This window comes from Patagioenas fasciata, chromosome 2 (assembly GCF_037038585.1).
Source record: "Patagioenas fasciata isolate bPatFas1 chromosome 2, bPatFas1.hap1, whole genome shotgun sequence".
NCBI classification, from domain to species: Eukaryota; Metazoa; Chordata; class Aves; order Columbiformes; family Columbidae; genus Patagioenas; species Patagioenas fasciata.
In genome coordinates, this window is record NC_092521.1 from 169,874,029 (window position 1) to 170,010,449 (window position 136,421).

Sequence of the window (136,421 nt, forward strand, 5' to 3'; positions counted from 1 at the left end):
TACCAAGGTACGTCAATTGCCATTCTGTCCGCCAATCAGATTGCCGGAGGGGCGGGTGTCGGAGGCTCCGTACTGCGCATGCGCAAACTGCGAGTACTGATGGGCCAAGAGAATGATGATTGACTTGTCTTCGGCAGCCAATCGTGTTGCGGAAAGGGGCGGGTGCTGCTCTCTCCCTACTGCGCCTGCCCTCACTGCGAGCTCTGATAGGTGGAGAAAATGGTGATTGACGTGCCTAGGCAGGCTATCATTTTGCCGGAGGGGCGGGCGTTGCGGGCCTCTGGGCGCCGGACGGAGCATCCAATAGGAGGACAGCGTGGTGGGGTGGAAAGCAGCCAATCAGCGCGGGTCCTGGCGAGCGGGTCCGTGGTGTCTCGGGGTGGGTACCGGGAATTAACGGGAACGGGGGTCGGGGCGGCTGCGGAGCGGTTGCTGCAACTGGTACCCGGGGACCTGGAGGCAGTCGGCTCAGGGCAGCCCTTCATGAGGTCCCCGGAGGCGGCAGAAAGGAAGGAGACGACAGAAAGGCAGAGGGGGCCTCCGGCCGCGGAGGTCTCCGGGGCGCGGCAGGTGTCGGTGCCCGCGGAGCCCGGCGGGACGGTGGGAGAGTGCGAGGGGAACGGAGCGGCGAAAGAGGCGGCAGGTGAGTGCGGCCGCGGCGAGGGTGACCGTGCCGTTGGAACGGGGGGAGTGGGATGGGCCGGCGCGGTGAGGAGGCGTTCGGTTCAGTTTCCCCCCTGCCCTTACGGCCGAGTTGGCGAAGCCGGTGGGAGGTGTGTGACCCCGAGGGCAGGTGCGCCGAAGGCTTACGGTCTGGAGCCGTGTGTCCCTCCGGGACCTCCGGGAGCGGCGCAGCCCCCGTTAGTCGGGGGGAGACGTTTCAAACCAGAGCTAAGGCGCGGTGGCAGGCTCGGTGGCGTGGCGGGTCGGGCGCCGCTTCGGCGGGAGCTCGGGGCGAGGCCCGGCGGGTTCTGTGTCCTGTACGCGCGGCTTTCGTTCCGCGGCTCTCTGTGTGCGTTTTTGTTTCGTTGCGTTTGTTTTCTGGGGTTTATTTTGCGGGGTTCCCGCGAAACGCGGCACGACCGCTCGCCCGGGGCTGCCGCGGCGGTCTCAGTGCTGCCGCCCTGTGGCGAAACTCGGGTACTGCAGCGCACGGCCGGGGGAAGAGGCGCCGTTTGACCCGAAGCGGTCAGAAGTGCCAGAAACCAACGCCAGAACCGGCAGGAGCTGCGGCTTCGCAGTTCTGTCAGCATTGATCTTAGGACTCTGATTTTGATGCTAGTCGTTTTTACTTACATTACACTACAGTGTTCTGTTTGGTACTGCTAGTGGGTAACAAATAATTGTGCTGTACCACAACGCGAGATGATAATATTTCATAGATTTATACTGCCAAAGAGTTTGCAAGTATATTGAAAAGGGGGGAATTCAAGAGAAGCTACCAAGTTAATGTATACTGTGATGAAGTTATAGAAGATGTACCCTTCATTAACCGGTTCACGTGGGGTAAATGCTTTCTGACCGCCTGCACGATGAGGGGATATTTTTCACCTTTTAGATCCTTCTGCATGACAAGAGGGAGACAGAAGATTTAATAACACATTGTTTAGAAGCTGAGAGCTTAGTTTATATTTAACTAATAGATGTGTTGTCAGTGAGAAACTAAACATTTATAACTAACTTCATCAATTATTTCTTAGGCTAGATATATTGTATGTTCAAAATTTAAAACAATTGTAATTAATATGTAGCAACTGTGTGATTATAAGCAATGCAAGAGCATCCAGTCGTGGGAGCACTTACAGAGGACGACCCCCAGAGCTCCCCCGTGCAGATGAAAGAGACATTGCCTGCTTAACGGTGTAATTGACTCTGCTGTCAAGCTTATTTCTCCGTTTCAGTACGAGCCCATCCCGTGGCCTCACAGGGCTGTGTCCTGTGGCGGTGCTGTGGGGAAGGGGCGAGATGCTTTCCTGCACCGGTGGATGTGTTTGCTTTTATGCTGAGCGTGTCCTAAACGGTGTCAGTTTGTCTTAATGCTGTCTGGCGTTGCTGCAGTTGCTCTGGTTTTTTGAGGATGCCTTGTGTTTTGGGGTGGCCCGTTTCCCTCGAATCCTCCGTTAGCTCAGCTGCTCTCCTGTCCCTTCTTCTGACTAATTCCTCTGCTTTCTCCTGCTCTATTTTTTTCAGAGGCTGAACTCTAATTTGGAATTTCTGTGTTTCTGAGGGGGAGCTGTGAACGCCCGATGCTCAGCAGACCCCCCAGCCCAGGCGGGGAATGGAACCTGGGGAGCAGCGCCCGGGTGGGAGACGCGGCGCCGTCCTCCGTCCCCAGCGTGCGGCAGAGGAGCAGGAGGCGACAGCCGGCCGGGGGCAGATGCCGGGTGCGTCCCCAGCTCGCCAGAGCTCTCCCCGAGCCTCCTCCCGCGGCCCCGCTCGCCCCGTGCAGCCGCTCCCAGCTCCGGCAGCTCCTGCGAGCCCGTCCCGTGTTCCTGGGCCGCTCCCAAGCCCCGTCGTGAAGGCGGCAAGCCGGCCCTCGGCACCTCTCCGGTGGCCCCTGCGGAAGGAGCAGGCTGGGGCAGGGGTGAGCTACGGTGCTAACGGCCGCTGCTTCTTCTCTCCCTCTCCCAGAGGCCGCGCTGAGGATGTGGCCGTTCGCTCCCAGCCCGGGGGATGCCGTTGGCTGCGCCCGCCTCGGGCTGGCGAGGCTCGTCTGGCAGCGTGGCGGGAGAAGGGACGGGGGAGCACGTCCCGTGCGTGGACGGGGGCTGCTGCTGCTGGAGCCAGAGAGGTTGGGGAGAGGTAAAGAGGAAGCAATGCGGGGACGTCGGCCCAACGTCCGCTTCCTGCGGCGGGCGAGAGAGCGAGCCCCTCTCTCCGGGTGGCGAAGGCTCCCTCTGCGCGGCGTGCGGCGGGCCGGGGGCCAACGTGCGCGGCAGGGTCCGTGCGCGTATCCTGGAGCGGGACGGCTGCCTGGCGAGCGAGCCAGCGAGGCTCCGTGTCCCCGAAGCCTCGTCTCGTAGGAGCCCTGACACCCCACCGTGTTCTCCTAGGCTGAGGACGGCCGAGCGCCCCGAGTTACCGGAGAGGAAGGGAGGAGAGAAGGAGACGGGAGCGTCTGAGCTGTTAGAAGCCTCCTGGCAGCCACCGAAAGCGAGAGCCGCTGTGAGTCCCTGGCCCTCGGGGCCTCGTCCCCGGCTTGTGTGTCCTGGTGCCTCCCTGCCCCTCCGTCTCCTTTTTCCCCACGCTTTCTCTGGCCCGTTCTTTTCCCTGCCATTAGTTTCCTCTCTGTGTCTGTATGTGCTGCTCTGTCTCTTTCCTTCCTCCCTCCCTTCGCCGTCTCTCTCTCTCTGTGCCTTTGTCGTGCTCGGCGTTGCCGGCTTTCTTCATTCCGTACGGCGCTGTTCCCGTCCTCGTTCACGTTCTGAGCCTTTGTGCTGCCCCCCGCCCCGTTTTTTTTCTCTCTTTTTATTTTCTTTTTTCCTGTCCTCCGTCTCTCCGCGGGGCTCCTCATTCCTCTCTTTCTTCCTCCAAGCCCCTGTGTTCCCCGCGGTCTCTCGCTCTGCCATCGTTTTTGCCTGTTGCCCTCTCTCTTGCTTCCCGTTGATAGGAGGAACAAAAATCTTGTAGAAAGCCCTTGGCATAAGGCAGCAAGACCAGGCCTAACGGAACAGAAACCTAACAGAGAAACACTAGCTCTGTAGGGACTGGAGGTGGGGCAAAGCGGGATGTCCTTGGCTCGCAGGCTGGGAAAATGGGACGTTCCACTAAATGGAGAAGGAGCTACTTGAGTAGCAGCACAAAATGACAGCGGGCGTGCTCAAGACATGAGGTCGAGGAGCCGACACCGGGGCAGGGGGCACCGGGCTGCAGGGGCACCGGGGACCGCTGGAGACCCTTGATGGACACTGGCATACCAGAGATGGACTGCCAGCGAAGGGTGGGGTTATGGAAAGAACTTCTGTTTAATGCACTAACTAAGCGGTAGAAGCAAATGAATATGCAATAGGTGTATGTAAAGAATACCAAGAAGCGTGAATCACACGTACGCTCAAATACAGGGGCCATCCTCTGAGCGTGCGGTGCGCTGTATTGAAATTGCCCGCCGTTCAACACTTTCAGAACAGCGTTAGAGAGTCTTTTTTGCCGACTTTTTGGTATCTCTCCGCGTCCCGTGGTTCCTCGCCGTGTCCCCGTGTCCCGCTCCCTGCCCGTGGTCGCGTTCCTCTCTGTCCCGTTGACCGTGCCGGGTTTTTTTCCTCCGTCTCCGCGCCGCTGCCGCCGCGCCGATTTGTTTCTTTCTGTGCCCTGTTCCTGGTGCTCTTCCGGCCTCTTTTCCTCTGTCCCCCCCGCTGCTTTGATCTCTGCCTTGTTTTTTCAGAGCCCTGTCCCTTTTTTCTCTTCTCGCTTTTGAAGAGAAGCTGCCAAGTTAACGTATACTGCGATGAAGTTATAGAAGGTGTACCCGTCATTAACCAGTTGACATGAGGTAAATGCTTTCTGACCGCCTGCACGATGAGGGGATATTTTTCACCTTTTAGATCCTTCTGCACGACAAGAGGGAGATGGAAGGTTAAGTAACACGTTGTTTAGAAGCTGAGAGCTTAGTTTATATTTGACTAATAATTAACAGATGTATTGTCAGCGAGAAACTAAACGATTATAACTAACATCGTCAAATGAAATAAAGAACGTGGCTTAGCAGTGCTGCTGACTCTGCCATCCCGTTTCTTTCCCCGTTTCAGGCGGTGAGCCAGCCGGAGGACCCGCTCTGTCCGGCCGCAGGGCCCGTGGAGCCGAGGACTCTCTTGGCGCACCCCGGGGATGTCTCTGGAGAGACTCCTCGTCTCGGTCGGATCGCCGCGGGGACGGACGAGGACCTCTGGTGAGAAGTCTTTCTTCTCTGAAATTCGGGACCGGTCACGTGCTCGCGAACTGTCCGTAAGTCGTGGTACGGAATTTCGGCAGGATAGCGTGGACGGGGTTGCGAGCACCTTAGAGGTATACAGTAGTTGCTGTGGAGTTGTTTGTGCGGCCAGCTTTTGGTGTTGGTTGTTCCCGTGCTCCGTTGTGGTGCAAAGCTGGCTCTGTATGTAGCCGTGAAGTGTACCGTAGTTCGGTTTAATTCTTGGATGTGCCTTGGTTCTGACTATGCACTTGAACACCGAAAACTACAGCAGGAGCTGCTGTGGCTTTAACTTGCAAGGAGTGTGAGCGTTGTGGAGCCATCTGTGTTGCGGAGTGTCCTAATTGCGGTGCTGAGTGTTAGAGAGATTTGAGCTGGGTACCGGAATTGTTTTGTTTTGGAGACGGTGGGATAAACTTGGAGTACAACTTGTGAGGGCGGTGTGTCGTGGGTAGGTTTGAGTATTATCTGTGGAGTACTGCTGTAGGTGTTGATAGTTATTTGCTCGTATTTGTTACAAGATGAGCCGTGTCGTTCCGTGTGACGCATAATGGGAGGACGGCGTAGTAGCGGTATTCTGAAAAAGAGCCCGTTAGGGTGTATTTTAGCTCACAGGAAAGAGATTGAGGAACCACCTGGTGATAATGTGAATAGAGCAACCTTGATGAAATCTTGTGAGCAGAGGCCATTGTATAAATTGGACAAGGAAGGAAAGCCTGTGCGCAAAGCGCGGTGCTGCACCCGGGCGCCCCAATGCCGTGCCGCAGCGCGCCTCAGTGCTGCCGCCTTGTGGCGAAACTCGGGTACTGCAGCGCACGGCCGGGGGCAGAGGCGCTGTTCGCCCCGCAGGGCTCGCGGCCAGGTATCTGTGTGTCAGTGTCCGTCCCCATTTGTGTAAAAACGACATCCCTCCCTCGGTGGCTCCTTAGAACGTTTAAAGATGTAAATATTGCTACCACTAACATTGTCGATCCGGCTTCTTTCCTCAGTGTAAAGCAAAGGAGCGCGGTTTGTTGTTTCCTTTTAAAGGCGGCTGTTGGAAGCCGCGCGGGCAAAGGGCGTGGGGGTCCCGGCAGGGTGGCGAGAAGGCGAGTGAGGATGCAGAGCGGGCCAATCAGATCGCTCGGGAGGGCTGGAGGGGCGGAGCGCTGATAGGCGGGGAGAATGGCAATTGATGTGCGCAGGCAGCCAATCAGATTGCCAGAGGGGCGGGCGTTGAGGCCTCAGTACTGCGCATGCCCAAATTGCGCAGTCCTCAGTCAGGTCTGACCCTGTGGCGGGCACCTGGGCGCGGAGCGCGGGAAGGAGCATCCAATAGGAGGACGGCGCGCTGGGGTGAAAAGCAGCCAATCAGAGCGCACCGACTCAATCCTGTTTGAACAGCTGCCTCCCTGGGAAGCGCGTCCGTGGTGTCTCGGGGCGGGCACCGGGAGTTAACGGGGAAACGGGGGTCGAGGCGAGGGAGGGGAGGCTGCGGAGCGCTCATTTTGGCCTCTCCTTCCCCTTGCCCTGCCTCTCCGTCCCTTCTGCCTCTCTCTCCCTCTCTCTGTGTCACCTTGTCTTGCTCCCTGTCCCTATCTTTCTCTGACAAGCTGACCTGCTCCTTGCCCTCCTTTTGTATGGAATCACAGGCTCATTCTGCTTGGAGAAGACATGTGCAATTTTCTAATGACTTGACGGTTTAGAGAAACGGCCTGGAAGAGATCATTCCTTTGTCTTTTTTTGGTGTGTGTTTTTTGTGGGTTTTTTTTTTTTTTTTTCCCACGTGGGGGGAAAAAAAAAAAAAAAAAAAGAAGAGGCAAATTCAGTGCCTCTGCGGAGAAGCTGGCGACCAGTTTTAGTTAAGAACGCACACCCCGTTGGCGAACGGGTCCCGCGGCAGTTCCACGTGTTGCAGGTAAAAGAAGGAAGTTTGATCTGCCATAGAGGAACAGCCGCCTCTTTCCCTCCTTAGGGTCGAGCGTTGCCCTTGTCTTTGTTCACATGAATTTATGGGCACGCTGGAAATAGCCTTTAAGATTTATATGTAGAGTTTAATCTAAGTGGTAAGTGGCATGGGCATAGTTAATTTTTGAACACCTTGCTGCCAGTTGAAATGTAAGGGATGAAATGTGATGGGAAGTAATAAGTAAATTTGGGTTTGACTTCTAGGGTGTTTTTTTCCCCATTAGTGTAAATCAATGGCACCGTTGTCCTGTGGCTCAATCTCCGTTCTGTTCCGTGGAGTCTTCAATTTAGGATGTTCAGGTAAGAAAGTTTGTCCTTCCAAAGAATGACCAGCCATTGGTAGGACAGAGAGAGGCTTTTAAGTGCATGATCAGAATTTAAGCCAAATTCCACTTGACGTTGCTGCTGTTGGTTTTGGCTTTCACTGGTTTCCCCACAGCTCCCTAGTGTTTGGGAGCTCGGAGTGGGCATTTTTTTCCCCCAGGGAGAGGCTATGCTTAAGAATGAATTTGTTTCCTTAGAGGAGTGAGAGTCCGTTTGTGTAACACAAAGAGAAACCCCAGCCTAGTCGAGTTCTGAGTGTGTGTCTGTGAGATGGCTGCTTTACTTTGATGAGTTCACACCTGTGCAGTTGTAATGCCAAAGAGCAGTGCAAGATAGGAGGGTTTTTTCCGCTGTGGGGGGGGATGCAGAAAACCAGAGCTAAGGTGCGGTTGCAGGCTTGGTGGTGTGGCGAGTGGGGCGCCGCTTCGGTGGGAGCTCGGGGTGAGGCCCAGCGGGTTCTGTGTCCTGTACGCGTGGCTTTCGTGCCGCGGCTCTCTGTGTGCGTTTTTGTTTTGTTGTGTTTGTTTTTTGTTTATTTTTCTGCGGGATTCCCGCGAAACGCGGCACAACCGCTCGGCCCGGGCTGCCGCGGCGGTCTCAGTGCTGCCGTCCTGTGCGCAAAGCGCGGTGCTGCACCCGGCCGCCCCAATGCCGTGCCGCAGCGCGCCTCAGTGCTGCCGCCCTGTGGCGAAACTCGGGTACTGCAGCGCACGGCCGGGGGCAGAGGCGCTGTTCGCCCCGCAGGGCTCGCGGCCAGGTATCTGTGTGTCAGTGTCCGTCCCCATTTGTGTAAAAACGACATCCCTGCCTCGATGGCTCCTTAGAACGTTTAAAGATGTAAATATTTCTACCACTAACATTGTCGATCCGGCTTCTTTCCTCAGTGGATCCGTTTTGCAGTCGGTGGCCCACGATTGCTTGGAAACAGCAGAAGCTGTTCGCTCCGGCGGAGCGGGTTGAAAGGACCAGCCGCTGGAGGATGCTGAAGACTCCTGGGTCGCTGATGGAAGCAGCTTTGCATAAAGCAAGGGGTACGTGAACCTGGGCATGCATTGACGACTGCCCAGCAGGTAATGGAAGCTAAACCTTTACCTCCAACGCCCGACAAAAATAACGCCAAGAAATGCCACTGAAAAAAACACAGTCAGGGAGGGTTTTTTTTAAATTTCCTTTAGTTCCCCCCCCCCCCCTCCCCCGCCCTGCTGCGTTTAGTGCAGTGAATGACCCATTGGGAGATGACTGTGGATCTGGCTGTTGAAGGGTGTCTGAAGGAGAAGGAGATGTGTGTAGAGCAGGATTGGTTGTGGGGGTGAGTGTAACTGGTTTGGCTGTGGGGTTGTAAATTCTTTTTGGAGGCTTCCTAGTTTCTGGTGTCATCTGTGGGGTGAAGCGTCTTTCTGTGTGCAGGTTTGAAAGGTGCGACGTACGGAGCTCCATCATTTGCCACCAGAACTCCAAATCACAGAGACAACGTTGCTGTGCAGCTGCTAAGGACAGTGTGTGTCTCAGGTAGAGTAACGTCCTTTGTGCTCTGTGTGTGTGTTCCTCCCTTGAAACGAAGGTGCGCTGCCCGGAGTTTCACGTTCCGTGTGGTACCTGCTGGGCTGAGTCTCCTCCCTACGCTCGCCCGTCTTAGCCACGTCTCTGCTCCAGCCCAGTTCGGGAGCAGAGTGGGTCATCACTGACTGCAGGGCGGTTGCACCTTCTTCAAGCTGCTAACACAGGAGGATGAATTTGGCTTTGTGCTCACATCACACATTCAGATACTGGGCAAGTTGTGTATCTCCTTCGAAAAAGAAACACTGTCAAGGGGCTGACAGAGCGTGAGTTTCACAACACAACAAACCAACTCTGCTAGGCTTACATCGTTTTGGTAGTGCATAGCATGTTTCACTTAATCCCGTCATTGCAGGTCTCTTCTAGAGCCTCCATTGTCAAATCTTGCTGGTTATTCACCCAATTTCCTTTCCTAACTGTCTTCCCTTTTCCCTTAGCGTTTTGAGAAGCTTGATCCTGGGGTGTCTGGGGGTTGCCAGCTGACAAAATGACCTTGCTGTGGCCTTGCTGAGAACAGGTGTCCCTGTGAGCCACCTCCCGGGAGCAGAGCTGAAGTTGAAAGGCGGCCTGAAAGCCCCGGTGAGAGTTTTCGTTAAAGAAACCGGAGATGATGGGGTTGACGCTGCTATTGAAAAAGGCCAGCCGGTGAGCAAAGGGATAGATATAAATGTGAAAGAAGTGCAACTGGACATCTGAAAGGTTGACATAGTCAGAAAGCATCATCAGAGTCCACAAGGGAAGCCAGGAGAGGGTGAAAAGCAAAACCACAATAATGAGCATTTTGATTACTCTTTGTTTCTTCTTTGACGTGCTGTGCCATCGCTCCTGGCTGTGCTTTCCCACCGTGGGCATCGCAGTGTTGAAGAGAGCAATGCTTATCCTGGCGTACATGATAACAGTGAGCGACAGGGGAGCCAGATAGATGTTCGCAAAGAGAACTGTTGTGTAGATCTTTCTCATTCCTGGGTCAGGCCAGTCCTCTCGGCACCAGTATACGGGGCGGGTTTCGTTGCCGTAGCCGAGGATCACCCTGAAATGTTTCTCTTCTTGTACGTGCAGCATGACGGCAGAAGGACACGTGATTGCGATGGCCAGAATCCAAGTGACGGCTATGATGATGACTGCAGTTGAAACGGTCAGCTTCTGCTCGAACGGATGAACGATGCAGCGAAACCTGCAGCAAAGATATCCGGCGACGTACGTAGAGAAGCTGTTTAAGGAACGCTCACTCAAACAGGCAAGCATACGTTCACTTCTTCAATTGCATGCTTTTTAAACAGATTAAACATGATACTCCAGTTGTTGGAAGCTGTGCTGTTGCTGGAAAAGTTACCATCGTGCGTTGCAAAGGGCCTCAGAAGGGAAACACTGATCAGGAAACTGGAAATAAGTTAGCAGATGCCAGTGTGAAACCAGCCAGCGAAAGGACAGAGACCGATACAAAAGCCGCATCTCTGATCCCAGGTGGCTGTCTCCTCCAGCCAACATCAGGAAACCGCAACAAAGAGGATAAGAAATTAATAGGAGATTTATAGCCGAATTAGAATTAGGGTCCAAAGAAGCTGTCACTGGTGACGGGAGAGCAGTGGTACCTCGCAGCGCAAGGAGCTGATGCGCTCTGTTACGATTAGGTGAAAAGGTAAGAGTGAATTTATAAACTGTTTGCGAAGGAGTGACCCAGCAATGTGAAATGTGTCTAGAAAACCATCATCTTAATACTGTATACAGGGTATAAATAAGAACAATTGGACGAGGGAAATGTCCCAGGACAACACTGGCAAATAGGGTTCTCCAAGCTGCCTAGAAAAGAGGGGTATGGCTATTGGGTGGCACTCACAGCAGCTCCCTTCTCAGGTTGGCCAGGAGCATTCCCGTGCCGGGGGGCGGCTGCCGGCCTGTGGGCCGGGGGCTGCGGCTGTTTGGGGCGCTGCCCCCGCTTTGTTTTCCTAGGGGAGCCCCCCCCTGCTTTTTGGGGGCTGTGGTACGTGCACGTGTAAATGACACAATGAGAGTAAATGACACAATGAGCTGCCTGTCGGGGCCGTTTCCCTCGTGTCGCGTGACGGTGTCACTTGTGGCGCCCCAGCGTGAGCAGGGGCCGGCGATGCGGGTGGGGGATGCGGGGGTCAAAAGGGAGTCCCCCTGAAAAGAGGGGGTCACAGTCCAAACGTGCCTGAAAATTCCCGGGGGAGGAGAACACGTGTTCGACCTGTAAACACGAGTGTGGGAATTGCAAACAGAGAAATCTGTCCTTTTATTTGTATATTGCAGGATGGCATTCACGTGTATATCAAATGCTTTTATATCAACGCCCTTTTCTACTCTATTATATAAAGGATTTTTAGAATGTAAAAAATTCCTGTTGATGGTTTTAAAAATACCAATATCTTGTCTATATGTAAATTAAAAAATGAAGGACTCGAAAATGAGAAAAAATTATATAGAAAGCAATTTAAAATAGAGAAAAGTGTGAGTAGGTAGAGCTACCTGTAATGACTGTGCGTTACATAATCTAAACGGATATTAAATATCATCTCTATGTATTCACTCATACCCGTGTACGTATTTTTTTAATAAGTGCAAATAGATAGCTCCGTCTAAACCTATGTAATTGTAAATATGTCAAAATCTGTAGATCTGGAAAGATCCTGAAGCAATGCGGGGCTGTGGGCCCGACGTCCGCTTCCTGCGGCAGGCGAGAGAGCGAGCCCCTCTCTCCGGGTGGCGAAGGCTCCCTCTGCGCGGCGTGCGGCGGGCCGGGGGCCAACGTGCGCGGCAGGGTCCGTGCGCGTATCCTGGAGCGGGACGGCTGCCTGGCGAGCGAGCCAGCGAGGCTCCATGTCCCCGAAGCCTCGTCTCGTAGGAGCCCTGACACCCCACCGTGTTCTCCTAGGCTGAGGACGGCCGAGCGCCCCGAGTTACCGGAGAGGAAGGGAGGAGAGAAGGAGACGGGAGCGTCTGAGCTGTTAGAAGCCTCCTGGCAGCCACCGAAAGCGAGAGCCGCTGTGAGTCCCTGGCCCTCGGGGCCTCGTCCCCGGCTTGTGTGTCCTGGTGCCTCCCTGCCCCTCCGTCTCCTTTTTCCCCACGCTTTCTCTGGCCCGTTCTTTTCCCTGCCATTAGTTTCCTCTCTGTGTCTGTATGTGCTGCTCTGTCTCTTTCCTTCCTCCCTCCCCTCCCTTCGCCGTCTCTCTCTCTCTGTGCCTTTGTCGTGCTCGGCGTTGCCGGCTTTCTTCATTCCGTACGGCACTGTTCCCGTCCTCGTTCGCGTTCTGAGCCTTTGTGCTGCCCCCCGCCCCGTTTTTTTTCTCTCTTTTTATTTTCTTTTTTCCTGTCCTCCGTCTCTCCGCGGGGCTCCTCATTCCTCTCTTTCTTCCTCCAAGCCCCTGTGTTCCCCGCGGTCTCTCGCTCTGCCATCGTTTTTGCCTGTTGCCCTCTCTCTTGCTTCCCGTTGATAGGAGGAACAAAAATCTTGTAGAAAGCCCTTGGCATAAGGCAGCAAGACCAGGCCTAACGGAACAGAAACCTAACAGAGAAACACTAGCTCTGTAGGGACTGGAGGTGGGGCAAAGCGGGATGTCCTTGGCTCGCAGGCTGGGAAAATGGGACGTTCCACTAAATGGAGAAGGAGCTACTTGAGTAGCAGCACAAAATGACAGCGGGCGTGCTCAAGACATGAGGTCGAGGAGCCGACACCGGGGCAGGGGGCACCGGGCTCCAGGGGCACCGGGGACCGCTGGAGACCCTTGATGGACACTGGCATACCAGAGATGGACTGCCAGCGAAGGGTGGGGTTATGGAAAGAACTTCTGTTTAATGCACTAACTAAGCGGTAGAAGCAAATGAATATGCAATAGGTGTATGTAAAGAATACCAAGAAGCGTGAATCACACGTACGCTCAAATACAGGGGCCATCCTCTGAGCGTGCGGTGCGCTGTATTGAAATTGCCCGCCGTTCAACACTTTCAGAACAGCGTTAGAGAGTCTTTTTTGCCGACTTTTTGGTATCTCTCCGCGTCCCGTGGTTCCTCGCCGTGTCCCCGTGTCCCGCTCCCTGCCCGTGGTCGCGTTCCTCTCTGTCCCGTTGACCGTGCCGGGTTTTTTTCCTCCGTCTCCGCGCCGCTGCCGCCGCGCCGATTTGTTTCTTTCTGTGCCCTGTTCCTGGTGCTCTTCCGGCCTCTTTTCCTCTGTCCCCCCCGCTGCTTTGATCTCTGCCTTGTTTTTTCAGAGCCCTGTCCCTTTTTTCTCTTCTCGCTTTTGAAGAGAAGCTGCCAAGTTAACGTATACTGCGATGAAGTTATAGAAGGTGTACCCGTCATTAACCAGTTGACATGAGGTAAATGCTTTCTGACCGCCTGCACGATGAGGGGATATTTTTCACCTTTTAGATCCTTCTGCACGACAAGAGGGAGATGGAAGGTTAAGTAACACGTTGTTTAGAAGCTGAGAGCTTAGTTTATATTTGACTAATAATTAACAGATGTATTGTCAGCGAGAAACTAAACGATTATAACTAACATCGTCAAATGAAATAAAGAACGTGGCTTAGCAGTGCTGCTGACTCTGCCGTCCCGTTTCTTTCCCCGTTTCAGGCGGTGAGCCAGCCGGAGGACCCGCTCTGTCCGGCCGCAGGGCCCGTGGAGCCGAGGACTCTCTTGGCGCACCCCGGGGATGTCTCTGGAGAGACTCCTCGTCTCGGTCGGATCGCCGCGGGGACGGACGAGGACCTCTGGTGAGAAGTCTTTCTTCTCTGAAATTTGGGACCGGTCACGTGCTCGCGAACTGTCCGTAAGTCGTGGTACGGAATTTCGGCAGGATAGCGTGGACGGGGTTGCGAGCACCTTAGAGGTATACAGTAGTTGCTGTGGAGTTGTTTGTGCGGCCAGCTTTTGGTGTTGGTTGTTCCCGTGCTCCGTTGTGGTGCAAAGCTGGCTCTGTATGTAGCCGTGAAGTGTACCGTAGTTCGGTTTAATTCTTGGATGTGCCTTGGTTCTGACTATGCACTTGAACACCGAAAACTACAGCAGGAGCTGCTGTGGCTTTAACTTGCAAGGAGTGTGAGCGTTGTGGAGCCATCTGTGTTGCGGAGTGTCCTAATTGCGGTGCTGAGTGTTAGAGAGATTTGAGCTGGGTACCGGAATTGTTTTGTTTTGGAGACGGTGGGATAAACTTGGAGTACAACTTGTGAGGGCGGTGTGTCGTGGGTAGGTTTGAGTATTATCTGTGGAGTACTGCTGTAGGTGTTGATAGTTATTTGCTCGTATTTGTTACAAGATGAGCCGTGTCGTTCCGTGTGACGCATAATGGGAGGACGGCGTAGTAGCGGTATTCTGAAAAAGAGCCCGTTAGGGTGTATTTTAGCTCACAGGAAAGAGATTGAGGAACCACCTGGTGATAATGTGAATAGAGCAACCTTGATGAAATCTTGTGAGCAGAGGCCATTGTATAAATTGGACAAGGAAGGAAAGCCTGTGCGCAAAGCGCGGTGCTGCACCCGGGCGCCCCAATGCCGTGCCGCAGCGCGCCTCAGTGCTGCCGCCTTGTGGCGAAACTCGGGTACTGCAGCGCACGGCCGGGGGCAGAGGCGCTGTTCGCCCCGCAGGGCTCGCGGCCAGGTATCTGTGTGTCAGTGTCCGTCCCCATTTGTGTAAAAACGACATCCCTCCCTCGGTGGCTCCTTAGAACGTTTAAAGATGTAAATATTGCTACCACTAACATTGTCGATCCGGCTTCTTTCCTCAGTGTAAAGCAAAGGAGCGCGGTTTGTTGTTTCCTTTTAAAGGCGGCTGTTGGAAGCCGCGCGGGCAAAGGGCGTGGGGGTCCCGGCAGGGTGGCGAGAAGGCGAGTGAGGATGCAGAGCGGGCCAATCAGATCGCTCGGGAGGGCTGGAGGGGCGGAGCGCTGATAGGCGGGGAGAATGGCAATTGATGTGCGCAGGCAGCCAATCAGATTGCCAGAGGGGCGGGCGTTGAGGCCTCAGTACTGCGCATGCCCAAATTGCGCAGTCCTCAGTCAGGTCTGACCCTGTGGCGGGCACCTGGGCGCGGAGCGCGGGAAGGAGCATCCAATAGGAGGACGGCGCGCTGGGGTGAAAAGCAGCCAATCAGAGCGCACCGACTCAATCCTGTTTGAACAGCTGCCTCCCTGGCAAGCGCGTCCGTGGTGTCTCGGGGCGGGCACCGGGAGTTAACGGGGAAACGGGGGTCGAGGCGAGGGAGGGGAGGCTGCGGAGCGCTCATTTTGGCCTCTCCTTCCCCTTGCCCTGCCTCTCCGTCCCTTCTGCCTCTCTCTCCCTCTCTCTGTGTCACCTTGTCTTGCTCCCTGTCCCTATCTTTCTCTGACAAGCTGACCTGCTCCTTGCCCTCCTTTTGTATGGAATCACAGGCTCATTCTGCTTGGAGAAGACATGTGCAATTTTCTAATGACTTGACGGTTTAGAGAAACGGCCTGGAAGAGATCATTCCTTTGTCTTTTTTTGGTGTGTGTTTTTTGTGGGTTTTTTTTTTTTTTTCCCACGTGGGGGGAAAAAAAAAAAAAAAAAAAAGAAGAGGCAAATTCAGTGCCTCTGCGGAGAAGCTGGCGACCAGTTTTAGTTAAGAACGCACACCCCGTTGGCGAACGGGTCCCGCGGCAGTTCCACGTGTTGCAGGTAAAAGAAGGAAGTTTGATCTGCCATAGAGGAACAGCCGCCTCTTTCCCTCCTTAGGGTCGAGCGTTGCCCTTGTCTTTGTTCACATGAATTTATGGGCACGCTGGAAATAGCCTTTAAGATTTATATGTAGAGTTTAATCTAAGTGGTAAGTGGCATGGGCATAGTTAATTTTTGAACACCTTGCTGCCAGCTGAAATGTAAGGGATGAAATGTGATGGGAAGTAATAAGTAAATTTGGGTTTGACTTCTAGGGTGTTTTTTTCCCCATTAGTGTAAATCAATGGCACCGTTGTCCTGTGGCTCAATCTCCGTTCTGTTCCGTGGAGTCTTCAATTTAGGATGTTCAGGTAAGAAAGTTTGTCCTTCCAAAGAATGACCAGCCATTGGTAGGACAGAGAGAGGCTTTTAAGTGCATGATCAGAATTTAAGCCAAATTCCACTTGACGTTGCTGCTGTTGGTTTTGGCTTTCACTGGTTTCCCCACAGCTCCCTAGTGTTTGGGAGCTCGGAGTGGGCATTTTTTTCCCCCAGGGAGAGGCTATGCTTAAGAATGAATTTGTTTCCTTAGAGGAGTGAGAGTCCGTTTGTGTAACACAAAGAGAAACCCCAGCCTAGTCGAGTTCTGAGTGTGTGTCTGTGAGATGGCTGCTTTACTTTGATGAGTTCACACCTGTGCAGTTGTAATGCCAAAGAGCAGTGCAAGATAGGAGGGTTTTTTCCGCTGTGGGGGGGGATGCAGAAAACCAGAGCTAAGGTGCGGTTGCAGGCTTGGTGGTGTGGCGAGTGGGGCGCCGCTTCGGTGGGAGCTCGGGGTGAGGCCCAGCGGGTTCTGTGTCCTGTACGCGTGGCTTTCGTGCCGCGGCTCTCTGTGTGCGTTTTTGTTTTGTTGTGTTTGTTTTTTGTTTATTTTTCTGCGGGATTCCCGCGAAACGCGGCACAACCGCTCGGCCCGGGCTGCCGCGGCGGTCTCAGTGCTGCCGTCCTGTGCGCAAAGCGCGGTGCTGCACCCGGCCGCCCCAATGCCGTGCCGCAGCGCGCCTCAGTGCTGCCGCCCTGTGGCGAAACTCGGGTACTGCAGCGCACGGCCGGGGGCAGAGGCGCTGTTCGCCCCGCAGGGCTCGCGGCCAGGTATCTGTGTGTCAGTGTCCGTCCCCATTTGTGTAAAAACGACATCCCTGCCTCGATGGCTCCTTAGAACGTTTAAAGATGTAAATATTTCTACCACTAACATTGTCGATCCGGCTTCTTTCCTCAGTGGATCCGTTTTGCAGTCGGTGGCCCACGATTGCTTGGAAACAGCAGAAGCTGTTCGCTCCGGCGGAGCGGGTTGAAAGGACCAGCCGCTGGAGGATGCTGAAGACTCCTGGGTCGCTGATGGAAGCAGCTTTGCATAAAGCAAGGGGTACGTGAACCTGGGCATGCATTGACGACTGCCCAGCAGGTAATGGAAGCTAAACCTTTACCTCCAACGCCCGACAAAAATAACGCCAAGAAATGCCACTGAAAAAAACACAGTCAGGGAGGGTTTTTTTTAAATTTCCTTTAGTTCCCCCCCCCCCCTCCCCCGCCCTGCTGCGTTTAGTGCAGTGAATGACCCATTGGGAGATGACTGTGGATCTGGCTGTTGAAGGGTGTCTGAAGGAGAAGGAGATGTGTGTAGAGCAGGATTGGTTGTGGGGGTGAGTGTAACTGGTTTGGCTGTGGGGTTGTAAATTCTTTTTGGAGGCTTCCTAGTTTCTGGTGTCATCTGTGGGGTGAAGCGTCTTTCTGTGTGCAGGTTTGAAAGGTGCGACGTACGGAGCTCCATCATTTGCCACCAGAACTCCAAATCACAGAGACAACGTTGCTGTGCAGCTGCTAAGGACAGTGTGTGTCTCAGGTAGAGTAACGTCCTTTGTGCTCTGTGTGTGTGTTCCTCCCTTGAAACGAAGGTGCGCTGCCCGGAGTTTCACGTTCCGTGTGGTACCTGCTGGGCTGAGTCTCCTCCCTACGCTCGCCCGTCTTAGCCACGTCTCTGCTCCAGCCCAGTTCGGGAGCAGAGTGGGTCATCACTGACTGCAGGGCGGTTGCACCTTCTTCAAGCTGCTAACACAGGAGGATGAATTTGGCTTTGTGCTCACATCACACATTCAGATACTGGGCAAGTTGTGTATCTCCTTCGAAAAAGAAACACTGTCAAGGGGCTGACAGAGCGTGAGTTTCACAACACAACAAACCAACTCTGCTAGGCTTACATCGTTTTGGTAGTGCATAGCATGTTTCACTTAATCCCGTCATTGCAGGTCTCTTCTAGAGCCTCCATTGTCAAATCTTGCTGGTTATTCACCCAATTTCCTTTCCTAACTGTCTTCCCTTTTCCCTTAGCGTTTTGAGAAGCTTGATCCTGGGGTGTCTGGGGGTTGCCAGCTGACAAAATGACATTGCTGTGGCCTTGCTGAGAACAGGTGTCCCTGTGAGCCACCTCCCGGGAGCAGAGCTGAAGTTGAAAGGCGGCCTGAAAGCCCCGGTGAGAGTTTTCGTTAAAGAAACCGGAGATGATGGGGTTGACGCTGCTATTGAAAAAGGCCAGCCGGTGAGCAAAGGGATAGATATAAATGTGAAAGAAGTGCAACTGGACATCTGAAAGGTTGACATAGTCAGAAAGCATCATCAGAGTCCACAAGGGAAGCCAGGAGAGGGTGAAAAGCAAAACCACAATAATGAGCATTTTGATTACTCTTTGTTTCTTCTTTGACGTGCTGTGCCATCGCTCCTGGCTGTGCTTTCCCACCGTGGGCATCGCAGTGTTGAAGAGAGCAATGCTTATCCTGGCGTACATGATAACAGTGAGCGACAGGGGAGCCAGATAGATGTTCGCAAAGAGAACTGTTGTGTAGATCTTCCTCATTCCTGGGTCAGGCCAGTCCTCTCGGCACCAGTATACGGGGCGGGTTTCGTTGCCGTAGCCGAGGATCACCTTGAAATGTTTCTCTTCTTGTACGTGCAGCATGACGGCAGAAGGACACGTGATTGCGATGGCCAGAATCCAAGTGACGGCTATGATGATGACTGCAGTTGAAACGGTCAGCTTCTGCTCGAACGGATGAACGATGCAGCGAAACCTGCAGCAAAGATATCCGGCGACGTACGTAGAGAAGCTGTTTAAGGAACGCTCACTCAAACAGGCAAGCATACGTTCGCTTCTTCAATTGCATGCTTTTTAAACAGATTAAACATGATACTCCAGTTGTTGGAAGCTGTGCTGTTGCTGGAAAAGTTACCATCGTGCGTTGCAAAGGGCCTCAGAAGGGAAACACTGATCAGGAAACTGGAAATAAGTTAGCAGATGCCAGTGTGAAACCAGCCAGCGAAAGGACAGAGACCGATACAAAAGCCGCATCTCTGATCCCAGGTGGCTGTCTCCTCCAGCCAACATCAGGAAACCGCAACAAAGAGGATAAGAAATTAATAGGAGATTTATAGCCGAATTAGAATTAGGGTCCAAAGAAGCTGTCACTGGTGACGGGAGAGCAGTGGTACCTCGCAGCGCAAGGAGCTGATGCGCTCTGTTACGATTAGGTGAAAAGGTAAGAGTGAATTTATAAACTGTTTGCGAAGGAGTGACCCAGCAATGTGAAATGTGTCTAGAAAACCATCATCTTAATACTGTATACAGGGTATAAATAAGAACAATTGGACGAGGGAAATGTCCCAGGACAACACTGGCAAATAGGGTTCTCCAAGCTGCCTAGAAAAGAGGGGTATGGCTATTGGGTGGCACTCACAGCAGCTCCCTTCTCAGGTTGGCCAGGAGCATTCCCGTGCCGGGGGGCGGCTGCCGGCCTGTGGGCCGGGGGCTGCGGCTGTTTGGGGCGCTGCCCCCGCTTTGTTTTCCTAGGGGAGCCCCCCCCTGCTTTTTGGGGGCTGTGGTACGTGCACGTGTAAATGACACAATGAGAGTAAATGACACAATGAGCTGCCTGTCGGGGCCGTTTCCCTCGTGTCGCGTGACGGTGTCACTTGTGGCGCCCCAGCGTGAGCAGGGGCCGGCGATGCGGGTGGGGGATGCGGGGGTCAAAAGGGAGTCCCCCTGAAAAGAGGGGGTCACAGTCCAAACGTGCCTGAAAATTCCCGGGGGAGGAGAACACGTGTTCGACCTGTAAACACGAGTGTGGGAATTGCAAACAGAGAAATCTGTCCTTTTATTTGTATATTGCAGGATGGCATTCACGTGTATATCAAATGCTTTTATATCAACACCCTTTTCTACTCTATTATATAAAGGATTTTTAGAATGTAAAAAATTCCTGTTGATGGTTTTAAAAATACCAATATCTTGTCTATATGTAAATTAAAAAATGAAGGACTCGAAAATGAGAAAAAATTATATAGAAAGCAATTTAAAATAGAGAAAAGTGTGAGTAGGTAGAGCTACCTGTAATGACTGTGCGTTACATAATCTAAACGGATATTAAATATCATCTCTATGTATTCACTCATACCCGTGTACGTATTTTTTTAATAAGTGCAAATAGATAGCTCCGTCTAAACCTATGTAATTGTAAATATGTCAAAATCTGTAGATCTGGAAAGATCCTGAAGCAATGCGGGGCTGTGGGCCCGACGTCCGCTTCCTGCGGCAGGCGAGAGAGCGAGCCCCTCTCTCCGGGTGGCGAAGGCTCCCTCTGCGCGGCGTGCGGCGGGCCGGGGGCCAACGTGCGCGGCAGGGTCCGTGCGCGTATCCTGGAGCGGGACGGCTGCCTGGCGAGCGAGCCAGCGAGGCTCCATGTCCCCGAAGCCTCGTCTCGTAGGAGCCCTGACACCCCACCGTGTTCTCCTAGGCTGAGGACGGCCGAGCGCCCCGAGTTACCGGAGAGGAAGGGAGGAGAGAAGGAGACGGGAGCGTCTGAGCTGTTAGAAGCCTCCTGGCAGCCACCGAAAGCGAGAGCCGCTGTGAGTCCCTGGCCCTCGGGGCCTCGTCCCCGGCTTGTGTGTCCTGGTGCCTCCCTGCCCCTCCGTCTCCTTTTTCCCCACGCTTTCTCTGGCCCGTTCTTTTCCCTGCCATTAGTTTCCTCTCTGTGTCTGTATGTGCTGCTCTGTCTCTTTCCTTCCTCCCTCCCCTCCCTTCGCCGTCTCTCTCTCTCTGTGCCTTTGTCGTGCTCGGCGTTGCCGGCTTTCTTCATTCCGTACGGCACTGTTCCCGTCCTCGTTCGCGTTCTGAGCCTTTGTGCTGCCCCCCGCCCCGTTTTTTTTCTCTCTTTTTATTTTCTTTTTTCCTGTCCTCCGTCTCTCCGCGGGGCTCCTCATTCCTCTCTTTCTTCCTCCAAGCCCCTGTGTTCCCCGCGGTCTCTCGCTCTGCCATCGTTTTTGCCTGTTGCCCTCTCTCTTGCTTCCCGTTGATAGGAGGAACAAAAATCTTGTAGAAAGCCCTTGGCATAAGGCAGCAAGACCAGGCCTAACGGAACAGAAACCTAACAGAGAAACACTAGCTCTGTAGGGACTGGAGGTGGGGCAAAGCGGGATGTCCTTGGCTCGCAGGCTGGGAAAATGGGACGTTCCACTAAATGGAGAAGGAGCTACTTGAGTAGCAGCACAAAATGACAGCGGGCGTGCTCAAGACATGAGGTCGAGGAGCCGACACCGGGGCAGGGGGCACCGGGCTGCAGGGGCACCGGGGACCCCTGGAGACCCTTGATGGACACTGGCATACCAGAGATGGACTGCCAGCGAAGGGTGGGGTTATGGAAAGAACTTCTGTTTAATGCACTAACTAAGCGGTAGAAGCAAATGAATATGCAATAGGTGTATGTAAAGAATACCAAGAAGCGTGAATCACACGTACGCTCAAATACAGGGGCCATCCTCTGAGCGTGCGGTGCGCTGTATTGAAATTGCCCGCCGTTCAACACTTTCAGAACAGCGTTAGAGAGTCTTTTTTGCCGACTTTTTGGTATCTCTCCGCGTCCCGTGGTTCCTCGCCGTGTCCCCGTGTCCCGCTCCCTGCCCGTGGTCGCGTTCCTCTCTGTCCCGTTGACCGTGCCGGGTTTTTTTCCTCCGTCTCCGCGCCGCTGCCGCCGCGCCGATTTGTTTCTTTCTGTGCCCTGTTCCTGGTGCTCTTCCGGCCTCTTTTCCTCTGTCCCCCCCGCTGCTTTGATCTCTGCCTTGTTTTTTCAGAGCCCTGTCCCTTTTTTCTCTTCTCGCTTTTGAAGAGAAGCTGCCAAGTTAACGTATACTGCGATGAAGTTATAGAAGGTGTACCCGTCATTAACCAGTTGACATGAGGTAAATGCTTTCTGACCGCCTGCACGATGAGGGGATATTTTTCACCTTTTAGATCCTTCTGCACGACAAGAGGGAGATGGAAGGTTAAGTAACACGTTGTTTAGAAGCTGAGAGCTTAGTTTATATTTGACTAATAATTAACAGATGTATTGTCAGCGAGAAACTAAACGATTATAACTAACATCGTCAAATGAAATAAAGAACGTGGCTTAGCAGTGCTGCTGACTCTGCCGTCCCGTTTCTTTCCCCGTTTCAGGCGGTGAGCCAGCCGGAGGACCCGCTCTGTCCGGCCGCAGGGCCCGTGGAGCCGAGGACTCTCTTGGCGCACCCCGGGGATGTCTCTGGAGAGACTCCTCGTCTCGGTCGGATCGCCGCGGGGACGGACGAGGACCTCTGGTGAGAAGTCTTTCTTCTCTGAAATTTGGGACCGGTCACGTGCTCGCGAACTGTCCGTAAGTCGTGGTACGGAATTTCGGCAGGATAGCGTGGACGGGGTTGCGAGCACCTTAGAGGTATACAGTAGTTGCTGTGGAGTTGTTTGTGCGGCCAGCTTTTGGTGTTGGTTGTTCCCGTGCTCCGTTGTGGTGCAAAGCTGGCTCTGTATGTAGCCGTGAAGTGTACCGTAGTTCGGTTTAATTCTTGGATGTGCCTTGGTTCTGACTATGCACTTGAACACCGAAAACTACAGCAGGAGCTGCTGTGGCTTTAACTTGCAAGGAGTGTGAGCGTTGTGGAGCCATCTGTGTTGCGGAGTGTCCTAATTGCGGTGCTGAGTGTTAGAGAGATTTGAGCTGGGTACCGGAATTGTTTTGTTTTGGAGACGGTGGGATAAACTTGGAGTACAACTTGTGAGGGCGGTGTGTCGTGGGTAGGTTTGAGTATTATCTGTGGAGTACTGCTGTAGGTGTTGATAGTTATTTGCTCGTATTTGTTACAAGATGAGCCGTGTCGTTCCGTGTGACGCATAATGGGAGGACGGCGTAGTAGCGGTATTCTGAAAAAGAGCCCGTTAGGGTGTATTTTAGCTCACAGGAAAGAGATTGAGGAACCACCTGGTGATAATGTGAATAGAGCAACCTTGATGAAATCTTGTGAGCAGAGGCCATTGTATAAATTGGACAAGGAAGGAAAGCCTGTGCGCAAAGCGCGGTGCTGCACCCGGGCGCCCCAATGCCGTGCCGCAGCGCGCCTCAGTGCTGCCGCCTTGTGGCGAAACTCGGGTACTGCAGCGCACGGCCGGGGGCAGAGGCGCTGTTCGCCCCGCAGGGCTCGCGGCCAGGTATCTGTGTGTCAGTGTCCGTCCCCATTTGTGTAAAAACGACATCCCTCCCTCGGTGGCTCCTTAGAACGTTTAAAGATGTAAATATTGCTACCACTAACATTGTCGATCCGGCTTCTTTCCTCAGTGTAAAGCAAAGGAGCGCGGTTTGTTGTTTCCTTTTAAAGGCGGCTGTTGGAAGCCGCGCGGGCAAAGGGCGTGGGGGTCCCGGCAGGGTGGCGAGAAGGCGAGTGAGGATGCAGAGCGGGCCAATCAGATCGCTCGGGAGGGCTGGAGGGGCGGAGCGCTGATAGGCGGGGAGAATGGCAATTGATGTGCGCAGGCAGCCAATCAGATTGCCAGAGGGGCGGGCGTTGAGGCCTCAGTACTGCGCATGCCCAAATTGCGCAGTCCTCAGTCAGGTCTGACCCTGTGGCGGGCACCTGGGCGCGGAGCGCGGGAAGGAGCATCCAATAGGAGGACGGCGCGCTGGGGTGAAAAGCAGCCAATCAGAGCGCACCGACTCAATCCTGTTTGAACAGCTGCCTCCCTGGGAAGCGCGTCCGTGGTGTCTCGGGGCGGGCACCGGGAGTTAACGGGGAAACGGGGGTCGAGGCGAGGGAGGGGAGGCTGCGGAGCGCTCATTTTGGCCTCTCCTTCCCCTTGCCCTGCCTCTCCGTCCCTTCTGCCTCTCTCTCCCTCTCTCTGTGTCACCTTGTCTTGCTCCCTGTCCCTATCTTTCTCTGACAAGCTGACCTGCTCCTTGCCCTCCTTTTGTATGGAATCACAGGCTCATTCTGCTTGGAGAAGACATGTGCAATTTTCTAATGACTTGACGGTTTAGAGAAACGGCCTGGAAGAGATCATTCCTTTGTCTTTTTTTGGTGTGTGTTTTTTGTGGGTTTTTTTTTTTTTTCCCACGTGGGGGGAAAAAAAAAAAAAAAAAAAAGAAGAGGCAAATTCAGTGCCTCTGCGGAGAAGCTGGCGACCAGTTTTAGTTAAGAACGCACACCCCGTTGGCGAACGGGTCCCGCGGCAGTTCCACGTGTTGCAGGTAAAAGAAGGAAGTTTGATCTGCCATAGAGGAACAGCCGCCTCTTTCCCTCCTTAGGGTCGAGCGTTGCCCTTGTCTTTGTTCACATGAATTTATGGGCACGCTGGAAATAGCCTTTAAGATTTATATGTAGAGTTTAATCTAAGTGGTAAGTGGCATGGGCATAGTTAATTTTTGAACACCTTGCTGCCAGCTGAAATGTAAGGGATGAAATGTGATGGGAAGTAATAAGTAAATTTGGGTTTGACTTCTAGGGTGTTTTTTTCCCCATTAGTGTAAATCAATGGCACCGTTGTCCTGTGGCTCAATCTCCGTTCTGTTCCGTGGAGTCTTCAATTTAGGATGTTCAGGTAAGAAAGTTTGTCCTTCCAAAGAATGACCAGCCATTGGTAGGACAGAGAGAGGCTTTTAAGTGCATGATCAGAATTTAAGCCAAATTCCACTTGACGTTGCTGCTGTTGGTTTTGGCTTTCACTGGTTTCCCCACAGCTCCCTAGTGTTTGGGAGCTCGGAGTGGGCATTTTTTTCCCCCAGGGAGAGGCTATGCTTAAGAATGAATTTGTTTCCTTAGAGGAGTGAGAGTCCGTTTGTGTAACACAAAGAGAAACCCCAGCCTAGTCGAGTTCTGAGTGTGTGCCTGTGAGATGGCTGCTTTACTTTGATGAGTTCACACCTGTGCAGTTGTAATGCCAAAGAGCAGTGCAAGATAGGAGGGTTTTTTCCGCTGTGGGGGGGGATGCAGAAAACCAGAGCTAAGGTGCGGTTGCAGGCTTGGTGGTGTGGCGAGTGGGGCGCCGCTTCGGTGGGAGCTCGGGGTGAGGCCCAGCGGGTTCTGTGTCCTGTACGCGTGGCTTTCGTGCCGCGGCTCTCTGTGTGCGTTTTTGTTTTGTTGTGTTTGTTTTTTGTTTATTTTTCTGCGGGATTCCCGCGAAACGCGGCACAACCGCTCGGCCCGGGCTGCCGCGGCGGTCTCAGTGCTGCCGTCCTGTGCGCAAAGCGCGGTGCTGCACCCGGCCGCCCCAATGCCGTGCCGCAGCGCGCCTCAGTGCTGCCGCCCTGTGGCGAAACTCGGGTACTGCAGCGCACGGCCGGGGGCAGAGGCGCTGTTCGCCCCGCAGGGCTCGCGGCCAGGTATCTGTGTGTCAGTGTCCGTCCCCATTTGTGTAAAAACGACATCCCTGCCTCGATGGCTCCTTAGAACGTTTAAAGATGTAAATATTTCTACCACTAACATTGTCGATCCGGCTTCTTTCCTCAGTGGATCCGTTTTGCAGTCGGTGGCCCACGATTGCTTGGAAACAGCAGAAGCTGTTCGCTCCGGCGGAGCGGGTTGAAAGGACCAGCCGCTGGAGGATGCTGAAGACTCCTGGGTCGCTGATGGAAGCAGCTTTGCATAAAGCAAGGGGTACGTGAACCTGGGCATGCATTGACGACTGCCCAGCAGGTAATGGAAGCTAAACCTTTACCTCCAACGCCCGACAAAAATAACGCCAAGAAATGCCACTGAAAAAAACACAGTCAGGGAGGGTTTTTTTTAAATTTCCTTTAGTTCCCCCCCCCCCCTCCCCCGCCCTGCTGCGTTTAGTGCAGTGAATGACCCATTGGGAGATGACTGTGGATCTGGCTGTTGAAGGGTGTCTGAAGGAGAAGGAGATGTGTGTAGAGCAGGATTGGTTGTGGGGGTGAGTGTAACTGGTTTGGCTGTGGGGTTGTAAATTCTTTTTGGAGGCTTCCTAGTTTCTGGTGTCATCTGTGGGGTGAAGCGTCTTTCTGTGTGCAGGTTTGAAAGGTGCGACGTACGGAGCTCCATCATTTGCCACCAGAACTCCAAATCACAGAGACAACGTTGCTGTGCAGCTGCTAAGGACAGTGTGTGTCTCAGGTAGAGTAACGTCCTTTGTGCTCTGTGTGTGTGTTCCTCCCTTGAAACGAAGGTGCGCTGCCCGGAGTTTCACGTTCCGTGTGGTACCTGCTGGGCTGAGTCTCCTCCCTACGCTCGCCCGTCTTAGCCACGTCTCTGCTCCAGCCCAGTTCGGGAGCAGAGTGGGTCATCACTGACTGCAGGGCGGTTGCACCTTCTTCAAGCTGCTAACACAGGAGGATGAATTTGGCTTTGTGCTCACATCACACATTCAGATACTGGGCAAGTTGTGTATCTCCTTCGAAAAAGAAACACTGTCAAGGGGCTGACAGAGCGTGAGTTTCACAACACAACAAACCAACTCTGCTAGGCTTACATCGTTTTGGTAGTGCATAGCATGTTTCACTTAATCCCGTCATTGCAGGTCTCTTCTAGAGCCTCCATTGTCAAATCTTGCTGGTTATTCACCCAATTTCCTTTCCTAACTGTCTTCCCTTTTCCCTTAGCGTTTTGAGAAGCTTGATCCTGGGGTGTCTGGGGGTTGCCAGCTGACAAAATGACATTGCTGTGGCCTTGCTGAGAACAGGTGTCCCTGTGAGCCACCTCCCGGGAGCAGAGCTGAAGTTGAAAGGCGGCCTGAAAGCCCCGGTGAGAGTTTTCGTTAAAGAAACCGGAGATGATGGGGTTGACGCTGCTATTGAAAAAGGCCAGCCGGTGAGCAAAGGGATAGATATAAATGTGAAAGAAGTGCAACTGGACATCTGAAAGGTTGACATAGTCAGAAAGCATCATCAGAGTCCACAAGGGAAGCCAGGAGAGGGTGAAAAGCAAAACCACAATAATGAGCATTTTGATTACTCTTTGTTTCTTCTTTGACGTGCTGTGCCATCGCTCCTGGCTGTGCTTTCCCACCGTGGGCATCGCAGTGTTGAAGAGAGCAATGCTTATCCTGGCGTACATGATAACAGTGAGCGACAGGGGAGCCAGATAGATGTTCGCAAAGAGAACTGTTGTGTAGATCTTCCTCATTCCTGGGTCAGGCCAGTCCTCTCGGCACCAGTATACGGGGCGGGTTTCGTTGCCGTAGCCGAGGATCACCTTGAAATGTTTCTCTTCTTGTACGTGCAGCATGACGGCAGAAGGACACGTGATTGCGATGGCCAGAATCCAAGTGACGGCTATGATGATGACTGCAGTTGAAACGGTCAGCTTCTGCTCGAACGGATGAACGATGCAGCGAAACCTGCAGCAAAGATATCCGGCGACGTACGTAGAGAAGCTGTTTAAGGAACGCTCACTCAAACAGGCAAGCATACGTTCGCTTCTTCAATTGCATGCTTTTTAAACAGATTAAACATGATACTCCAGTTGTTGGAAGCTGCGCTGTTGCTGGAAAAGTTACCATCGTGCGTTGCAAAGGGCCTCAGAAGGGAAACACTGATCAGGAAACTGGAAATAAGTTAGCAGATGCCAGTGTGAAACCAGCCAGCGAAAGGACAGAGACCGATACAAAAGCCGCATCTCTGATCCCAGGTGGCTGTCTCCTCCAGCCAACATCAGGAAACCGCAACAAAGAGGATAAGAAATTAATAGGAGATTTATAGCCGAATTAGAATTAGGGTCCAAAGAAGCTGTCACTGGTGACGGGAGAGCAGTGGTACCTCGCAGCGCAAGGAGCTGATGCGCTCTGTTACGATTAGGTGAAAAGGTAAGAGTGAATTTATAAACTGTTTGCGAAGGAGTGACCCAGCAATGTGAAATGTGTCTAGAAAACCATCATCTTAATACTGTATACAGGGTATAAATAAGAACAATTGGACGAGGGAAATGTCCCAGGACAACACTGGCAAATAGGGTTCTCCAAGCTGCCTAGAAAAGAGGGGTATGGCTATTGGGTGGCACTCACAGCAGCTCCCTTCTCAGGTTGGCCAGGAGCATTCCCGTGCCGGGGGGCGGCTGCCGGCCTGTGGGCCGGGGGCTGCGGCTGTTTGGGGCGCTGCCCCCGCTTTGTTTTCCTAGGGGAGCCCCCCCCTGCTTTTTGGGGGCTGTGGTACGTGCACGTGTAAATGACACAATGAGAGTAAATGACACAATGAGCTGCCTGTCGGGGCCGTTTCCCTCGTGTCGCGTGACGGTGTCACTTGTGGCGCCCCAGCGTGAGCAGGGGCCGGCGATGCGGGTGGGGGATGCGGGGGTCAAAAGGGAGTCCCCCTGAAAAGAGGGGGTCACAGTCCAAACGTGCCTGAAAATTCCCGGGGGAGGAGAACACGTGTTCGACCTGTAAACACGAGTGTGGGAATTGCAAACAGAGAAATCTGTCCTTTTATTTGTATATTGCAGGATGGCATTCACGTGTATATCAAATGCTTTTATATCAACGCCCTTTTCTACTCTATTATATAAAGGATTTTTAGAATGTAAAAAATTCCTGTTGATGGTTTTAAAAATACCAATATCTTGTCTATATGTAAATTAAAAAATGAAGGACTCGAAAATGAGAAAAAATTATATAGAAAGCAATTTAAAATAGAGAAAAGTGTGAGTAGGTAGAGCTACCTGTAATGACTGTGCGTTACATAATCTAAACGGATATTAAATATCATCTCTATGTATTCACTCATACCCGTGTACGTATTTTTTTAATAAGTGCAAATAGATAGCTCCGTCTAAACCTATGTAATTGTAAATATGTCAAAATCTGTAGATCTGGAAAGATCCTGAAGCAATGCGGGGCTGTGGGCCCGACGTCCGCTTCCTGCGGCAGGCGAGAGAGCGAGCCCCTCTCTCCGGGTGGCGAAGGCTCCCTCTGCGCGGCGTGCGGCGGGCCGGGGGCCAACGTGCGCGGCAGGGTCCGTGCGCGTATCCTGGAGCGGGACGGCTGCCTGGCGAGCGAGCCAGCGAGGCTCCATGTCCCCGAAGCCTCGTCTCGTAGGAGCCCTGACACCCCACCGTGTTCTCCTAGGCTGAGGACGGCCGAGCGCCCCGAGTTACCGGAGAGGAAGGGAGGAGAGAAGGAGACGGGAGCGTCTGAGCTGTTAGAAGCCTCCTGGCAGCCACCGAAAGCGAGAGCCGCTGTGAGTCCCTGGCCCTCGGGGCCTCGTCCCCGGCTTGTGTGTCCTGGTGCCTCCCTGCCCCTCCGTCTCCTTTTTCCCCACGCTTTCTCTGGCCCGTTCTTTTCCCTGCCATTAGTTTCCTCTCTGTGTCTGTATGTGCTGCTCTGTCTCTTTCCTTCCTCCCTCCCTTCGCCGTCTCTCTCTCTCTGTGCCTTTGTCGTGCTCGGCGTTGCCGGCTTTCTTCATTCCGTACGGCACTGTTCCCGTCCTCGTTCGCGTTCTGAGCCTTTGTGCTGCCCCCCGCCCCGTTTTTTTTCTCTCTTTTTATTTTCTTTTTTCCTGTCCTCCGTCTCTCCGCGGGGCTCCTCATTCCTCTCTTTCTTCCTCCAAGCCCCTGTGTTCCCCGCGGTCTCTCGCTCTGCCATCGTTTTTGCCTGTTGCCCTCTCTCTTGCTTCCCGTTGATAGGAGGAACAAAAATCTTGTAGAAAGCCCTTGGCATAAGGCAGCAAGACCAGGCCTAACGGAACAGAAACCTAACAGAGAAACACTAGCTCTGTAGGGACTGGAGGTGGGGCAAAGCGGGATGTCCTTGGCTCGCAGGCTGGGAAAATGGGACGTTCCACTAAATGGAGAAGGAGCTACTTGAGTAGCAGCACAAAATGACAGCGGGCGTGCTCAAGACATGAGGTCGAGGAGCTGACACCGGGGCAGGGGGCACCGGGCTGCAGGGGCACCGGGGACCGCTGGAGACCCTTGATGGACACTGGCATACCAGAGATGGACTGCCAGCGAAGGGTGGGGTTATGGAAAGAACTTCTGTTTAATGCACTAACTAAGCGGTAGAAGCAAATGAATATGCAATAGGTGTATGTAAAGAATACCAAGAAGCGTGAATCACACGTACGCTCAAATACAGGGGCCATCCTCTGAGCGTGCGGTGCGCTGTATTGAAATTGCCCGCCGTTCAACACTTTCAGAACAGCGTTAGAGAGTCTTTTTTGCCGACTTTTTGGTATCTCTCCGCGTCCCGTGGTTCCTCGCCGTGTCCCCGTGTCCCGCTCCCTGCCCGTGGTCGCGTTCCTCTCTGTCCCGTTGACCGTGCCGGGTTTTTTTCCTCCGTCTCCGCGCCGCTGCCGCCGCGCCGATTTGTTTCTTTCTGTGCCCTGTTCCTGGTGCTCTTCCGGCCTCTTTTCCTCTGTCCCCCCCGCTGCTTTGATCTCTGCCTTGTTTTTTCAGAGCCCTGTCCCTTTTTTCTCTTCTCGCTTTTGAAGAGAAGCTGCCAAGTTAACGTATACTGCGATGAAGTTATAGAAGGTGTACCCGTCATTAACCAGTTGACATGAGGTAAATGCTTTCTGACCGCCTGCACGATGAGGGGATATTTTTCACCTTTTAGATCCTTCTGCACGACAAGAGGGAGATGGAAGGTTAAGTAACACGTTGTTTAGAAGCTGAGAGCTTAGTTTATATTTGACTAATAATTAACAGATGTATTGTCAGCGAGAAACTAAACGATTATAACTAACATCGTCAAATGAAATAAAGAACGTGGCTTAGCAGTGCTGCTGACTCTGCCGTCCCGTTTCTTTCCCCGTTTCAGGCGGTGAGCCAGCCGGAGGACCCGCTCTGTCCGGCCGCAGGGCCCGTGGAGCCGAGGACTCTCTTGGCGCACCCCGGGGATGTCTCTGGAGAGACTCCTCGTCTCGGTCGGATCGCCGCGGGGACGGACGAGGACCTCTGGTGAGAAGTCTTTCTTCTCTGAAATTTGGGACCGGTCACGTGCTCGCGAACTGTCCGTAAGTCGTGGTACGGAATTTCGGCAGGATAGCGTGGACGGGGTTGCGAGCACCTTAGAGGTATACAGTAGTTGCTGTGGAGTTGTTTGTGCGGCCAGCTTTTGGTGTTGGTTGTTCCCGTGCTCCGTTGTGGTGCAAAGCTGGCTCTGTATGTAGCCGTGAAGTGTACCGTAGTTCGGTTTAATTCTTGGATGTGCCTTGGTTCTGACTATGCACTTGAACACCGAAAACTACAGCAGGAGCTGCTGTGGCTTTAACTTGCAAGGAGTGTGAGCGTTGTGGAGCCATCTGTGTTGCGGAGTGTCCTAATTGCGGTGCTGAGTGTTAGAGAGATTTGAGCTGGGTACCGGAATTGTTTTGTTTTGGAGACGGTGGGATAAACTTGGAGTACAACTTGTGAGGGCGGTGTGTCGTGGGTAGGTTTGAGTATTATCTGTGGAGTACTGCTGTAGGTGTTGATAGTTATTTGCTCGTATTTGTTACAAGATGAGCCGTGTCGTTCCGTGTGACGCATAATGGGAGGACGGCGTAGTAGCGGTATTCTGAAAAAGAGCCCGTTAGGGTGTATTTTAGCTCACAGGAAAGAGATTGAGGAACCACCTGGTGATAATGTGAATAGAGCAACCTTGATGAAATCTTGTGAGCAGAGGCCATTGTATAAATTGGACAAGGAAGGAAAGCCTGTGCGCAAAGCGCGGTGCTGCACCCGGGCGCCCCAATGCCGTGCCGCAGCGCGCCTCAGTGCTGCCGCCTTGTGGCGAAACTCGGGTACTGCAGCGCACGGCCGGGGGCAGAGGCGCTGTTCGCCCCGCAGGGCTCGCGGCCAGGTATCTGTGTGTCAGTGTCCGTCCCCATTTGTGTAAAAACGACATCCCTCCCTCGGTGGCTCCTTAGAACGTTTAAAGATGTAAATATTGCTACCACTAACATTGTCGATCCGGCTTCTTTCCTCAGTGTAAAGCAAAGGAGCGCGGTTTGTTGTTTCCTTTTAAAGGCGGCTGTTGGAAGCCGCGCGGGCAAAGGGCGTGGGGGTCCCGGCAGGGTGGCGAGAAGGCGAGTGAGGATGCAGAGCGGGCCAATCAGATCGCTCGGGAGGGCTGGAGGGGCGGAGCGCTGATAGGCGGGGAGAATGGCAATTGATGTGCGCAGGCAGCCAATCAGATTGCCAGAGGGGCGGGCGTTGAGGCCTCAGTACTGCGCATGCCCAAATTGCGCAGTCCTCAGTCAGGTCTGACCCTGTGGCGGGCACCTGGGCGCGGAGCGCGGGAAGGAGCATCCAATAGGAGGACGGCGCGCTGGGGTGAAAAGCAGCCAATCAGAGCGCACCGACTCAATCCTGTTTGAACAGCTGCCTCCCTGGGAAGCGCGTCCGTGGTGTCTCGGGGCGGGCACCGGGAGTTAACGGGGAAACGGGGGTCGAGGCGAGGGAGGGGAGGCTGCGGAGCGCTCATTTTGGCCTCTCCTTCCCCTTGCCCTGCCTCTCCGTCCCTTCTGCCTCTCTCTCCCTCTCTCTGTGTCACCTTGTCTTGCTCCCTGTCCCTATCTTTCTCTGACAAGCTGACCTGCTCCTTGCCCTCCTTTTGTATGGAATCACAGGCTCATTCTGCTTGGAGAAGACATGTGCAATTTTCTAATGACTTGACGGTTTAGAGAAACGGCCTGGAAGAGATCATTCCTTTGTCTTTTTTTGGTGTGTGTTTTTTGTGGGTTTTTTTTTTTTTTTCCCACGTGGGGGGAAAAAAAAAAAAAAAAAAAAGAAGAGGCAAATTCAGTGCCTCTGCGGAGAAGCTGGCGACCAGTTTTAGTTAAGAACGCACACCCCGTTGGCGAACGGGTCCCGCGGCAGTTCCACGTGTTGCAGGTAAAAGAAGGAAGTTTGATCTGCCATAGAGGAACAGCCGCCTCTTTCCCTCCTTAGGGTCGAGCGTTGCCCTTGTCTTTGTTCACATGAATTTATGGGCACGCTGGAAATAGCCTTTAAGATTTATATGTAGAGTTTAATCTAAGTGGTAAGTGGCATGGGCATAGTTAATTTTTGAACACCTTGCTGCCAGCTGAAATGTAAGGGATGAAATGTGATGGGAAGTAATAAGTAAATTTGGGTTTGACTTCTAGGGTGTTTTTTTCCCCATTAGTGTAAATCAATGGCACCGTTGTCCTGTGGCTCAATCTCCGTTCTGTTCCGTGGAGTCTTCAATTTAGGATGTTCGGGTAAGAAAGTTTGTCCTTCCAAAGAATGACCAGCCATTGGTAGGACAGAGAGAGGCTTTTAAGTGCATGATCAGAATTTAAGCCAAATTCCACTTGACGTTGCTGCTGTTGGTTTTGGCTTTCACTGGTTTCCCCACAGCTCCCTAGTGTTTGGGAGCTCGGAGTGGGCATTTTTTTCCCCCAGGGAGAGGCTATGCTTAAGAATGAATTTGTTTCCTTAGAGGAGTGAGAGTCCGTTTGTGTAACACAAAGAGAAACCCCAGCCTAGTCGAGTTCTGAGTGTGTGCCTGTGAGATGGCTGCTTTACTTTGATGAGTTCACACCTGTGCATTTGTAATGCCAAAGAGCAGTGCAAGATAGGAGGGTTTTTTCCGCTGTGGGGGGGGATGCAGAAAACCAGAGCTAAGGTGCGGTTGCAGGCTTGGTGGTGTGGCGAGTGGGGCGCCGCTTCGGTGGGAGCTCGGGGTGAGGCCCAGCGGGTTCTGTGTCCTGTACGCGTGGCTTTCGTGCCGCGGCTCTCTGTGTGCGTTTTTGTTTTGTTGTGTTTGTTTTTTGTTTATTTTTCTGCGGGATTCCCGCGAAACGCGGCACAACCGCTCGGCCCGGGCTGCCGCGGCGGTCTCAGTGCTGCCGTCCTGTGCGCAAAGCGCGGTGCTGCACCCGGCCGCCCCAATGCCGTGCCGCAGCGCGCCTCAGTGCTGCCGCCCTGTGGCGAAACTCGGGTACTGCAGCGCACGGCCGGGGGCAGAGGCGCTGTTCGCCCCGCAGGGCTCGCGGCCAGGTATCTGTGTGTCAGTGTCCGTCCCCATTTGTGTAAAAACGACATCCCTGCCTCGATGGCTCCTTAGAACGTTTAAAGATGTAAATATTTCTACCACTAACATTGTCGATCCGGCTTCTTTCCTCAGTGGATCCGTTTTGCAGTCGGTGGCCCACGATTGCTTGGAAACAGCAGAAGCTGTTCGCTCCGGCGGAGCGGGTTGAAAGGACCAGCCGCTGGAGGATGCTGAAGACTCCTGGGTCGCTGATGGAAGCAGCTTTGCATAAAGCAAGGGGTACGTGAACCTGGGCATGCATTGACGACTGCCCAGCAGGTAATGGAAGCTAAACCTTTACCTCCAACGCCCGACAAAAATAACGCCAAGAAATGCCACTGAAAAAAACACAGTCAGGGAGGGTTTTTTTTAAATTTCCTTTAGTTCCCCCCCCCCCCTCCCCCGCCCTGCTGCGTTTAGTGCAGTGAATGACCCATTGGGAGATGACTGTGGATCTGGCTGTTGAAGGGTGTCTGAAGGAGAAGGAGATGTGTGTAGAGCAGGATTGGTTGTGGGGGTGAGTGTAACTGGTTTGGCTGTGGGGTTGTAAATTCTTTTTGGAGGCTTCCTAGTTTCTGGTGTCATCTGTGGGGTGAAGCGTCTTTCTGTGTGCAGGTTTGAAAGGTGCGACGTACGGAGCTCCATCATTTGCCACCAGAACTCCAAATCACAGAGACAACGTTGCTGTGCAGCTGCTAAGGACAGTGTGTGTCTCAGGTAGAGTAACGTCCTTTGTGCTCTGTGTGTGTGTTCCTCCCTTGAAACGAAGGTGCGCTGCCCGGAGTTTCACGTTCCGTGTGGTACCTGCTGGGCTGAGTCTCCTCCCTACGCTCGCCCGTCTTAGCCACGTCTCTGCTCCAGCCCAGTTCGGGAGCAGAGTGGGTCATCACTGACTGCAGGGCGGTTGCACCTTCTTCAAGCTGCTAACACAGGAGGATGAATTTGGCTTTGTGCTCACATCACACATTCAGATACTGGGCAAGTTGTGTATCTCCTTCGAAAAAGAAACACTGTCAAGGGGCTGACAGAGCGTGAGTTTCACAACACAACAAACCAACTCTGCTAGGCTTACATCGTTTTGGTAGTGCATAGCATGTTTCACTTAATCCCGTCATTGCAGGTCTCTTCTAGAGCCTCCATTGTCAAATCTTGCTGGTTATTCACCCAATTTCCTTTCCTAACTGTCTTCCCTTTTCCCTTAGCGTTTTGAGAAGCTTGATCCTGGGGTGTCTGGGGGTTGCCAGCTGACAAAATGACATTGCTGTGGCCTTGCTGAGAACAGGTGTCCCTGTGAGCCACCTCCCGGGAGCAGAGCTGAAGTTGAAAGGCGGCCTGAAAGCCCCGGTGAGAGTTTTCGTTAAAGAAACCGGAGATGATGGGGTTGACGCTGCTATTGAAAAAGGCCAGCCGGTGAGCAAAGGGATAGATATAAATGTGAAAGAAGTGCAACTGGACATCTGAAAGGTTGACATAGTCAGAAAGCATCATCAGAGTCCACAAGGGAAGCCAGGAGAGGGTGAAAAGCAAAACCACAATAATGAGCATTTTGATTACTCTTTGTTTCTTCTTTGACGTGCTGTGCCATCGCTCCTGGCTGTGCTTTCCCACCGTGGGCATCGCAGTGTTGAAGAGAGCAATGCTTATCCTGGCGTACATGATAACAGTGAGCGACAGGGGAGCCAGATAGATGTTCGCAAAGAGAACTGTTGTGTAGATCTTCCTCATTCCTGGGTCAGGCCAGTCCTCTCGGCACCAGTATACGGGGCGGGTTTCGTTGCCGTAGCCGAGGATCACCTTGAAATGTTTCTCTTCTTGTACGTGCAGCATGACGGCAGAAGGACACGTGATTGCGATGGCCAGAATCCAAGTGACGGCTATGATGATGACTGCAGTTGAAACGGTCAGCTTCTGCTCGAACGGATGAACGATGCAGCGAAACCTGCAGCAAAGATATCCGGCGACGTACGTAGAGAAGCTGTTTAAGGAACGCTCACTCAAACAGGCAAGCATACGTTCGCTTCTTCAATTGCATGCTTTTTAAACAGATTAAACATGATACTCCAGTTGTTGGAAGCTGCGCTGTTGCTGGAAAAGTTACCATCGTGCGTTGCAAAGGGCCTCAGAAGGGAAACACTGATCAGGAAACTGGAAATAAGTTAGCAGATGCCAGTGTGAAACCAGCCAGCGAAAGGACAGAGACCGATACAAAAGCCGCATCTCTGATCCCAGGTGGCTGTCTCCTCCAGCCAACATCAGGAAACCGCAACAAAGAGGATAAGAAATTAATAGGAGATTTATAGCCGAATTAGAATTAGGGTCCAAAGAAGCTGTCACTGGTGACGGGAGAGCAGTGGTACCTCGCAGCGCAAGGAGCTGATGCGCTCTGTTACGATTAGGTGAAAAGGTAAGAGTGAATTTATAAACTGTTTGCGAAGGAGTGACCCAGCAATGTGAAATGTGTCTAGAAAACCATCATCTTAATACTGTATACAGGGTATAAATAAGAACAATTGGACGAGGGAAATGTCCCAGGACAACACTGGCAAATAGGGTTCTCCAAGCTGCCTAGAAAAGAGGGGTATGGCTATTGGGTGGCACTCACAGCAGCTCCCTTCTCAGGTTGGCCAGGAGCATTCCCGTGCCGGGGGGCGGCTGCCGGCCTGTGGGCCGGGGGCTGCGGCTGTTTGGGGCGCTGCCCCCGCTTTGTTTTCCTAGGGGAGCCCCCCCCTGCTTTTTGGGGGCTGTGGTACGTGCACGTGTAAATGACACAATGAGAGTAAATGACACAATGAGCTGCCTGTCGGGGCCGTTTCCCTCGTGTCGCGTGACGGTGTCACTTGTGGCGCCCCAGCGTGAGCAGGGGCCGGCGATGCGGGTGGGGGATGCGGGGGTCAAAAGGGAGTCCCCCTGAAAAGAGGGGGTCACAGTCCAAACGTGCCTGAAAATTCCCGGGGGAGGAGAACACGTGTTCGACCTGTAAACACGAGTGTGGGAATTGCAAACAGAGAAATCTGTCCTTTTATTTGTATATTGCAGGATGGCATTCACGTGTATATCAAATGCTTTTATATCAACGCCCTTTTCTACTCTATTATATAAAGGATTTTTAGAATGTAAAAAATTCCTGTTGATGGTTTTAAAAATACCAATATCTTGTCTATATGTAAATTAAAAAATGAAGGACTCGAAAATGAGAAAAAATTATATAGAAAGCAATTTAAAATAGAGAAAAGTGTGAGTAGGTAGAGCTACCTGTAATGACTGTGCGTTACATAATCTAAACGGATATTAAATATCATCTCTATGTATTCACTCATACCCGTGTACGTATTTTTTTAATAAGTGCAAATAGATAGCTCCGTCTAAACCTATGTAATTGTAAATATGTCAAAATCTGTAGATCTGGAAAGATCCTGAAGCAATGCGGGGCTGTGGGCCCGACGTCCGCTTCCTGCGGCAGGCGAGAGAGCGAGCCCCTCTCTCCGGGTGGCGAAGGCTCCCTCTGCGCGGCGTGCGGCGGGCCGGGGGCCAACGTGCGCGGCAGGGTCCGTGCGCGTATCCTGGAGCGGGACGGCTGCCTGGCGAGCGAGCCAGCGAGGCTCCATGTCCCCGAAGCCTCGTCTCGTAGGAGCCCTGACACCCCACCGTGTTCTCCTAGGCTGAGGACGGCCGAGCGCCCCGAGTTACCGGAGAGGAAGGGAGGAGAGAAGGAGACGGGAGCGTCTGAGCTGTTAGAAGCCTCCTGGCAGCCACCGAAAGCGAGAGCCGCTGTGAGTCCCTGGCCCTCGGGGCCTCGTCCCCGGCTTGTGTGTCCTGGTGCCTCCCTGCCCCTCCGTCTCCTTTTTCCCCACGCTTTCTCTGGCCCGTTCTTTTCCCTGCCATTAGTTTCCTCTCTGTGTCTGTATGTGCTGCTCTGTCTCTTTCCTTCCTCCCTCCCTTCGCCGTCTCTCTCTCTCTGTGCCTTTGTCGTGCTCGGCGTTGCCGGCTTTCTTCATTCCGTACGGCACTGTTCCCGTCCTCGTTCGCGTTCTGAGCCTTTGTGCTGCCCCCCGCCCCGTTTTTTTTCTCTCTTTTTATTTTCTTTTTTCCTGTCCTCCGTCTCTCCGCGGGGCTCCTCATTCCTCTCTTTCTTCCTCCAAGCCCCTGTGTTCCCCGCGGTCTCTCGCTCTGCCATCGTTTTTGCCTGTTGCCCTCTCTCTTGCTTCCCGTTGATAGGAGGAACAAAAATCTTGTAGAAAGCCCTTGGCATAAGGCAGCAAGACCAGGCCTAACGGAACAGAAACCTAACAGAGAAACACTAGCTCTGTAGGGACTGGAGGTGGGGCAAAGCGGGATGTCCTTGGCTCGCAGGCTGGGAAAATGGGACGTTCCACTAAATGGAGAAGGAGCTACTTGAGTAGCAGCACAAAATGACAGCGGGCGTGCTCAAGACATGAGGTCGAGGAGCCGACACCGGGGCAGGGGGCACCGGGCTCCAGGGGCACCGGGGACCGCTGGAGACCCTTGATGGACACTGGCATACCAGAGATGGACTGCCAGCGAAGGGTGGGGTTATGGAAAGAACTTCTGTTTAATGCACTAACTAAGCGGTAGAAGCAAATGAATATGCAATAGGTGTATGTAAAGAATACCAAGAAGCGTGAATCACACGTACGCTCAAATACAGGGGCCATCCTCTGAGCGTGCGGTGCGCTGTATTGAAATTGCCCGCCGTTCAACACTTTCAGAACAGCGTTAGAGAGTCTTTTTTGCCGACTTTTTGGTATCTCTCCGCGTCCCGTGGTTCCTCGCCGTGTCCCCGTGTCCCGCTCCCTGCCCGTGGTCGCGTTCCTCTCTGTCCCGTTGACCGTGCCGGGTTTTTTTCCTCCGTCTCCGCGCCGCTGCCGCCGCGCCGATTTGTTTCTTTCTGTGCCCTGTTCCTGGTGCTCTTCCGGCCTCTTTTCCTCTGTCCCCCCCGCTGCTTTGATCTCTGCCTTGTTTTTTCAGAGCCCTGTCCCTTTTTTCTCTTCTCGCTTTTGAAGAGAAGCTGCCAAGTTAACGTATACTGCGATGAAGTTATAGAAGGTGTACCCGTCATTAACCAGTTGACATGAGGTAAATGCTTTCTGACCGCCTGCACGATGAGGGGATATTTTTCACCTTTTAGATCCTTCTGCACGACAAGAGGGAGATGGAAGGTTAAGTAACACGTTGTTTAGAAGCTGAGAGCTTAGTTTATATTTGACTAATAATTAACAGATGTATTGTCAGCGAGAAACTAAACGATTATAACTAACATCGTCAAATGAAATAAAGAACGTGGCTTAGCAGTGCTGCTGACTCTGCCGTCCCGTTTCTTTCCCCGTTTCAGGCGGTGAGCCAGCCGGAGGACCCGCTCTGTCCGGCCGCAGGGCCCGTGGAGCCGAGGACTCTCTTGGCGCACCCCGGGGATGTCTCTGGAGAGACTCCTCGTCTCGGTCGGATCGCCGCGGGGACGGACGAGGACCTCTGGTGAGAAGTCTTTCTTCTCTGAAATTCGGGACCGGTCACGTGCTCGCGAACTGTCCGTAAGTCGTGGTACGGAATTTCGGCAGGATAGCGTGGACGGGGTTGCGAGCACCTTAGAGGTATACAGTAGTTGCTGTGGAGTTGTTTGTGCGGCCAGCTTTTGGTGTTGGTTGTTCCCGTGCTCCGTTGTGGTGCAAAGCTGGCTCTGTATGTAGCCGTGAAGTGTACCGTAGTTCGGTTTAATTCTTGGATGTGCCTTGGTTCTGACTATGCACTTGAACACCGAAAACTACAGCAGGAGCTGCTGTGGCTTTAACTTGCAAGGAGTGTGAGCGTTGTGGAGCCATCTGTGTTGCGGAGTGTCCTAATTGCGGTGCTGAGTGTTAGAGAGATTTGAGCTGGGTACCGGAATTGTTTTGTTTTGGAGACGGTGGGATAAACTTGGAGTACAACTTGTGAGGGCGGTGTGTCGTGGGTAGGTTTGAGTATTATCTGTGGAGTACTGCTGTAGGTGTTGATAGTTATTTGCTCGTATTTGTTACAAGATGAGCCGTGTCGTTCCGTGTGACGCATAATGGGAGGACGGCGTAGTAGCGGTATTCTGAAAAAGAGCCCGTTAGGGTGTATTTTAGCTCACAGGAAAGAGATTGAGGAACCACCTGGTGATAATGTGAATAGAGCAACCTTGATGAAATCTTGTGAGCAGAGGCCATTGTATAAATTGGACAAGGAAGGAAAGCCTGTGCGCAAAGCGCGGTGCTGCACCCGGGCGCCCCAATGCCGTGCCGCAGCGCGCCTCAGTGCTGCCGCCCTGTGGCGAAACTCGGGTACTGCAGCGCACGGCCGGGGGCAGAGGCGCTGTTCGCCCCGCAGGGCTCGCGGCCAGGTATCTGTGTGTCAGTGACCGTCCCCATTTGTGTAAAAACGACATCCCTCCCTCGGTGGCTCCTTAGAACGTTTAAAGATGTAAATATTGCTACCACTAACATTGTCGATCCGGCTTCTTTCCTCAGTGGATCCGTTTTGCAGTCGGTGGCCCACGATTGCTTGGAAACAGCAGAAGCTGTTCGCTCCGGCGGAGCGGATTGAAAGGACCAGCCGCTGGAGGATGCTGAAGACTCCTGGGTCGCTGATGGAAGCAGCTTTGCATAAAGCAAGGGGTACGTGAACCTGGGCATGCAGTGACGACTGCCCAGCAGGTAATGGAAGCTAAACCTTTACCTCCAACGCCCGACAAAAATAACGCCAAAAAATGCCACTGAAAAAAACACAGTCAGGGAGGGTTTTTTTTTTATTTCCTTTAGTTCCCCCCCCCCTCTCCCCCGCCCTGCTGCGTTTAGTGCAGTGAATGACCCATTGGGAGATGACTGTGGATCTGGCTGTTGAAGGGTGTCTGAAGGAGAAGGAGATGTGTGTAGAGCAGGATTGGTTGTGGGGGTGAGTGTAACTGGTTTGGATGTGGGGTTGTAAATTCTTTTTGGAGGCTTCCTAGTTTCTGGTGTCACCTGTGGGGTGAAGCGTCTTTCTGTGTGCAGGTTTGAAAGGTGCAACGTACAGAGCTCCATCATTTGCCACCAGAACTCCAAATCACAGAGACAATGTTGCTGTGCAGCTGCTAAGGACAGTGTGTGTCTCAGGTAGAGTAACGTCCTTTGTGCTCTTTGTGTGTTTCTCCCTTGAAATGAAGGTGCGCTGCCCGGTGTTCCACGTTCCCTGCGGTCCCTGCTGGGCTGAGTCTCCTCCCCACGCTCGCGGTCCGTTCCCTCGCGCTGCCGCAGCCTCGGCAGCACCGTGGGGCTCGTCGGACGCGTTGTTGGCGGAGCCAGCACCGACAAACTCTGGACACATCGAGGCGCCACGGTGGGTTTTCCTGGAAATTCCAAGGTCCTTGTGTTTTATTATTTTAACTACTTACTTACTGTAAGACATTTAGAATTAAAACCTAAGTAAGAGTAACCAGAAGAGTCTTTGGGAGTAAATAATGCCTATAATCTACTCTAGCTGTTACTCAAAATTCTGCAGACAGTAATGATCCCAAATTTATATAGTAAAATTTAAAAGAGTGAATATAAATACTGGAGCACTAATTGGAAGTAATACCTGTAGAGAAAAAATCTCTAGTTTATATCTATAATAAAAAATAATGTGTGCTAGTTAATTCGCCTGGTCGTAATGTAATGATAAAAATGTTGAAGTGTAAATGAAATTATTTAGGCGTGATCAATAACTAAATTTAATTTCAGCTATTACTTGGTGAACTAGGCAGCAATTATTCCCAATCTGTATCATAGTTTAAAAAACACATTGTTTGGAATTCCTTTTAAATGATAAAGGCAGAAAACTAAATTGGAGTCATTAGTAGCTACATTTGAACAACCGTTATGAAATAAACTGCAGGCACGAATGACTGCATAGGAAACCAAGTAAGGAAGCTTTAGATTTTAAACAGCATTGGAAAGTAATCGGGAGTGTTGAGTATTTAAATTACAACAGAGCCATGAGATTGGAGGCAACAATGCTCAGAACCAAACAGAGTCAAAACGTTACCTTTTTTTTTTTCTAAAGAGAGGTAAAAAGGAACCACTAGATAGTGGCTGTTTATAAATGGAGGTATTAAAAAGTTCCCAGGCAGTAATGATTCCCAACAGAACGTGAGAAGATATTTAGATGTAAAATAAAATTAGAAAACAGTGTTATGAGTGTCTAAATTTAACTGCAGCTTTTTTGGGGTTGTGTGAAAACATGATCGGTATTAATTACCTTTGAGTTAAAATAAAAAGACAGCAACCTCCATCTGATTACCAACAGTTAATTTTAATGTTTCAGTGTGTTGTCTAGTCTAGCTTCTCCCTCCAAGGGCGTGGTCTGAGAAAACCACACCCCAAGTCCACCCCGTCCAAGCTCCGCCCCTGCCAGTCTGTGCCCTCCCCGAGGGCCGTGTCCCTTACAGACCCCTCCCCTTCTGTCGCACCCACCCACAGCAGCACAGTGCACCGAAGCCCCGCCCCCAGCTCCACCCCTCCCTTTCCAAGCCACGCCCCCTTCGGGCGTGTCCCATGCTGACCCCACCACGAGAGGCTTCTCCTACGGGGGCGTGACACACGGAGCCTCCACCCCCTGCTCTCTTATCCCAGGCGGCCTCCCCGTGGGCGTATCCTCCCCGTTCCCGCCCCTCAGCATTAACACCCCCCCCCCCCCGTAGGTGGGGCCATTGTTCAGCTGCACCCCCCTCCCCTCCCCCCAATACGTGACCCCTAAGTAACCCCACAGCAACCCTATGGCTGCCGTACAGGTACCGCTATAGCAGCCCTGTTCCTGCCCCCTAAGAGCCCCAGACGTGCCTCTCACGAGCCCCCACAGCCGCCACTTAAGTGCCCACAGGTACGGCCACAGCCGCCCCATCCCGCCCCACGGCCACCGCTGCGGGACCCCCGGAGCCCCCGGTTCCGCACCCGCCCCGCAGCACGCGGTCTCGCGCCCCCGGTGCCCGTGAAGCCACGTCCTGGCCGCGGCCAGAGGAGCCGCCGCTTTTCCGCCCCCCACATTCCCCGATCCCTGCTGCTGCTGCTGCCTGAGGAGCCGCCGCTTTTCCGCCCCCCACATCCCCCGATGGCTGCTGCCGCTGCCTGAGGAGCCGCCGCTTTTCCGCCCCCCACATCCCCCGATGGCTGCTGCCGCTGCCTGAGGAGCCGCCGCTTTTCCGCCCCCCACATCCCCCGATCGCTGCTGCCGCTGCCTGAGGAGCCGCCGCTTTTCCGCCCCCCACATCCCCCGATCGCTGCTGCCACTGCCTGAGGAGCCGCTGCTTTTCCGCCCATTACATCCCCCGATGGCTGCTGCCGCTGCCTGAGGAGCCGCCGCTTTTCCGCCCCCCACATCCCCCGATCGTTGCCGCTGCCCAAAGAGCAGCCGCTTTTTTTGCCCAGCCCCGACTCCCCCGCTTCCTCCTCAATCACTGCCGTCATGACACCTCCTCTTCCGCCATCTTGTTTCCCCTTTCCCCTCACATTCGCTGTTTTATACTGAGGGAGGGAGGAGGCGCTCGCTGATTGGCTAACGGTGTCAGCAGCGGAAGTCGCCCATTGGCTCATCCCCACGCGGGGTTCTCCCAGGGGATGGGAGAAAGGCGCTGATTGGTCACCGTATAGCTGAGGAGAGGAAGGCACTGATTGGTCACTACCTTCCCGCCGAAGTTCGGCTTCCCAGTGTCAGGCGCTGATTCGCTAGCGCACCTGAGGTAGAAAAGGCGCTGATTGGTCGCCGTTTTCCCGCCGACGTTCGCCCACAGCAACGAAGCGCTGATTGGGCAGCGCGGCTGAGGCGGGCGGTTCGCCCATTGGCCGGAGGGCGGGCGGGGGGCAGGACCGGGCGGGACTACGAGGCGATAAATAGGGCGGCGCAGAGCGCTCGCAGGACCAGAAAGGTGGATGCGTCGGCGGCTGCTCGAGGTCCTCAGCGCGGACGAACCGGTTGAGCACCACCTCCCCCCCCCCCCCCCATTCGCCGTGGGACCCCGGGAGCGGCGGGAACGGCGGCCGGAATCAGTGAGCAGGCGGGCTGGGGCGGTCGTTACCGTGCGGTGTTAACCGGGGCTCGGCGGGTTCATGAGGGACCGCGGGCTGGGCTGTGCTGGGGGTTCTAAAGCCGCGGGTTTGTGACGGGGGGCGGGGATTAAGGCTCCCGCAGCCGCTTTAGCGGTTTAAATCGTGTTTAAAGCGGGAGGAGCCGGTCCGGGGATTTTCTCAGCAATCGGGGCTGGTTTGGGTCGAATTCGGCTTGTAAAAGGTTTTTTCAGGTATTTTTTTGGTTTTTTTGGGCGCCGATTTGTGCCAAAAGGCGCCTTTAAAATCCGTTTATTGACGGTGTGTCAGGAGAATTAAAGTTTAAACCTCGGGGGATCTGGGGCTTTTCCCTGGGATTTTGAGTCCAAATCAGGGTTTTTTTAGAGCCCGTATTTATTGAAATTATTATGTTTAGAGGTTTTATTTGGAACATCTCGGGCGGGTTGAGGCTCCTAGAATGTAATTGTTGATTTATTAATGTCACATCACTGTGTTTGACTCCCGAGGGCGCTGAGTGCGTTCAGTGCGGATCCGGGGGGGGGGGAGGAGCCGTTTTGGGGCCGTTTGGGTCTAAATCGGCTTTTAAAAAGTTCATGTAACGCGGTTAAAGTTTGAGGAGCCGATTTGCGACTTCAAAGGTTTTTGAATCTACTTATTGATAAGAATTTATACAGTGGATTAATATTTAAAGACCGGGGGGCGATCTGGGGAGTCCAAATGCGGCTTTTTCCTTTAACCACTTGTTAATTTAAACTATTACATTGAAACGGGGCTTTCTGAGATTTTGAGTTCGTTTTTTTTTTTTTTTTTTGAGCATTTTGGGCGGTTCTGAGGCTCCTAAAGCCGCTTAATTGTTTAAATTATTAATTGTGGAAACAATTTAAATAGTTTTTGAGATAAGTGTGTGAATTATTGTATTTAAAGTCGGGAGGGGCATTTCGTTGCTTTTTGAGGGGTTTTGGGGCTGAATTCACTTTACTGAACGTGTCCGGAGCTGGAGGTCCCAGATCTGGTGCTGATTTGGACCCCAAAAAAAGCTTTTAAAATCTATTTATGGATAATTTACTGAATTAATATTTAAGCGGGAACAAATTCGGCTTTTTTAACCCGCCGCCGTTTTGTCTCCCCCTCCCGTTCTCCCCTCACGCTGAGGGGGCCGAGGAGGCGCTCGCTGATTGGCCGGTGCCGTCTGGCGGGAAAGCCTCCACTGACTGCGCCCCGCGCGGCTGTCTCCGAGGTGAGAAAGGTGCTGATTGGTCGCTGCCTCTGAGGAGAGGAAGGTGCTGATTGGTCGCCGCCTCCCTAAACCCACTTAATTGTTTACATTGTATTTTAAAATTTATTTTTATTTTTAATTTAATTCAATTTACATTTAAATTCTTTAATTTAATTTAATATATTTCAATTTAATTTATTTATTAAATAATATATTAACATTAAATATATAAAATCAATATAGTAATATACTAATATAAATGATATTATTTGATGAATAGTAGAAATATATATAATATATAATCTGATATAATGAACTAATCAACTAATATTCATTGATATTACTTAATGTAATTAATATTTAATATATAATGACATATATAACATAATGTATTAATAATTATATTCATTATATAATATTAATATCTATATTAATATATATAATTACTATGTAATGTATCTAATCTATTTTTACATATATATCTTATTATATAAAGCTGTGAGGGACCATATTTGGGTGGGTCTTTGAGATTTTTAAGGCTGTTTGGTCTCAAATTCAATTTACTTGATTTTGGGGCTGTTTTTAGGATTATTTGTTGTCAAGGAAGCTTTTAAGATCCATTTTTTGGCAAATAATTTGCCCACTAAGTTAAGATTGAAGCGGGGGGATTTGAGGCTGTTTGCCAGGACTGTGACACAAATAACGGCCCTTTCCTTCCCTTTCCTCCTGCAGCTCCTGCTCAGAGAACAGCGAAGGCAGCCTGGCCGCTCCCCGCTCCGGCTGACCGCGCCCCCCCCCCCGCTCCGGCTGACCGCGCCCCCCCCCCCCCCCCCCCCCCCGATCCGGCTGACCGCGCCCCCCCTGCTCCGGCTGACCGCGCCCACCCCCCCCCCAACTCCGGCTGACCGCGCCCCTTCCCCCCGCCTCTGGCTGACCGCGCCCGCCCCCCCCCCCCTGGCTGGCTGTTCCTCCACTGCACACCATGGTGGGGAAGCGGAGGGGATCACAAGGGTCTATGGGGTGGTGTGGGTGTCAGGGGGGCTGTGGGGGCAATGGGGCTGTTGTGGGATGAAAGAAGCTGAACCCCCTGCAGGTGAGTGACCCACACACTGACCCACAGCACCCCATAGCACCTCCACTCTGCCCTATAGATCCACAGCACTGCCTCACAGCACCCTATAGCTCTTGCTTGCTATCCCACAGCACCCCATAGCTTCTCCACTCTGCCCCATACATCTACAGCAGTGCCACAGAGTACCTGATTTGTCTTCAGTCTGCCCCATGGATGCAGAGTGCTGCCCTACAGAACCCTATAGCTCCTGTACTCTGCCCTATAGACCCACAGTACTGCCCCACAATGCTCCATAGCTCCTACACTCTGCCCCATAGACCCACAACACTGCCTCACAGGACCCCAGACATCGTCCGCTCTGCCCCATAGATCCACAGAAGTGCCCAACACCCCACAGCTGCTCCATTCTGCCCCATAGAGCCACAGTGCTGCCCCACAACACTCCATTGCTCCTGCACTCTGCCCCATAGATGCCCAGTACTGCCCCACAGCACCATATAGCTCCTGTGCTCTGCCCCATACATCCACAGCAGTGCCCCAGAGTACCTCATTTCTTCCACTCTGCCCTATAGATGCCCAGTACTGCCCCACAGCACCAAATAGCTGCTGTACTCTGCCCCATACATCCATAGCAGTGCCTCACAGCACCCCATACTGACCTTGCCCCATAGACCCACAGTACTGCCTCACAGGACCCCATAGGAGTCTACTCTGCCCCTTAGACCCAGAGAGCTGCCCCATAGCAGCCTTTAGGTGCTGCATTCTGCCCCATAGGTGCAAAGTGCTGCCCCACAGCACCCCACACCTCTGTCCACCTGACCACCCTTTTCCCCCCGACCACGCCTGCACTGCCTACTATGGGTGGGTCACAGGGGTCTGTGGGGTGGCTGTGGGGATCAGGGGGGCTATGGGGTCAATGGGGCTGTTGTGGGGTGAAACACCCCTGAAGAGGCTGAAACCCTGCAGGTGAGTGACCCACACACTGACCCACAGCACCCCATAGCACCTCTACTCTGCCCTGTAGATCCACAGCACCCTGTAGCCGCTCTAATCTGCCCTATACAGACACACCACCCCGTAGCTGATTTTACTCTGCCCCATAAATTGACAGCACTGCTCCACAGCACCCTATGTCTCCACTCTGCCCCATAGATGCACAGTGCTGTTCCACAGCACCCCATATCTTGTTCACTCTGCCCTATAGACCCACAGTGTAACCCCACAGCACCCCATGGCTCCTCTGCCCTATAGATCAACAGCACTGTCCCAGAAAACACCATAGCTGCTTCACACTCGCCCATAGGCCAGCAATGCTGCCCCACAGCACACTGTAGCTCCTGCACTCTGCTGCATAGACCCACAGCAGTGCCCCACAGCACCCCACACATCTGGTCTACCCTATACATCCACAGCACTGCTCTGCAGCACCATATAGTTCCAGCACTGTGCCTCATTAATATTTAGTACCCCACAGTTTCTGCATTCTGCCCATAGATCCACATTCCTGGGTCCCCTCACCCCACCAGATGTCCTGGGTTGCGATGCTGTGTGGGGCCCTGCACACAACGGAGAAAATGAGGACAGCATGGCTGCTGGGCTCCACCCTGCTTGGAATCTGAGATGACTGGGGGGTGAGGCTGGTGCCCATGCTGGCACTGCCGCAGGGGCTGTTTTTCTGGGCTGTGCTCTGGTGGCAGCTCCTGGCTGTATCAGCTGCTCCCATTGGCTACCCCTGTGGCCCTGCACTGTGCTTTGCCCTGTGCCCTCCCTGCCAATGGGAACAAGATGGCAACCCTGATGGGCGTGGCCACCTTGGCTGCTGTGTCTCTGCTGGTGGCTGGGGCTATGGATGTCGTGGCTGCCAAGCCTGTACTGGGAGGGTGGGGCTGAGGTGGGCGGAGCCTGCATAGTGTGGCCATTTTGGGGCCCAAGGTGGGTGGTGGGACTCATGACTCTGGTTACCCATGGGGGCCATCTTGGAAAAGGGCAGCACTGTGCTGCTGCCATCCTCACTTGGCTCACCCACGGCCATGTTGGGGGATTTTTAACTTGGTTTTGGGGCCAATTCTCACCCAATAAAAAATATAAAAAAACTGTAAGCGTGTGGTTTGTTCTGTTTCCAGTGAATGATTTGGGGCTGGGGTTTGGGGTTGAGGGTGGGGCTGAAGATGTGGGTGGGGCTACTGCCAACTCCACCCTCCCCCAAGCTCAGTCCCCCCAATGTGCCTCCCTCGAGGGGTGTGTCCCAACCAGACCCCACCCCCTTTCTAAGCACCCTGCCCTCCCTGTTGGGCTCCTCCCCCTTGACCCACGTTTCAACCCCCATTCGTGGGCTCCCTGACAGGGCATGACAGGGACTGACAAAGCTCCAGAAAGCCCAACAGAGCCCGACAGGTCTCGACACTGCCTGACAAAGCCCGAGAGAGTTTGACGGATCCTCACAGAGCCTGACAAAGCTTGACAGAGGCCAACAGGACGCGTCAGGGCCTGACAAATCTTGTCAGTTCCTGATAGAGCCTTGATATGTATGACAGAGCCCTGGGGGTCTCAACAGAGCCTGAGAAATCTTGACAGGACTCAGCAGAGCCCAACAGCTCTCGACAGAGCCCTACAGAGCCCATCAAAGCCTGACAGAGTCTGACACACCCCAAGAGGTCTCGACAGGGCTTGACAAAAACCGACAGTGTCTGACAGAGCCTGACAGGAGTGCAGGTGCTGTCATTTCCAGTGAGGGCCCAGGTGATTTCATAAGGGTGGTGGATGGGCCCTGGGGTGATTGACGCCCTCCCCTTTCTCAGGGGATTGTGGGAAGGGGGTGGGTGGGGCTCAGAGTAGTTGAGCCCCAGCTCCTGAGCAGGGAGCTCATTCTGCTCCAGGACTGCTTGGGTGCTGGTTGTTTGCTACTCCTTCAACAGTCGGCAGCTGTTGAGCTGTTTAAGGTACATAGGCCGATGTGTTTGGAGAAGTGGAGGTGCCTGTTTGACGTAAGATCTTCAGGAGCAGCAAAGGTTCAGCAGCAGCTATAGTAGAAGGTATATTTGTAACTATGTTTCATTTATTGAATCAATGCCTGGTGCTTTGCGTTTTCCCAAAGTTCTTGACTGCTATGAAGACGGAGCGTTCTTTTTTGGTTTGTATTGCTGTATTAATAGTTGCTGATATAATCTTTCCTCCTAGGACTGATGCTCAGGTTATCTAGCAGGGGTTAGGATGAGCACCTTGTATCTACAGATGGAGTTTTACCATTTCTGAAGGAAGCAGCAGGGCCATAGGGCAGAGTGTCTTTCAGGATATGGGGTGGCTCATCGCCTCCCTGATCATCCACAGAACAGTGTGTTGTCCGCAGAACCTTTGCACGGTGTGGTGGCCCCTGGTAGATCATTCAAATGTACCTCCAGGAACTCAGCCAAGGTGAGCAATGCCTCGTGGACTAGTACTGATAAACATCATCTGAGTGCTCATTATTGTGTGTGTGTTTTCTTATTGCGGGTGGTGAAGGGGAAAGTGGCAACTGGAGGAAGATCCCTGTGAGCTCACGTGGTGTTTTCCTCTGTTGGGGATGAATTCAGTCCCTTGGCCCTCTGAAAGCTAAGTGGAGGCACGAGGGCTGGGAAGGGGCTGGGAATTGCAGGGAGGGAGTTTAAAGCTCTCATAGGGGAAAGGGCCGTCCAGGAACAGTCCCCTTTGGGAGGGCAAAGGGTGCAGGTTTTCGGCTCCTTTGTATTCTAGGGTTGCAGTAGAGGCTCCTCGCCTCACCAGTGTCTCCCTGTAGATTATTTTGATTGATGCCTCTCTGGTCTCGGAGTCGTTTTCGTTGCGGAGCGTTTTTGGCGCCATTGCCGTCGCGTTGTCCGTAACGTTCTGTGGAGCGTGTGTCTGCGCGCGTGCGCATTTGGCTCGGAGCTGCTCTGCCCGGAGGTGTGGAGTCAGGGCTGGGTGCACTGAGCTCTAGGAGTCCATGGTGTCACGGTCTGTTCGGTGATGGACTCGTGATGCTTTTTTAACCTTCATCTCAGAGTGGAAAATTAAGGTGACCAAAAAGCCAAGGGGTTATAATTCAATCAAGCAGTGTTACTTTATCAATTTGCCTGTAAAGCGGCACGTGATAGAGAGAGAATAAGAAAAGAAAGGGGAAAGAAACAGGGAAAAGTAAAGGAAAATATGAGAAATGAGGTTGCATTTATCACCAGTCCAGTTCCAGAAGCGTTCCTCTGGTCTCCAGTCCTATAGAGTCCTGCCGGTCCTACGCGGTGGTTCGGGATCCTCTGGCGGTAAGACCTTCAACGGTGTCCATTCTGGTCTCATCTTTTATGTTTCTTCAACCCCCCTTGCTCCCATTGTTTTAGGTCAGTCTCCAACTTGATTTCGCAGACCAGGCTCGTACTGCGCAGGCTCAAGAGATTCACGCTTTCTTTTGCCAACGCTTACGTGTCCAGCATTCAGGGGTCTTTCTCTGGTCCATCGGGTGACCTCAGGACCCTTGGCAAGCTTCTGGGCATGCTCCTTTTTGTGGACCATTGTTTGGGGGAGCAGGTGGGGGGCACATGTAACTGAGGCTGCAGGTCCTCAGCTACGTGGGCAGATGTCTTTGGAGAAGTGGAGGTGTCCATTTGAGGTAAGAGCTTCAGGGGCAGCAAAGGTTTAGTAGCAGCTGTGGTGGAAAGTATGTTTGTAACTATGTTTCATTAATTGATTCAATTCCAGGTGCTTTGCATTTTTGCAAAATTCCTGATTGTAATGAAAATGGAGTGTTGGTTATTGTATTTCATTTTCTATCTGCTCCCTAGAAAATCTAAGTTGAAATCCATACTCAGTGCCATTGCAGGTGCAATAGCATCAATAAAGTGCAGGTGCTGTCACTTCCAGTGACATTCCAGGTAATTTGAAAAGGGTCCTGGGGGGGGCCTGGGGTGATTGACCCCCTCCCCTTTCCCCAGGGATTGTGGGAAGGGGGTGGGCGGGGCTCAGGATATTTGAGCCCCAGTCCCCAGGTAGGGAGCTCATTCTGCTCTAGGGCGGCTTGGGTGCTGGTTCTCTGCTCCTCCTTCAGCAGTCAGCAGCTTTTGAGCCGTTTAAGCTACATGGGCAGATGTATTTGGACAAGCGGAGGTGTCTGTTTGAGGTAAGAGTTTCAGGGACAGTGAAGGTTTGACAATAGCTGTAGTAGAAAAGTTGTTTGTCATTATGTTTCATTTGTTGATTCATTTCCAGGTGCTTTGCATTTTCCCCAAATTCCTGACTACAATGAAGATGGCGTGTTATTTTTTGGTTTGTATTGCTGTATTAATAGTTGTTAATATAATCTCTTCTCCTGGAAGGGCGTCTTGTCTCCAGAACCTTTGCGGCGTGCAGTGGCCCCCGGTAGATCATTCAAATGTACCTCCCAGAACTCACCCAAGGTGAGCGATTACTTGTAGGCCACTACCGATAAATACTATTTGGATGCTCGATAGTGTGTGTGTCCTTGCTTTCCTTACTGTAGGTGATGATGGAGAAAGTGACAACTGCAGGAAGATCCCTGTTAGCAGACGTTGTGTTTTCCTCTGTGAAGACGGATTCGGTCCCTTGGCCCTCTAAAAGTTAAGTGGAGGCACGAGGGCTGGGAAGGGGCTGGGAACTGCAGGGTGGGTTTAAACTTCTCAGACGGAAAAGGGCAGTCCAGGAACAGACCCCTTTGGGAGGGTAAGGGGTCCAGGGAACTGATGCCAGCTTGTGTGGGGCAGGGCACCTTCAGCCTGGGTCTGTTGTCGTGTACTTTGGGAAGCCTGCCTTGCGCCTGTCAGATGATCCTGGGGTCTCGTTGTGCTCCAGGGGCACAAAAGGCATATTTTTTTTTTTGTATTAGCAGCCGAATATGTGGATAGTCCTTGTATTTTAGACACTTCTGGTCAGTTGTGTTTATGGTGTAGTTCTGGGCTGCAACAGCAGCTCTGCTCTCTACCCATCCAGTCTCAGGGACTGGCGCTTCTTCCCAGCATCTTGAAGTTTTTAAGTCTTGCAGCAGTTTCTTGTGTGTGCCACCATCTCTGTTTGTTTGGTTTTGCCAGTACCACTGTCTCTGTTTGGTTGTGCCAGCGCTGCTGTCTCTGTCTGTGAAGTTTGGCCTCCTTTTTTTCCTGGGGTTGCAGTAGAGGCTCCTCGCCTCACCACTGCCTCCCTGCAGGTTCTTTTCATAGACGCAGTCTCTGGTTTGGAGTTGTTTAGTGCTGTTGCCATCGCATTGTCTATGACGTTCTGTGGAGCCTTTTTCTGCACATAGGCGCATTTGGCTTGGAGCTGCTCTGCCCGGAAGTTTGTAGTCTGGGTTGGGTGGACTGAGCTCTAGGAGTCTATGATTGATCTGTGGACGTGTTAAATTGTGCAGGCAAAGGTTGTGCAGTCATCTGGGATGGGGCAGGAGAGGGGACAGTCCCTTCCCCAGTGTTTTAGGGACTTGATTAGAGCTTCTGGTGGGATTCCTGAATAGAAAGCAGACCTGTGGAATGGTCAAGCTGTAGATGAGCCCCTGGGTGACTTGTTGAACAACTTCATTTCAGATACAGAGGAGCAACGTGGTACAAAAAGGCAACAGAAGAGGCGAGCAGAGCGCCGTAAGCAGGTGGGACGGTGCGTGGTGCCAGCGGGAAGACGTGCTGTGTGGCTCTATGTAACTTTGGTCGTTTGTCTATTTTATAGGTGTGAAGGGTTTCTGACTGCGCCCGAGGCACCACACGCTGAGCGGAACGCCGTGGATCTTAGCAGGAGGTGGGTGCTGCGGAAGGGGTCGGCGTTCACCCCGCGATACTGTGTGCTGGCACGGCTCGGTGAGCGTGTGTTTTCTCGTGTTACTGTAGATGTTGAAGAGGAACCCGGTGATGTGGGGAGATCCCTGTTAGCGCACGTGGCGTTTTCTCTGTTGAAGATGGATTCGGTCCCTTGGCCCTCTTAAAGATAAGTGGAGGCACGGGGGCTGGGAAGAGGCTGGGAATCGCAGGGAGGGGGGTAAAGTTCTGATAAGGGAAAGGGCCGTCCAGGAAAAGTCCCCTTTGGGTGGGTAAAGGGCCCAGGGAATTTACAGTGCGATACCAGCATGTGCCGGGCAGGGCAGCTCCAGCCTCTGTGTGTGGTGTTGTGTAGCTCGGGAAGCCTGCCTTGCGCCTGTCAGACGATCCTGGGGTCTCGTTGTGCTCGAGGGGCCCAAGAGGCATCTCGGGTGCCATCCTGGGATCTGGAATGCTGGTCCTAATTGGCATAGTGCCAATCGGGTGCTGGATTCTTGTATCAGCAGCAGAAAGCGTGGATGGTTCTTGCATTTTGGGTGTTTCTGGTCAGTTGTGATTTATGGTGTCATTCTGGGCTGCATCAGCAGCTCTGCTCTCTACCCGTCCAGTGTAAGGGACTGGCACTTGAAGATGTTGGGAAGAAGTTCTTAGGTCGTGCCGCCGTCTCTGTGTGTTTGCACCAGTGCTGCTGTCTTGTAAGGGGCCGTGACGTTTGGCTCCTTTTTTTTCTGGGATTGTGATAGAGGCTCCTCGCCTTACTAATTGGGTGTAATAATTGGGTGCTGGTTTTCTTGTATCAGCAGACGAAAGTGTGGACGGTTCTTGTGCCTTGGAAGTCGCTGGTCAGTTGTGTTTTCTGGTATCGCTGAGGGCTGCGTCGGCAGCTCTGCTCTCTACCTATCCAGTCTCAGGGACTGGCACTTCAAGATGCTGGGAAGAAGTTATTAGTTCTTGCAGCAGCTTCTTGTGTTTGCGCTGTCTCTGTGTGTTTGCGCCAGTGCCGCCGTCTCACAAGGGGCCAAGACGATTGGCTCAGTTTTATTGTGGGGTTGTAGTAGAGACTCCTTGCCTCACCACTGCCTCCCTGTAGGTTTTTGGACGGTGCCGTGTCTGCTTTTGGCGTCTTTGTTGTGGAGCGTTTTTTGGTGGCGTTTCCGTCGTGTTGTCTATTGCGTTCTGTGGAGCGTCTGTCTGCACGTGTGCACAGTTGGCTGAGAGCTGCTCTGCCCGGAGGTTTGGAGTCTGGGGTGGATGCACTGAGCTGTAGGAGTCCACGGTTAATCTGTGGACGTGTTAAATTGTGTAGGCAAAGGCTGTGCAGTCACCTGGGAAGGAGTAGCCGTGGGCAGTGGGGGGGGACAGTCCCTTCCCCAGTGTTTTAGGGACGCAATTAGAGCTTCTGATGGGATTCCTGAATAGAAAGCAGACCTGTGGAATGGTCAAGCTGTAGATGAGCTCCTGGGTGACTTGTTGAATAACGTGATTTCAGATGCAGAGGGACAACTTGGCACGAAAAAGCCATGGAAGAGGCCAGCAGAGCGCCGTCAGCAGGAGGCTTTTAAGTGCACCATCAGAATTTGAGCGAAATTCCACTTGACGTTGCTGCTGTCGGTCTTGGCTTTCACTGGTTTCCCCACGGCTCCCTAATGTTCGGGAGTTCAGAGTGGGCATTTTTTTTCCCCAAGGAGAGGCTATGCTTAAAAATGAGTTTGTTTCCTCAAAGAAGTGCAAGTCCGTTTGTGTAACCCAAGCCTAGTCAGGTTGTGTTTTACGGGCGGTAGCTGAACCTCTTTGTGGTCAACAGCGTGGCAGTCCAAAGCAAGGGCGGGCAGGCGGGCGAGCGGCCCAGGTAAGGGCGGGGGAGGCGGGCCCGTCCGCGGGCAGGCTGTGCTTCCGGGCAGCGTCCGAGCGGGTGCCTTTGTTTTTGCAGGTGCCGCAGACGAGCTCGGAGGAGCGAAGCCGCACGCCGACCAGCAGCAGCCGAGAAGGTGAGGCGGCGGTGGGAGTTGAGGAGCCCAGTGTCGCGTGGTGACTCGGTTCAGTGTTTCTTTCTTATTTTGCAGGCCCCTTTTGGGCCCTTTGGGCTTGGAGGAGCGTTTTCGGTGAGCTGGGGTAGGGGCTCAGAAGAGCATGGGGCTGGGGATTCACTCCAAGCGCTACGGTTCTTTTGTTTCTCGCTGTCTTAGGCGTCACGAGCGATGCGGGTTTCTGACTGCGCCCGAGGCACCACACGCTGAGCGGAACGCCGTGGAACATAGCAGGAGGTGGGTGCTGCGGAAGGGGTCGGCGTTCACCCCGCGATACTGTGTGCTGGCACGGCTCGGTGAGCGTGTGTTTTCTCGTGTTACTGTAGATGTTGAAGAGGAACCCGGCGATGTGGGGAGATCCCTGTTAGCGCACGTGGCGTTTTCTCTGTTGAAGATGGATTCGGTCCCTTGGCCCTCTTAAAGATAAGTGGAGGCACGGGGGCTGGGAAGAGGCTGGGAATCGCAGGGAGGGGGGTAAAGTTCTGATAAGGGAAAGGGCCGTCCAGGAAAAGTCCCCTTTGGGTGGGTAAAGGGCCCAGGGAATTTACAGTGCGATACCAGCATGTGCCGGGCAGGGCAGCTCCAGCCTCTGTGTGTGGTGTTGTGTAGCTTGGGAAGCCTGCCTTGCGCCTGTCAGACGATCCTGGGGTCTCGTTGTGCTCGAGGGGCCCAAGAGGCATCTCGGGTGCCATCCTGGGATCTGGAATGCTGGTCCTAATTGGCCTAGTGCCAATCGGGTGCTGGATTCTTGTATCAGCAGCAGAAAGCGTGGATGGTTCTTGCATTTTGGGTGTTTCTGGTCAGTTGTGATTTATGGTGTCATTCTGGGCTGCATCAGCAGCTCTGCTCTCTACCCGTCCAGTGTAAGGGACTGGCACTTCAAGATGTTGGGAAGAAGTTCTTAGGTCGTGCCGCCGTCTCTGTGTGTTTGCGCCAGTGCTGCTGTCTTGTAAGGGGCCGTGACGTTTGGCTCCTTTTTTTTCTGGGATTGTGATAGAGGCTCCTCGCCTTACTAATTGGGTGTAATAATTGGGTGCTGGTTTTCTTGTATCAGCAGACGAAAGTGTGGACGGTTCTTGTGCCTTGGAAGTCGCTGGTCAGTTGTGTTTTCTGGTATCGCTGAGGGCTGCGTCGGCAGCTCTGCTCTCTACCTATCCAGTCTCAGGGACTGGCACTTCAAGATGCTGGGAAGAAGTTATCAGTTCTTGCAGCAGCTTCTTGTGTTTGCGCTGTCTCTGTGTGTTTGCGCCGGTGCCGCCGTCTCACAAGGGGCCAAGACGATTGGCTCAGTTTTATTGTGGGGTTGTAGTAGAGACTCCTTGCCTCACCACTGCCTCCCTGTAGGTTTTTGGACGGTGCCGTGTCTGCTTTTGGCGTCTTTGTTGTGGAGCGTTTTTTGGTGGCGTTTCCGTCGTGTTGTCTATTGCGTTCTGTGGAGCGTCTGTCTGCACATGTGCACAGTTGGCTGAGAGCTGCTCTGCCCGGAGGTTTGGAGTCTGGGGTGGATGCACTGAGCTGTAGGAGTCCACGGTTAATCTGTGGACGTGTTAAATTGTGTAGGCAAAGGCTGTGCAGTCACCTGGGAAGGAGTAGCCGTGGGCAGTGGGGGGGACAGTCCCTTCCCCAGTGTTTTAGGGACGCAATTAGAGCTTCTGATGGGATTCCTGAATAGAAAGCAGACCTGTGGAATGGTCAAGCTGTAGATGAGCTCCTGGGTGACTTGCTGAATAACGTGATTTCAGATGCAGAGGGACAACTTGGCACGAAAAAGCCATGGAAGAGGCGAGCAGAGCGCCGTCAGCAGGAGGCTTTTAAGTGCACCATCAGAATTTGAGCGAAATTCCACTTGACGTTGCTGCTGTCGGTCTTGGCTTTCACTGGTTTCCCCACGGCTCCCTAATGTTCGGGAGTTCAGAGTGGGCATTTTTTTTCCCCAAGGAGAGGCTATGCTTAAAAATGAGTTTGTTTCCTCAAAGAAGTGCAAGTCCGTTTGTGTAACCCAAGCCTAGTCAGGTTGTGTTTTACGGGCGGTAGCTGAACCTCTTTGTGGTCAACAGCGTGGCAGTCCAAAGCAAGGGCGGGCAGGCGGGCGAGCGGCCCAGGTAAGGGCGGGGGAGGCGGGCCCGTCCGCGGGCAGGCTGTGCTTCCGGGCAGTGTCCGAGCGGGTGCCTTTGTTTTTGCAGGTGCCGCAGACGAGCTCGGAGGAGCGAAGCCGCACGCCGACCAGCAGCAGCCGAGAAGGTGAGGCGGCGGTGGGAGTTGAGGAGCCCAGTGTCGCGTGGTGACTCGGTTCAGTGTTTCTTTCTTATTTTGCAGGCCCCTTTTGGGCCCTTTGGGCTTGGAGGAGCGTTTTCGGTGAGCTGGGGTAGGGGCGAGGAGGAGCGTGGGGCAGGGGACTCGTTCCAAGCGCTACGGTTCTTTTGTTTCTCGCTGTCTTAGGCGTCACGAGCGATGCGGGTTTCTGACTGCGCCCAAGGCACCACACGCTGAGCGGAACGCCGTGGATCTTAGCAGGAGGTGGGTGCTGCGGAAGGGGTCGGCGTTCACCCCGCGATACTGTGTGCTGGCACGGCTCGGTGAGCGTGTGTTTTCTCGTGTTACTGTAGATGTTGAAGAGGAACCCGGCGATGTGGGGAGATCCCTGTTAGCGCACGTGGCGTTTTCTCTGTTGAAGATGGATTCGGTCCCTTGGCCCTCTTAAAGATAAGTGGAGGCACGGGGGCTGGGAAGAGGCTGGGAATCGCAGGGAGGGGGGTAAAGTTCTGATAAGGGAAAGGGCCGTCCAGGAAAAGTCCCCTTTGGGTGGGTAAAGGGCCCAGGGAATTTACAGTGCGATACCAGCATGTGCCGGGCAGGGCAGCTCCAGCCTCTGTGTGTGGTGTTGTGTAGCTTGGGAAGCCTGCCTTGCGCCTGTCAGACGATCCTGGGGTCTCGTTGTGCTCGAGGGGCCCAAGAGGCATCTCGGGTGCCATCCTGGGATCTGGAATGCTGGTCCTAATTGGCATAGTGCCAATCGGGTGCTGGATTCTTGTATCAGCAGCAGAAAGCGTGGATGGTTGTTGCATTTTGGGTGTTTCTGGTCAGTTGTGATTTATGGTGTCATTCTGGGCTGCATCAGCAGCTCTGCTCTCTACCCGTCCAGTGTAAGGGACTGGCACTTGAAGATGTTGGGAAGAAGTTCTTAGGTCGTGCCGCCGTCTCTGTGTGTTTGCGCCAGTGCTGCTGTCTTGTAAGGGGCCGTGACGTTTGGCTCCTTTTTTTTCTGGGATTGTGATAGAGGCTCCTCGCCTTACTAATTGGGTGTAATAATTGGGTGCTGGTTTTCTTGTATCAGCAGACGAAAGTGTGGACGGTTCTTGTGCCTTGGAAGTCGCTGGTCAGTTGTGTTTTCTGGTATCGCTGAGGGCTGCGTCGGCAGCTCTGCTCTCTACCTATCCAGTCTCAGGGACTGGCACTTCAAGATGCTGGGAAGAAGTTATTAGTTCTTGCAGCAGCTTCTTGTGTTTGCGCTGTCTCTGTGTGTTTGCGCCAGTGCCGCCGTCTCACAAGGGGCCAAGACGATTGGCTCAGTTTTATTGTGGGGTTGTAGTAGAGACTCCTTGCCTCACCACTGCCTCCCTGTAGGTTTTTGGACGGTGCCGTGTCTGCTTTTGGCGTCTTTGTTGTGGAGCGTTTTTTGGTGGCGTTTCCGTCGTGTTGTCTATTGCGTTCTGTGGAGCGTCTGTCTGCACGTGTGCACAGTTGGCTGAGAGCTGCTCTGCCCGGAGGTTTGGAGTCTGGGGTGGATGCACTGAGCTGTAGGAGTCCACGGTTAATCTGTGGACGTGTTAAATTGTGTAGGCAAAGGCTGTGCAGTCACCTGGGAAGGAGTAGCCGTGGGCAGTGGGGGGGACAGTCCCTTCCCCAGTGTTTTAGGGACGCAATTAGAGCTTCTGATGGGATTCCTGAATAGAAAGCAGACCTGTGGAATGGTCAAGCTGTAGATGAGCTCCTGGGTGACTTGTTGAATAACGTGATTTCAGATGCAGAGGGACAACTTGGCACGAAAAAGCCATGGAAGAGGCGAGCAGAGCGCCGTCAGCAGGAGGCTTTTAAGTGCACCATCAGAATTTGAGCGAAATTCCACTTGACGTTGCTGCTGTCGGTCTTGGCTTTCACTGGTTTCCCCACGGCTCCCTAATGTTCGGGAGTTCAGAGTGGGCATTTTTTTTCCCCAAGGAGAGGCTATGCTTAAAGATGAGTTTGTTTCCTCAAAGAAGTGCAAGTCCGTTTGTGTAACCCAAGCCTAGTCAGGTTGTGTTTTACGGGCGGTAGCTGAACCTCTTTGTGGTCAGCAGCGTGGCAGTCCAAAGCAAGGGCGGGCAGGCGGGCGAGCGGCCCAGGTAAGGGCGGGGGAGGCGGGCCCGTCCGCGGGCAGGCTGTGCTTCCGGGCAGCGTCCGAGCGGGTGCCTTTGTTTTTGCAGGTGCCGCAGACGAGCTCGGAGGAGCGAAGCCGCACGCCGACCAGCAGCAGCCGAGAAGGTGAGGCGGCGGTGGGAGTTGAGGAGCCCAGTGTCGCGTGGTGACTCGGTTCAGTGTTTCTTTCTTATTTTGCAGGCCCCTTTTGGGCCCTTTGGGCTTGGAGGAGCGTTTTCGGTGAGCTGGGGTAGGGGCTCAGAAGAGCATGGGGCTGGGGACTCACTCCAAGCGCTACGGTTCTTTTGTTTCTCGCTGTCTTAGGCGTCACGAGCGATGCGGGTTTCTGACTGCGCCCGAGGCACCACACGCTGAGCGGAACGCCGTGGATCTTAGCAGGAGGTGGGTGCTGCGGAAGGGGTCGGCGTTCACCCCGCGATACTGTGTGCTGGCACGGCTCGGTGAGCGTGTGTTTTCTCGTGTTACTGTAGATGTTGAAGAGGAACCCGGCGATGTGGGGAGATCCCTGTTAGCGCACGTGGCGTTTTCTCTGTTGAAGATGGATTCGGTCCCTTGGCCCTCTTAAAGATAAGTGGAGGCACGGGGGCTGGGAAGAGGCTGGGAATCGCAGGGAGGGGGGTAAAGTTCTGATAAGGGAAAGGGCCGTCCAGGAAAAGTCCCCTTTGGGTGGGTAAAGGGCCCAGGGAATTTACAGTGCGATACCAGCATGTGCCGGGCAGGGCAGCTCCAGCCTCTGTGTGTGGTGTTGTGTAGCTTGGGAAGCCTGCCTTGCGCCTGTCAGACGATCCTGGGGTCTCGTTGTGCTCGAGGGGCCCAAGAGGCATCTCGGGTGCCATCCTGGGATCTGGAATGCTGGTCCTAATTGGCCTAGTGCCAATCGGGTGCTGGATTCTTGTATCAGCAGCAGAAAGCGTGGATGGTTCTTGCATTTTGGGTGTTTCTGGTCAGTTGTGATTTATGGTGTCATTCTGGGCTGCATCAGCAGCTCTGCTCTCTACCCGTCCAGTGTAAGGGACTGGCACTTGAAGATGTTGGGAAGAAGTTCTTAGGTCGTGCCGCCGTCTCTGTGTGTTTGCGCCAGTGCTGCTGTCTTGTAAGGGGCCGTGACGTTTGGCTCCTTTTTTTTCTGGGATTGTGATAGAGGCTCCTCGCCTTACTAATTGGGTGTAATAATTGGGTGCTGGTTTTCTTGTATCAGCAGACGAAAGTGTGGACGGTTCTTGTGCCTTGGAAGTCGCTGGTCAGTTGTGTTTTCTGGTATCGCTGAGGGCTGCGTCGGCAGCTCTGCTCTCTACCTATCCAGTCTCAGGGACTGGCACTTCAAGATGCTGGGAAGAAGTTATTAGTTCTTGCAGCAGCTTCTTGTGTTTGCGCTGTCTCTGTGTGTTTGCGCCAGTGCCACCGTCTCACAAGGGGCCAAGACGATTGGCTCAGTTTTATTGTGGGGTTGTAGTAGAGACTCCTTGCCTCACCACTGCCTCCCTGTAGGTTTTTGGACGGTGCCGTGTCTGCTTTTGGCGTCTTTGTTGTGGAGCGTTTTTTGGTGGCGTTTCCGTCGTGTTGTCTATTGCGTTCTGTGGAGCGTCTGTCTGCACGTGCGCACAGTTGGCTGAGAGCTGCTCTGCCCGGAGGTTTGGAGTCTGGGGTGGATGCACTGAGCTGTAGGAGTCCACGGTTAATCTGTGGACGTGTTAAATTGTGTAGGCAAAGGCTGTGCAGTCGTCTGGGAAGGAGTAGCCGTGGGCAGTGGGGGGGACAGTCCCTTCCCCAGTGTTTTAGGGACGCAATTAGAGCTTCTGATGGGATTCCTGAATAGAAAGCAGACCTGTGGAATGGTCAAGCTGTAGATGAGCTCCTGGGTGACTTGTTGAATAACGTGATTTCAGATGCAGAGGGACAACTTGGCACGAAAAAGCCATGGAAGAGGCCAGCAGAGCGCCGTCAGCAGGAGGCTTTTAAGTGCACCATCAGAATTTGAGCGAAATTCCACTTGACGTTGCTGCTGTCGGTCTTGGCTTTCACTGGTTTCCCCACGGCTCCGTAATGTTCAGGAGTTCAGAGTGGGCATTCTTTTTCCCCAAGGAGAGGCTCTGCTTAAAGATGAGTTTGTTTCCTCAAAGAATTGCAAGTCCGTTTGTGTAACCCAAGCCTAGTCAGGTTGTGTTTTACGGGCGGTAGCTGAACCTCTTTGTGGTCAACAGCGTGGCAGTCCAAAGCAAGGGCGGGCAGGCGGGCGAGCGGCCAAGGTAAGGGCGGGGGAGGCGGGCCCGTCCGCGGGCAGGCTGTGCTTCCGGGCAGCGTCCGAGCGGGTGCCTTTGTTTTTGCAGGTGCCGCAGACGAGCTCGGAGGAGCGAAGCCGCACGCCGACCAGCAGCAGCCGAGAAGGTGAGGCGGCGGTGGGAGTTGAGGAGCCCAGTGTCGCGTGGTGACTCGGTTCAGTGTTTCTTTCTTATTTTGCAGGCCCCTTTTGGGCCCTTTGGGCTTGGAGGAGCGTTTTCGGTGAGCTGGGGTAGGGGCTCAGAAGAGCATGGGGCTGGGGACTCACTCCAAGCGCTACGGTTCTTTTGTTTCTCGCTGTCTTAGGCGTCACGAGCGATGCGGGTTTCTGACTGCGCCCAAGGCACCACACGCTGAGCGGAACGCCGTGGATCTTAGCAGGAGGTGGGTGCTGCGGAAGGGGTCGGCGTTCACCCCGCGATACTGTGTGCTGGCACGGCTCGGTGAGCGTGTGTTTTCTCGTGTTACTGTAGATGTTGAAGAGGAACCCGGCGATGTGGGGAGATCCCTGTTAGCGCACGTGGCGTTTTCTCTGTTGAAGATGGATTCGGTCCCTTGGCCCTCTTAAAGATAAGTGGAGGCACGGGGGCTGGGAAGAGGCTGGGAATCGCAGGGAGGGGGGTAAAGTTCTGATAAGGGAAAGGGCCGTCCAGGAAAAGTCCCCTTTGGGTGGGTAAAGGGCCCAGGGAATTTACAGTGCGATACCAGCATGTGCCGGGCAGGGCAGCTCCAGCCTCTGTGTGTGGTGTTGTGTAGCTTGGGAAGCCTGCCTTGCGCCTGTCAGACGATCCTGGGGTCTCGTTGTGCTCGAGGGGCCCAAGAGGCATCTCGGGTGCCATCCTGGGATCTGGAATGCTGGTCCTAATTGGCATAGTGCCAATCGGGTGCTGGATTCTTGTATCAGCAGCAGAAAGCGTGGATGGTTCTTGCATTTTGGGTGTTTCTGGTCAGTTGTGATTTATGGTGTCATTCTGGGCTGCATCAGCAGCTCTGCTCTCTACCCGTCCAGTGTAAGGGACTGGCACTTGAAGATGTTGGGAAGAAGTTCTTAGGTCGTGCTGCCGTCTCTGTGTGTTTGCGCCAGTGCTGCTGTCTTGTAAGGGGCCGTGACGTTTGGCTCCTTTTTTTTCTGGGATTGTGATAGAGGGTCCTCGCCTTACTAATTGGGTGTAATAATTGGGTGCTGGTTTTCTTGTATCAGCAGACGAAAGTGTGGACGGTTCTTGTGCCTTGGAAGTCGCTGGTCAGTTGTGTTTTCTGGTATCGCTGAGGGCTGCGTCGGCAGCTCTGCTCTCTACCTATCCAGTCTCAGGGACTGGCACTTCAAGATGCTGGGAAGAAGTTATTAGTTCTTGCAGCAGCTTCTTGTGTTTGCGCTGTATCTGTGTGTTTGCGCCAGTGCCGCCGTCTCACAAGGGGCCAAGACGATTGGCTCAGTTTTATTGTGGGGTTGTAGTAGAGACTCCTTGCCTCACCACTGCCTCCCTGTAGGTTTTTGGACGGTGCCGTGTCTGCTTTTGGCGTCTTTGTTGTGGAGCGTTTTTTGGTGGCGTTTCCGTCGTGTTGTCTATTGCGTTCTGTGGAGCGTCTGTCTGCACGTGCGCACAGTTGGCTGAGAGCTGCTCTGCCCGGAGGTTTGGAGTCTGGGGTGGATGCACTGAGCTGTAGGAGTCCACGGTTAATCTGTGGACGTGTTAAATTGTGTAGGCAAAGGCTGTGCAGTCGTCTGGGAAGGAGTAGCCGTGGGCAGTGGGGGGGACAGTCCCTTCCCCAGTGTTTTAGGGACGCAATTAGAGCTTCTGATGGGATTCCTGAATAGAAAGCAGACCTGTGGAATGGTCAAGCTGTAGATGAGCTCCTGGGTGACTTGTTGAATAACGTGATTTCAGATGCAGAGGGACAACTTGGCACGAAAAAGCCATGGAAGAGGCCAGCAGAGCGCCGTCAGCAGGAGGCTTTTAAGTGCACCATCAGAATTTGAGCGAAATTCCACTTGACATTGCTGCTGTCGGTCTTGGCTTTCACTGGTTTCCCCACGGCTCCCTAATGTTCAGGAGTTCAGAGTGGGCATTCTTTTTCCCCAAGGAGAGGCTCTGCTTAAAGATGAGTTTGTTTCCTCAAAGAAGTGCAAGTCCGTTTGTGTAACCCAAGCCTAGTCAGGTTGTGTTTTACGGGCGGTAGCTGAACCTCTTTGTGGTCAGCAGCGTGGCAGTCCAAAGCAAGGGCGGGCAGGCGGGCGAGCGGCCCAGGTAAGGGCGGGGGAGGCGGGCCCGTCCGCGGGCAGGCTGTGCTTCCGGGCAGCGTCCGAGCGGGTGCCTTTGTTTTTGCAGGTGCCGCAGACGAGCTCGGAGGAGCGAAGCCGCACGCCGACCAGCAGCAGCCGAGAAGGTGAGGCGGCGGTGGGAGTTGAGGAGCCCAGTGTCGCGTGGTGACTCGGTTCAGTGTTTCTTTCTTATTTTGCAGGCCCCTTTTGGGCCCTTTGGGCTTGGAGGAGCGTTTTCGGTGAGCTGGGGTAGGGGCTCAGAAGAGCATGGGGCTGGGGACTCACTCCAAGCGCTACGGTTCTTTTGTTTCTCGCTGTCTTAGGCGTCACGAGCGATGCGGGTTTCTGACTGCGCCCAAGGCACCACACGCTGAGCGGAACGCCGTGGATCTTAGCAGGAGGTGGGTGCTGCGGAAGGGGTCGGCGTTCACCCCGCGATACTGTGTGCTGGCACGGCTCGGTGAGCGTGTGTTTTCTCGTGTTACTGTAGATGTTGAAGAGGAACCCGGCGATGTGGGGAGATCCCTGTTAGCGCACGTGGCGTTTTCTCTGTTGAAGATGGATTCGGTCCCTTGGCCCTCTTAAAGATAAGTGGAGGCACGGGGGCTGGGAAGAGGCTGGGAATCGCAGGGAGGGGGGTAAAGTTCTGATAAGGGAAAGGGCCGTCCAGGAAAAGTCCCCTTTGGGTGGGTAAAGGGCCCAGGGAATTTACAGTGCGATACCAGCATGTGCCGGGCAGGGCAGCTCCAGCCTCTGTGTGTGGTGTTGTGTAGCTCGGGAAGCCTGCCTTGCGGCTGTCAGATGATCCTGGGGTCTCGTTGTGCTCGAGGGGCCCAAGAGGCATCTCGGGTGCCATCCTGGGATCTGGAATGCTGGTCCTAATTGGCATAGTGCCAATCGGGTGCTGGATTCTTGTATCAGCAGCAGAAAGCGTGGATGGTTCTTGCATTTTGGGTGTTTCTGGTCAGTTGTGATTTATGGTGTCATTCTGGGCTGCATCAGCAGCTCTGCTCTCTACCCGTCCAGTGTAAGGGACTGGCACTTGCAGATGTTGGGAAGAAGTTCTTAGGTCGTGCCGCCGTCTCTGTGTGTTTGCGCCAGTGCTGCTGTCTTGTAAGGGGCCGTGACGTTTGGCTCCTTTTTTTTCTGGGATTGTGATAGAGGGTCCTCGCCTTACTAATTGGGTGTAATAATTGGGTGCTGGTTTTCTTGTATCAGCAGACGAAAGTGTGGACGGTTCTTGTGCCTTGGAAGTCGCTGGTCAGTTGTGTTTTCTGGTATCGCTGAGGGCTGCGTCGGCAGCTCTGCTCTCTACCTATCCAGTCTCAGGGACTGGCACTTCAAGATGCTGGGAAGAAGTTATTAGTTCTTGCAGCAGCTTCTTGTGTTTGCGCTGTCTCTGTGTGTTTGCGCCAGTGCCGCCGTCTCACAAGGGGCCAAGACGATTGGCTCAGTTTTATTGTGGGGTTGTAGTAGAGACTCCTTGCCTCACCACTGCCTCCCTGTAGGTTTTTGGACGGTGCCGTGTCTGCTTTTGGCGTCTTTGTTGTGGAGCGTTTTTTGGTGGCGTTTCCGTCGTGTTGTCTATTGCGTTCTGTGGAGCGTCTGTCTGCACGTGTGCACAGTTGGCTGAGAGCTGCTCTGCCCAGAGGTTTGGAGTCTGGGGTGGATGCACTGAGCTGTAGGAGTCCACGGTTAATCTGTGGACGTGTTAAATTGTGTAGGCAAAGGCTGTGCAGTCATCTGGGAAGGAGTAGCCGTGGGCAGTGGGGGGGACAGTCCCTTCCCCAGTGTTTTAGGGACGCAATTAGAGCTTCTGATGGGATTCCTGAATAGAAAGCAGACCTGTGGAATGGTCAAGCTGTAGATGAGCTCCTGGGTGACTTGCTGAATAACGTGATTTCAGATGCAGAGGGACAACTTGGCACGAAAAAGCCATGGAAGAGGCGAGCAGAGCGCCGTCAGCAGGAGGCTTTTAAGTGCACCATCAGAATTTGAGCGAAATTCCACTTGACGTTGCTGCTGTCGGTCTTGGCTTTCACTGGTTTCCCCACGGCTCCCTAATGTTCGGAGTTCAGAGTGGGCATATTTTTTCCCCAAGGAGAGGCTCTGCTTAAAAATGAGTTTGTTTCCTCAAAGAAGTGCAAGTCCGTTTGTGTAACCCAAGCCTAGTCAGGTTGTGTTTTACGGGCGGTAGCTGAACCTCTTTGTGGTCAACAGCGTGGCAGTCCAAAGCAAGGGCGGGCAGGCGGGCGAGCGGCCCAGGTAAGGGAGGGGGAGGCGGGCCCATCCGCGGGCAGGCTGTGCTTCCGGGCAGCGTCCGAGCGGGTGCCTTTGTTTTTGCAGGTGCCGCAGACGAGCTCGGAGGAGCGAAGCCGCACGCCGACCAGCAGCAGCCGAGAAGGTGAGGCGGCGGTGGGAGTTGAGGAGCCCAGTGTCGCGTGGTGACTCGGTTCAGTGTTTCTTTCTTATTTTGCAGGCCCCTTTTGGGCCCTTTGGGCTTGGAGGAGCGTTTTCGGTGAGCTGGGGTAGGGGCGAGGAGGAGCGTGGGGCAGGGGACTCGTTCCAAGCGCTACGGTTCTTTTGTTTCTCGCTGTCTTAGGCGTCACGAGCGATGCGGGTTTCTGACTGCGCCCGAGGCACCACACGCTGAGCGGAACGCCGTGGATCTTAGCAGGAGGTGGGTGCTGCGGAAGGGGTCGGTGTTCACCCCGCCATACTGTGTGCTGGCACGGCTCGGTGAGCGTGTGTTTTCTCGTGTTACTGTAGATGTTGAAGAGGAACCCGGCGATGTGGGGAGATCCCTGTTAGCGCACGTGGCGTTTTCTCTGTTGAAGATGGATTCGGTCCCTTGGCCCTCTTAAAGATAAGTGGAGGCACGGGGGCTGGGAAGAGGCTGGGAATCGCAGGGAGGGGGGTAAAGTTCTGATAAGGGAAAGGGCCGTCCAGGAAAAGTCCCCTTTGGGTGGGTAAAGGGCCCAGGGAATTTACAGTGCGATACCAGCATGTGCCGGGCAGGGCAGCTCCGGCCTCTGTGTGTGGTGTTGTGTATCTTGGGAAGCCTGCCTTGCGCCTGTCAGACGATCCTGGGGTCTCGTTGTGCTCGAGGGGCCCAAGAGGCATCTCGGGTGCCATCCTGGGATCTGGAATGCTGGTCCTAATTGGCATAGTGCCAATCGGGTGCTGGATTCTTGTATCAGCAGCAGAAAGCGTGGATGGTTCTTGCATTTTGGGTGTTTCTGGTCAGTTGTGATTTATGGTGTCATTCTGGCCTGCATCAGCAGCTCTGCTCTCTACCCGTCCAGTGTAAGGGACTGGCACTTGAAGATGTTGGGAAGAAGTTCTTAGGTCGTGCCGCCGTCTCTGTGTGTTTGCGCCAGTGCTGCTGTCTTGTAAGGGGCCGTGACGTTTGGCTCCTTTTTTTTCTGGGATTGTGATAGAGGCTCCTCGCCTTACTAATTGGGTGTAATAATTGGGTGCTGGTTTTCTTGTATCAGCAGACGAAAGTGTGGACGGTTCTTGTGCCTTGGAAGTCGCTGGTCAGTTGTGTTTTCTGGTATCGCTGAGGGCTGCGTCGGCAGCTCTGCTCTCTACCTATCCAGTCTCAGGGACTGGCACTTCAAGATGCTGGGAAGAAGTTATTAGTTCTTGCAGCAGCTTCTTGTGTTTGCGCTGTCTCTGTGTGTTTGCGCCAGTGCCGCCGTCTCACAAGGGGCCAAGACGATTGGCTCAGTTTTATTGTGGGGTTGTAGTAGAGACTCCTTGCCTCACCACTGCCTCCCTGTAGGTTTTTGGACGGTGCCGTGTCTGCTTTTGGCGTCTTTGTTGTGGAGCGTTTTTTGGTGGCGTTTCCGTCGTGTTGTCTATTGCGTTCTGTGGAGCGTCTGTCTGCACGTGTGCACAGTTGGCTGAGAGCTGCTCTGCCCGGAGGTTTGGAGTCTGGGGTGGATGCACTGAGCTGTAGGAGTCCACGGTTAATCTGTGGACGTGTTAAATTGTGTAGGCAAAGGCTGTGCAGTCACCTGGGAAGGAGTAGCCGTGGGCAGTGGGGGGGACAGTCCCTTCCCCAGTGTTTTAGGGACGCAATTAGAGCTTCTGATGGGATTCCTGAATAGAAAGCAGACCTGTGGAATGGTCAAGCTGTAGATGAGCTCCTGGGTGACTTGTTGAATAACGTGATTTCAGATGCAGAGGGACAACTTGGCACGAAAAAGCCATGGAAGAGGCGAGCAGAGCGCCGTCAGCAGGAGGCTTTTAAGTGCACCATCAGAATTTGAGCGAAATTCCACTTGACATTGCTGCTGTCGGTCTTGGCTTTCACTGGTTTCCCCACGGCTCCCTAATGTTCGGGAGTTCAGAGTGGGCATTTTTTTTCCCCAAGGAGAGGCTCTGCTTAAAGATGAGTTTGTTTCCTCAAAGAAGTGCAAGTCCGTTTGTGTAACCCAAGCCTAGTCAGGTTGTGTTTTACGGGCGGTAGCTGAACCTCTTTGTGGTCAACAGCGTGGCAGTCCAAAGCAAGGGCGGGCAGGCGGGCAAGCGGCCCAGGTAAGGGCGGGGGAGGCGGGCCCGTCCGCGGGCAGGCTGTGCTTCCGGGCAGCGTCTGAGCGGGTGCCTTTGTTTTTGCAGGTGCCGCAGACGAGCTCGGAGGAGCGAAGCCGCACGCCGACCAGCAGCAGCCGAGAAGGTGAGGCGGCGGTGGGAGTTGAGGAGCCCAGTGTCGCGTGGTGACTCGGTTCAGTGTTTCTTTCTTGTTTTGCAGGCCCCTTTTGGGCCCTTTGGGCTTGGAGGAGCGTTTTCGGTGAGCTGGGGTAGGGGCTCAGAAGAGCATGGGGCTGGGGACTCACTCCAAGCGCTACGGTTCTTTTGTTTCTCGCTGTCTTAGGCGTCACGAGCGATGCGGGTTTCTGACTGCGCCCGAGGCACCACACACTGAGCGGAACGCCGTGGATCTTAGCAGGAGGTGGGTGCTGCGGAAGGGGTCGGCGTTCACCCCGCGATACTGTGTGCTGGCACGGCTCGGTGAGCGTGTGTTTTCTCGTGTTACTGTAGATGTTGAAGAGGAACCCGGCGATGTGGGGAGATCCCTGTTAGCGCACGTGGCGTTTTCTCTGTTGAAGATGGATTCGGTCCCTTGGCCCTCTTAAAGATAAGTGGAGGCACGGGGGCTGGGAAGAGGCTGGGAATCGCAGGGAGGGGGGTAAAGTTCTGATAAGGGAAAGGGCCGTCCAGGAAAAGTCCCCTTTGGGTGGGTAAAGGGCCCAGGGAATTTACAGTGCGATACCAGCATGTGCCGGGCAGGGCAGCTCCAGCCTCTGTGTGTGGTGTTGTGTAGCTTGGGAAGCCTGCCTTGCGCCTGTCAGACGATCCTGGGGTCTCGTTGTGCTCGAGGGGCCCAAGAGGCATCTCGGGTGCCATCCTGGGATCTGGAATGCTGGTCCTAATTGGCCTAGTGCCAATCGGGTGCTGGATTCTTGTATCAGCAGCAGAAAGCGTGGATGGTTCTTGCATTTTGGGTGTTTCTGGTCAGTTGTGATTTATGGTGTCATTCTGGCCTGCATCAGCAGCTCTGCTCTCTACCCGTCCAGTGTAAGGGACTGGCACTTGAAGATGTTGGGAAGAAGTTCTTAGGTCGTGCCGCCGTCTCTGTGTGTTTGCGCCAGTGCTGCTGTCTTGTAAGGGGCCGTGACGTTTGGCTCCTTTTTTTTCTGGGATTGTGATAGAGGGTCCTCGCCTTACTAATTGGGTGTAATAATTGGGTGCTGGTTTTCTTGTATCAGCAGACGAAAGTGTGGACGGTTCTTGTGCCTTGGAAGTCGCTGGTCAGTTGTGTTTTCTGGTATCGCTGAGGGCTGCGTCGGCAGCTCTGCTCTCTACCTATCCAGTCTCAGGGACTGGCACTTCAAGATGCTGGGAAGAAGTTATTAGTTCTTGCAGCAGCTTCTTGTGTTTGCGCTGTCTCTGTGTGTTTGCGCCAGTGCCGCCGTCTCACAAGGGGCCAAGACGATTGGCTCAGTTTTATTGTGGGGTTGTAGTAGAGACTCCTTGCCTCACCACTGCCTCCCTGTAGGTTTTTGGACGGTGCCGTGTCTGCTTTTGGCGTCTTTGTTGTGGAGCGTTTTTTGGTGGCGTTTCCGTCATGTTGTCTATTGCGTTCTGTGGAGCGTCTGTCTGCACGTGCGCACAGTTGGCTGAGAGCTGCTCTGCCCGGAGGTTTGGAGTCTGGGGTGGATGCACTGAGCTGTAGGAGTCCACGGTTAATCTGTGGACGTGTTAAATTGTGTAGGCAAAGGCTGTGCAGTCGTCTGGGAAGGAGTAGCCGTGGGCAGTGGTGGGGACAGTCCCTTCCCCAGTGTTTTAGGGACGCAATTAGAGCTTCTGATGGGATTCCTGAATAGAAAGCAGACCTGTGGAATGGTCAAGCTGTAGATGAGCTCCTGGGTGACTTGTTGAATAACGTGATTTCAGATGCAGAGGGACAACTTGGCACGAAAAAGCCATGGAAGAGGCCAGCAGAGCGCCGTCAGCAGGAGGCTTTTAAGTGCACCATCAGAATTTGAGCGAAATTCCACTTGACGTTGCTGCTGTCGGTCTTGGCTTTCACTGGTTTCCCCACGGCTCCCTAATGTTCAGGAGTTCAGAGTGGGCATTCTTTTTCCCCAAGGAGAGGCTCTGCTTAAAGATGAGTTTGTTTCCTCAAAGAAGTGCAAGTCCGTTTGTGTAACCCAAGCCTAGTCAGGTTGTGTTTTACGGGCGGTAGCTGAACCTCTTTGTGGTCAACAGCGTGGCAGTCCAAAGCAAGGGCGGGCAGGCGGGCGAGCGGCCCAGGTAAGGGCGGGGGAGGCGGGCCCGTCCGCGGGCAGGCTGTGCTTCCGGGCAGCGTCCGAGCGGGTGCCTTTGTTTTTGCAGGTGCCGCAGACGAGCTCGGAGGAGCGAAGCCGCACGCCGACCAGCAGCAGCCGAGAAGGTGAGGCGGCGGTGGGAGTTGAGGAGCCCAGTGTCGCGTGGTGACTCGGTTCAGTGTTTCTTTCTTATTTTGCAGGCCCCTTTTGGGCCCTTTGGGCTTGGAGGAGCGTTTTCGGTGAGCTGGGGTAGGGGCTCAGAAGAGCATGGGGCTGGGGACTCACTCCAAGCGCTACGGTTCTTTTGTTTCTCGCTGTCTTAGGCGTCACGAGCGATGCGGGTTTCTGACTGCGCCCAAGGCACCACACGCTGAGCGGAACGCCGTGGATCTTAGCAGGAGGTGGGTGCTGCGGAAGGGGTCGGCGTTCACCCCGCGATACTGTGTGCTGGCACGGCTCGGTGAGCGTGTGTTTTCTCGTGTTACTGTAGATGTTGAAGAGGAACCCGGCGATGTGGGGAGATCCCTGTTAGCGCACGTGGCGTTTTCTCTGTTGAAGATGGATTCGGTCCCTTGGCCCTCTTAAAGATAAGTGGAGGCACGGGGGCTGGGAAGAGGCTGGGAATCGCAGGGAGGGGGGTAAAGTTCTGATAAGGGAAAGGGCCGTCCAGGAAAAGTCCCCTTTGGGTGGGTAAAGGGCCCAGGGAATTTACAGTGCGATACCAGCATGTGCCGGGCAGGGCAGCTCCAGCCTCTGTGTGTGGTGTTGTGTAGCTCGGGAAGCCTGCCTTGCGCCTGTCAGATGATCCTGGGGTCTCGTTGTGCTCGAGGGGCCCAAGAGGCATCTCGGGTGCCATCCTGGGATCTGGAATGCTGGTCCTAATTGGCATAGTGCCAATCGGGTGCTGGATTCTTGTATCAGCAGCAGAAAGCGTGGATGGTTCTTGCATTTTGGGTGTTTCTGGTCAGTTGTGATTTATGGTGTCATTCTGGGCTGCATCAGCAGCTCTGCTCTCTACCCGTCCAGTGTAAGGGACTGGCACTTGCAGATGTTGGGAAGAAGTTCTTAGGTCGTGCCGCCGTCTCTGTGTGTTTGCGCCAGTGCTGCTGTCTTGTAAGGGGCCGTGACGTTTGGCTCCTTTTTTTTCTGGGATTGTGATAGAGGGTCCTCGCCTTACTAATTGGGTGTAATAATTGGGTGCTGGTTTTCTTGTATCAGCAGACGAAAGTGTGGACGGTTCTTGTGCCTTGGAAGTCGCTGGTCAGTTGTGTTTTCTGGTATCGCTGAGGGCTGCGTCGGCAGCTCTGCTCTCTACCTATCCAGTCTCAGGGACTGGCACTTCAAGATGCTGGGAAGAAGTTATTAGTTCTTGCAGCAGCTTCTTGTGTTTGCGCTGTCTCTGTGTGTTTGCGCCAGTGCCGCCGTCTCACAAGGGGCCAAGACGATTGGCTCAGTTTTATTGTGGGGTTGTAGTAGAGACTCCTTGCCTCACCACTGCCTCCCTGTAGGTTTTTGGACGGTGCCGTGTCTGCTTTTGGCGTCTTTGTTGTGGAGCGTTTTTTGGTGGCGTTTCCGTCGTGTTGTCTATTGCGTTCTGTGGAGCGTCTGTCTGCACGTGTGCACAGTTGGCTGAGAGCTGCTCTGCCCGGAGGTTTGGAGTCTGGGGTGGATGCACTGAGCTGTAGGAGTCCACGGTTAATCTGTGGACGTGTTAAATTGTGTAGGCAAAGGCTGTGCAGTCATCTGGGAAGGAGTAGCCGTGGGCAGTGGGGGGGACAGTCCCTTCCCCAGTGTTTTAGGGACGCAATTAGAGCTTCTGATGGGATTCCTGAATAGAAAGCAGACCTGTGGAATGGTCAAGCTGTAGATGAGCTCCTGGGTGACTTGCTGAATAACGTGATTTCAGATGCAGAGGGACAACTTGGCACGAAAAAGCCATGGAAGAGGCGAGCAGAGCGCCGTCAGCAGGAGGCTTTTAAGTGCACCATCAGAATTTGAGCGAAATTCCACTTGACGTTGCTGCTGTCGGTCTTGGCTTTCACTGGTTTCCCCACGGCTCCCTAATGTTCGGGAGTTCAGAGTGGGCATTTTTTTTCCCCAAGGAGAGGCTCTGCTTAAAGATGAGTTTGTTTCCTCAAAGAAGTGCAAGTCCGTTTGTGTAAGCCAAGCCTAGTCAGGTTGTGTTTTACGGGCGGTAGCTGAACCTCTTTGTGGTCAGCAGCGTGGCAGTCCAAAGCAAGGGCGGGCAGGCGGGCGAGCGGCCCAGGTAAGGGAGGGGGAGGCGGGCCCGTCCGCGGGCAGGCTGTGCTTCCGGGCAGCGTCCGAGCGGGTGCCTTTGTTTTTGCAGGTGCCGCAGACGAGCTCGGAGGAGCGAAGCCGCACGCCGACCAGCAGCAGCCGAGAAGGTGAGGCGGCGGTGGGAGTTGAGGAGCCCAGTGTCGCGTGGTGACTCGGTTCAGTGTTTCTTTCTTATTTTGCAGGCCCCTTTTGGGCCCTTTGGGCTTGGAGGAGCGTTTTCGGTGAGCTGGGGTAGGGGCTCAGAAGAGCATGGGGCTGGGGACTCACTCCAAGCGCTACGGTTCTTTTGTTTCTCGCTGTCTTAGGCGTCACGAGCGATGCGGATTTCTGACTGCGCCCGAGGCACCACACGCTGAGCGGAATGCCGTGGATCTTAGCAGGAGGTGGGTGCTGCGGAAGGGGTCGGCGTTCACCCCGCGATACTGTGTGCTGGCACGGCTCGGTGAGCGTGTGTTTTCTCGTGTTACTGTAGATGTTGAAGAGGAACCCGGCGATGTGGGGAGATCCCTGTTAGCGCACGTGACGTTTTCTCTGTTGAAGATGGATTCGGTCCCTTGGCCCTCTTAAAGATAATTGGAGGCACGGGGGCTGGGAAGAGGCTGGGAATCGCAGGGAGGGGGGTAAAGTTCTGATAAGGGAAAGGGCCGTCCAGGAAAAGTCCCCTTTGGGTGGGTAAAGGGCCCAGGGAATTTACAGTGCGATACCAGCATGTGCCGGGCAGGGCAGCTCCAGCCTCTGTGTGTGGTGTTGTGTAGCTTGGGAAGCCTGCCTTGCGCCTGTCAGACGATCCTGGGGTCTTGTTGTGCTCGAGGGGCCCAAGAGGCATCTCGGGTGCCATCCTGGGATCTGGAATGCTGGTCCTAATTGGCCTAGTGCCAATCGGGTGCTGGATTCTTGTATCTGCAGCAGAAAGCGTGGATGGTTCTTGCATTTTGGGTGTTTCTGGTCAGTTGTGATTTATGGTGTCATTCTGGGCTGCATCAGCAGCTCTGCTCTCTACCCGTCCAGTGTAAGGGACTGGCACTTGAAGATGTTGGGAAGAAGTTCTTAGGTCGTGCCGCCGTCTCTGTGTGTTTGCGCCAGTGCTGCTGTCTTGTAAGGGGCCGTGACGTTTGGCTCCTTTTTTTTCTGGGATTGTGATAGAGGCTCCTCGCCTTACTAATTGGGTGTAATAATTGGGTGCTGGTTTTCTTGTATCAGCAGACGAAAGTGTGGACGGTTCTTGTGCCTTGGAAGTCGCTGGTCAGTTGTGTTTTCTGGTATCGCTGAGGGCTGCGTCGGCAGCTCTGCTCTCTACCTATCCAGTCTCAGGGACTGGCACTTCAAGATGCTGGGAAGAAGTTATCAGTTCTTGCAGCAGCTTCTTGTGTTTGCGCTGTCTCTGTGTGTTTGCGCCGGTGCCGCCGTCTCACAAGGGGCCAAGACGATTGGCTCAGTTTTATTGTGGGGTTGTAGTAGAGACTCCTTGCCTCACCACTGCCTCCCTGTAGGTTTTTGGACGGTGCCGTGTCTGCTTTTGGCGTCTTTGTTGTGGAGCGTTTTTTGGTGGCGTTTCCGTCGTGTTGTCTATTGCGTTCTGTGGAGCGTCTGTCTGCACGTGTGCACAGTTGGCTGAGAGCTGCTCTGCCCAGAGGTTTGGAGTCTGGGGTGGATGCACTGAGCTGTAGGAGTCCACGGTTAATCTGTGGACGTGTTAAATTGTGTAGGCAAAGGCTGTGCAGTCATCTGGGAAGGAGTAGCCGTGGGCAGTGGGGGGGACAGTCCCTTCCCCAGTGTTTTAGGGACGCAATTAGAGCTTCTGATGGGATTCCTGAATAGAAAGCAGACCTGTGGAATGGTCAAGCTGTAGATGAGCTCCTGGGTGACTTGCTGAATAACGTGATTTCAGATGCAGAGGGACAACTTGGCACGAAAAAGCCATGGAAGAGGCGAGCAGAGCGCCGTCAGCAGGAGGCTTTTAAGTGCACCATCAGAATTTGAGCGAAATTCCACTTGACGTTGCTGCTGTCGGTCTTGGCTTTCACTGGTTTCCCCACGGCTCCCTAATGTTCGGAGTTCAGAGTGGGCATTTTTTTTCCCCAAGGAGAGGCTCTGCTTAAAAATGAGTTTGTTTCCTCAAAGAAGTGCAAGTCCGTTTGTGTAACCCAAGCCTAGTCAGGTTGTGTTTTACGGGCGGTAGCTGAACCTCTTTGTGGTCAACAGCGTGGCAGTCCAAAGCAAGGGCGGGCAGGCGGGCGAGCGGCCCAGGTAAGGGAGGGGGAGGCGGGCCCATCCGCGGGCAGGCTGTGCTTCCGGGCAGCGTCCGAGCGGGTGCCTTTGTTTTTGCAGGTGCCGCAGACGAGCTCGGAGGAGCGAAGCCGCACGCCGACCAGCAGCAGCCGAGAAGGTGAGGCGGCGGTGGGAGTTGAGGAGCCCAGTGTCGCGTGGTGACTCGGTTCAGTGTTTCTTTCTTATTTTGCAGGCCCCTTTTGGGCCCTTTGGGCTTGGAGGAGCGTTTTCGGTGAGCTGGGGTAGGGGCGAGGAGGAGCGTGGGGCAGGGGACTCGTTCCAAGCGCTACGGTTCTTTTGTTTCTCGCTGTCTTAAGCGTCACGAGCGATGCGGGTTTCTGACTGCGCCCGAGGCACCACACGCTGAGCGGAACGCCGTGGATCTTAGCAGGAGGTGGGTGCTGCGGAAGGGGTCGGTGTTCACCCCGCCATACTGTGTGCTGGCACGGCTCGGTGAGCGTGTGTTTTCTCGTGTTACTGTAGATGTTGAAGAGGAACCCGGCGATGTGGGGAGATCCCTGTTAGCGCACGTGGCGTTTTCTCTGTTGAAGATGGATTCGGTCCCTTGGCCCTCTTAAAGATAATTGGAGGCACGGGGGCTGGGAAGAGGCTGGGAATCGCAGGGAGGGGGGTAAAGTTCTGATAAGGGAAAGGGCCGTCCAGGAAAAGTCCCCTTTGGGTGGGTAAAGGGCCCAGGGAATTTACAGTGCGATACCAGCATGTGCCGGGCAGGGCAGCTCCGGCCTCTGTGTGTGGTGTTGTGTAGCTTGGGAAGCCTGCCTTGCGCCTGTCAGACGATCCTGGGGTCTCGTTGTGCTCGAGGGGCCCAAGAGGCATCTCGGGTGCCATCCTGGGATCTGGAATGCTGGTCCTAATTGGCATAGTGCCAATCGGGTGCTGGATTCTTGTATCAGCAGCAGAAAGCGTGGATGGTTCTTGCATTTTGGGTGTTTCTGGTCAGTTGTGATTTATGGTGTCATTCTGGCCTGCATCAGCAGCTCTGCTCTCTACCCGTCCAGTGTAAGGGACTGGCACTTGAAGATGTTGGGAAGAAGTTCTTAGGTCGTGCCGCCGTCTCTGTGTGTTTGTGCCAGTGCTGCTGTCTTGTAAGGGGCCGTGACGTTTGGCTCCTTTTTTTTCTGGGATTGTGATAGAGGGTCCTCGCCTTACTAATTGGGTGTAATAATTGGGTGCTGGTTTTCTTGTATCAGCAGACGAAAGTGTGGACGGTTCTTGTGCCTTGGAAGTCGCTGGTCAGTTGTGTTTTCTGGTATCGCTGAGGGCTGCGTCGGCAGCTCTGCTCTCTACCTATCCAGTCTCAGGGACTGGCACTTCAAGATGCTGGGAAGAAGTTATTAGTTCTTGCAGCAGCTTCTTGTGTTTGCGCTGTCTCTGTGTGTTTGCGCCAGTGCCGCCGTCTCACAAGGGGCCAAGACGATTGGCTCAGTTTTATTGTGGGGTTGTAGTAGAGACTCCTTGCCTCACCACTGCCTCCCTGTAGGTTTTTGGACGGTGCCGTGTCTGCTTTTGGCGTCTTTGTTGTGGAGCGTTTTTTGGTGGCGTTTCCGTCGTGTTGTCTATTGCGTTCTGTGGAGCGTCTGTCTGCACGTGTGCACAGTTGGCTGAGAGCTGCTCTGCCCGGAGGTTTGGAGTCTGGGGTGGATGCACTGAGCTGTAGGAGTCCACGGTTAATCTGTGGACGTGTTAAATTGTGTAGGCAAAGGCTGTGCAGTCACCTGGGAAGGAGTAGCCGTGGGCAGTGGGGGGGACAGTCCCTTCCCCAGTGTTTTAGGGACGCAATTAGAGCTTCTGATGGGATTCCTGAATAGAAAGCAGACCTGTGGAATGGTCAAGCTGTAGATGAGCTCCTGGGTGACTTGTTGAATAACGTGATTTCAGATGCAGAGGGACAACTTGGCACGAAAAAGCCATGGAAGAGGCGAGCAGAGCGCCGTCAGCAGGAGGCTTTTAAGTGCACCATCAGAATTTGAGCGAAATTCCACTTGACGTTGCTGCTGTCGGTCTTGGCTTTCACTGGTTTCCCCACGGCTCCCTAATGTTCGGGAGTTCAGAGTGGGCATTTTTTTTCCCCAAGGAGAGGCTCTGCTTAAAGATGAGTTTGTTTCCTCAAAGAAGTGCAAGTCCGTTTGTGTAACCCAAGCCTAGTCAGGTTGTGTTTTACGGGCGGTAGCTGAACCTCTTTGTGGTCAGCAGCGTGGCAGTCCAAAGCAAGGGCGGGCAGGCGGGCGAGCGGCCCAGGTAAGGGCGGGGGAGGCGGGCCCGTCCGCGGGCAGGCTGTGCTTCCGGGCAGCGTCCGAGCGGGTGCCTTTGTTTTTGCAGGTGCCGCAGACGAGCTCGGAGGAGCGAAGCCGCACGCCGACCAGCAGCAGCCGAGAAGGTGAGGCGGCGGTGGGAGTTGAGGAGCCCAGTGTCGCGTGGTGACTCGGTTCAGTGTTTCTTTCTTATTTTGCAGGCCCCTTTTGGGCCCTTTGGGCTTGGAGGAGCGTTTTCGGTGAGCTGGGGTAGGGGCTCAGAAGAGCATGGGGCTGGGGACTCACTCCAAGCGCTACGGTTCTTTTGTTTCTCGCTGTCTTAGGCGTCACGAGCGATGCGGGTTTCTGACTGCGCCCGAGGCACCACACGCTGAGCGGAACGCCGTGGATCTTAGCAGGAGGTGGGTGCTGCGGAAGGGGTCGGCGTTCACCCCGCGATACTGTGTGCTGGCACGGCTCGGTGAGCGTGTGTTTTCTCGTGTTACTGTAGATGTTGAAGAGGAACCCGGCGATGTGGGGAGATCCCTGTTAGCGCACGTGGCGTTTTCTCTGTTGAAGATGGATTCGGTCCCTTGGCCCTCTTAAAGATAAGTGGAGGCACGGGGGCTGGGAAGAGGCTGGGAATCGCAGGGAGGGGGGTAAAGTTCTGATAAGGGAAAGGGCCGTCCAGGAAAAGTCCCCTTTGGGTGGGTAAAGGGCCCAGGGAATTTACAGTGCGATACCAGCATGTGCCGGGCAGGGCAGCTCCAGCCTCTGTGTGTGGTGTTGTGTAGCTTGGGAAGCCTGCCTTGCGCCTGTCAGACGATCCTGGGGTCTCGTTGTGCTCGAGGGGCACGACAGGCATCTCGGGTGCCATCCCGGGATCTGGAATGCCGGTGCCGATTGGCGCAGCGCCAATTGGGTGCTGGTTTTCTTGTATCAGCAGCCGAAAGCGTGGACGGTTCTTGTGCCGTGGATGTCGCTGGTCAGTTGTGTTTGTGGCGTAGTTCTGGGCTGCATCGGCAGCTCTGCTCTCTACCCATCCAGTCTCAGGGACTGGCACTTCTTCCCAGCATCTTGAAGTTTTTGAGTCTTGCAGCAGCTTCTTGTGCTTGCGCTGTCCCTGCGTGTTTGCACCAGTGCCATTCGTAAGGGGCCGTGACGTTGGGCTCCTTTTTATTCCGGGGTTGCAGTAGAGGCTGCTCGCCTCACTGCTGCCTCTGTGCCGGTTCTTCTGATCGATGCGGGGTCTGGTCTTGGAGTTGTTCTTGTTGTTGAGCATTTTTGGTGCTGTTGTAGTGATGTTGTCTGTAACGTGCTGTGGAACTTTGGTCTGCACGTGTGCGTGTTTGGCTCGGAGCTGCTCTGCCCGGAGCTGCAGAGTCAGGGGTGGGCGGACTGAGCTCTAGGCATCCGTGGTTAATTTGTTCATATATACTAAATTGTGTATGCATAGGTTGTTACCATCATCTGGAATGGAGTTGCCATGGGTAGGAGGGCGGGCAGTCTCTTCACTGGTGTTTTACCGTTCACAGCCAAGAGCATTGGTGACTAATGTTTTCTGTAGCGTGCTGTTTTTTCACTGAGCATGTTAACAATTTCTTTTTTTCTTTTTAGGCGACCACATTGTTAATATGACTGAAAACAGTATCTCCAACTGCACAAAGCGAAGACCTGTCTGAGGTCCGTGGAAAGGATCCGCTGAGAATCACGAAGACCCCAGACTCAGCTATTGCTGTTGGACCGAATCGTTGCTTTACCATGCGAGCGACGGAACCCGACGCACCGATGCGATGTTCGCAGAGTTCACGTTGTTGTCGGCCGGGGCTGGCTTTATACCAAAGCTGCCCTGTCCAAGTGCCTAGCAACAATGTGATTGTTTGTAACATGTGCCGTGCAATAACGTGATATGCTGCGTGTACTGTCCACGCGCTCTGCACGCGCGTGCCCGGCGCTTGCTCGTTCATTGTTCCCACCTCATGGGGCTCCTTTGGTTTCTTTTGTCTCTGGCTTCACCTCTCAGCCCGACCGAGTTCATACCTGTGCAATTGTAATGCCGAAGGGCAATGCAAGATAGAAGGGTTTTTTCTGCCGTGGGTAAGCATCCGCCCCGCTTTTCAGCGTCAAGCAAAGGAGCGCGGTTTGTTGTTTCCTTTTAAACGCGGCTGTTGGAAGCCGCGCGGGCAAAGGGTGGGGTGGTCCCGGCAGGGCGGCGAGCAGTCGAGTGAGGATGCAGAGCGGGCCAATCGGATCGCTCGGGAGGGCTGGAGGGGCGGAGCGCTGCTAGACCGGGAGAGTGGCAGTTGATGTGCGTAGGCAGCCAATCAGGTTGCCGGAGGGGCGGGCGTCTTCAATTTAGGCTGTTCAGGTAAGAAAGTTTGTCCTTCCTACAAGGGACCAGTCATTGGTAGGACAGAGAGAGGCTTTTAAGTGCACCATCAGAATTTGAGCGAAATTCCACTTGACGTTGCTGCTGTCGGTCTTGGCTTTCACTGGTTTCCCCACGGCTCCCTAGTGTTCGGGAGCTCAGAGTGGGCATTTTTTTTCCCCAAGGAGAGGCTCTGCTTCAATGAGTCAAAGAAGTGCAAGTCCGTTTGTGTAACCCAAGCCTAGTCAGGTTGTGTTTTACGGGCGGTAGCTGAACCTCTTTGTGGTCAACAGCGTGGCAGTCCAAAGCAAGGGCGGGCAGGCGGGCGAGCGGCCCAGGTAAGGGAGGGGGAGGCGGGCCCGTCCGCGGGCAGGCTGTGCTTCCGGGCAGCGTCCGAGCGGGTGCCTTTGTTTTTGCAGGTGCCGCAGACGAGCTCGGAGGAGCGAAGCCGCACGCCGACCGGCAGCAGCCGAGAAGGTGAGGCGGCGGTGGGAGTTGAGGAGCCCAGTGTCGCGTGGTGACTCGGTTCAGCGTTGCCTTCTTGTTTTGCAGGCTCCTTTTTGGCCCTTTGCACTTGGAGGAGCGTTTGCGGTGAGCCGGGGTAGGGGCGAGGAGGAGCGTGGGGCAGGGGACTCGTTCCAAGCGCTACGGTTCCTTTGTTTCTCGCTGTCTTAGGCGTCACGAGCGATGCGGGTTTCTGACTGCGCCCGAGGCACCACACGCTGAGCGGAACGCCGTGGAACTTAGCAGGAGGTGGGTGCTGCGGAAGGGGTCGGCGTTCACCCCGCCATACTGTGTGCTGGCACGGCTCGGTGAGCGTGTGTTTTCTCGTGTTACTGTAGATGTTGAAGAGGAAGCCGGCGATGCGGGGAGATGCCCGTTAGCGCACGTGGTGTTATGCTCTGTCGAAGATGGATTCGGTCCCTGGGCCGTCTGAAAGCTAAGTGGAGACACGAGGGCTGGGAAGGGGCTGGGAATCGCAGGGAGGGTGTTCAAGTTCCCATAGGGGAAAGAGCCATCCAGGAACAGTCCCCTTTGGGCGGTGAAAAGACCCTGGGGACTTTGCAGAGCGATGGCAGGGTGTGCCGGGCAGGGCAGCTCCAGCCTGTGTCTGTTGTCGTGTAGTTCGGGAAGCCTGCCTTGCGCCTGTCAGACGACGCTGGGGTCTCGTTGTGCTCGAGGGGCATGACAGGCATCTCGGGTGCCATCCCGGGATCTGGAATGCCGGTGCCGATTGGCGCAGCGCCAATTGGGTGCTGGTTTTCTTGTATCAGCAGCCGAAAGCGTGGACGGTTCTTGTGCCGTGGATGTCGCTGGTCAGTTGTGTTTGTGGCGTAGTTCTGGGCTGCATCGGCAGCTCTGCTCTCTACCCATCCAGTCTCAGGGACTGGCACTTCTTCCCAGCATCTTGAAGTTTTTGAGTCTTGCAGCAGCTTCTTGTGCTTGCGCTGTCCCTGCGTGTTTGCGCCAGTGCCATTCGTAAGGGGCCGTGACGTTGGGCTCCTTTTTATTCCGGGGTTGCAGTAGAGGCTGCTCGCCTCACTGCTGCCTCTGTGCCGGTTCTTCTGATCGATGTGGGGTCTGGTCTTGGAGTTGTTCTTGTTGTTGAGCATTTTTGGTGCTGTTGTAGTGATGTTGTCTGTAACGTGCTGTGGAACTTTGGTCTGCACGTGTGCGTGTTTGGCTCGGAGCTGCTCTGCCCGGAGCTGCAGAGTCAGGGGTGGGCGGACTGAGCTCTAGGCATCCGTGGTTAATTTGTTCATATATACTAAATTGTGTATGCATAGGTTGTTACCATCATCTGGAATGGAGTTGCCATGGGTAGGAGGGCGGGCATTCTCTTCACTGGTGTTTTACCGTTCACAGCCAAGAGCATTGGTGACTAATGTTTTCTGTAGCGTGCTGTTTTTTCACTGAGCATGTTAACAATTTCTTTTTTTCTTTTTAGGCGACCACATTGTTAATATGACTGAAAACAGTATCTCCAACTGCACAAAGTGAAGACCTGTCTGAGGTCCGTGGAAAGGATCCGCTGAGAATCACGAAGACCCCAGACTCAGCTATTGCTGTTGGACCGAATCGTTGCTTTACCATGCGAGCGACGGAACCCGACGCACCGATGCGATGTTCGCAGAGTTCACGTTGTTGTCGGCCGGGGCTGGCTTTATACCAAAGCTGCCCTGTCCAAGTGCCTAGCAACAATGTGATTGTTTGTAACATGTGCCGTGCAATAACGTGATATGCTGCGTGTACTGTCCACGCGCTCTGCACGCGCGTGCCCGGCGCTTGCTCGTTCATTGTTCCCACCTCATGGGGCTCCTTTGGTTTCTTTTGTCTCTGGCTTCACCTCTCAGCCCGACCGAGTTCATACCTGTGCAATTGTAATGCCGAAGGGCAATGCAAGATAGAAGGGTTTTTTCTGCCGTGGGTAAGCATCCGCCCCGCTTTTCAGCGTCAAGCAAAGGAGCGCGGTTTGTTGTTTCCTTTTAAACGCGGCTGTTGGAAGCCGCGCGGGCAAAGGGTGGGGTGGTCCCGGCAGGGCGGCGAGCAGGCGAGTGAGGATGCAGAGCGGGCCAATCGGATCGCTCGGGAGGGCTGGAGGGGCGGAGCGCTGCTAGACCGGGAGAGTGGCAGTTGATGTGCGTAGGCAGCCAATCAGGTTGCCGGAGGGGCGGGCGTCTTCAATTTAGGCTGTTCAGGTAAGAAAGTTTGTCCTTCCTACAAGGGACCAGTCATTGGTAGGACAGAGAGAGGCTTTTAAGTGCACCATCAGAATTTGAGCGAAATTCCACTTGACGTTGCTGCTGTCGGTCTTGGCTTTCACTGGTTTCCCCACGGCTCCCTAGTGTTCGGGAGCTCAGAGTGGGCATTTTTTTTCCCCAAGGAGAGGCTCTGCTTCAATGAGTCAAAGAAGTGCAAGTCCGTTTGTGTCACCCAAGCCTAGTCAGGTTGTGTTTTACGGGCGGTAGCTGAACCTCTTTGTGGTCAACAGCGTGGCAGTCCAAAGCAAGGACGGGCAGGCGGGCGAGCGGCCCAGGTAAGGGAGGGGGAGGCGGGCCCGTCCGCGGGCAGGCTGTGCTTCCGGGCAGCGTCCGAGCGGGTGCCTTTGTTTTTGCAGGTGCCGCAGACGAGCTCGGAGGAGCGAAGCCGCACGCCGACCGGCAGCAGCCGAGAAGGTGAGGCGGCGGTGGGAGTTGAGGAGCCCAGTGTCGCGTGGTGACTCGGTTCAGCGTTTCCTTCTTGTTTTGCAGGCTCCTTTTTGGCCCTTTGCACTTGGAGGAGCGTTTGCGGTGAGCCGGGGTAGGGGCGAGGAGGAGCGTGGGGCAGGGGACTCGTTCCAAGCGCTACGGTTCCTTTGTTTCTCGCTGTCTTAGGCGTCACGAGCGATGCGGGTTTCTGACTGCGCCCGAGGCACCACACGCTGAGCGGAACGCCGTGGAACTTAGCAGGAGGTGGGTGCTGCGGAAGGGGTCGGCGTTCACCCCGCCATACTGTGTGCTGGCACGGCTCGGTGAGCGTGTGTTTTCTCGTGTTACTGTAGATGTTGAAGAGGAAGCCGGCGATGCGGGGAGATGCCCGTTAGCGCACGTGGTGTTATGCTCTGTCGAAGATGGATTCGGTCCCTGGGCCGTCTGAAAGCTAAGTGGAGACACGAGGGCTGGGAAGGGGCTGGGAATCGCAGGGAGGGTGTTCAAGTTCCCATAGGGGAAAGAGCCATCCAGGAACAGTCCCCTTTGGGCGGTGAAAAGACCCTGGGGACTTTGCAGAGCGATGGCAGGGTGTGCCGGGCAGGGCAGCTCCAGCCTGTGTCTGTTGTCGTGTAGTTCGGGAAGCCTGCCTTGCGCCTGTCAGACGACGCTGGGGTCTCGTTGTGCTCGAGGGGCACGACAGGCATCTCGGGTGCCATCCCGGGATCTGGAATGCCGGTGCCGATTGGCGCAGCGCCAATTGGGTGCTGGTTTTCTTGTATCAGCAGCCGAAAGCGTGGACGGTTCTTGTGCCGTGGATGTCGCTGGTCAGTTGTGTTTGTGGCGTAGTTCTGGGCTGCATCGGCAGCTCTGCTCTCTACCCATCCAGTCTCAGGGACTGGCACTTCTTCCCAGCATCTTGAAGTTTCTGAGTCTTGCAGCAGCTTCTTGTGCTTGCGCTGTCCCTGCGTGTTTGCGCCAGTGCCATTCGTAAGGGGCCGTGACGTTGGGCTCCTTTTTATTCCGGGGTTGCAGTAGAGGCTGCTCGCCTCACTGCTGCCTCTGTGCCGGTTCTTCTGATCGATGTGGGGTCTGGTCTTGGAGTTGTTCTTGTTGTTGAGCATTTTTGGTGCTGTTGTAGTGATGTTGTCTGTAACGTGCTGTGGAACTTTGGTCTGCACGTGTGCGTGTTTGGCTCGGAGCTGCTCTGCCCGGAGCTGCAGAGTCAGGGGTGGGCGGACTGAGCTCTAGGCATCCGTGGTTAATTTGTTCATATATACTAAATTGTGTATGCATAGGTTGTTACCATCATCTGGAATGGAGTTGCCATGGGTAGGAGGGCGGGCAGTCTCTTCACTGGTGTTTTACCGTTCACAGCCAAGAGCATTGGTGACTAATGTTTTCTGTAGCGTGCTGTTTTTTCACTGAGCATGTTAACAATTTCTTTTTTTCTTTTTAGGCGACCACATTGTTAATATGACTGAAAACAGTATCTCCAACTGCACAAAGTGAAGACCTGTCTGAGGTCCGTGGAAAGGATCCGCTGAGAATCACGAAGACCCCAGACTCAGCTATTGCTGTTGGACCGAATCGTTGCTTTACCATGCGAGCGACGGAACCCGACGCACCGATGCGATGTTCGCAGAGTTCACGTTGTTGTCGGCCGGGGCTGGCTTTATACCAAAGCTGCCCTGTCCAAGTGCCTAGCAACAATGTGATTGTTTGTAACATGTGCCGTGCAATAACGTGATATGCTGCGTGTACTGTCCACGCGCTCTGCACGCGCGTGCCCGGCGCTTGCTCGTTCATTGTTCCCACCTCATGGGGCTCCTTTGGTTTCTTTTGTCTCTGGCTTCACCTCTCAGCCCGACCGAGTTCATACCTGTGCAATTGTAATGCCGAAGGGCAATGCAAGATAGAAGGGTTTTTTCTGCCGTGGGTAAGCATCCGCCCCGCTTTTCAGCGTCAAGCAAAGGAGCGCGGTTTGTTGTTTCCTTTTAAACGCGGCTGTTGGAAGCCGCGCGGGCAAAGGGTGGGGTGGTCCCGGCAGGGCGGCGAGCAGGCGAGTGAGGATGCAGAGCGGGCCAATCGGATCGCTCGGGAGGGCTGGAGGGGCGGAGCGCTGCTAGACCGGGAGAGTGGCAGTTGATGTGCGTAGGCAGCCAATCAGGTTGCCGGAGGGGCGGGCGTCTTCAATTTAGGCTGTTCAGGTAAGAAAGTTTGTCCTTCCTACAAGGGACCAGTCATTGGTAGGACAGAGAGAGGCTTTTAAGTGCACCATCAGAATTTGAGCGAAATTCCACTTGATGTTGCTGCTGTCGGTCTTGGCTTTCACTGGTTTCCCCACGGCTCCCTAGTGTTCGGGAGCTCAGAGTGGGCATTTTTTTTCCCCAAGGAGAGGCTCTGCTTCAATGAGTCAAAGAAGTGCAAGTCCGTTTGTGTCACCCAAGCCTAGTCAGGTTGTGTTTTACGGGCGGTAGCTGAACCTCTTTGTGGTCAACAGCGTGGCAGTCCAAAGCAAGGGCGGGCAGGCGGGCGAGCGGCCCAGGTAAGGGAGGGGGAGGCGGGCCCGTCCGCGGGCAGGCTGTGCTTCCGGGCAGCGTCCGAGCGGGTGCCTTTGTTTTTGCAGGTGCCGCAGACGAGCTCGGAGGAGCGAAGCCGCACGCCGACCGGCAGCAGCCGAGAAGGTGAGGCGGCGGTGGGAGTTGAGGAGCCCAGTGTCGCGTGGTGACTCGGTTCAGCGTTTCCTTCTTGTTTTGCAGGCTCCTTTTTGGCCCTTTGCACTTGGAGGAGCGTTTGCGGTGAGCCGGGGTAGGGGCGAGGAGGAGCGTGGGGCAGGGGACTCGTTCCAAGCGCTACGGTTCCTTTGTTTCTCGCTGTCTTAGGCGTCACGAGCGATGCGGGTTTCTGACTGCGCCCGAGGCACCACACGCTGAGCGGAACGCCGTGGAACTTAGCAGGAGGTGGGTGCTGCGGAAGGGGTCGGCGTTCACCCCGCCATACTGTGTGCTGGCACGGCTCGGTGAGCGTGTGTTTTCTCGTGTTACTGTAGATGTTGAAGAGGAAGCCGGCGATGCGGGGAGATGCCCGTTAGCGCACGTGGTGTTATGCTCTGTCGAAGATGGATTCGGTCCCTGGGCCGTCTGAAAGCTAAGTGGAGACACGAGGGCTGGGAAGGGGCTGGGAATCGCAGGGAGGGTGTTCAAGTTCCCATAGGGGAAAGAGCCATCCAGGAACAGTCCCCTTTGGGCGGTGAAAAGACCCTGGGGACTTTGCAGAGCGATGGCAGGGTGTGCCGGGCAGGGCAGCTCCAGCCTGTGTCTGTTGTCGTGTAGTTCGGGAAGCCTGCCTTGCGCCTGTCAGACGACGCTGGGGTCTCGTTGTGCTCGAGGGGCACGACAGGCATCTCGGGTGCCATCCCGGGATCTGGAATGCCGGTGCCGATTGGCGCAGCGCCAATTGGGTGCTGGTTTTCTTGTATCAGCAGCCGAAAGCGTGGACGGTTCTTGTGCCGTGGATGTCGCTGGTCAGTTGTGTTTGTGGCGTAGTTCTGGGCTGCATCGGCAGCTCTGCTCTCTACCCATCCAGTCTCAGGGACTGGCACTTCTTCCCAGCATCTTGAAGTTTCTGAGTCTTGCAGCAGCTTCTTGTGCTTGCGCTGTCCCTGCGTGTTTGCGCCAGTGCCATTCGTAAGGGGCCGTGACGTTGGGCTCCTTTTTATTCCGGGGTTGCAGTAGAGGCTGCTCGCCTCACTGCTGCCTCTGTGCCTGTTCTTCTGATCGATGCGGGGTCTGGTCTTGGAGTTGTTCTTGTTGTTGAGCATTTTTGGTGCTGTTGTAGTGATGTTGTCTGTAACGTGCTGTGGAACTTTGGTCTGCACGTGTGCGTGTTTGGCTCGGAGCTGCTCTGCCCGGAGCTGCAGAGTCAGGGGTGGGCGGACTGAGCTCTAGGCATCCGTGGTTAATTTGTTCATATATACTAAATTGTGTATGCATAGGTTGTTGCCATCATCTGGAATGGAGTTGCCATGGGTAGGAGGGCGGGCAGTCTCTTCACTGGTGTTTTACCGTTCACAGCCAAGAGCATTGGTGACTAATGTTTTCTGTAGCGTGCTGTTTTTTCACTGAGCATGTTAACAATTTCTTTTTTTCTTTTTAGGCGACCACATTGTTAATATGACTGAAAACAGTATCTCCAACTGCACAAAGCGAAGACCTGTCTGAGGTCCGTGGAAAGGATCCGCTGAGAATCACGAAGACCCCAGACTCAGCTATTGCTGTTGGACCGAATCGTTGCTTTACCATGCGAGCGACGGAACCCGACGCACCGATGCGATGTTCGCAGAGTTCACGTTGTTGTCGGCCGGGGCTGGCTTTATACCAAAGCTGCCCTGTCCAAGTGCCTAGCAACAATGTGATTGTTTGTAACATGTGCCGTGCAATAACGTGATATGCTGCGTGTACTGTCCACGCGCTCTGCACGCGCGTGCCCGGCGCTTGCTCGTTCATTGTTCCCACCTCATGGGGCTCCTTTGGTTTCTTTTGTCTCTGGCTTCACCTCTCAGCCCGACCGAGTTCATACCTGTGCAATTGTAATGCCGAAGGGCAATGCAAGATAGAAGGGTTTTTTCTGCCGTGGGTAAGCATCCGCCCCGCTTTTCAGCGTCAAGCAAAGGAGCGCGGTTTGTTGTTTCCTTTTAAACGCGGCTGTTGGAAGCCGCGCGGGCAAAGGGTGGGGTGGTCCCGGCAGGGCGGCGAGCAGGCGAGTGAGGATGCAGAGCGGGCCAATCGGATCGCTCGGGAGGGCTGGAGGGGCGGAGCGCTGCTAGACCGGGAGAGTGGCAGTTGATGTGCGTAGGCAGCCAATCAGGTTGCCGGAGGGGCGGGCGTCTTCAATTTAGGCTGTTCAGGTAAGAAAGTTTGTCCTTCCTACAAGGGACCAGTCATTGGTAGGACAGAGAGAGGCTTTTAAGTGCACCATCAGAATTTGAGCGAAATTCCACTTGACGTTGCTGCTGTCGGTCTTGGCTTTCACTGGTTTCCCCACGGCTCCCTAGTGTTCGGGAGCTCAGAGTGGGCATTTTTTTTCCCCAAGGAGAGGCTCTGCTTCAATGAGTCAAAGAAGTGCAAGTCCGTTTGTGTAACCCAAGCCTAGTCAGGTTGTGTTTTACGGGCGGTAGCTGAACCTCTTTGTGGTCAACAGCGTGGCAGTCCAAAGCAAGGGCGGGCAGGCGGGCGAGCGGCCCAGGTAAGGGAGGGGGAGGCGGGCCCGTCCGCGGGCAGGCTGTGCTTCCGGGCAGCGTCCGAGCGGGTGCCTTTGTTTTTGCAGGTGCCGCAGACGAGCTCGGAGGAGCGAAGCCGCACGCCGACCGGCAGCAGCCGAGAAGGTGAGGCGGCGGTGGGAGTTGAGGAGCCCAGTGTCGCGTGGTGACTCGGTTCAGCGTTGCCTTCTTGTTTTGCAGGCTCCTTTTTGGCCCTTTGCACTTGGAGGAGCGTTTGCGGTGAGCCGGGGTAGGGGCGAGGAGGAGCGTGGGGCAGGGGACTCGTTCCAAGCGCTACGGTTCCTTTGTTTCTCGCTGTCTTAGGTGTCACGAGCGATGCGGGTTTCTGACTGCGCCCGAGGCACCACACGCTGAGCGGAACGCCGTGGAACTTAGCAGGAGGTGGGTGCTGCGGAAGGGGTCGGCGTTCACCCCGCCATACTGTGTGCTGGCACGGCTCGGTGAGCGTGTGTTTTCTCGTGTTACTGTAGATGTTGAAGAGGAAGCCGGCGATGCGGGGAGATGCCCGTTAGCGCACGTGGTGTTATGCTCTGTCGAAGATGGATTCGGTCCCTGGGCCGTCTGAAAGCTAAGTGGAGACACGAGGGCTGGGAAGGGGCTGGGAATCGCAGGGAGGGTGTTCAAGTTCCCATAGGGGAAAGAGCCATCCAGGAACAGTCCCCTTTGGGCGGTGAAAAGACCCTGGGGACTTTGCAGAGCGATGGCAGGGTGTGCCGGGCAGGGCAGCTCCAGCCTGTGTCTGTTGTCGTGTAGTTCGGGAAGCCTGCCTTGCGCCTGTCAGACGACGCTGGGGTCTCGTTGTGCTCGAGGGGCACGACAGGCATCTCGGGTGCCATCCCGGGATCTGGAATGCCGGTGCCGATTGGCGCAGCGCCAATTGGGTGCTGGTTTTCTTGTATCAGCAGCCGAAAGCGTGGACGGTTCTTGTGCCGTGGATGTCGCTGGTCAGTTGTGTTTGTGGCGTAGTTCTGGGCTGCATCGGCAGCTCTGCTCTCTACCCATCCAGTCTCAGGGACTGGCACTTCTTCCCAGCATCTTGAAGTTTTTGAGTCTTGCAGCAGCTTCTTGTGCTTGCGCTGTCCCTGCGTGTTTGCGCCAGTGCCATTCGTAAGGGGCCGTGACGTTGGGCTCCTTTTTATTCCGGGGTTGCAGTAGAGGCTGCTTGCCTCACTGCTGCCTCTGTGCCGGTTCTTCTGATCGATGTGGGGTCTGGTCTTGGAGTTGTTCTTGTTGTTGAGCATTTTTGGTGCTGTTGTAGTGATGTTGTCTGTAACGTGCTGTGGAACTTTGGTCTGCACGTGTGCGTGTTTGGCTCGGAGCTGCTCTGCCCGGAGCTGCAGAGTCAGGGGTGGGCGGACTGAGCTCTAGGCATCCGTGGTTAATTTGTTCATATATACTAAATTGTGTATGCATAGGTTGTTACCATCATCTGGAATGGAGTTGCCATGGGTAGGAGGGCGGGCAGTCTCTTCACTGGTGTTTTACCTTTCACAGCCAAGAGCATTGGTGACTAATGTTTTCTGTAGCGTGCTGTTTTTTCACTGAGCATGTTAACAATTTCTTTTTTTCTTTTTAGGCGACCACATTGTTAATATGACTGAAAACAGTATCTCCAACTGCACAAAGTGAAGACCTGTCTGAGGTCCGTGGAAAGGATCCGCTGAGAATCACGAAGACCCCAGACTCAGCTATTGCTGTTGGACCGAATCGTTGCTTTACCATGCGAGCGACGGAACCCGACGCACCGATGCGATGTTCGCAGAGTTCACGTTGTTGTCGGCCGGGGCTGGCTTTATACCAAAGCTGCCCTGTCCAAGTGCCTAGCAACCATGTGATTGTTTGTAACATGTGCCGTGCAATAACGTGATATGCTGCGTGTACTGTCCACGCGCTCTGCACGCGCGTGCCCGGCGCTTGCTCGTTCATTGTTCCCACCTCATGGGGCTCCTTTGGTTTCTTTTGTCTCTGGCTTCACCTCTCAGCCCGACCGAGTTCATACCTGTGCAATTGTAATGCCGAAGGGCAATGCAAGATAGAAGGGTTTTTTCTGCCGTGGGTAAGCATCCGCCCCGCTTTTCAGCGTCAAGCAAAGGAGCGCGGTTTGTTGTTTCCTTTTAAACGCGGCTGTTGGAAGCCGCGCGGGCAAAGGGTGGGGTGGTCCCGGCAGGGCGGCGAGCAGGCGAGTGAGGATGCAGAGCGGGCCAATCGGATCGCTCGGGAGGGCTGGAGGGGCGGAGCGCTGCTAGACCGGGAGAGTGGCAGTTGATGTGCGTAGGCAGCCAATCAGGTTGCCGGAGGGGCGGGCGTCTTCAATTTAGGCTGTTCAGGTAAGAAAGTTTGTCCTTCCTACAAGGGACCAGTCATTGGTAGGACAGAGAGAGGCTTTTAAGTGCACCATCAGAATTTGAGCGAAATTCCACTTGACGTTGCTGCTGTCGGTCTTGGCTTTCACTGGTTTCCCCACGGCTCCCTAGTGTTCGGGAGCTCAGAGTGGGCATTTTTTTTCCCCAAGGAGAGGCTCTGCTTCAATGAGTCAAAGAAGTGCAAGTCCGTTTGTGTAACCCAAGCCTAGTCAGGTTGTGTTTTACGGGCGGTAGCTGAACCTCTTTGTGGTCAACAGCGTGGCAGTCCAAAGCAAGGGCGGGCAGGCGGGCGAGCGGCCCAGGTAAGGGAGGGGGAGGCGGGCCCGTCCGCGGGCAGGCTGTGCTTCCGGGCAGCGTCCGAGCGGGTGCCTTTGTTTTTGCAGGTGCCGCAGACGAGCTCGGAGGAGCGAAGCCGCACGCCGACCGGCAGCAGCCGAGAAGGTGAGGCGGCGGTGGGAGTTGAGGAGCCCAGTGTCGCGTGGTGACTCGGTTCAGCGTTTCCTTCTTGTTTTGCAGGCTCCTTTTTGGCCCTTTGCACTTGGAGGAGCGTTTGCGGTGAGCCGGGGTAGGGGCGAGGAGGAGCGTGGGGCAGGGGACTCGTTCCAAGCGCTACGGTTCCTTTGTTTCTCGCTGTCTTAGGCGTCACGAGCGATGCGGGTTTCTGACTGCGCCCGAGGCACCACACGCTGAGCGGAACGCCGTGGAACTTAGCAGGAGGTGGGTGCTGCGGAAGGGGTCGGCGTTCACCCCGCCATACTGTGTGCTGGCACGGCTCGGTGAGCGTGTGTTTTCTCGTGTTACTGTAGATGTTGAAGAGGAAGCCGGCGATGCGGGGAGATGCCCGTTAGCGCACGTGGTGTTATGCTCTGTCGAAGATGGATTCGGTCCCTGGGCCGTCTGAAAGCTAAGTGGAGACACGAGGGCTGGGAAGGGGCTGGGAATCGCAGGGAGGGTGTTCAAGTTCCCATAGGGGAAAGAGCCATCCAGGAACAGTCCCCTTTGGGCGGTGAAAAGACCCTGGGGACTTTGCAGAGCGATGGCAGGGTGTGCCGGGCAGGGCAGCTCCAGCCTGTGTCTGTTGTCGTGTAGTTCGGGAAGCCTGCCTTGCGCCTGTCAGACGACGCTGGGGTCTCGTTGTGCTCGAGGGGCACGACAGGCATCTCGGGTGCCATCCCGGGATCTGGAATGCCGGTGCCGATTGGCGCAGCGCCAATTGGGTGCTGGTTTTCTTGTATCAGCAGCCGAAAGCGTGGACGGTTCTTGTGCCGTGGATGTCGCTGGTCAGTTGTGTTTGTGGCGTAGTTCTGGGCTGCATCGGCAGCTCTGCTCTCTACCCATCCAGTCTCAGGGACTGGCACTTCTTCCCAGCATCTTGAAGTTTTTGAGTCATGCAGCAGCTTCTTGTGCTTGCGCTGTCCCTGCGTGTTTGCGCCAGTGCCATTCGTAAGGGGCCGTGACGTTGGGCTCCTTTTTATTCCGGGGTTGCAGTAGAGGCTGCTCGCCTCACTGCTGCCTCTGTGCCGGTTCTTCTGATCGATGTGGGGTCTGGTCTTGGAGTTGTTCTTGTTGTTGAGCATTTTTGGTGCTGTTGTAGTGATGTTGTCTGTAACGTGCTGTGGAACTTTGGTCTGCACGTGTGCGTGTTTGGCTCGGAGCTGCTCTGCCCGGAGCTGCAGAGTCAGGGGTGGGCGGACTGAGCTCTAGGCATCCGTGGTTAATTTGTTCATATATACTAAATTGTGTATGCATAGGTTGTTACCATCATCTGGAATGGAGTTGCCATGGGTAGGAGGGCGGGCAGTCTCTTCACTGGTGTTTTACCGTTCACAGCCAAGAGCATTGGTGACTAATGTTTTCTGTAGCGTGCTGTTTTTTCACTGAGCATGTTAACAATTTCTTTTTTTCTTTTTAGGCGACCACATTGTTAATATGACTGAAAACAGTATCTCCAACTGCACAAAGCGAAGACCTGTCTGAGGTCCGTGGAAAGGATCCGCTGAGAATCACGAAGACCCCAGACTCAGCTATTGCTGTTGGACCGAATCGTTGCTTTACCATGCGAGCGACGGAACCCGACGCACCGATGCGATGTTCGCAGAGTTCACGTTGTTGTCGGCCGGGGCTGGCTTTATACCAAAGCTGCCCTGTCCAAGTGCCTAGCAACAATGTGATTGTTTGTAACATGTGCCGTGCAATAACGTGATATGCTGCGTGTACTGTCCACGCGCTCTGCACGCGCGTGCCCGGCGCTTGCTCGTTCATTGTTCCCACCTCATGGGGCTCCTTTGGTTTCTTTTGTCTCTGGCTTCACCTCTCAGCCCGACCGAGTTCATACCTGTGCAATTGTAATGCCGAAGGGCAATGCAAGATAGAAGGGTTTTTTCTGCCGTGGGTAAGCATCCGCCCCGCTTTTCAGCGTCAAGCAAAGGAGCGCGGTTTGTTGTTTCCTTTTAAACGCGGCTGTTGGAAGCCGCGCGGGCAAAGGGTGGGGTGGTCCCGGCAGGGCGGCGAGCAGGCGAGTGAGGATGCAGAGCGGGCCAATCGGATCGCTCGGGAGGGCTGGAGGGGCGGAGCGCTGCTAGACCGGGAGAGTGGCAGTTGATGTGCGTAGGCAGCCAATCAGGTTGCCGGAGGGGCGGGCGTCTTCAATTTAGGCTGTTCAGGTAAGAAAGTTTGTCCTTCCTACAAGGGACCAGTCATTGGTAGGACAGAGAGAGGCTTTTAAGTGCACCATCAGAATTTGAGCGAAATTCCACTTGACGTTGCTGCTGTCGGTCTTGGCTTTCACTGGTTTCCCCACGGCTCCCTAGTGTTCGGGAGCTCAGAGTGGGCATTTTTTTTCCCCAAGGAGAGGCTCTGCTTCAATGAGTCAAAGAAGTGCAAGTCCGTTTGTGTAACCCAAGCCTAGTCAGGTTGTGTTTTACGGGCGGTAGCTGAACCTCTTTGTGGTCAACAGCGTGGCAGTCCAAAGCAAGGGCGGGCAGGCGGGCGAGCGGCCCAGGTAAGGGAGGGGGAGGCGGGCCCGTCCGCGGGCAGGCTGTGCTTCCGGGCAGCGTCCGAGTGGGTGCCTTTGTTTTTGCAGGTGCCGCAGACGAGCTCGGAGGAGCGAAGCCGCACGCCGACCGGCAGCAGCCGAGAAGGTGAGGCGGCGGTGGGAGTTGAGGAGCCCAGTGTCGCGTGGTGACTCGGTTCAGCGTTTCCTTCTTGTTTTGCAGGCTCCTTTTTGGCCCTTTGCACTTGGAGGAGCGTTTGCGGTGAGCCGGGGTAGGGGCGAGGAGGAGCGTGGGGCAGGGGACTCGTTCCAAGCGCTACGGTTCCTTTGTTTCTCGCTGTCTTAGGCGTCACGAGCGATGCGGGTTTCTGACTGCGCCCGAGGCACCACACGCTGAGCGGAACGCCGTGGAACTTAGCAGGAGGTGGGTGCTGCGGAAGGGGTCGGCGTTCACCCCGCCATACTGTGTGCTGGCACGGCTCGGTGAGCGTGTGTTTTCTCGTGTTACTGTAGATGTTGAAGAGGAAGCCGGCGATGCGGGGAGATGCCCGTTAGCGCACGTGGTGTTATGCTCTGTCGAAGATGGATTCGGTCCCTGGGCCGTCTGAAAGCTAAGTGGAGACACGAGGGCTGGGAAGGGGCTGGGAATCGCAGGGAGGGTGTTCAAGTTCCCATAGGGGAAAGAGCCATCCAGGAACAGTCCCCTTTGGGCGGTGAAAAGACCCTGGGGACTTTGCAGAGCGATGGCAGGGTGTGCCGGGCAGGGCAGCTCCAGCCTGTGTCTGTTGTCGTGTAGTTCGGGAAGCCTGCCTTGCGCCTGTCAGACGACGCTGGGGTCTCGTTGTGCTCGAGGGGCACGACAGGCATCTCGGGTGCCATCCCGGGATCTGGAATGCCGGTGCCGATTGGCGCAGCGCCAATTGGGTGCTGGTTTTCTTGTATCAGCAGCCGAAAGCGTGGACGGTTCTTGTGCCGTGGATGTCGCTGGTCAGTTGTGTTTGTGGCGTAGTTCTGGGCTGCATCGGCAGCTCTGCTCTCTACCCATCCAGTCTCAGGGACTGGCACTTCTTCCCAGCATCTTGAAGTTTTTGAGTCTTGCAGCAGCTTCTTGTGCTTGCGCTGTCCCTGCGTGTTTGCGCCAGTGCCATTCGTAAGGGGCCGTGACGTTGGGCTCCTTTTTATTCCGGGGTTGCAGTAGAGGCTGCTCGCCTCACTGCTGCCTCTGTGCCGGTTCTTCTGATCGATGCGGGGTCTGGTCTTGGAGTTGTTCTTGTTGTTGAGCATTTTTGGTGCTGTTGTAGTGATGTTGTCTGTAACGTGCTGTGGAACTTTGGTCTGCACGTGTGCGTGTTTGGCTCGGAGCTGCTCTGCCCGGAGCTGCAGAGTCAGGGGTGGGCGGACTGAGCTCTAGGCATCCGTGGTTAATTTGTTCATATATACTAAATTGTGTATGCATAGGTTGTTACCATCATCTGGAATGGAGTTGCCATGGGTAGGAGGGCGGGCAGTCTCTTCACTGGTGTTTTACCGTTCACAGCCAAGAGCATTGGTGACTAATGTTTTCTGTAGCGTGCTGTTTTTTCACTGAGCATGTTAACAATTTCTTTTTTTCTTTTTAGGCGACCACATTGTTAATATGACTGAAAACAGTATCTCCAACTGCACAAAGCGAAGACCTGTCTGAGGTCCGTGGAAAGGATCCGCTGAGAATCACGAAGACCCCAGACTCAGCTATTGCTGTTGGACCGAATCGTTGCTTTACCATGCGAGCGACGGAACCCGACGCACCGATGCGATGTTCGCAGAGTTCACGTTGTTGTCGGCCGGGGCTGGCTTTATACCAAAGCTGCCCTGTCCAAGTGCCTAGCAACAATGTGATTGTTTGTAACATGTGCCGTGCAATAACGTGATATGCTGCGTGTACTGTCTACGCGCTCTGCACGCGCGTGCCCGGTGCTTGCTCGTTCATTGTTCCCACCTCATGGGGCTCCTTTGGTTTCTTTTGTCTCTGGCTTCACCTCTCAGCCCGACTGAGTTCATACCTGTGCAATTGTAATGCCGAAGGGCAATGCAAGATAGAAGGGTTTTTTCTGCCGTGGGTAAGCATCCGCCCCGCTTTTCAGCGTCAAGCAAAGGAGCGCGGTTTGTTGTTTCCTTTTAAACGCGGCTGTTGGAAGCCGCGCGGGCAAAGGGTGGGGTGGTCCCGGCAGGGCGGCGAGCAGGCGAGTGAGGATGCAGAGCGGGCCAATCGGATCGCTCGGGAGGGCTGGAGGGGCGGAGCGCTGCTAGACCGGGAGAGTGGCAGTTGATGTGCGTAGGCAGCCAATCAGGTTGCCGGAGGGGCGGGCGTCTTCAATTTAGGCTGTTCAGGTAAGAAAGTTTGTCCTTCCTACAAGGGACCAGTCATTGGTAGGACAGAGAGAGTCTTTTAAGTGCACCATCAGAATTTGAGCGAAATTCCACTTGACGTTGCTGCTGTCGGTCTTGGCTTTCACTGGTTTCCCCACGGCTCCCTAGTGTTCGGGAGCTCAGAGTGGGCATTTTTTTTCCCCAAGGAGAGGCTCTGCTTAAAATGAGTCAAAGAAGTGCAAGTCCGTTTGTGTCACCCAAGCCTAGTCAGGTTGTGTTTTACGGGCGGTAGCTGAACCTCTTTGTGGTCAACAGCGTGGCAGTCCAAAGCAAGGGCGGGCAGGCGGGCGAGCGGCCCAGGTAAGGGAGGGGGAGGCTGGCCCGTCCGCGGGCAGGCTGTGCTTCCGGGCAGCGTCCGAGCGGGTGCCTTTGTTTTTGCAGGTGCCGCAGACGAGCTCGGAGGAGCGAAGCCGCACGCCGACCAGCAGCAGCCGAGAAGGTGAGGCGGCGGTGGGAGTTGAGGAGCCCAGTGTCGCGTGGTGACTCGGTTCAGCGTTTCCTTCTTGTTTTGCAGGCTCCTTTTTGGCCCTTTGCACTTGGAGGAGCGTTTGCGGTGAGCCGGGGTAGGGGCGAGGAGGAGCGTGGGGCAGGGGACTCGTTCCAAGCGCTACGGTTCCTTTGTTTCTCGCTGTCTTAGGCGTCACGAGCGATGCGGGTTTCTGACTGCGCCCGAGGCACCACACGCTGAGCGGAACGCCGTGGAACTTAGCAGGAGGTGGGTGCTGCGGAAGGGGTCGGCGTTCACCCCGCCATACTGTGTGCTGGCACGGCTCGGTGAGCGTGTGTTTTCTCGTGTTACTGTAGATGTTGAAGAGGAAGCCGGCGATGCGGGGAGATGCCCGTTAGCGCACGTGGTGTTATGCTCTGTCGAAGATGGATTCGGTCCCTGGGCCGTCTGAAAGCTAAGTGGAGACACGAGGGCTGGGAAGGGGCTGGGAATCGCAGGGAGGGTGTTCAAGTTCCCATAGGGGAAAGAGCCATCCAGGAACAGTCCCCTTTGGGCGGTGAAAAGACCCTGGGGACTTTGCAGAGCGATGGCAGGGTGTGCCGGGCAGGGCAGCTCCAGCCTGTGTCTGTTGTCGTGTAGTTCGGGAAGCCTGCCTTGCGCCTGTCAGACGACGCTGGGGTCTCGTTGTGCTCGAGGGGCACGACAGGCATCTCGGGTGCCATCCCGGGATCTGGAATGCCGGTGCCGATTGGCGCAGCGCCAATTGGGTGCTGGTTTTCTTGTATCAGCAGCCGAAAGCGTGGACGGTTCTTGTGCCGTGGATGTCGCTGGTCAGTTGTGTTTGTGGCGTAGTTCTGGGCTGCATCGGCAGCTCTGCTCTCTACCCATCCAGTCTCAGGGACTGGCACTTCTTCCCAGCATCTTGAAGTTTTTGAGTCTTGCAGCAGCTTCTTGTGCTTGCGCTGTCCCTGCGTGTTTGCGCCAGTGCCATTCGTAAGGGGCCGTGACGTTGGGCTCCTTTTTATTCCGGGGTTGCAGTAGAGGCTGCTCGCCTCACTGCTGCCTCTGTGCCGGTTCTTCTGATCGATGCGGGGTCTGGTCTTGGAGTTGGTCTTGTTGTTGAGCATTTTTGGTGCTGTTGTAGTGATGTTGTCTGTAACGTGCTGTGGAACTTTGGTCTGCACGTGTGCGTGTTTGGCTCGGAGCTGCTCTGCCCGGAGCTGCAGAGTCAGGGGTGGGCGGACTGAGCTCTAGGCATCCGTGGTTAATTTGTTCATATATACTAAATTGTGTATGCATAGGTTGTTACCATCATCTGGAATGGAGTTGCCATGGGTAGGAGGGCGGGCATTCTCTTCACTGGTGTTTTACCGTTCACAGCCAAGAGCATTGGTGACTAATGTTTTCTGTAGCGTGCTGTTTTTTCACTGAGCATGTTAACAATTTCTTTTTTTCTTTTTAGGCGACCACATTGTTAATATGACTGAAAACAGTATCTCCAACTGCACAAAGTGAAGACCTGTCTGAGGTCCGTGGAAAGGATCCGCTGAGAATCACGAAGACCCCAGACTCAGCTATTGCTGTTGGACCGAATCGTTGCTTTACCATGCGGGCGACGGAACCCGACGCACCGATGCGATGTTCGCAGAGTTCACGTTGTTGTCGGCCGGGGCTGGCTTTATACCAAAGCTGCCCTGTCCAAGTGCCTAGCAACAATGTGATTGTTTGTAACATGTGCCGTGCAATAACGTGATATGCTGCGTGTACTGTCCACGCGCTCTGCACGCGCGTGCCCGGCGCTTGCTCGTTCATTGTTCCCACCTCATGGGGCTCCTTTGGTTTCTTTTGTCCCTGGCTTCACCTCTCAGCCCGACCGAGTTCATACCTGTGCAATTGTAATGCCGAAGGGCAATGCAAGATAGAAGGGTTTTTTCTGCCGTGGGTAAGCATCCGCCCCGCTTTTCAGCGTCAAGCAAAGGAGCGCGGTTTGTTGTTTCCTTTTAAACGCGGCTGTTGGAAGCCGCGCGGGCAAAGGGTGGGGTGGTCCCGGCAGGGCGGCGAGCAGGCGAGTGAGGATGCAGAGCGGGCCAATCGGATCGCTCGGGAGGGCTGGAGGGGCGGAGCGCTGCTAGACCGGGAGAGTGGCAGTTGATGTGCGTAGGCAGCCAATCAGGTTGCTGGAGGGGCGGGCGTCTTCAATTTAGGCTGTTCAGGTAAGAAAGTTTGTCCTTCCTACAAGGGACCAGTCATTGGTAGGACAGAGAGAGTCTTTTAAGTGCACCATCAGAATTTGAGCGAAATTCCACTTGACGTTGCTGCTGTCGGTCTTGGCTTTCACTGGTTTCCCCACGGCTCCCTAGTGTTCGGGAGCTCAGAGTGGGCATTTTTTTTCCCCAAGGAGAGGCTCTGCTTAAAATGAGTCAAAGAAGTGCAAGTCCGTTTGTGTCACCCAAGCCTAGTCAGGTTGTGTTTTACGGGCGGTAGCTGAACCTCTTTGTGGTCAACAGCGTGGCAGTCCAAAGCAAGGGCGGGCAGGCGGGCGAGCGGCCCAGGTAAGGGAGGGGGAGTCTGGCCCGTCCGCGGGCAGGCTGTGCTTCCGGGCAGCGTCCGAGCGCGTGCCTTTGTTTTTGCAGGTGCCGCAGACGAGCTCGGAGGAGCGAAGCCGCACGCCGACCGGCAGCAGCCGAGAAGGTGAGGCGGCGGTGGGAGTTGAGGAGCCCAGTGTCGCGTGGTGACTCGGTTCAGCGTTTCCTTCTTGTTTTGCAGGCTCCTTTTTGGCCCTTTGCACTTGGAGGAGCGTTTGCGGTGAGCCGGGGTAGGGGCGAGGAGGAGCGTGGGGCAGGGGACTCGTTCCAAGCGCTACGGTTCCTTTGTTTCTCGCTGTCTTAGGCGTCACGAGCGATGCGGGTTTCTGACTGCGCCCGAGGCACCACACGCTGAGCGGAACGCCGTGGAACTTAGCAGGAGGTGGGTGCTGCGGAAGGGGTCGGCGTTCACCCCGCCATACTGTGTGCTGGCACGGCTCGGTGAGCGTGTGTTTTCTCGTGTTACTGTAGATGTTGAAGAGGAAGCCGGCGATGCGGGGAGATGCCCGTTAGCGCACGTGGTGTTATGCTCTGTCGAAGATGGATTCGGTCCCTGGGCCGTCTGAAAGCTAAGTGGAGACACGAGGGCTGGGAAGGGGCTGGGAATCGCAGGGAGGGTGTTCAAGTTCCCATAGGGGAAAGAGCCATCCAGGAACAGTCCCCTTTGGGCGGTGAAAAGACCCTGGGGACTTTGCAGAGCGATGGCAGGGTGTGCTGGGCAGGGCAGCTCCAGCCTGTGTCTGTTGTCGTGTAGTTCGGGAAGCCTGCCTTGCGCCTGTCAGACGACGCTGGGGTCTCGTTGTGCTCGAGGGGCACGACAGGCATCTCGGGTGCCATCCCGGGATCTGGAATGCCGGTGCCGATTGGCGCAGCGCCAATTGGGTGCTGGTTTTCTTGTATCAGCAGCCGAAAGCGTGGACGGTTCTTGTGCCGTGGATGTCGCTGGTCAGTTGTGTTTGTGGCGTAGTTCTGGGCTGCATCGGCAGCTCTGCTCTCTACCCATCCAGTCTCAGGGACTGGCACTTCTTCCCAGCATCTTGAAGTTTCTGAGTCTTGCAGCAGCTTCTTGTGCTTGCGCTGTCCCTGCGTGTTTGCGCCAGTGCCATTCGTAAGGGGCCGTGACGTTGGGCTCCTTTTTATTCCGGGGTTGCAGTAGAGGCTGCTCGCCTCACTGCTGCCTCTGTGCCGGTTCTTCTGATCGATGTGGGGTCTGGTCTTGGAGTTGTTCTTGTTGTTGAGCATTTTTGGTGCTGTTGTAGTGATGTTGTCTGTAACGTGCTGTGGAACTTTGGTCTGCACGTGTGCGTGTTTGGCTCGGAGCTGCTCTGCCCGGAGCTGCAGAGTCAGGGGTGGGCGGACTGAGCTCTAGGCATCCGTGGTTAATTTGTTCATATATACTAAATTGTGTATGCATAGGTTGTTACCATCATCTGGAATGGAGTTGCCATGGGTAGGAGGGCGGGCATTCTCTTCACTGGTGTTTTACCGTTCACAGCCAAGAGCATTGGTGACTAATGTTTTCTGTAGCGTGCTGTTTTTTCACTGAGCATGTTAACAATTTCTTTTTTTCTTTTTAGGCGACCACATTGTTAATATGACTGAAAACAGTATCTCCAACTGCACAAAGTGAAGACCTGTCTGAGGTCCGTGGAAAGGATCCGCTGAGAATCACGAAGACCCCAGACTCAGCTATTGCTGTTGGACCGAATCGTTGCTTTACCATGCGAGCGACGGAACCCGACGCACCAATGCGATGTTCGCAGAGTTCACGTTGTTGTCGGCCGGGGCTGGCTTTATACCAAAGCTGCCCTGTCCAAGTGCCTAGCAACAATGTGATTGTTTGTAACATGTGCCGTGCAATAACGTGATATGCTGCGTGTACTGTCCACGCGCTCTGCACGCGCGTGCCCGGCGCTTGCTCGTTCATTGTTCCCACCTCATGGGGCTCCTTTGGTTTCTTTTGTCCCTGGCTTCACCTCTCAGCCCGACCGAGTTCATACCTGTGCAATTGTAATGCCGAAGGGCAATGCAAGATAGAAGGGTTTTTTCTGCCGTGGGTAAGCATCCGCCCCGCTTTTCAGCGTCAAGCAAAGGAGCGCGGTTTGTTGTTTCCTTTTAAACGCGGCTGTTGGAAGCCGCGCGGGCAAAGGGTGGGGTGGTCCCGGCAGGGCGGCGAGCAGGCGAGTGAGGATGCAGAGCGGGCCAATCGGATCGCTCGGGAGGGCTGGAGGGGCGGAGCGCTGCTAGACCGGGAGAGTGGCAGTTGATGTGCGTAGGCAGCCAATCAGGTTGCTGGAGGGGCGGGCGTCTTCAATTTAGGCTGTTCAGGTAAGAAAGTTTGTCCTTCCTACAAGGGACCAGTCATTGGTAGGACAGGGAGAGTCTTTTAAGTGCACCATCAGAATTTGAGCGAAATTCCACTTGACGTTGCTGCTGTCGGTCTTGGCTTTCACTGGTTTCCCCACGGCTCCCTAGTGTTCGGGAGCTCAGAGTGGGCATTTTTTTTCCCCAAGGAGAGGCTCTGCTTAAAATGAGTCAAAGAAGTGCAAGTCCGTTTGTGTCACCCAAGCCTAGTCAGGTTGTGTTTTACGGGCGGTAGCTGAACCTCTTTGTGGTCAACAGCGTGGCAGTCCAAAGCAAGGGCGGGCAGGCGGGCGAGCGGCCCAGGTAAGGGAGGGGGAGGCTGGCCCGTCCGCGGGCAGGCTGTGCTTCCGGGCAGCGTCCGAGCGGGTGCCTTTGTTTTTGCAGGTGCCGCAGACGAGCTCGGAGGAGCGAAGCCGCACGCCGACCGGCAGCAGCCGAGAAGGTGAGGCGGCGGTGGGAGTTGAGGAGCCCAGTGTCGCGTGGTGACTCGGTTCAGCGTTTCCTTCTTGTTTTGCAGGCTCCTTTTTGGCCCTTTGCACTTGGAGGAGCGTTTGCGGTGAGCCGGGGTAGGGGCGAGGAGGAGCGTGGGGCAGGGGACTCGTTCCAAGCGCTACGGTTCCTTTGTTTCTCGCTGTCTTAGGCGTCACGAGCGATGCGGGTTTCTGACTGCGCCCGAGGCACCACACGCTGAGCGGAACGCCGTGGAACTTAGCAGGAGGTGGGTGCTGCGGAAGGGGTCGGCGTTCACCCCGCCATACTGTGTGCTGGCACGGCTCGGTGAGCGTGTGTTTTCTCGTGTTACTGTAGATGTTGAAGAGGAAGCCGGCGATGCGGGGAGATGCCCGTTAGCGCACGTGGTGTTATGCTCTGTCGAAGATGGATTCGGTCCCTGGGCCGTCTGAAAGCTAAGTGGAGACACGAGGGCTGGGAAGGGGCTGGGAATCGCAGGGAGGGTGTTCAAGTTCCCATAGGGGAAAGAGCCATCCAGGAACAGTCCCCTTTGGGCGGTGAAAAGACCCTGGGGACTTTGCAGAGCGATGGCAGGGTGTGCCGGGCAGGGCAGCTCCAGCCTGTGTCTGTTGTCGTGTAGTTCGGGAAGCCTGCCTTGCGCCTGTCAGACGACGCTGGGGTCTCGTTGTGCTCGAGGGGCACGACAGGCATCTCGGGTGCCATCCCGGGATCTGGAATGCCGGTGCCGATTGGCGCAGCGCCAATTGGGTGCTGGTTTTCTTGTATCAGCAGCCGAAAGCGTGGACGGTTCTTGTGCCGTGGATGTCGCTGGTCAGTTGTGTTTGTGGCGTAGTTCTGGGCTGCATCGGCAGCTCTGCTCTCTACCCATCCAGTCTCAGGGACTGGCACTTCTTCCCAGCATCTTGAAGTTTCTGAGTCTTGCAGCAGCTTCTTGTGCTTGCGCTGTCCCTGCGTGTTTGCGCCAGTGCCATTCGTAAGGGGCCGTGACGTTGGGCTCCTTTTTATTCCGGGGTTGCAGTAGAGGCTGCTCGCCTCACTGCTGCCTCTGTGCCGGTTCTTCTGATCGATGTGGGGTCTGGTCTTGGAGTTGTTCTTGTTGTTGAGCATTTTTGGTGCTGTTGTAGTGATGTTGTCTGTAACGTGCTGTGGAACTTTGGTCTGCACGTGTGCGTGTTTGGCTCGGAGCTGCTCTGCCCGGAGCTGCAGAGTCAGGGGTGGGCGGACTGAGCTCTAGGCATCCGTGGTTAATTTGTTCATATATACTAAATTGTGTATGCATAGGTTGTTACCATCATCTGGAATGGAGTTGCCATGGGTAGGAGGGCGGGCATTCTCTTCACTGGTGTTTTACCGTTCACAGCCAAGAGCATTGGTGACTAATGTTTTCTGTAGCGTGCTGTTTTTTCACTGAGCATGTTAACAATTTCTTTTTTTCTTTTTAGGCGACCACATTGTTAATATGACTGAAAACAGTATCTCCAACTGCACAAAGTGAAGACCTGTCTGAGGTCCGTGGAAAGGATCCGCTGAGAATCACGAAGACCCCAGACTCAGCTATTGCTGTTGGACCGAATCGTTGCTTTACCATGCGGGCGACGGAACCCGACGCACCGATGCGATGTTCGCAGAGTTCACGTTGTTGTCGGCCGGGGCTGGCTTTATACCAAAGCTGCCCTGTCCAAGTGCCTAGCAACAATGTGATTGTTTGTAACATGTGCCGTGCAATAACGTGATATGCTGCGTGTACTGTCCACGCGCTCTGCACGCGCGTGCCCGGCGCTTGCTCGTTCATTGTTCCCACCTCATGGGGCTCCTTTGGTTTCTTTTGTCCCTGGCTTCACCTCTCAGCCCGACCGAGTTCATACCTGTGCAATTGTCATGCCGAAGGGCAATGCAAGATAGAAGGGTTTTTTCTGCCGTGGGTAAGCATCCGCCCCGCTTTTCAGCGTCAAGCAAAGGAGCGCGGTTTGTTGTTTCCTTTTAAACGCGGCTGTTGGAAGCCGCGCGGGCAAAGGGTGGGGTGGTCCCGGCAGGGCGGCGAGCAGGCGAGTGAGGATGCAGAGCGGGCCAATCGGATCGCTCGGGAGGGCTGGAGGGGCGGAGCGCTGCTAGACCGGGAGAGTGGCAGTTGATGTGCGTAGGCAGCCAATCAGGTTGCTGGAGGGGCGGGCGTCTTCAATTTAGGCTGTTCAGGTAAGAAAGTTTGTCCTTCCTACAAGGGACCAGTCATTGGTAGGACAGAGAGAGGCTTTTAAGTGCACCATCAGAATTTGAGCGAAATTCCACTTGACGTTGCTGCTGTCGGTCTTGGCTTTCACTGGTTTCCCCACGGCTCCCTAGTGTTCGGGAGCTCAGAGTGGGCATTTTTTTTCCCCAAGGAGAGGCTCTGCTTAAAATGAGTCAAAGAAGTGCAAGTCCGTTTGTGTCACCCAAGCCTAGTCAGGTTGTGTTTTACGGGCGGTAGCTGAACCTCTTTGTGGTCAACAGCGTGGCAGTCCAAAGCAAGGGCGGGCAGGCGGGCGAGCGGCCCAGGTAAGGGAGGGGGAGGCTGGCCCGTCCGCGGGCAGGCTGTGCTTCCGGGCAGCGTCCGAGCGGGTGCCTTTGTTTTTGCAGGTGCCGCAGACGAGCTCGGAGGAGCGAAGCCGCACGCCGACCGGCAGCAGCCGAGAAGGTGAGGCGGCGGTGGGAGTTGAGGAGCCCAGTGTCGCGTGGTGACTCGGTTCAGCGTTTCCTTCTTGTTTTGCAGGCTCCTTTTTGGCCCTTTGCACTTGGAGGAGCGTTTGCGGTGAGCCGGGGTAGGGGCGAGGAGGAGCGTGGGGCAGGGGACTCGTTCCAAGCGCTACGGTTCCTTTGTTTCTCGCTGTCTTAGGCGTCACGAGCGATGCGGGTTTCTGACTGCGCCCGAGGCACCACACGCTGAGCGGAACGCCGTGGAACTTAGCAGGAGGTGGGTGCTGCGGAAGGGGTCGGCGTTCACCCCGCCATACTGTGTGCTGGCACGGCTCGGTGAGCGTGTGTTTTCTCGTGTTACTGTAGATGTTGAAGAGGAAGCCGGCGATGCGGGGAGATGCCCGTTAGCGCACGTGGTGTTATGCTCTGTCGAAGATGGATTCGGTCCCTGGGCCGTCTGAAAGCTAAGTGGAGACACGAGGGCTGGGAAGGGGCTGGGAATCGCAGGGAGGGTGTTCAAGTTCCCATAGGGGAAAGAGCCATCCAGGAACAGTCCCCTTTGGGCGGTGAAAAGACCCTGGGGACTTTGCAGAGCGATGGCAGGGTGTGCCGGGCAGGGCAGCTCCAGCCTGTGTCTGTTGTCGTGTAGTTCGGGAAGCCTGCCTTGCGCCTGTCAGACGACGCTGGGGTCTCGTTGTGCTCGAGGGGCACGACAGGCATCTCGGGTGCCATCCCGGGATCTGGAATGCCGGTGCCGATTGGCGCAGCGCCAATTGGGTGCTGGTTTTCTTGTATCAGCAGCCGAAAGCGTGGACGGTTCTTGTGCCGTGGATGTCGCTGGTCAGTTGTGTTTGTGGCGTAGTTCTGGGCTGCATCGGCAGCTCTGCTCTCTACCCATCCAGTCTCAGGGACTGGCACTTCTTCCCAGCATCTTGAAGTTTTTGAGTCTTGCAGCAGCTTCTTGTGCTTGCGCTGTCCCTGCGTGTTTGCGCCAGTGCCATTCGTAAGGGGCCGTGACGTTGGGCTCCTTTTTATTCCGGGGTTGCAGTAGAGGCTGCTCGCCTCACTGCTGCCTCTGTGCCAGTTCTTCTGATCGATGTGGGGTCTGGTCTTGGAGTTGTTCTTGTTGTTGAGCATTTTTGGTGCTGTTGTAGTGATGTTGTCTGTAACGTGCTGTGGAACTTTGGTCTGCACGTGTGCGTGTTTGGCTCGGAGCTGCTCTGCCCGGAGCTGCAGAGTCAGGGGTGGGCGGACTGAGCTCTAGGCATCCGTGGTTAATTTGTTCATATATACTAAATTGTGTATGCATAGGTTGTTACCATCATCTGGAATGGAGTTGCCATGGGTAGGAGGGCGGGCATTCTCTTCACTGGTGTTTTACCGTTCACAGCCAAGAGCATTGGTGACTAATGTTTTCTGTAGCGTGCTGTTTTTTCACTGAGCATGTTAACAATTTCTTTTTTTCTTTTTAGGCGACCACATTGTTAATATGACTGAAAACAGTATCTCCAACTGCACAAAGTGAAGACCTGTCTGAGGTCCGTGGAAAGGATCCGCTGAGAATCACGAAGACCCCAGACTCAGCTATTGCTGTTGGACCGAATCGTTGCTTTACCATGCGGGCGACGGAACCCGACGCACCGATGCGATGTTCGCAGAGTTCACGTTGTTGTCGGCCGGGGCTGGCTTTATACCAAAGCTGCCCTGTCCAAGTGCCTAGCAACAATGTGATTGTTTGTAACATGTGCCGTGCAATAACGTGATATGCTGCGTGTACTGTCCACGCGCTCTGCACGCGCGTGCCCGGCGCTTGCTCGTTCATTGTTCCCACCTCATGGGGCTCCTTTGGTTTCTTTTGTCCCTGGCTTCACCTCTCAGCCCGACCGAGTTCATACCTGTGCAATTGTCATGCCGAAGGGCAATGCAAGATAGAAGGGTTTTTTCTGCCGTGGGTAAGCATCCGCCCCGCTTTTCAGCGTCAAGCAAAGGAGCGCGGTTTGTTGTTTCCTTTTAAACGCGGCTGTTGGAAGCCGCGCGGGCAAAGGGTGGGGTGGTCCCGGCAGGGCGGCGAGCAGGCGAGTGAGGATGCAGAGCGGGCCAATCGGATCGCTCGGGAGGGCTGGAGGGGCGGAGCGCTGCTAGACCGGGAGAGTGGCAGTTGATGTGCGTAGGCAGCCAATCAGGTTGCCGGAGGGGCGGGCGTCTTCAATGTAGGCTGTTCAGGTAAGAAAGTTTGTCCTTCCTACAAGGGACCAGTCATTGGTAGGACAGAGAGAGTCTTTTAAGTGCACCATCAGAATTTGAGCGAAATTCCACTTGACGTTGCTGCTGTCGGTCTTGGCTTTCACTGGTTTCCCCACGGCTCCCTAGTGTTCGGGAGCTCAGAGTGGGCATTTTTTTTCCCCAAGGAGAGGCTCTGCTTAAAATGAGTCAAAGAAGTGCAAGTCCGTTTGTGTCACCCAAGCCTAGTCAGGTTGTGTTTTACGGGCGGTAGCTGAACCTCTTTGTGGTCAACAGCGTGGCAGTCCAAAGCAAGGGCGGGCAGGTGGGCGGGCAGGCGGGCGAGCGGCCCAGGTAAGGGAGGGGGAGGCTGGCCCGTCCGCGGGCAGGCTGTGCTTCCGGGCAGCGTCCGAGCGGGTGCCTTTGTTTTTGCAGGTGCCGCAGACGAGCTCGGAGGAGCGAAGCCGCACGCCGACCGGCAGCAGCCGAGAAGGTGAGGCGGCGGTGGGAGTTGAGGAGCCCAGTGTCGCGTGGTGACTCGGTTCAGCGTTTCCTTCTTGTTTTGCAGGCTCCTTTTTGGCCCTTTGCACTTGGAGGAGCGTTTGCGGTGAGCCGGGGTAGGGGCGAGGAGGAGCGTGGGGCAGGGGACTCGTTCCAAGCGCTACGGTTCCTTTGTTTCTCGCTGTCTTAGGCGTCACGAGCGATGCGGGTTTCTGACTGCGCCCGAGGCACCACACGCTGAGCGGAACGCCGTGGAACTTAGCAGGAGGTGGGTGCTGCGGAAGGGGTCGGCGTTCACCCCGCCATACTGTGTGCTGGCACGGCTCGGTGAGCGTGTGTTTTCTCGTGTTACTGTAGATGTTGAAGAGGAAGCCGGCGATGCGGGGAGATGCCCGTTAGCGCACGTGGTGTTATGCTCTGTCGAAGATGGATTCGGTCCCTGGGCCGTCTGAAAGCTAAGTGGAGACACGAGGGCTGGGAAGAGGCTGGGAATCGCAGGGAGGGTGTTCAAGTTCCCATAGGGGAAAGAGCCATCCAGGAACAGTCCCCTTTGGGCGGTGAAAAGACCCTGGGGACTTTGCAGAGCGATGGCAGGGTGTGCCGGGCAGGGCAGCTCCAGCCTGTGTCTGTTGTCGTGTAGTTCGGGAAGCCTGCCTTGCGCCTGTCAGACGACGCTGGGGTCTCGTTGTGCTCGAGGGGCACGACAGGCATCTCGGGTGCCATCCCGGGATCTGGAATGCCGGTGCCGATTGGCGCAGCGCCAATTGGGTGCTGGTTTTCTTGTATCAGCAGCCGAAAGCGTGGACGGTTCTTGTGCCGTGGATGTCGCTGGTCAGTTGTGTTTGTGGCGTAGTTCTGGGCTGCATCGGCAGCTCTGCTCTCTACCCATCCAGTCTCAGGGACTGGCACTTCTTCCCAGCATCTTGAAGTTTCTGAGTCTTGCAGCAGCTTCTTGTGCTTGCGCTGTCCCTGCGTGTTTGCGCCAGTGCCATTCGTAAGGGGCCGTGACGTTGGGCTCCTTTTTATTCCGGGGTTGCAGTAGAGGCTGCTCGCCTCACTGCTGCCTCTGTGCCGGTTCTTCTGATCGATGTGGGGTCTGGTCTTGGAGTTGTTCTTGTTGTTGAGCATTTTTGGTGCTGTTGTAGTGATGTTGTCTGTAACGTGCTGTGGAACTTTGGTCTGCACGTGTGCGTGTTTGGCTCGGAGCTGCTCTGCCCGGAGCTGCAGAGTCAGGGGTGGGCGGACTGAGCTCTAGGCATCCGTGGTTAATTTGTTCATATATACTAAATTGTGTATGCATAGGTTGTTACCATCATCTGGAATGGAGTTGCCATGGGTAGGAGGGCGGGCATTCTCTTCACTGGTGTTTTACCGTTCACAGCCAAGAGCATTGGTGACTAATGTTTTCTGTAGCGTGCTGTTTTTTCACTGAGCATGTTAACAATTTCTTTTTTTCTTTTTAGGCGACCACATTGTTAATATGACTGAAAACAGTATCTCCAACTGCACAAAGTGAAGACCTGTCTGAGGTCCGTGGAAAGGATCCGCTGAGAATCACGAAGACCCCAGACTCAGCTATTGCTGTTGGACCGAATCGTTGCTTTACCATGCGGGCGACGGAACCCGACGCACCGATGCGATGTTCGCAGAGTTCACGTTGTTGTCGGCCGGGGCTGGCTTTATACCAAAGCTGCCCTGTCCAAGTGCCTAGCAACAATGTGATTGTTTGTAACATGTGCCGTGCAATAACGTGATATGCTGCGTGTACTGTCCACGCGCTCTGCACGCGCGTGCCCGGCGCTTGCTCGTTCATTGTTCCCACCTCATGGGGCTCCTTTGGTTTCTTTTGTCCCTGGCTTCACCTCTCAGCCCGACCGAGTTCATACCTGTGCAATTGTAATGCCGAAGGGCAATGCAAGATAGAAGGGTTTTTTCTGCCGTGGGTAAGCATCCGCCCCGCTTTTCAGCGTCAAGCAAAGGAGCGCGGTTTGTTGTTTCCTTTTAAACGCGGCTGTTGGAAGCCGCGCGGGCAAAGGGTGGGGTGGTCCCGGCAGGGCGGCGAGCAGGCGAGTGAGGATGCAGAGCGGGCCAATCGGATCGCTCGGGAGGGCTGGAGGGGCGGAGCGCTGCTAGACCGGGAGAGTGGCAGTTGATGTGCGTAGGCAGCCAATCAGGTTGCTGGAGGGGCGGGCGTCTTCAATTTAGGCTGTTCAGGTAAGAAAGTTTGTCCTTCCTACAAGGGACCAGTCATTGGTAGGACAGAGAGAGTCTTTTAAGTGCACCATCAGAATTTGAGCGAAATTCCACTTGACGTTGCTGCTGTCGGTCTTGGCTTTCACTGGTTTCCCCACGGCTCCCTAGTGTTCGGGAGCTCAGAGTGGGCATTTTTTTTCCCCAAGGAGAGGCTCTGCTTAAAATGAGTCAAAGAAGTGCAAGTCCGTTTGTGTCACCCAAGCCTAGTCAGGTTGTGTTTTACGGGCGGTAGCTGAACCTCTTTGTGGTCAACAGCGTGGCAGTCCAAAGCAAGGGCGGGCAGGCGGGCGAGCGGCCCAGGTAAGGGAGGGGGAGGCTGGCCCGTCCGCGGGCAGGCTGTGCTTCCGGGCAGCGTCCGAGCGGGTGCCTTTGTTTTTGCAGGTGCCGCAGACGAGCTCGGAGGAGCGAAGCCGCACGCCGACCGGCAGCAGCCGAGAAGGTGAGGCGGCGGTGGGAGTTGAGGAGCCCAGTGTCGCGTGGTGACTCGGTTCAGCGTTTCCTTCTTGTTTTGCAGGCTCCTTTTTGGCCCTTTGCACTTGGAGGAGCGTTTGCGGTGAGCCGGGGTAGGGGCGAGGAGGAGCGTGGGGCAGGGGACTCGTTCCAAGCGCTACGGTTCCTTTGTTTCTCGCTGTCTTAGGCGTCACGAGCGATGCGGGTTTCTGACTGCGCCCGAGGCACCACACGCTGAGCGGAACGCCGTGGAACTTAGCAGGAGGTGGGTGCTGCGGAAGGGGTCGGCGTTCACCCCGCCATACTGTGTGCTGGCACGGCTCGGTGAGCGTGTGTTTTCTCGTGTTACTGTAGATGTTGAAGAGGAAGCCGGCGATGCGGGGAGATGCCCGTTAGCGCACGTGGTGTTATGCTCTGTCGAAGATGGATTCGGTCCCTGGGCCGTCTGAAAGCTAAGTGGAGACATGAGGGCTGGGAAGGGGCTGGGAATCGCAGGGAGGGTGTTCAAGTTCCCATAGGGGAAAGAGCCATCCAGGAACAGTCCCCTTTGGGCGGTGAAAAGACCCTGGGGACTTTGCAGAGCGATGGCAGGGTGTGCCGGGCAGGGCAGCTCCAGCCTGTGTCTGTTGTCGTGTAGTTCGGGAAGCCTGCCTTGCGCCTGTCAGACGACGCTGGGGTCTCGTTGTGCTCGAGGGGCACGACAGGCATCTCGGGTGCCATCCCGGGATCTGGAATGCCGGTGCCGATTGGCGCAGCGCCAATTGGGTGCTGGTTTTCTTGTATCAGCAGCCGAAAGCGTGGACGGTTCTTGTGCCGTGGATGTCGCTGGTCAGTTGTGTTTGTGGCGTAGTTCTGGGCTGCATCGGCAGCTCTGCTCTCTACCCATCCAGTCTCAGGGACTGGCACTTCTTCCCAGCATCTTGAAGTTTCTGAGTCTTGCAGCAGCTTCTTGTGCTTGCGCTGTCCCTGCGTGTTTGCGCCAGTGCCATTCGTAAGGGGCCGTGACGTTGGGCTCCTTTTTATTCCGGGGTTGCAGTAGAGGCTGCTCGCCTCACTGCTGCCTCTGTGCCGGTTCTTCTGATCGATGTGGGGTCTGGTCTTGGAGTTGTTCTTGTTGTTGAGCATTTTTGGTGCTGTTGTAGTGATGTTGTCTGTAACGTGCTGTGGAACTTTGGTCTGCACGTGTGCGTGTTTGGCTCGGAGCTGCTCTGCCCGGAGCTGCAGAGTCAGGGGTGGGCGGACTGAGCTCTAGGCATCCGTGGTTAATTTGTTCATATATACTAAATTGTGTATGCATAGGTTGTTACCATCATCTGGAATGGAGTTGCCATGGGTAGGAGGGCGGGCATTCTCTTCACTGGTGTTTTACCGTTCACAGCCAAGAGCATTGGTGACTAATGTTTTCTGTAGCGTGCTGTTTTTTCACTGAGCATGTTAACAATTTCTTTTTTTCTTTTTAGGCGACCACATTGTTAATATGACTGAAAACAGTATCTCCAACTGCACAAAGTGAAGACCTGTCTGAGGTCCGTGGAAAGGATCCGCTGAGAATCACGAAGACCCCAGACTCAGCTATTGCTGTTGAACCGAATCGTTGCTTTACCATGCGAGCGACGGAACCCGACGCACCAATGCGATGTTCGCAGAGTTCACGTTGTTGTCGGCCGGGGCTGGCTTTATACCAAAGCTGCCCTGTCCAAGTGCCTAGCAACAATGTGATTGTTTGTAACATGTGCCGTGCAATAACGTGATATGCTGCGTGTACTGTCCACGCGCTCTGCACGCGCGTGCCCGGCGCTTGCTCGTTCATTGTTCCCACCTCATGGGGCTCCTTTGGTTTCTTTTGTCCCTGGCTTCACCTCTCAGCCCGACCGAGTTCATACCTGTGCAATTGTAATGCCGAAGGGCAATGCAAGATAGAAGGGTTTTTTCTGCCGTGGGTAAGCATCCGCCCCGCTTTTCAGCGTCAAGCAAAGGAGCGCGGTTTGTTGTTTCCTTTTAAACGCGGCTGTTGGAAGCCGCGCGGGCAAAGGGTGGGGTGGTCCCGGCAGGGCGGCGAGCAGGCGAGTGAGGATGCAGAGCGGGCCAATCGGATCGCTCGGGAGGGCTGGAGGGGCGGAGCGCTGCTAGACCGGGAGAGTGGCAGTTGATGTGCGTAGGCAGCCAATCAGGTTGCCGGAGGGGCGGGCGTCTTCAATTTAGGCTGTTCAGGTAAGAAAGTTTGTCCTTCCTACAAGGGACCAGTCATTGGTAGGACAGAGAGAGTCTTTTAAGTGCACCATCAGAATTTGAGCGAAATTCCACTTGACGTTGCTGCTGTCGGTCTTGGCTTTCACTGGTTTCCCCACGGCTCCCTAGTGTTCGGGAGCTCAGAGTGGGCATTTTTTTTCCCCAAGGAGAGGCTCTGCTTAAAATGAGTCAAAGAAGTGCAAGTCCGTTTGTGTCACCCAAGCCTAGTCAGGTTGTGTTTTACGGGCGGTAGCTGAACCTCTTTGTGGTCAACAGCGTGGCAGTCCAAAGCAAGGGCGGGCAGGCGGGCGAGCGGCCCAGGTAAGGGAGGGGGAGGCTGGCCCGTCCGCGGGCAGGCTGTGCTTCCGGGCAGCGTCCGAGCGGGTGCCTTTGTTTTTGCAGGTGCCGCAGACGAGCTCGGAGGAGCGAAGCCGCACGCCGACCGGCAGCAGCCGAGAAGGTGAGGCGGCGGTGGGAGTTGAGGAGCCCAGTGTCGCGTGGTGACTCGGTTCAGCGTTTCCTTCTTGTTTTGCAGGCTCCTTTTTGGCCCTTTGCACTTGGAGGAGCGTTTGCGGTGAGCCGGGGTAGGGGCGAGGAGGAGCGTGGGGCAGGGGACTCGTTCCAAGCGCTACGGTTCCTTTGTTTCTCGCTGTCTTAGGCGTCACGAGCGATGCGGGTTTCTGACTGCGCCCGAGGCACCACACGCTGAGCGGAACGCCGTGGAACTTAGCAGGAGGTGGGTGCTGCGGAAGGGGTCGGCGTTCACCCCGCCATACTGTGTGCTGGCACGGCTCGGTGAGCGTGTGTTTTCTCGTGTTACTGTAGATGTTGAAGAGGAAGCCGGCGATGCGGGGAGATGCCCGTTAGCGCACGTGGTGTTATGCTCTGTCGAAGATGGATTCGGTCCCTGGGCCGTCTGAAAGCTAAGTGGAGACATGAGGGCTGGGAAGGGGCTGGGAATCGCAGGGAGGGTGTTCAAGTTCCCATAGGGGAAAGAGCCATCCAGGAACAGTCCCCTTTGGGCGGTGAAAAGACCCTGGGGACTTTGCAGAGCGATGGCAGGGTGTGCCGGGCAGGGCAGCTCCAGCCTGTGTCTGTTGTCGTGTAGTTCGGGAAGCCTGCCTTGCGCCTGTCAGACGACGCTGGGGTCTCGTTGTGCTCGAGGGGCACGACAGGCATCTCGGGTGCCATCCCGGGATCTGGAATGCCGGTGCCGATTGGCGCAGCGCCAATTGGGTGCTGGTTTTCTTGTATCAGCAGCCGAAAGCGTGGACGGTTCTTGTGCCGTGGATGTCGCTGGTCAGTTGTGTTTGTGGCGTAGTTCTGGGCTGCATCGGCAGCTCTGCTCTCTACCCATCCAGTCTCAGGGACTGGCACTTCTTCCCAGCATCTTGAAGTTTCTGAGTCTTGCAGCAGCTTCTTGTGCTTGCGCTGTCCCTGCGTGTTTGCGCCAGTGCCATTCGTAAGGGGCCGTGACGTTGGGCTCCTTTTTATTCCGGGGTTGCAGTAGAGGCTGCTCGCCTCACTGCTGCCTCTGTGCCGGTTCTTCTGATCGATGTGGGGTCTGGTCTTGGAGTTGTTCTTGTTGTTGAGCATTTTTGGTGCTGTTGTAGTGATGTTGTCTGTAACGTGCTGTGGAACTTTGGTCTGCACGTGTGCGTGTTTGGCTCGGAGCTGCTCTGCCCGGAGCTGCAGAGTCAGGGGTGGGCGGACTGAGCTCTAGGCATCCGTGGTTAATTTGTTCATATATACTAAATTGTGTATGCATAGGTTGTTACCATCATCTGGAATGGAGTTGCCATGGGTAGGAGGGCGGGCATTCTCTTCACTGGTGTTTTACCGTTCACAGCCAAGAGCATTGGTGACTAATGTTTTCTGTAGCGTGCTGTTTTTTCACTGAGCATGTTAACAATTTCTTTTTTTCTTTTTAGGCGACCACATTGTTAATATGACTGAAAACAGTATCTCCAACTGCACAAAGTGAAGACCTGTCTGAGGTCCGTGGAAAGGATCCGCTGAGAATCACGAAGACCCCAGACTCAGCTATTGCTGTTGAACCGAATCGTTGCTTTACCATGCGAGCGACGGAACCCGACGCACCAATGCGATGTTCGCAGAGTTCACGTTGTTGTCGGCCGGGGCTGGCTTTATACCAAAGCTGCCCTGTCCAAGTGCCTAGCAACAATGTGATTGTTTGTAACATGTGCCGTGCAATAACGTGATATGCTGCGTGTACTGTCCACGCGCTCTGCACGCGCGTGCCCGGCGCTTGCTCGTTCATTGTTCCCACCTCATGGGGCTCCTTTGGTTTCTTTTGTCCCTGGCTTCACCTCTCAGCCCGACCGAGTTCATACCTGTGCAATTGTAATGCCGAAGGGCAATGCAAGATAGAAGGGTTTTTTCTGCCGTGGGTAAGCATCCGCCCCGCTTTTCAGCGTCAAGCAAAGGAGCGCGGTTTGTTGTTTCCTTTTAAACGCGGCTGTTGGAAGCCGCGCGGGCAAAGGGTGGGGTGGTCCCGGCAGGGCGGCGAGCAGGCGAGTGAGGATGCAGAGCGGGCCAATCGGATCGCTCGGGAGGGCTGGAGGGGCGGAGCGCTGCTAGACCGGGAGAGTGGCAGTTGATGTGCGTAGGCAGCCAATCAGGTTGCCGGAGGGGCGGGCGTCTTCAATTTAGGCTGTTCAGGTAAGAAAGTTTGTCCTTCCTACAAGGGACCAGTCATTGGTAGGACAGAGAGAGTCTTTTAAGTGCACCATCAGAATTTGAGCGAAATTCCACTTGACGTTGCTGCTGTCGGTCTTGGCTTTCACTGGTTTCCCCACGGCTCCCTAGTGTTCGGGAGCTCAGAGTGGGCATTTTTTTTCCCCAAGGAGAGGCTCTGCTTAAAATGAGTCAAAGAAGTGCAAGTCCGTTTGTGTCACCCAAGCCTAGTCAGGTTGTGTTTTACGGGCGGTAGCTGAACCTCTTTGTGGTCAACAGCGTGGCAGTCCAAAGCAAGGGCGGGCAGGCGGGCGAGCGGCCCAGGTAAGGGAGGGGGAGGCTGGCCCGTCCGCGGGCAGGCTGTGCTTCCGGGCAGCGTCCGAGCGGGTGCCTTTGTTTTTGCAGGTGCCGCAGACGAGCTCGGAGGAGCGAAGCCGCACGCCGACCGGCAGCAGCCGAGAAGGTGAGGCGGCGGTGGGAGTTGAGGAGCCCAGTGTCGCGTGGTGACTCGGTTCAGCGTTTCCTTCTTGTTTTGCAGGCTCCTTTTTGGCCCTTTGCACTTGGAGGAGCGTTTGCGGTGAGCCGGGGTAGGGGCGAGGAGGAGCGTGGGGCAGGGGACTCGTTCCAAGCGCTACGGTTCCTTTGTTTCTCGCTGTCTTAGGCGTCACGAGCGATGCGGGTTTCTGACTGCGCCCGAGGCACCACACGCTGAGCGGAACGCCGTGGAACTTAGCAGGAGGTGGGTGCTGCGGAAGGGGTCAGCGTTCACCCCGCCATACTGTGTGCTGGCACGGCTCGGTGAGCGTGTGTTTTCTCGTGTTACTGTAGATGTTGAAGAGGAAGCCGGCGATGCGGGGAGATGCCCGTTAGCGCACGTGGTGTTATGCTCTGTCGAAGATGGATTCGGTCCCTGGGCCGTCTGAAAGCTAAGTGGAGACACGAGGGCTGGGAAGGGGCTGGGAATCGCAGGGAGGGTGTTCAAGTTCCCATAGGGGAAAGAGCCATCCAGGAACAGTCCCCTTTGGGCGGTGAAAAGACCCTGGGGACTTTGCAGAGCGATGGCAGGGTGTGCCGGGCAGGGCAGCTCCAGCCTGTGTCTGTTGTCGTGTAGTTCTGGAAGCCTGCCTTGCGCCTGTCAGACGATGCTGGGGTCTCGTTGTGCTCGAGGGGCACGACAGGCATCTCGGGTGCCATCCCGGGATCTGGAATGCCGGTGCCGATTGGCGCAGCGCCAATTGGGTGCTGGTTTTCTTGTATCAGCAGCCGAAAGCGTGGACGGTTCTTGTGCCGTGGATGTCGCTGGTCAGTTGTGTTTGTGGCGTAGTTCTGGGCTGCATCGGCAGCTCTGCTCTCTACCCATCCAGTCTCAGGGACTGGCACTTCTTCCCAGCATCTTGAAGTTTCTGAGTCTTGCAGCAGCTTCTTGTGCTTGCGCTGTCCCTGCGTGTTTGCGCCAGTGCCATTCGTAAGGGGCCGTGACGTTGGGCTCCTTTTTATTCCGGGGTTGCAGTAGAGGCTGCTCGCCTCACTGCTGCCTCTGTGCCGGTTCTTCTGATCGATGTGGGGTCTGGTCTTGGAGTTGTTCTTGTTGTTGAGCATTTTTGGTGCTATTGTAGTGATGTTGTCTGTAACGTGCTGTGGAACTTTGGTCTGCACGTGTGCGTGTTTGGCTCGGAGCTGCTCTGCCCGGAGCTGCAGAGTCAGGGGTGGGCGGACTGAGCTCTAGGCATCCGTGGTTAATTTGTTCATATATACTAAATTGTGTATGCATAGGTTGTTACCATCATCTGGAATGGAGTTGCCATGGGTAGGAGGGCGGGCATTCTCTTCACTGGTGTTTTACCGTTCACAGCCAAGAGCATTGGTGACTAATGTTTTCTGTAGCGTGCTGTTTTTTCACTGAGCATGTTAACAATTTCTTTTTTTCTTTTTAGGCGACCACATTGTTAATATGACTGAAAACAGTATCTCCAACTGCACAAAGTGAAGACCTGTCTGAGGTCCGTGGAAAGGATCCGCTGAGAATCACGAAGACCCCAGACTCAGCTATTGCTGTTGGACCGAATCGTTGCTTTACCATGCGAGCGACGGAACCCGACGCACCGATGCGATGTTCGCAGAGTTCACGTTGTTGTCGGCCGGGGCTGCCTTTATACCAAAGCTGCCCTGTCCAAGTGCCTAGCAACAATGTGATTGTTTGTAACATGTGCCGTGCAATAACGTGATATGCTGCGTGTACTGTCCACGCGCTCTGCACGCGCGTGCCCGGCGCTTGCTCGTTCATTGTTCCCACCTCATGGGGCTCCTTTGGTTTCTTTTGTCCCTGGCTTCACCTCTCAGCCCGACCGAGTTCATACCTGTGCAATTGTAATGCCGAAGGGCAATGCAAGATAGAAGGGTTTTTTCTGCCGTGGGTAAGCATCCGCCCCGCTTTTCAGCGTCAAGCAAAGGAGCGCGGTTTGTTGTTTCCTTTTAAACGCGGCTGTTGGAAGCCGCGCGGGCAAAGGGTGGGGTGGTCCCGGCAGGGCGGCGAGCAGGCGAGTGAGGATGCAGAGCGGGCCAATCGGATCGCTCGGGAGGGCTGGAGGGGCGGAGCGCTGCTAGACCGGGAGAGTGGCAGTTGATGTGCGTAGGCAGCCAATCAGGTTGCCGGAGGGGCGGGCGTCTTCAATTTAGGCTGTTCAGGTAAGAAAGTTTGTCCTTCCTACAAGGGACCAGTCATTGGTAGGACAGAGAGAGTCTTTTAAGTGCACCATCAGAATTTGAGCGAAATTCCACTTGACGTTGCTGCTGTCGGTCTTGGCTTTCACTGGTTTCCCCACGGCTCCCTAGTGTTCGGGAGCTCAGAGTGGGCATTTTTTTTCCCCAAGGAGAGGCTCTGCTTAAAATGAGTCAAAGAAGTGCAAGTCCGTTTGTGTCACCCAAGCCTAGTCAGGTTGTGTTTTACGGGCGGTAGCTGAACCTCTTTGTGGTCAACAGCGTGGCAGTCCAAAGCAAGGGCGGGCAGGCGGGCGAGCGGCCCAGGTAAGGGAGGGGGAGGCTGGCCCGTCCGCGGGCAGGCTGTGCTTCCGGGCAGCGTCCGAGCGGGTGCCTTTGTTTTTGCAGGTGCCGCAGACGAGCTCGGAGGAGCGAAGCCGCACGCCGACCGGCAGCAGCCGAGAAGGTGAGGCGGCGGTGGGAGTTGAGGAGCCCAGTGTCGCGTGGTGACTCGGTTCAGCGTTGCCTTCTTGTTTTGCAGGCTCCTTTTTGGCCCTTTGCACTTGGAGGAGCGTTTGCGGTGAGCCGGGGTAGGGGCGAGGAGGAGCGTGGGGCAGGGGACTCGTTCCAAGCGCTACGGTTCCTTTGTTTCTCGCTGTCTTAGGCGTCACGAGCGATGCGGGTTTCTGACTGCGCCCGAGGCACCACACGCTGAGCGGAACGCCGTGGAACTTAGCAGGAGGTGGGTGCTGCGGAAGGGGTCGGCGTTCACCCCGCCATACTGTGTGCTGGCACGGCTCGGTGAGCGTGTGTTTTCTCGTGTTACTGTAGATGTTGAAGAGGAAGCCGGCGATGCGGGGAGATGCCCGTTAGCGCACGTGGTGTTATGCTCTGTCGAAGATGGATTCGGTCCCTGGGCCGTCTGAAAGCTAAGTGGAGACACGAGGGCTGGGAAGGGGCTGGGAATCGCAGGGAGGGTGTTCAAGTTCCCATAGGGGAAAGAGCCATCCAGGAACAGTCCCCTTTGGGCGGTGAAAAGACCCTGGGGACTTTGCAGAGCGATGGCAGGGTGTGCCGGGCAGGGCAGCTCCAGCCTGTGTCTGTTGTCGTGTAGTTCGGGAAGCCTGCCTTGCGCCTGTCAGACGATGCTGGGGTCTCGTTGTGCTCGAGGGGCACGACAGGCATCTCGGGTGCCATCCCGGGATCTGGAATGCCGGTGCCGATTGGCGCAGCGCCAATTGGGTGCTGGTTTTCTTGTATCAGCAGCCGAAAGCGTGGACGGTTCTTGTGCCGTGGATGTCGCTGGTCAGTTGTGTTTGTGGCGTAGTTCTGGGCTGCATCGGCAGCTCTGCTCTCTACCCATCCAGTCTCAGGGACTGGCACTTCTTCCCAGCATCTTGAAGTTTCTGAGTCTTGCAGCAGCTTCTTGTGCTTGCGCTGTCCCTGCGTGTTTGCGCCAGTGCCATTCGTAAGGGGCCGTGACGTTGGGCTCCTTTTTATTCCGGGGTTGCAGTAGAGGCTGCTCGCCTCACTGCTGCCTCTGTGCCGGTTCTTCTGATCGATGCGGGGTCTGGTCTTGGAGTTGTTCTTGTTGTTGAGCATTTTTGGTGCTGTTGTAGTGATGTTGTCTGTAACGTGCTGTGGAACTTTGGTCTGCACGTGTGCGTGTTTGGCTCGGAGCTGCTCTGCCCGGAGCTGCAGAGTCAGGGGTGGGCGGACTGAGCTCTAGGCATCCGTGGTTAATTTGTTCATATATACTAAATTGTGTATGCATAGGTTGTTGCCATCATCTGGAATGGAGTTGCCATGGGTAGGAGGGCGGGCATTCTCTTCAATGGTGTTTTACCGTTCACAGCCAAGAGCATTGGTGACTAATGTTTTCTGTAGCGTGCTGTTTTTTCACTGAGCATGTTAACAATTTCTTTTTTTCTTTTTAGGCGACCACATTGTTAATATGACTGAAAACAGTATCTCCAACTGCACAAAGTGAAGACCTGTCTGAGGTCCGTGGAAAGGATCCGCTGAGAATCACGAAGACCCCAGACTCAGCTATTGCTGTTGGACCGAATCGTTGCTTTACCATGCGGGCGACGGAACCCGACGCACCGATGCGATGTTCGCAGAGTTCACGTTGTTGTCGGCCGGGGCTGGCTTTATACCAAAGCTGCCCTGTCCAAGTGCCTAGCAACAATGTGATTGTTTGTAACATGTGCCGTGCAATAACGTGATATGCTGCGTGTACTGTCCACGCGCTCTGCACGCGCGTGCCCGGCGCTTGCTCGTTCATTGTTCCCACCTCATGGGGCTCCTTTGGTTTCTTTTGTCCCTGGCTTCACCTCTCAGCCCGACCGAGTTCATACCTGTGCAATTGTAATGCCGAAGGGCAATGCAAGATAGAAGGGTTTTTTCTGCCGTGGGTAAGCATCCGCCCCGCTTTTCAGCGTCAAGCAAAGGAGCGCGGTTTGTTGTTTCCTTTTAAACGCGGCTGTTGGAAGCCGCGCGGGCAAAGGGTGGGGTGGTCCCGGCAGGGCGGCGAGCAGGCGAGTGAGGATGCAGAGCGGGCCAATCGGATCGCTCGGGAGGGCTGGAGGGGCGGAGCGCTGCTAGACCGGGAGAGTGGCAGTTGATGTGCGTAGGCAGCCAATCAGGTTGCCGGAGGGGCGGGCGTCTTCAATTTAGGCTGTTCAGGTAAGAAAGTTTGTCCTTCCTACAAGGGACCAGTCATTGGTAGGACAGAGAGAGTCTTTTAAGTGCACCATCAGAATTTGAGCGAAATTCCACTTGACGTTGCTGCTGTCGGTCTTGGCTTTCACTGGTTTCCCCACGGCTCCCTAGTGTTCGGGAGCTCAGAGTGGGCATTTTTTTTCCCCAAGGAGAGGCTCTGCTTAAAATGAGTCAAAGAAGTGCAAGTCCGTTTGTGTCACCCAAGCCTAGTCAGGTTGTGTTTTACGGGCGGTAGCTGAACCTCTTTGTGGTCAACAGCGTGGCAGTCCAAAGCAAGGGCGGGCAGGCGGGCGAGCGGCCCAGGTAAGGGAGGGGGAGGCTGGCCCGTCCGCGGGCAGGCTGTGCTTCCGGGCAGCGTCCGAGCGGGTGCCTTTGTTTTTGCAGGTGCCGCAGACGAGCTCGGAGGAGCGAAGCCGCACGCCGACCGGCAGCAGCCGAGAAGGTGAGGCGGCGGTGGGAGTTGAGGAGCCCAGTGTCGCGTGGTGACTCGGTTCAGCGTTGCCTTCTTGTTTTGCAGGCTCCTTTTTGGCCCTTTGCACTTGGAGGAGCGTTTGCGGTGAGCCGGGGTAGGGGCGAGGAGGAGCGTGGGGCAGGGGACTCGTTCCAAGCGCTACGGTTCCTTTGTTTCTCGCTGTCTTAGGCGTCACGAGCGATGCGGGTTTCTGACTGCGCCCGAGGCACCACACGCTGAGCGGAACGCCGTGGAACTTAGCAGGAGGTGGGTGCTGCGGAAGGGGTCGGCGTTCACCCCGCCATACTGTGTGCTGGCACGGCTCGGTGAGCGTGTGTTTTCTCGTGTTACTGTAGATGTTGAAGAGGAAGCCGGCGATGCGGGGAGATGCCCGTTAGCGCACGTGGTGTTATGCTCTGTCGAAGATGGATTCGGTCCCTGGGCCGTCTGAAAGCTAAGTGGAGACACGAGGGCTGGGAAGGGGCTGGGAATCGCAGGGAGGGTGTTCAAGTTCCCATAGGGGAAAGAGCCATCCAGGAACAGTCCCCTTTGGGCGGTGAAAAGACCCTGGGGACTTTGCAGAGCGATGGCAGGGTGTGCCGGGCAGGGCAGCTCCAGCCTGTGTCTGTTGTCGTGTAGTTCGGGAAGCCTGCCTTGCGCCTGTCAGACGATGCTGGGGTCTCGTTGTGCTCGAGGGGCACGACAGGCATCTCGGGTGCCATCCCGGGATCTGGAATGCCGGTGCCGATTGGCGCAGCGCCAATTGGGTGCTGGTTTTCTTGTATCAGCAGCCGAAAGCGTGGACGGTTCTTGTGCCGTGGATGTCGCTGGTCAGTTGTGTTTGTGGCGTAGTTCTGGGCTGCATCGGCAGCTCTGCTCTCTACCCATCCAGTCTCAGGGACTGGCACTTCTTCCCAGCATCTTGAAGTTTTTGAGTCTTGCAGCAGCTTCTTGTGCTTGCGCTGTCCCTGCGTGTTTGCGCCAGTGCCATTCGTAAGGGGCCGTGACGTTGGGCTCCTTTTTATTCCGGGGTTGCAGTAGAGGCTGCTCGCCTCACTGCTGCCTCTGTGCCGGTTCTTCTGATCGATGTGGGGTCTGGTCTTGGAGTTGTTCTTGTTGTTGAGCATTTTTGGTGCTGTTGTAGTGATGTTGTCTGTAACGTGCTGTGGAACTTTGGTCTGCACGTGTGCGTGTTTGGCTCGGAGCTGCTCTGCCCGGAGCTGCAGAGTCAGGGGTGGGCGGACTGAGCTCTAGGCATCCGTGGTTAATTTGTTCATATATACTAAATTGTGTATGCATAGGTTGTTACCATCATCTGGAATGGAGTTGCCATGGGTAGGAGGGCGGGCATTCTCTTCACTGGTGTTTTACCGTTCACAGCCAAGAGCATTGGTGACTAATGTTTTCTGTAGCGTGCTGTTTTTTCACTGAGCATGTTAACAATTTCTTTTTTTCTTTTTAGGCGACCACATTGTTAATATGACTGAAAACAGTATCTCCAACTGCACAAAGTGAAGACCTGTCTGAGGTCCGTGGAAAGGATCCGCTGAGAATCACGAAGACCCCAGACTCAGCTATTGCTGTTGGACCGAATCGTTGCTTTACCATGCGGGCGACGGAACCCGACGCACCGATGCGATGTTCGCAGAGTTCACGTTGTTGTCGGCCGGGGCTGGCTTTATACCAAAGCTGCCCTGTCCAAGTGCCTAGCAACAATGTGATTGTTTGTAACATGTGCCGTGCAATAACGTGATATGCTGCGTGTACTGTCCACGCGCTCTGCACGCGCGTGCCCGGCGCTTGCTCGTTCATTGTTCCCACCTCATGGGGCTCCTTTGGTTTCTTTTGTCCCTGGCTTCACCTCTCAGCCCGACCGAGTTCATACCTGTGCAATTGTCATGCCGAAGGGCAATGCAAGATAGAAGGGTTTTTTCTGCCGTGGGTAAGCATCCGCCCCGCTTTTCAGCGTCAAGCAAAGGAGCGCGGTTTGTTGTTTCCTTTTAAACGCGGCTGTTGGAAGCCGCGCGGGCAAAGGGTGGGGTGGTCCCGGCAGGGCGGCGAGCAGGCGAGTGAGGATGCAGAGCGGGCCAATCGGATCGCTCGGGAGGGCTGGAGGGGCGGAGCGCTGCTAGACCAGGAGAGTGGCAGTTGATGTGCGTAGGCAGCCAATCAGGTTGCCGGAGGGGCGGGCGTCTTCAATTTAGGCTGTTCAGGTAAGAAAGTTTGTCCTTCCTACAAGGGACCAGTCATTGGTAGGACAGAGAGAGTCTTTTAAGTGCACCATCAGAATTTGAGCGAAATTCCACTTGACGTTGCTGCTGTCGGTCTTGGCTTTCACTGGTTTCCCCACGGCTCCCTAGTGTTCGGGAGCTCAGAGTGGGCATTTTTTTTCCCCAAGGAGAGGCTCTGCTTAAAATGAGTCAAAGAAGTGCAAGTCCGTTTGTGTCACCCAAGCCTAGTCAGGTTGTGTTTTACGGGCGGTAGCTGAACCTCTTTGTGGTCAACAGCGTGGCAGTCCAAAGCAAGGGCGGGCAGGCGGGCGAGCGGCCCAGGTAAGGGAGGGGGAGGCTGGCCCGTCCGCGGGCAGGCTGTGCTTCCGGGCAGCGTCCGAGCGGGTGCCTTTGTTTTTGCAGGTGCCGCAGACGAGCTCGGAGGAGCGAAGCCGCACGCCGACCGGCAGCAGCCGAGAAGGTGAGGCGGCGGTGGGAGTTGAGGAGCCCAGTGTCGCGTGGTGACTCGGTTCAGCGTTTCCTTCTTGTTTTGCAGGCTCCTTTTTGGCCCTTTGCACTTGGAGGAGCGTTTGCGGTGAGCCGGGGTAGGGGCGAGGAGGAGCGTGGGGCAGGGGACTCGTTCCAAGCGCTACGGTTCCTTTGTTTCTCGCTGTCTTAGGCGTCACGAGCGATGCGGGTTTCTGACTGCGCCCGAGGCACCACACGCTGAGCGGAACGCCGTGGAACTTAGCAGGAGGTGGGTGCTGCGGAAGGGGTCGGCGTTCACCCCGCCATACTGTGTGCTGGCACGGCTCGGTGAGCGTGTGTTTTCTCGTGTTGCTGTAGATGTTGAAGAGGAAGCCGGCGATGCGGGGAGATGCCCGTTAGCGCACGTGGTGTTATGCTCTGTCGAAGATGGATTCGGTCCCTGGGCCGTCTGAAAGCTAAGTGGAGACACGAGGGCTGGGAAGGGGCTGGGAATCGCAGGGAGGGTGTTCAAGTTCCCATAGGGGAAAGAGCCATCCAGGAACAGTCCCCTTTGGGCGGTGAAAAGACCCTGGGGACTTTGCAGAGCGATGGCAGGGTGTGCCGGGCAGGGCAGCTCCAGCCTGTGTCTGTTGTCGTGTAGTTCGGGAAGCCTGCCTTGCGCCTGTCAGACGACGCTGGGGTCTCGTTGTGCTCGAGGGGCACGACAGGCATCTCGGGTGCCATCCCGGGATCTGGAATGCCGGTGCCGATTGGCGCAGCGCCAATTGGGTGCTGGTTTTCTTGTATCAGCAGCCGAAAGCGTGGACGGTTCTTGTGCCGTGGATGTCGCTGGTCAGTTGTGTTTGTGGCGTAGTTCTGGGCTGCATCGGCAGCTCTGCTCTCTACCCATCCAGTCTCAGGGACTGGCACTTCTTCCCAGCATCTTGAAGTTTTTGAGTCTTGCAGCAGCTTCTTGTGCTTGCGCTGTCCCTGCGTGTTTGCGCCAGTGCCATTCGTAAGGGGCCGTGACGTTGGGCTCCTTTTTATTCCGGGGTTGCAGTAGAGGCTGCTCGCCTCACTGCTGCCTCTGTGCCGGTTCTTCTGATCGATGTGGGGTCTGGTCTTGGAGTTGTTCTTGTTGTTGAGCATTTTTGGTGCTGTTGTAGTGATGTTGTCTGTAACGTGCTGTGGAACTTTGGTCTGCACGTGTGCGTGTTTGGCTCGGAGCTGCTCTGCCCGGAGCTGCAGAGTCAGGGGTGGGCCGACTGAGCTCTAGGCATCCGTGGTTAATTTGTTCATATATACTAAATTGTGTATGCATAGGTTGTTACCATCATCTGGAATGGAGTTGCCATGGGTAGGAGGGCGGGCATTCTCTTCACTGGTGTTTTACCGTTCACAGCCAAGAGCATTGGTGACTAATGTTTTCTGTAGCGTGCTGTTTTTTCACTGAGCATGTTAACAATTTCTTTTTTTCTTTTTAGGCGACCACATTGTTAATATGACTGAAAACAGTATCTCCAACTGCACAAAGTGAAGACCTGTCTGAGGTCCGTGGAAAGGATCCGCTGAGAATCACGAAGACCCCAGACTCAGCTATTGCTGTTGGACCGAATCGTTGCTTTACCATGCGAGCGACGGAACCCGACGCACCGATGCGATGTTCGCAGAGTTCACGTTGTTGTCGGCCGGGGCTGGCTTTATACCAAAGCTGCCCTGTCCAAGTGCCTAGCAACAATGTGATTGTTTGTAACATGTGCCGTGCAATAACGTGATATGCTGCGTGTACTGTCCACGCGCTCTGCACGCGCGTGCCCGGCGCTTGCTCGTTCATTGTTCCCACCTCATGGGGCTCCTTTGGTTTCTTTTGTCCCTGGCTTCACCTCTCAGCCCGACCGAGTTCATACCTGTGCAATTGTCATGCCGAAGGGCAATGCAAGATAGAAGGGTTTTTTCTGCCGTGGGTAAGCATCCGCCCCGCTTTTCAGCGTCAAGCAAAGGAGCGCGGTTTGTTGTTTCCTTTTAAACGCGGCTGTTGGAAGCCGCGCGGGCAAAGGGTGGGGTGGTCCCGGCAGGGCGGCGAGCAGGCGAGTGAGGATGCAGAGCGGGCCAATCGGATCGCTCGGGAGGGCTGGAGGGGCGGAGCGCTGCTAGACCGGGAGAGTGGCAGTTGATGTGCGTAGGCAGCCAATCAGGTTGCCGGAGGGGCGGGCGTCTTCAATTTAGGCTGTTCAGGTAAGAAAGTTTGTCCTTCCTACAAGGGACCAGTCATTGGTAGGACAGAGAGAGGCTTTTAAGTGCACCATCAGAATTTGAGCGAAATTCCACTTGACGTTGCTGCTGTCGGTCTTGGCTTTCACTGGTTTCCCCACGGCTCCCTAGTGTTCGGGAGCTCAGAGTGGGCATTTTTTTTCCCCAAGGAGAGGCTCTGCTTAAAATGAGTCAAAGAAGTGCAAGTCCGTTTGTGTCACCCAAGCCTAGTCAGGTTGTGTTTTACGGGCGGTAGCTGAACCTCTTTGTGGTCAACAGCGTGGCAGTCCAAAGCAAGGGCGGGCAGGCGGGCGAGCGGCCCAGGTAAGGGAGGGGGAGGCTGGCCCGTCCGCGGGCAGGCTGTGCTTCCGGGCAGCGTCCGAGCGGGTGCCTTTGTTTTTGCAGGTGCCGCAGACGAGCTCGGAGGAGCGAAGCCGCACGCCGACCGGCAGCAGCCGAGAAGGTGAGGCGGCGGTGGGAGTTGAGGAGCCCAGTGTCGCGTGGTGACTCGGTTCAGCGTTGCCTTCTTGTTTTGCAGGCTCCTTTTTGGCCCTTTGCACTTGGAGGAGCGTTTGCGGTGAGCCGGGGTAGGGGCGAGGAGGAGCGTGGGGCAGGGGACTCGTTCCAAGCGCTACGGTTCCTTTGTTTCTCGCTGTCTTAGGCGTCACGAGCGATGCGGGTTTCTGACTGCGCCCGAGGCACCACACGCTGAGCGGAACGCCGTGGAACTTAGCAGGAGGTGGGTGCTGCGGAAGGGGTCGGCGTTCACCCCGCCATACTGTGTGCTGGCACGGCTCGGTGAGCGTGTGTTTTCTCGTGTTACTGTAGATGTTGAAGAGGAAGCCGGCGATGCGGGGAGATGCCCGTTAGCGCACGTGGTGTTATGCTCTGTCGAAGATGGATTCGGTCCCTGGGCCGTCTGAAAGCTAAGTGGAGACACGAGGGCTGGGAAGGGGCTGGGAATCGCAGGGAGGGTGTTCAAGTTCCCATAGGGGAAAGAGCCATCCAGGAACAGTCCCCTTTGGGCGGTGAAAAGACCCTGGGGACTTTGCAGAGCGATGGCAGGGTGTGCCGGGCAGGGCAGCTCCAGCCTGTGTCTGTTGTCGTGTAGTTCGGGAAGCCTGCCTTGCGCCTGTCAGACAATGCTGGGGTCTCGTTGTGCTCGAGGGGCACGACAGGCATCTCGGGTGCCATCCCGGGATCTGGAATGCCGGTGCCGATTGGCGCAGCGCCAATTGGGTGCTGGTTTTCTTGTATCAGCAGCCGAAAGCGTGGACGGTTCTTGTGCCGTGGATGTCGCTGGTCAGTTGTGTTTGTGGCGTAGTTCTGGGCTGCATCGGCAGCTCTGCTCTCTACCCATCCAGTCTCAGGGACTGGCACTTCTTCCCAGCATCTTGAAGTTTTTGAGTCTTGCAGCAGCTTCTTGTGCTTGCGCTGTCCCTGCGTGTTTGCGCCAGTGCCATTCGTAAGGGGCCGTGACGTTGGGCTCCTTTTTATTCCGGGGTTGCAGTAGAGGCTGCTCGCCTCACTGCTGCCTCTGTGCCGGTTCTTCTGATCGATGTGGGGTCTGGTCTTGGAGTTGTTCTTGTTGTTGAGCATTTTTGGTGCTGTTGTAGTGATGTTGTCTGTAACGTGCTGTGGAACTTTGGTCTGCACGTGTGCGTGTTTGGCTCGGAGCTGCTCTGCCCGGAGCTGCAGAGTCAGGGGTGGGCCGACTGAGCTCTAGGCATCCGTGGTTAATTTGTTCATATATACTAAATTGTGTATGCATAGGTTGTTACCATCATCTGGAATGGAGTTGCCATGGGTAGGAGGGCGGGCATTCTCTTCACTGGTGTTTTACCGTTCACAGCCAAGAGCATTGGTGACTAATGTTTTCTGTAGCGTGCTGTTTTTTCACTGAGCATGTTAACAATTTCTTTTTTTCTTTTTAGGCGACCACATTGTTAATATGACTGAAAACAGTATCTCCAACTGCACAAAGTGAAGACCTGTCTGAGGTCCGTGGAAAGGATCCGCTGAGAATCACGAAGACCCCAGACTCAGCTATTGCTGTTGGACCGAATCGTTGCTTTACCATGCGAGCGACGGAACCCGACGCACCGATGCGATGTTCGCAGAGTTCACGTTGTTGTCGGCCGGGGCTGCCTTTATACCAAAGCTGCCCTGTCCAAGTGCCTAGCAACAATGTGATTGTTTGTAACATGTGCCGTGCAATAACGTGATATGCTGCGTGTACTGTCCACGCGCTCTGCACGCGCGTGCCCGGCGCTTGCTCGTTCATTGTTCCCACCTCATGGGGCTCCTTTGGTTTCTTTTGTCCCTGGCTTCACCTCTCAGCCCGACCGAGTTCATACCTGTGCAATTGTAATGCCGAAGGGCAATGCAAGATAGAAGGGTTTTTTCTGCCGTGGGTAAGCATCCGCCCCGCTTTTCAGCGTCAAGCAAAGGAGCGCGGTTTGTTGTTTCCTTTTAAACGCGGCTGTTGGAAGCCGCGCGGGCAAAGGGTGGGGTGGTCCCGGCAGGGCGGCGAGCAGGCGAGTGAGGATGCAGAGCGGGCCAATCGGATCGCTCGGGAGGGCTGGAGGGGCGGAGCGCTGCTAGACCGGGAGAGTGGCAGTTGATGTGCGTAGGCAGCCAATCAGGTTGCCGGAGGGGCGGGCGTCTTCAATTTAGGCTGTTCAGGTAAGAAAGTTTGTCCTTCCTACAAGGGACCAGTCATTGGTAGGACAGAGAGAGTCTTTTAAGTGCACCATCAGAATTTGAGCGAAATTCCACTTGACGTTGCTGCTGTCGGTCTTGGCTTTCACTGGTTTCCCCACGGCTCCCTAGTGTTCGGGAGCTCAGAGTGGGCATTTTTTTTCCCCAAGGAGAGGCTCTGCTTAAAATGAGTCAAAGAAGTGCAAGTCCGTTTGTGTCACCCAAGCCTAGTCAGGTTGTGTTTTACGGGCGGTAGCTGAACCTCTTTGTGGTCAACAGCGTGGCAGTCCAAAGCAAGGGCGGGCAGGCGGGCGAGCGGCCCAGGTAAGGGAGGGGGAGGCGGGCCCGTCCGCGGGCAGGCTGTGCTTCCGGGCAGCGTCCGAGCGGGTGCCTTTGTTTTTGCAGGTGCCGCAGACGAGCTCGGAGGAGCGAAGCCGCACGCCGACCGGCAGCAGCCGAGAAGGTGAGGCGGCGGTGGGAGTTGAGGAGCCCAGTGTCGCGTGGTGACTCGGTTCAGCGTTGCCTTCTTGTTTTGCAGGCTCCTTTTTGGCCCTTTGCACTTGGAGGAGCGTTTGCGGTGAGCCGGGGTAGGGGCGAGGAGGAGCGTGGGGCAGGGGACTCGTTCCAAGCGCTACGGTTCCTTTGTTTCTCGCTGTCTTAGGCGTCACGAGCGATGCGGGTTTCTGACTGCGCCCGAGGCACCACACGCTGAGCGGAACGCCGTGGAACTTAGCAGGAGGTGGGTGCTGCGGAAGGGGTCGGCGTTCACCCCGCCATACTGTGTGCTGGCACGGCTCGGTGAGCGTGTGTTTTCTCGTGTTACTGTAGATGTTGAAGAGGAAGCCGGCGATGCGGGGAGATGCCCGTTAGCGCACGTGGTGTTATGCTCTGTCGAAGATGGATTCGGTCCCTGGGCCGTCTGAAAGCTAAGTGGAGACACGAGGGCTGGGAAGGGGCTGGGAATCGCAGGGAGGGTGTTCAAGTTCCCATAGGGGAAAGAGCCATCCAGGAACAGTCCCCTTTGGGCGGTGAAAAGACCCTGGGGACTTTGCAGAGCGATGGCAGGGTGTGCCGGGCAGGGCAGCTCCAGCCTGTGTCTGTTGTCGTGTAGTTCGGGAAGCCTGCCTTGCGCCTGTCAGACGACGCTGGGGTCTCGTTGTGCTCGAGGGGCACGACAGGCATCTCGGGTGCCATCCCGGGATCTGGAATGCCGGTGCCGATTGGCGCAGCGCCAATTGGGTGCTGGTTTTCTTGTATCAGCAGCCGAAAGCGTGGACGGTTCTTGTGCCGTGGATGTCGCTGGTCAGTTGTGTTTGTGGCGTAGTTCTGGGCTGCATCGGCAGCTCTGCTCTCTACCCATCCAGTCTCAGGGACTGGCACTTCTTCCCAGCATCTTGAAGTTTTTGAGTCTTGCAGCAGCTTCTTGTGCTTGCGCTGTCCCTGCGTGTTTGCGCCAGTGCCATTCGTAAGGGGCCGTGACGTTGGGCTCCTTTTTATTCCGGGGTTGCAGTAGAGGCTGCTCGCCTCACTGCTGCCTCTGTGCCGGTTCTTCTGATCGATGTGGGGTCTGGTCTTGGAGTTGTTCTTGTTGTTGAGCATTTTTGGTGCTGTTGTAGTGATGTTGTCTGTAACGTGCTGTGGAACTTTGGTCTGCACGTGTGCGTGTTTGGCTCGGAGCTGCTCTGCCCGGAGCTGCAGAGTCAGGGGTGGGCGGACTGAGCTCTAGGCATCCGTGGTTAATTTGTTCATATATACTAAATTGTGTATGCATAGGTTGTTACCATCATCTGGAATGGAGTTGCCATGGGTAGGAGGGCGGGCATTCTCTTCACTGGTGTTTTACCGTTCACAGCCAAGAGCATTGGTGACTAATGTTTTCTGTAGCGTGCTGTTTTTTCACTGAGCATGTTAACAATTTCTTTTTTTCTTTTTAGGCGACCACATTGTTAATATGACTGAAAACAGTATCTCCAACTGCACAAAGTGAAGACCTGTCTGAGGTCCGTGGAAAGGATCCGCTGAGAATCACAAAGACCCCAGACTCAGCTATTGCTGTTGGACCGAATCGTTGCTTTACCATGCGAGCGACGGAACCCGACGCACCGATGCGATGTTCGCAGAGTTCACGTTGTTGTCGGCCGGGGCTGGCTTTATACCAAAGCTGCCCTGTCCAAGTGCCTAGCAACAATGTGATTGTTTGTAACATGTGCCGTGCAATAACGTGATATGCTGCGTGTACTGTCCACGCGCTCTGCACGCGCGTGCCCGGCGCTTGCTCGTTCATTGTTCCCACCTCATGGGGCTCCTTTGGTTTCTTTTGTCCCTGGCTTCACCTCTCAGCCCGACCGAGTTCATACCTGTGCAATTGTAATGCCGAAGGGCAATGCAAGATAGAAGGGTTTTTTCTGCCGTGGGTAAGCATCCGCCCCGCTTTTCAGCGTCAAGCAAAGGAGCGCGGTTTGTTGTTTCCTTTTAAACGCGGCTGTTGGAAGCCGCGCGGGCAAAGGGTGGGGTGGTCCCGGCAGGGCGGCGAGCAGGCGAGTGAGGATGCAGAGCGGGCCAATCGGATCGCTCGGGAGGGCTGGAGGGGCGGAGCGCTGCTAGACCGGGAGAGTGGCAGTTGATGTGCGTAGGCAGCCAATCAGGTTGCCGGAGGGGCGGGCGTCTTCAATTTAGGCTGTTCAGGTAAGAAAGTTTGTCCTTCCTACAAGGGACCAGTCATTGGTAGGACAGAGAGAGGCTTTTAAGTGCACCATCAGAATTTGAGCGAAATTCCACTTGACGTTGCTGCTGTCGGTCTTGGCTTTCACTGGTTTCCCCACGGCTCCCTAGTGTTCGGGAGCTCAGAGTGGGCATTTTTTTTCCCCAAGGAGAGGCTCTGCTTAAAATGAGTCAAAGAAGTGCAAGTCCGTTTGTGTCACCCAAGCCTAGTCAGGTTGTGTTTTACGGGCGGTAGCTGAACCTCTTTGTGGTCAACAGCGTGGCAGTCCAAAGCAAGGGCGGGCAGGCGGGCGAGCGGCCCAGGTAAGGGAGGGGGAGGCTGGCCCGTCCGCGGGCAGGCTGTGCTTCCGGGCAGCGTCCGAGCGGGTGCCTTTGTTTTTGCAGGTGCCGCAGACGAGCTCGGAGGAGCGAAGCCGCACGCCGACCGGCAGCAGCCGAGAAGGTGAGGCGGCGGTGGGAGTTGAGGAGCCCAGTGTCGCGTGGTGACTCGGTTCAGCGTTTCCTTCTTGTTTTGCAGGCTCCTTTTTGGCCCTTTGCACTTGGAGGAGCGTTTGCGGTGAGCCGGGGTAGGGGCGAGGAGGAGCGTGGGGCAGGGGACTCGTTCCAAGCGCTACGGTTCCTTTGTTTCTCGCTGTCTTAGGCGTCACGAGCGATGCGGGTTTCTGACTGCGCCCGAGGCACCACACGCTGAGCGGAACGCCGTGGAACTTAGCAGGAGGTGGGTGCTGCGGAAGGGGTCGGCGTTCACCCCGCCATACTGTGTGCTGGCACGGCTCGGTGAGCGTGTGTTTTCTCGTGTTGCTGTAGATGTTGAAGAGGAAGCCGGCGATGCGGGGAGATGCCCGTTAGCGCACGTGGTGTTATGCTCTGTCGAAGATGGATTCGGTCCCTGGGCCGTCTGAAAGCTAAGTGGAGACACGAGGGCTGGGAAGGGGCTGGGAATCGCAGGGAGGGTGTTCAAGTTCCCATAGGGGAAAGAGCCATCCAGGAACAGTCCCCTTTGGGCGGTGAAAAGACCCTGGGGACTTTGCAGAGCGATGGCAGGGTGTGCCGGGCAGGGCAGCTCCAGCCTGTGTCTGTTGTCGTGTAGTTCGGGAAGCCTGCCTTGCGCCTGTCAGACGACGCTGGGGTCTCGTTGTGCTCGAGGGGCACGACAGGCATCTCGGGTGCCATCCCGGGATCTGGAATGCCGGTGCCGATTGGCGCAGCGCCAATTGGGTGCTGGTTTTCTTGTATCAGCAGCCGAAAGCGTGGACGGTTCTTGTGCCGTGGATGTCGCTGGTCAGTTGTGTTTGTGGCGTAGTTCTGGGCTGCATCGGCAGCTCTGCTCTCTACCCATCCAGTCTCAGGGACTGGCACTTCTTCCCAGCATCTTGAAGTTTTTGAGTCTTGCAGCAGCTTCTTGTGCTTGCGCTGTCCCTGCGTGTTTGCGCCAGTGCCATTCGTAAGGGGCCGTGACGTTGGGCTCCTTTTTATTCCGGGGTTGCAGTAGAGGCTGCTCGCCTCACTGCTGCCTCTGTGCCGGTTCTTCTGATCGATGTGGGGTCTGGTCTTGGAGTTGTTCTTGTTGTTGAGCATTTTTGGTGCTGTTGTAGTGATGTTGTCTGTAACGTGCTGTGGAACTTTGGTCTGCACGTGTGCGTGTTTGGCTCGGAGCTGCTCTGCCCGGAGCTGCAGAGTCAGGGGTGGGCCGACTGAGCTCTAGGCATCCGTGGTTAATTTGTTCATATATACTAAATTGTGTATGCATAGGTTGTTACCATCATCTGGAATGGAGTTGCCATGGGTAGGAGGGCGGGCATTCTCTTCACTGGTGTTTTACCGTTCACAGCCAAGAGCATTGGTGACTAATGTTTTCTGTAGCGTGCTGTTTTTTCACTGAGCATGTTAACAATTTCTTTTTTTCTTTTTAGGCGACCACATTGTTAATATGACTGAAAACAGTATCTCCAACTGCACAAAGTGAAGACCTGTCTGAGGTCCGTGGAAAGGATCCGCTGAGAATCACGAAGACCCCAGACTCAGCTATTGCTGTTGGACCGAATCGTTGCTTTACCATGCGGGCGACGGAACCCGACGCACCGATGCGATGTTCGCAGAGTTCACGTTGTTGTCGGCCGGGGCTGGCTTTATACCAAAGCTGCCCTGTCCAAGTGCCTAGCAACAATGTGATTGTTTGTAACATGTGCCGTGCAATAACGTGATATGCTGCGTGTACTGTCCACGCGCTCTGCACGCGCGTGCCCGGCGCTTGCTCGTTCATTGTTCCCACCTCATGGGGCTCCTTTGGTTTCTTTTGTCCCTGGCTTCACCTCTCAGCCCGACCGAGTTCATACCTGTGCAATTGTCATGCCGAAGGGCAATGCAAGATAGAAGGGTTTTTTCTGCCGTGGGTAAGCATCCGCCCCGCTTTTCAGCGTCAAGCAAAGGAGCGCGGTTTGTTGTTTCCTTTTAAACGCGGCTGTTGGAAGCCGCGCGGGCAAAGGGTGGGGTGGTCCCGGCAGGGCGGCGAGCAGGCGAGTGAGGATGCAGAGCGGGCCAATCGGATCGCTCGGGAGGGCTGGAGGGGCGGAGCGCTGCTAGACCGGGAGAGTGGCAGTTGATGTGCGTAGGCAGCCAATCAGGTTGCCGGAGGGGCGGGCGTCTTCAATTTAGGCTGTTCAGGTAAGAAAGTTTGTCCTTCCTACAAGGGACCAGTCATTGGTAGGACAGAGAGAGGCTTTTAAGTGCACCATCAGAATTTGAGCGAAATTCCACTTGACGTTGCTGCTGTCGGTCTTGGCTTTCACTGGTTTCCCCACGGCTCCCTAGTGTTCGGGAGCTCAGAGTGGGCATTTTTTTTCCCCAAGGAGAGGCTCTGCTTAAAATGAGTCAAAGAAGTGCAAGTCCGTTTGTGTCACCCAAGCCTAGTCAGGTTGTGTTTTACGGGCGGTAGCTGAACCTCTTTGTGGTCAACAGCGTGGCAGTCCAAAGCAAGGGCGGGCAGGCGGGCGAGCGGCCCAGGTAAGGGAGGGGGAGGCTGGCCCGTCCGCGGGCAGGCTGTGCTTCCGGGCAGCGTCCGAGCGGGTGCCTTTGTTTTTGCAGGTGCCGCAGACGAGCTCGGAGGAGCGAAGCCGCACGCCGACCGGCAGCAGCCGAGAAGGTGAGGCGGCGGTGGGAGTTGAGGAGCCCAGTGTCGCGTGGTGACTCGGTTCAGCGTTGCCTTCTTGTTTTGCAGGCTCCTTTTTGGCCCTTTGCACTTGGAGGAGCGTTTGCGGTGAGCCGGGGTAGGGGCGAGGAGGAGCGTGGGGCAGGGGACTCGTTCCAAGCGCTACGGTTCCTTTGTTTCTCGCTGTCTTAGGCGTCACGAGCGATGCGGGTTTCTGACTGCGCCCGAGGCACCACACGCTGAGCGGAACGCCGTGGAACTTAGCAGGAGGTGGGTGCTGCGGAAGGGGTCGGCGTTCACCCCGCCATACTGTGTGCTGGCACGGCTCGGTGAGCGTGTGTTTTCTCGTGTTACTGTAGATGTTGAAGAGGAAGCCGGCGATGCGGGGAGATGCCCGTTAGCGCACGTGGTGTTATGCTCTGTCGAAGATGGATTCGGTCCCTGGGCCGTCTGAAAGCTAAGTGGAGACACGAGGGCTGGGAAGGGGCTGGGAATCGCAGGGAGGGTGTTCAAGTTCCCATAGGGGAAAGAGCCATCCAGGAACAGTCCCCTTTGGGCGGTGAAAAGACCCTGGGGACTTTGCAGAGCGATGGCAGGGTGTGCCGGGCAGGGCAGCTCCAGCCTGTGTCTGTTGTCGTGTAGTTCGGGAAGCCTGCCTTGCGCCTGTCAGACAATGCTGGGGTCTCGTTGTGCTCGAGGGGCACGACAGGCATCTCGGGTGCCATCCCGGGATCTGGAATGCCGGTGCCGATTGGCGCAGCGCCAATTGGGTGCTGGTTTTCTTGTATCAGCAGCCGAAAGCGTGGACGGTTCTTGTGCCGTGGATGTCGCTGGTCAGTTGTGTTTGTGGCGTAGTTCTGGGCTGCATCGGCAGCTCTGCTCTCTACCCATCCAGTCTCAGGGACTGGCACTTCTTCCCAGCATCTTGAAGTTTTTGAGTCTTGCAGCAGCTTCTTGTGCTTGCGCTGTCCCTGCGTGTTTGCGCCAGTGCCATTCGTAAGGGGCCGTGACGTTGGGCTCCTTTTTATTCCGGGGTTGCAGTAGAGGCTGCTCGCCTCACTGCTGCCTCTGTGCCGGTTCTTCTGATCGATGTGGGGTCTGGTCTTGGAGTTGTTCTTGTTGTTGAGCATTTTTGGTGCTGTTGTAGTGATGTTGTCTGTAACGTGCTGTGGAACTTTGGTCTGCACGTGTGCGTGTTTGGCTCGGAGCTGCTCTGCCCGGAGCTGCAGAGTCAGGGGTGGGCGGACTGAGCTCTAGGCATCCGTGGTTAATTTGTTCATATATACTAAATTGTGTATGCATAGGTTGTTACCATCATCTGGAATGGAGTTGCCATGGGTAGGAGGGCGGGCATTCTCTTCACTGGTGTTTTACCGTTCACAGCCAAGAGCATTGGTGACTAATGTTTTCTGTAGCGTGCTGTTTTTTCACTGAGCATGTTAACAATTTCTTTTTTTCTTTTTAGGCGACCACATTGTTAATATGACTGAAAACAGTATCTCCAACTGCACAAAGTGAAGACCTGTCTGAGGTCCGTGGAAAGGATCCGCTGAGAATCACGAAGACCCCAGACTCAGCTATTGCTGTTGGACCGAATCGTTGCTTTACCATGCGAGCGACGGAACCCGACGCACCGATGCGATGTTCGCAGAGTTCACGTTGTTGTCGGCCGGGGCTGCCTTTATACCAAAGCTGCCCTGTCCAAGTGCCTAGCAACAATGTGATTGTTTGTAACATGTGCCGTGCAATAACGTGATATGCTGCGTGTACTGTCCACGCGCTCTGCACGCGCGTGCCCGGCGCTTGCTCGTTCATTGTTCCCACCTCATGGGGCTCCTTTGGTTTCTTTTGTCCCTGGCTTCACCTCTCAGCCCGACCGAGTTCATACCTGTGCAATTGTAATGCCGAAGGGCAATGCAAGATAGAAGGGTTTTTTCTGCCGTGGGTAAGCATCCGCCCCGCTTTTCAGCGTCAAGCAAAGGAGCGCGGTTTGTTGTTTCCTTTTAAACGCGGCTGTTGGAAGCCGCGCGGGCAAAGGGTGGGGTGGTCCCGGCAGGGCGGCGAGCAGGCGAGTGAGGATGCAGAGCGGGCCAATCGGATCGCTCGGGAGGGCTGGAGGGGCGGAGCGCTG

At 55.0% G+C, this 136,421-nt stretch overlaps 1 protein-coding gene and 8 long non-coding RNA genes across 10 annotated transcripts; all 9 read left to right on the plus strand.

Annotated features, from left to right (window-relative positions):
- The first annotated feature begins 483 nt into the window (after positions 1 to 483).
- On the plus strand, positions 484 to 7,153 carry LOC139827460 (uncharacterized). The gene is made up of 6 exons (XM_071805548.1): positions 484 to 643; positions 2,228 to 2,384; positions 2,632 to 2,802; positions 3,054 to 3,165; positions 4,746 to 4,885; positions 7,078 to 7,153. Exons 1-6 carry the CDS (start codon positions 484 to 486, stop codon positions 7,142 to 7,144), a joined length of 807 nt encoding a protein of 268 aa, XP_071661649.1. The 3' UTR covers positions 7,145 to 7,153.
- A 929-nt stretch (positions 7,154 to 8,082) lies between these two features.
- On the plus strand, positions 8,083 to 10,710 carry LOC139827461 (uncharacterized). Its single transcript, XR_011738005.1, has 3 exons — positions 8,083 to 8,208; positions 8,585 to 8,686; positions 9,172 to 10,710. It is a non-coding gene; the product is annotated as an uncharacterized lncRNA (long non-coding RNA).
- Positions 10,711 to 11,507: 797 nt separating this feature from the next.
- LOC139827462 (uncharacterized) lies at positions 11,508 to 15,731 on the plus strand. The gene is made up of 4 exons (XR_011738006.1): positions 11,508 to 11,739; positions 12,961 to 13,068; positions 13,325 to 13,464; positions 15,656 to 15,731. It is a non-coding gene; the product is annotated as an uncharacterized lncRNA (long non-coding RNA).
- Positions 15,732 to 16,660: 929 nt separating this feature from the next.
- Positions 16,661 to 18,234, plus strand: LOC139827463 (uncharacterized). Its single transcript, XR_011738007.1, has 3 exons — positions 16,661 to 16,786; positions 17,162 to 17,263; positions 17,749 to 18,234. It is a non-coding gene; the product is annotated as an uncharacterized lncRNA (long non-coding RNA).
- A 1,850-nt stretch (positions 18,235 to 20,084) lies between these two features.
- On the plus strand, positions 20,085 to 24,307 carry LOC139827464 (uncharacterized). Its single transcript, XR_011738008.1, has 4 exons — positions 20,085 to 20,316; positions 21,538 to 21,645; positions 21,902 to 22,041; positions 24,232 to 24,307. It is a non-coding gene; the product is annotated as an uncharacterized lncRNA (long non-coding RNA).
- A 929-nt stretch (positions 24,308 to 25,236) lies between these two features.
- LOC139827465 (uncharacterized) lies at positions 25,237 to 26,810 on the plus strand. The gene is made up of 3 exons (XR_011738009.1): positions 25,237 to 25,362; positions 25,738 to 25,839; positions 26,325 to 26,810. It is a non-coding gene; the product is annotated as an uncharacterized lncRNA (long non-coding RNA).
- Positions 26,811 to 28,658: 1,848 nt separating this feature from the next.
- LOC139827466 (uncharacterized) lies at positions 28,659 to 32,879 on the plus strand. The gene is made up of 4 exons (XR_011738010.1): positions 28,659 to 28,892; positions 30,109 to 30,216; positions 30,473 to 30,612; positions 32,804 to 32,879. It is a non-coding gene; the product is annotated as an uncharacterized lncRNA (long non-coding RNA).
- Positions 32,880 to 33,808: 929 nt separating this feature from the next.
- LOC136097492 (uncharacterized) lies at positions 33,809 to 35,366 on the plus strand. Its single transcript, XR_010650818.2, has 3 exons — positions 33,809 to 33,934; positions 34,310 to 34,411; positions 34,897 to 35,366. It is a non-coding gene; the product is annotated as an uncharacterized lncRNA (long non-coding RNA).
- Positions 35,367 to 37,229: 1,863 nt separating this feature from the next.
- Positions 37,230 to 41,027, plus strand: LOC139827467 (uncharacterized). Of its 2 annotated transcripts, XR_011738012.1 has the most exons (5): positions 37,230 to 37,464; positions 38,681 to 38,788; positions 39,045 to 39,184; positions 40,195 to 40,341; positions 40,869 to 41,027. It is a non-coding gene; the product is annotated as an uncharacterized lncRNA (long non-coding RNA). The 2 variants fall into 2 exon arrangements; XR_011738011.1 differs by lacking the exon at positions 40,869 to 41,027 and having other exon boundaries at positions 40,195 to 40,478.
- The last annotated feature ends 95,394 nt before the right edge of the window (positions 41,028 to 136,421 follow it).

What these genes read in the sequence shown, in the direction of transcription:
- LOC139827460 (XM_071805548.1), top strand. Translation starts at nt 484, where the DNA reads ATGAGGTCCCCGGAGGCGGCAGAAAGGAAGGAGACGACAGAAAGGCAG. An exon ending in AGCGGCGAAAGAGGCGGCAG is followed by an intron (nt 644 to 2,227) that starts GTGAGTGCGGCC and finishes TGTGTTTCTGAG; the next exon opens with GGGGAGCTGTGAACGCCCGA. An exon ending in CGGCCGGGGGCAGATGCCGG is followed by an intron (nt 2,385 to 2,631) that starts GTGCGTCCCCAG and finishes TCCCTCTCCCAG; the next exon opens with AGGCCGCGCTGAGGATGTGG.